This window comes from Pecten maximus, chromosome 11 (assembly GCF_902652985.1).
Source record: "Pecten maximus chromosome 11, xPecMax1.1, whole genome shotgun sequence".
Taxonomy (NCBI): domain Eukaryota; kingdom Metazoa; phylum Mollusca; class Bivalvia; order Pectinida; family Pectinidae; genus Pecten; species Pecten maximus.
This window is the reverse complement of record NC_047025.1, coordinates 438,983-583,161: the sequence shown is the minus strand read 5'-3', so window position 1 is coordinate 583,161 and position 144,179 is coordinate 438,983. Positions and strand designations below refer to the sequence as shown.

Sequence of the window (144,179 nt, the reverse complement as noted above, 5' to 3'; positions counted from 1 at the left end):
CACAAAAATCTTGACAGTGCTGTTGACATGGCTGATGGTGACAGATCTGTGAAGTCAGCTAAATATGAACTGCCTGTCTACAATTTGACAAATAAAACAAAATATGCCATTGGATCCATCCATTTGATTACACTACTGGAAAGTTCTATTTTGAATGAGGACCAAAAGCAAAGGCTTGTGGCCAACAGATTCATAAATCTTCAAGGAGGAAGAAACAACAACATGGCTTTGGATGAGTATGTCGAGTTGTTAAACAGAGAGAGCAAAGACATGTGTTCAGGATTCCAGACAAAAGAAAGCATTCTTGCACATTCTAAAGAATTTCCTCACATGATCAATTATGTGAATCACTATGATGATTTCTGCTGTGTATCAAAACGTAAAGGTTTTCACCACCTTCCTTCCTACAGTGAAGATGTCAAGAAAGTAGCTTTAGAACTTGCAGATATAAATGCATTTTCTTCTTTACCTGGAAGAAAACTACATTGTAAAACATTTTCAGCAGATGGGAAGTTTTATGATGACAGCTTTAGAGGTCTCGGGACACTCATCCATCGCCACAAGCCTGTGGTTGCCTTCCACAGACTGCGGAACAAAAGAATTTAATATCGGATATCAATGTGATGATTAAAGGCATCAGTATAATAATGTCTAGTAACAATATTTAGTATATATGAATTTCTTAGATTGGAAAAAGCATCCAGAAATCACATTGAATGGTACTAAAGTCACTAAATATTCCAATTAGAAATACATAGAGTGTTACATTGCAAATCATTATTGTACAATATTTATGGTAGCATATACACCTGTATGTTCAATGAATTCTCACTCTGCGTTTAAATCCCGATCATGAACTAATGATAGATCAAGATCATCTTCGTAATCCAAAAGATCATAAGACTCTGTATCTTCATCAGAAGACTGATACTCATCCGTATCCATGAAATACATTAGTTTTTCCATAGAAGAAAGTTTGCATGATCCACATGTGCAATGTACTGAGCACAAATCACAGCAAGTATGATCCTTCTTCAAATCTGTTAATTCAAAGTCTGATACAAATGGAGTCAGCATTGCATGTCTACGACAGTCTTCAGTTTTGAACATGTTTTTAACATCACTATCTACGTCACGCAAGTGATATGAGTTGAACAATAAAACTGCAATAGAAGCTTTACCATCACGCCCAACTCTGCCTATTTCTTGTACTAGATCTACCAAGCTCTTGGGTATTCCATACAAAATTACATTGTTAATATCTACAAAGTCAACACCCATTCCAAGAGCACTTGTTGCTACCACAACTTTTAAACGGCTGTCTTTGTTTTTCAATGACTCCAAAATATATTGCTTACTAGCTTCTGGTGATTCAGAATGATACATTTCCACTGAAGAGGAAGCTTCAGGTTTCTCTGTGGTGATGTACATGTACATATCAGAGGCAGCTTTAATAGTTGTACAATATATAATTGTTCTAGGGAAATCCTCATTACAAATAGCATCAACAAGCCAAACCATAGCCATATCTACTGAGTTTTGGATTTTGTGTACAACTAGTTTGATATTTGGCTTATTTGGGGAAAGCCGTATCTGAACCATGTCATCCTGCAGTTGCAGAACTTTTTTTACCCGTCTCGAAATTTTCTTTGTGCATGTAGCACTGAGGGCCAGCAGAGATGCGTGAGGAAATAAAGCTCTTATCTCGCCAATGTAGGAAAACCATTTGCGGAAGGCTTTCTTGTCTTCTTCCTTGTCTTCACCCCTGATAATAAATATAAAATTATATATTTTTATATTGCTATTGATTACAAACTCAATGAAGTCCTAGAACTAAACAAATGACATCAATGCTTAGAGTAATAATGGTTTATTTCGTTATATCAAACGGTTTTTGGGCTTCAAATCAAGTGTTGACATGTGTATGTAAATGTTATAGGCATTATCATCAGTTTTTGTTTTGTAACATTTCAATCAGATTAATTGAATGGAAAGCTTACAGATAAAAATCTTATAACCAAAAATATCTGACCAATTCATTTTTCTTACCATGTTGAAATTGTGTGAAATTCATCCACAACAATTGTTGACACAGAAAATTCCTTCAATTTACTTCTCCAATTCTTGTTTCCAACAATAGTCTCTGGTGAAGCAAACAAGTAATCAAAGAGACCGTTTTCAATATTCAGATCTCCTTCTTGGCTTTCTCCTGTGTGGGAAAAATATGCATGAGAATTCCTATGATTACTTAGGTTTTTATATCTCACATGCATGGCAATATTTATTTATGATCAACAAAAATATGCACTTCATACCAAATTGATTCACATAAACATAATGAGCATTTCCCCCATATTTATAGCAACAAAATTATTCATATTTAAACAAAAATGGTTCAGTTCCGACTTGTTTTCGTCATGTCATTCCGTAATTTTCCTGTCGTGGAAGTCCTGTTTTTAGTAGTAATCTATTTTCATAAACTACTCGAACCTAGCTGAGCACACCCCAGCTTCTGAGTTAGGCCAATTACCGAAAAATAATGCTAGGCCACAGGTCCTAGCCTCGTCTGTCAATACACCCAATATATAATCAAGGTCAATAACTCGATCGGCATAGATAACCCACCTAATTTCAGGAAAATTGTAATTGTAGACAAACCATCGAAGATGTGCCGCTGGTAATGGTCTCAATCGACAGACAAATGCCCCCCCCCCCTTTAATTTGGTATATAATTCACTATATATATAGTCATAGAACTATCACTAGACGTCACAAAACATCGAAATTAGTCAGATTTTATTTAGTCGGACACTCATCTGTCCAGCGAATAACACGAAATGTCTCTAGAGAGTAGCTTCAACAGTACCGCATGTCAGCACCCCAGTCTCTAAACGATGAAACTTAGGCAGGAAACAAACTTACTTGCACATGTGTTCCTATCTAAAAATTACCCTGTTGCTCGCCTCTGGCTTTTGTTGATAACGCATCGCTGATTTTATGCCTGAAGCCGCCATGTTTTCCGCTGTGTGAGAAGTTGTTATCTCAACGCTGATTGGTTCGTTATTTTCAGGTAATTCGACCTTCACATTCGCTAATTCTCTCGAAACTCTCGGGGTTTTTCATATCACAATCGCTAAACGGAAATCGTATCCGAATTATAACAACAAACAAGCAGAAGCAGAGCAGCATGTGCGATTTGTATTTCCCATCACTCTACAGGTTTATCAACTTCAGATACGAAATAATTTGTCATAAATCATGACTTTGTATATTTAAAGTACAAAATGTTAGCATCCTTACAGTGGAAAAGGTAAGATGCATCGTAAAAACACCTTTTAGTAGCACGGTGCATCTACTGTCCGTGATCTAAATACAATGTATATAAATTTGTACTGTGACATGCACACTGTTCTCAAAAATGAATTTAAAACAGAAGGAAGCCTATGATATTGCCATCGCAGTCCACAATTTATACATAGGTGGATCAGCGGGAACTGGCAAGTCCTTTCTGATTTCAGAAATAGAAAACGGACTCCGTAAAGCAGACAAAAGTGTTCATATCACGTGTACAACAGGGATAGCTTGTGCAAATTTTAGCAATGCGATGACAATTCACAGATGGGCTGGCATAGATGACGGTCGATATTCATCCAAAGAAATTGCTACATTGATCAAGGAAACCCCCAAACACAGAGACACTTTAGAACGATTGATGAAGGCTGACACACTAATAATAGATGAAATAAGCATGCTTTCAGATAAGCTTTTTCAGCAACTGGAGGAAGTATGCAGTCTGAAAAATCCAGATGTTATCTTTGGTGGTATACAACTTATACTCTGTGGCGATTTCAGACAACTCCCACCTGTTCCTAATGTACAATACAATGATGAAGGTAACTTCTGCTTTCAGTCAGAACTATTTCAAACTGCTGTTCCTCATCGTGTTATATTATGTGACATAATCAGGCAACAAGACCAGACCCTTATTAAAGCCATCCAAGAGGTCAGTGAAGGGGTTGAACTGACAGAAGAATCATTAACCCTTATTAACTCTATGGAGAGGCCATTACCAACAGGGCCTCCTTCTGTTAAGTTGTTTGCTACTAATAACCTTGTGGATGACTATAACAGAAGGCGTATTTTGAACTGGAGGGGAGAGTTGATTGAGTACTCTGCAGTTGATACTGGGGATAAAAAACATCTTTCAAAGATACTGGCTCCACAAAAACTTTGGTTGAAGGAAGGTTGTCCAGTTGTGCTCCTTCGCAATTTTTCCAAAGTTCTTTACAATGGATTGCAGGGATATATTGTTTCACTGGGGAAAGATGGACCTGTAGTGGACTTCGGATCATTAGGTGTACATAGGATAACAAAAATTAAGTTCACAGGTAAATATAAGATGCTTACAGTTGAGATGTCAAATGAAATTCATATGATCTTGATAACAGTTATTCATATGTACTAAAACACTTGTATACATGGGTTTTAATTTGATGATAGAATGAATGAATCTAGTTTGGGAAACAAATATTACTGAAAGCCCAAATGTATTGATGACACAGTTCACAGTACTTATAATGATTACAATGTACATACATTATAATGATATTGATTACACATACATTGCATGTATTTATGTTCATTTAGTATTTAGTCCTGTCATTGGAAAGAATGTGGCAGAAAGGATGCAGTACCCATTGAAGCTTGCCTTTGCCCTGAGTATCCACAAGGCCCAAGGAATGACTCTGGATAGGTATTATATGTTCTAAAGAAAAGGAAAAAAAAGTGATCTCATTTCATTTCAAAATATTTTATATCAAGTAATTAGTGTTTATACATTTAAATAAAGTTATATAAATAAATGGATTAGACAACAGGCTAAGCCTATAGTGGTCCTTTCCAAGAAATCTGGTTATCTGATTGTTGTAAAAGAGAAGAAACAATGAGAAATAGAAAGATATGTATTATATAGTATTGCAATACACAAGAAAGATTAAATGCAGAAGGATGTAATTGATCTATATTAGGAGAAGTTTTTTATTAGAATAAAACGTAGAAAGGATAAAGAAGAAGATAAAGAAAAGGATTTCGAAGTAATAATAAAGAGAGTTCAATCAGATATAAGGAGAAAATATTACATACATACAAACAAACATACATACATTCACAAAGGCTCATATTCATTCACAACATTTACAAAGGCTCATATTCATTCACACATGTATACTTATTGCTTACATATATATACATATAAATAAACATATGTAGGCATGTATTACATAACAATGCTAATCTTTTTTTTTCTGTAACTAATTTTTTTATTTTTACATCATAAATCTTGTAGTTTTCTTTAAGTACTCACTTGAATGAAATAGAATAATTTGATTAATTTCATTTGACTTGTCTCATGGTGTCATGCATATATATGTTAAGTAAATATATTTGTAACTATTAGTTGATTTATGTTGGATTAAATTGATATTTTTCCAAGATAATGTTGCTAAACATTGCGTAGAAAAATGTCTGTATTATAATGTTTTGGACTACATGCACCTGCTATAAAGTGCTTTTTATAAGTACAATGTAAACATCATTGAATATGATATAATAGTCAGTTAAACTTTACACACTTTATAAAAATTCTTATTTCAGAGTAGAAGTTGACTGTCGCAACATATTTAAAGCTGGTCAGCTAGGCGTTGCCATGGGAAGAGTTAGGAGTGCGGCTGGGCTTCGTATCCTGAATTTCAATCCGAGTGTTTGTATTCAGCAGCCAGATATCGTCCAGACCTTCATTGACACACCGTCTCGAGAACTTGATGACAGTCTACACTGCTGTAATGCTATCAGGTATTCAAATTGCCATAGATATTATATTTACATCCATTACACTGTCACTGATACACACTACCATATTAATTTCACATTATTTTTGGGCCTTTGTGGTCCATTGAAATATCCCGACACTTTATCACTAGCCATACATCTTTGGGTTGTGAGTTCAACACATACTTGGTTCAATGTTCAATGTTCAGTGGTTTTTCTCTGGGTACTCTGGCATTCCTGCATCTCCAAACCAGGCGAGTACTGAAATGACCATGGCTGTTAACAGGACTTCAGAAAAATTATTAAAAAAAATTATTTCACGTTAGTGTTGCACTGCACATCTGATGATACAAAATCGTCAAATATACACCATTCACACATCAATATAATTACATTCTGATGATTTTAATTTTCTGTGAATCAGCTGGCTTGTCCTGGATTTTCCTTTTTTGGGTCTTCAAGGGATTTGGATTTTGGAACGCGTATGATAAAGCAGCATTGTTTTTGCCAGCATTTGCTTTCGTAGATACAATATTTTGACCAAGTATGATATTATTCAGTGTTCTTCGGTATTGAAGGGCATTTGGGTTTGTGTTTGCACCATTGAATGTTGATCTCTGCTGATTAAACTCATTTTCTATAGCATCTGAATTGACTAAACATGGTGTTATAGATATTGAGTCACTGCCTGATGTAAGCTTAGAACAAAGTTCTACAAATCCAATTACACATGCCTGCAAATCTTCTATACATTGTGAAGACATTAGCATATGTGCCTTGACCTGTTTTGACAATGACGAATCTGATGTTATTGTAGATTTCCAGTCAATAAACCAGTTTAGAGCTTCTTGCAGTACTTTAAGTCTCTCATCATCGTTGGTTTGAATTGGTCTTCTATCCCGAAATATACTTATCAGCTTAGACGTTTGTCGAATAAGCTGAATAACCCCGTTCAACACTTCTCCTTTCTTGCCAAGAGATGCTTGGTACTGAAGAAAGAGATGAAGCATTTCATTGTTCAGCACTTCTTCAGCGAGGTGGTTTCTCATTTTCATTTGTGAACTTGGAAAGATGTGTTCATTTGTTAGACTTCTGTGGAGAGAGAGGCCATTTTGTTGGTCCCATCTGTAGCACTCTATCCACATCTGCCATTGAATTTGGGTACCATCTTGAAGTGTCAATAATCTTGTTGACTCCTTTGAAACTCCACTTTTCATGATATTATTTCTGATTTTCTTGATAGAATGAGAGAAATCCATCATAAAAATAACCGATGTATTGAATCTACATGGACTAGGAACACATACAGATTCCTCAACCAGGCGATGCTGCAAGTTTATATGCATGAAGGATCTGTTGCATGGTGCTCCATCCATGCAAGTATAGGCAACTTGGAACCCATACATTCCTAGCCAATCCACAGCATCCCAAAATAAAACATGAAGCTGTGCTGCTTGTACTGTCGTTGATAAAAAATGTGCAAAAGGGAAGCGAAATCCTGTTACACCCAGAAAAATCAGCTGAAGTACATGAGTTCCTAATGTCTTTTCTTTCTTGCCTGATTTGAGGACCTCACACATGTTTCCTTCTTGACCTAGGTCAGTAAATCCAAGGAGTTCCACGACGTCACCATTCTTGGTTATCTGAATGTCACTCTGTATAGCCATCTCGTCTAGTATAACACCACCAATCATACCAGCGGAAGAAATATTTAGCCGCTTTGCCTCACTATACATCCAATGAAATATCTCCTCTTTGAACCCTACTTCATGCTTCACATTGTTTTTATACAAAATCAGTAGGGAAGGTGATGGAAGCATTAATATGCCACTGTTTCTTAACATACAGTATCCACTTGGACTTCTTGTGAAGAGTTGAAGGCAAATTGAAATCAATACTTGACTCCATCTTCTACCACGGGCATCCTTTCCACAGTTATTGGCTTGACTTATTAAAAGTTCAAGCATGTTTTCTGGTGCATTTGGAATTAACTTTTGAAATTGCTCCCTAAGAGTAAGAGTAAGTTGAGGACTTGAATTTTCTTGTGTGGTATTCTCTGTTTGTGACCCAAATGTCATTTTTTGGCATACTCTACACACTTGAGATCTGTGAATGAATCCAATTACTTTGACACAGTTAATTGATCTTAAATGTTTCTCGCATTTGCCATCACTGTCTTGCCATGCATCAAGGATGTGGAAACGACTACATACTATATTTTTGTCAATAGCGATTCCTTCACACAGTCTAATTGAAGTCACCTGTTTACAGACCAAATCTAAATCACCAATGAAACTATTATCTATTCCAATGCTTTTCAAATCAATGTCTTTCGTCCCAATGACCATCTGCCAGCTTCCGTCTTTATTGAAAGTTATATCTTTATAGACAGTGTTTCCATTTGAAATGTGAGGTGTTGGATATGACCATTGAATTTTTTGTTCTGTTTTTTTAGTCAATATAAAACCAAGTGGTAGGTTAGTTACTAGTTCTTCTGGTGTTATTTTTCTATCCCTTTGGAAAGAGTTGGTAGATAATGATAGTCCAATATAAATAGTTTGTTTCAAAGATCCAATATGTTGTCTTGTTTTCTTAACATTGGGGTACAACTGTGTAACATATTGAGAAAACAGTTGTGGAGATGTAACATCAGTTTCTTTATAGCCAAGATCCGTTATTTCCAAGCAATATGTCTCAAACAAAACATTTGCCGATACAGTGCCTTCTTCTATCAATCTTGAAAACATCCTGAAAATAGAAAGATGAGCAATTTAGTTAATAAGCCTTTAATAATAACCTACAAACTGTAAACACATTTGTACTGTTGGTCTTTTTATGTTTACTTTATATTTATATCATACACACCTTAACTCCTTCACACAAATATATATACACACAAATAAACGTCATGACATATTCGAGACTGTATATAATGTGTTATCTATCCCCGATATATTTGATTTCAATTGTATATATATATATGTAAGTTAATTTGTCATATCAATGTGTACATATACATTATATTTGTCTGTATTTCTTACCACCTGTTGTTACTAAGGAGAAGACTTAGATAGGCTATCCTATTGACTTTCTTTCTGTGTTAATAAAGTTTGTTGATATTGAAGTTGAATAAAGAAATGATAAAAGTTTGTATGAACTTAAACATAACTTTTGGTTTATATATAGAAATGTTTTTTTTTTTAAACATATATACCCCTGTAACCTTCAAAATGGTGCAAGGTCATTTCTTTCATCATACATTATCCATAAACAAGGATTTAATGCATTTTTGTTAAGAGATTTTAATGGAAAATGTTCAGCTGGTAGACCTTGGGGAGTCAGACATTTACTGTAAAATTTATAATAATTATCACCAATTTTTATTCTTTTTAATTTTTCAGACAGGTGTCCATGGATTGGCAGACCATATTTGGGCCAGATGACGACGACGATTTCATTGTTGATGGGAATCTCGGATGTGAAGGTGAAGCAGAAACAGAAGAGGAAGATGAAGATACTTTTGATGATGACTTCAACAAAATCATTGTATCTGACAGTGTATTCTCAACTGATGAACTATCTGAGTATACTTTGCCGGCTTCATTTGACCCAGGGGCTCTCCTTCAAACAATGCGATCAAAGCATGAAGCCACAGCTATACAAACGGAATCAAATGAATTGATTGACCATTTGCTGAAGTTTCATGTTGAGAGGGTTGCAGACTTCTGCAAAAAACAATTCTTAGTTTTGTCTGCATTTATGGAAGACCTCAACGTCACTGCCTCTGGTCCAGTAAAGTCTGAGGCTCTTTGTCATTTTTATGAAAAATGCAATCGGCATCAAACAAGCCAGGAATACCTCTTGACTACCATGATACTGTTTCAAGACCTGCCCATACATTCTGATGCCCAAGCCCACATCTGCTACAAGTTGGCAGTGGAGGTAAGGAAGTTCTTGCTTCAGGAGAAGGTTGACCTCTTCCAGACAACCAAGAAATCCACTTACCAGAGGTTTGTGACCAGTGCATCAAAAGCGAGGATCCGTTATGTTGGTGGGTATTGTATCAGTAAGGTCAGATATCGCAATCTGCAGCTTCAGAAGACAAGAGCAACCAAAGTCAGCATTGAAGACCAGCAACAGTATGAGGAATCAACAATGGCAATCAACATACTGGATGCTTTAAGGGAGAATGAGGTTGTGTTGGAAAAACATTCTGCTCTTCCTGAAACATTGGTTGATGTCATCAGGAAACAAAATGTAAGCAGGGGGTTAACTCAGATCAGAGATGAACTATTCTTATTTTTCATGAAGCTGTGTGAACATTGTCTTACAAACCTGACTGATCAACATCTCCATCAACACGGTCAACATCTCCACAGTCAATGTTTTAATGTAATCATGGGGAATATTCAACTTTACGAACAGTTTCTGAAAGTTGTCAAGACAGTGCCTATGAAAAGTTTTTCTTTGTATGAAAATACATGTGATGTGGGTTCATCAGTCGTTGAAGACATTCTCAATAAACTCACATTGGAAGTCTCTGTGACCGAGTGTATTTACAAGGATATTGTTGAGAAGTTTGTCATGGTGATGCTTAATCAATTTAGGAAAGACCTGCTTCAAGCATTTTCAGTGGAGAAAACATTAGCTCACAAAAAGCAAATTTTGATCAAGAAATCAAAACAAAGTGATATTCAGGGAACAGTCAGCTTTGATAGTATCAGTAAAGATAACTCCATAGGTAAAGATATGTCACACAATTTACTGAAAGGTTTACTTCTCCAACAGAAAGATGTTTTGAAGTCATTTACCAAGACCAACCTCCAAACATTATGCAAGGCATACTCTCTGAAGGTATCAAGGGTTTATACAAAAGCAAAATTAATGCAGGACTTGAAAGCAAGGATACTCGCCAGTAATGCCATGCCAAATCCAAACGTCATTCACCATGACACAGAATCCAAGATGGCAGAGACAACTACTCTTTCAGAACCTCAACCAGGACCAAGTTCTGCAGCAGATTCTTTTGAGGACACTCAGAAAGAACCTAAAGGTACCTCGACTGAAGAGGATGAAGCAATGCTTCAAAAAGATCCTGAAGAAGAGGAAGTCTGCAAAGTTTGCAATAAAGTTGGTAGTGTATTGTATTGGATATACTGTGAAAGCTGCTCTAAATGGCTACACAGGAACTGTGCAGGGCTTTGTTCAAAAAAAAAGTGGGACAATGCAAGACAAGAAGGAGTAAGGTTTTTTTGTAATGACTGTCAATAAATTAGATTTAGAAATGTTAAAACTACCATTATTTCATAACAAATCAAACATATTTTTCTGGATTCCAAATTGTGTGTGATATATATATATATATATATATATAGTGTCACACTTTCTCAGTGTGTGTAATAAAGGAACAGTGTCATACTTCTAGTGTGTGTAATGGAGGAACAGTGCCACACTTCTAGTGTGTGTAATGGAGGAACAGTGCCACACTTCAGTGTGTGTAATGGAGGGACAGTGCCACACTTATAATGTGTGTAATGGAGGAACAGTGCCACACTTATAATGTGTGTAATGGAGGAACAGTGCCACACTTCTTCAGTGTGTGTAATGGAGGAACAGTGCCACACTTCTAGTGTGTGTAATGAAGGAACAGTGCCACGCTCCTTCAGTGTGTGTAATGGAGGAACAGTGCCACACTTCTTCAGTGTGTGTAATGGAGGGACAGTGCCACACTTATAATGTGTGTAATGGAGGAACAGTGCCACACTTATAATGTGTGTAATGGAGGAACAGTGCCACACTTCTTCAGTGTGTGTAATGGAGGGACAGTGCCACACTTATAATGTGTGTAATGGAGGAACAGTGCCACACTTATAATGTGTGTAATGGAGGAACAGTGCCACACTTCTTCAGTGTGTGTAATGGAGGGACAGTGCCACACTTATAATGTGTGTAATGGAGGAACAGTGCCACATTTCTTCAGTGTGTAATGAAAGAGCTGTGGTATACTTCCTCATTGTAAGTAGATAGTTTCACTTGCATGTACACTCACTTCTTGTGTTTAATAGATCTAGAGATGCAATATGGTGTAGCTAGTGTCATACTTCTTAAATGGTATGTAATATATCTGATTTACACTAACACTATGTATATTTTCATATTGAACATTCAATCAATCTTTTTTTTTTTTTCCATTTTATTATTTGTTCTGTATTGCTGCTGGTATTTACAGTTTCATAATGTACCTCCTGCTCTTGTTGAATTTTATCATTGGATGGGTTTTATTTCTCATTGCAATAATATTATATATATTGTTTCAAATGTTACAGTTTTGGTGTAAGCTGTTGATCAATGGATGTCTCATAACTAGTACTGTATATATGTTGATCAAGCTTATGGTGTGTCACATAAATCAGCTGGACAATCTTCATAAGTCACATGATCTGTACATGTTCAACAATGGTTGTCACATGACTTGTTTTCACATTGCGGCTTACATATCTTGCAGACTATTTTCTAGTTGTGTTTATATTTGGTATTATGGTCCCCATGAGGGAATAGACTATCTCCTCATGTTCATGAGTCTAACTAAAAGATGCGGTCCTCCGACAGATCTTGTTTTCAATTTTAAGTTCAGATAAAATTAAACTGCTGAACCATAAAACATGCTGTGCTATTATCAAATAAATAACACCAGTTAATTACTAAAAATTTAAAATATACATAAAAAATCACTATGATAGCTATGGCCTGTCATAGGTCTAAACAATTCCCATCGGCCCTTTAATTAAGTTTGCTATTAAGTAACATAGTAATGATGCATCTATATGTAATCAATCAAAGACATATAGTCATATATTTTTTGTCTGTAATATAATTTTTAACTCATGATTAATATCTGAAAATTCTTAACTGTCTCATGCCTATGATATAATGGTTTCCATAAATAATTAAGAATTACCAAGTGACAACTGCCATCCTTAAAGTTCGTCTGCTAAAAAAATTCCGCTAAATAACACCATTCGAAAAGTCCGCCAATTACATTGTTCGGATACGATTTCCGTTTAGCGATTGTGATATGAAAAACCCCGAGAGTTTCGAGAGAATTAGCGAATGTGAAGGTCGAATTACCTGAAAATAACGAACCAATCAGCGTTGAGATAACAACTTCTCACACAGCGGAAAACATGGCGGCTTCAGGCATAAAATCAGCGATGCGTTATCAACAAAAGCCAGAGGCGAGCAACAGGGTAATTTTTAGATAGGAACACATGTGCAAGTAAGTTTGTTTCCTGCCTAAGTTTCATCGTTTAGAGACTGGAGTGCTGACATGCGGTACTGTTGAAGCTACTCTCTAGAGACATTTCGTGTTATTCGCTGGACAGATGAGTGTCCGACTAAATAAAATCTGACTAATTTTCGATGTTTTGTGACGTCTAGTGATAGTTCTATGACTATATATATAGTGAATTATATACCAAATTAAAGGGGGGACATTTGTCTGTCGATTGAGACCATTACCAGCGGCACATCTTCGATGGTTTGTCTACAATTACAATTTTCCTGAAATTAGGTGGGTTATCTATGCCGATCGAGTTATTGACCTTGATTATATATTGGGTGTATTGACAGACGAGGCTAGGACCTGTGGCTAGGCTGATCAGTGATCGAAAATTTATATCCAAAATAAGAACATTGCTTTTCTAAGTCATTTGTCATCTGCTAACGGTATCTCACATGTAATATTTAACTTTTTTCTGTTCGTTGTTTTTGGGAAAACGTCGAAAATCTTATAATAATTGACGTAGAAATACCATTACGTGATTTGTGTAAGGGTTTATAATAGCCCGAGTTTTCTCTGGCCCTGTTACCATGTCTGGTGTAGGGCCAGAGCGCACTACTATATGAAAACGTGGAATTATCCGACACCGTTTGGTGTCGCTAAGAATTTGGTGAAATACAATAAAATCGGGTGTGACATAACACCTACCTTACATATATGGATAAATGAGATATCTATTTACCCCAAAACACCCCTTTAGTCCCACTTAGGTGTTTTATTTCGTCTGTATAGACCCTCGTTGTACACTAGCCAAAATTTCATACTTGACTCGGCGCCATATTGCTAACCATGTAGGTCGCGGTCGGCCTAATTACCCTAATCAGTGCGCGATGGAGCAAAAAGAAAAAAAATACAACATTTATTTTTATATATTTTACCGCTTATAATTCAAAAATAATGAATTTTTAAATTGGACATAACAGGTTTCGGGAAATAATAAGCTTAGTTTTCTTATTTTAAACAATGTAAGACGAAAAATACAATAAATGATACGTGGTGTTTTCGGTCCATTGCGTTCCGATTCGGGTGGTTAGTCGTACTATCACTTACAAAATGGCGGGTCAGCAGTACGAAATTTTGACTAGCGTAAAGCGAGGGTCTATACGGGCGGAATAAACCACCTAGATTGGACTAAATGGGTGTTCCAGGGTAAATAAATATTTCATTTATCCATATATGTAAGGTAGGTGTTATGTCACACCCGATTTTATTGTATATCCACCAAATTCTTAGCGACACCAAACGGTGTCGGATAATTCCACGTTTTCATATAGTAGTGCGCTCTGGCCCTACACCAGACATGGTAACAGGGCCAGAGAAAACTCGGGCTAGGTTTATAAATGACGGGGATCTAGTGGCTAACACGTTAAAAACGAATAATTGCATGTTGCAAACCTTTATATTCTGCACGAATTCCAGGAATTGTCTTCAGTCGCTTACACTGATCGCTCATTAGTGCTACAAGTGGTGAACACACGACGATCTTGCCGTTTTCCTCTAGGCCCAATTCCCGTTTCAGAGGAACCAACATCTGGAACGGTAACGACTTTCCAAATCCGGTTGGTAAGACCGCCATGCAATCTTTGTTCCCAAGCAGCGCATCAAGTATCTTCCTCTGTTCGATCTTTAACTTGTTTACTTGAAATAACTTCAGAACTCGTATTATCGCTTCGTTTAAATCTTCCATTTTTGTCGCATCTTTTGTTGCTAACCAAAATGCAACCGAAGTCTTTGAAAGCTCGTCTCTGATTGGCTAATATATAATGAGCATTCATTTTCGCGAAGGTCACCTGAACGTGACCCTGATCGGAGCACCTTCAGATGTTCAGGCGTAGTGCATAGTAAACGTAGCCATGTAACAGCTGATTTTAATCAGATTGAGAGTTTTTCGTCTTCCAGATGTCTGAAATATGTGATATTTTACAGGAAACAATTCAATATCTTCTGTATTTTCTTAGTGGGTATGACTGTATTAACTGCTCTTTTTTTTGTCATAAAATTTTATCAAAATTTGTATTTAAATAATAAAATACAGTTCAGAATTTAAAAAAATCTTACCGTGTCGATCTCTTTACACCTTGAACTTAAATTACTGGATATTATGATTAACAAGGCATCGTGAAAAAGAAAGGATAAGTTATCATAGTATAATGTACAGTGTGTATCAAAGCATTTATGTGAATGAGGAGATTCCATTCTGTTTGTATTAGTCTAACTTTCCAAAATCTATGTGATGTTCAATTACAAACTTCCACATTAGTTCTCCTTGTATAAGTATACAGTGAGGACGTTATAAGTATACCAAACATTCACAGGAGAAAACAGGCTTTGTAATTTGGTTCTTTATGTGGAAAATGAAGCCCTTTTTTCATAACTTATCCAATATGCACTCACCTTCAAATTTAAATAAAAACATACATGTTTATAATATATCTCAAATAATAGTCTAAGCGAGTGATTTTGCTTCTTGTTACTTCAACCATTGACTTTGATATACATACTAATATATGCCCGTGTTTCAATAAAAACAAAACCAATACCAAACCCCAACAAGTGCATAAAATGAAAGATATATAATTGTAAGTAGTTTATAGTGATACGATTGCCTTCTAGCATCGCGTTAGTTCCCTTTGGCTCAGTCGGTAAAGCAGCTGTGCAGTAAAACCGTGGGTCGCGGTTCGATGTCGGTGGAGACACATTACTTGCTTTTCTGTTACATCGGTTAACCACTCCAAATGCAAGCTATATGAAAATGAGAGGCTTCGTTGGGGATAAAACTTGGATTAATTTGTGTTCGGGATGAACACGTTTGAAAAGTGAGTAGTGAGGCAGGTTTTAATTGTAAATTGTGTACATAGCGATTTCTAGTGGGGGATTTCCCTTTAGCTCAGTCGGTAGAGCGTCGGACCAGTAGGCAGAGGGTCGCAGGTTCGATCCCCTGTGGCGACAATTATATTCGCATTCCCGTTATATATGAAAATCTTGTTGTATCATCTGCCCTTTTACGTTGTTAGTAGCATATGAAATGTGGCAGTAGAATAGTGATGCCAATATTCAGTGCACATGTCATCACGGACGGGATATGACATGTACGATCATTTGGAATCCAGCGAAGTAAGGACAATGAAAGTCACATCGGGACAAACAAAAAGAATTTCAACTGATATACATGTAGATGTAATACATTGTTAATTTTACAAGGTGTTTATATGTTGTTGGGTATTTTGTTTTTGTTTTTAAGGATGTATAATTTACAGTCTATATGACATTGTATTAGATTAGGACTTTATATTTGCCTAGTTTGTAGCATATTTTGCAGACGCGTTGTGTCATTTTTTTAAAATTAACATCATCTCCCTCCCCCCCCCCCCCCCCCCTCCCCCCTCAAAAAAAAAAAAAAAAAGAAAGAAAAGAAAATATGGTACATGTTCTTTGACTGTTATTCTCATGTCCCTGTGTTTCCTTCTTGATTAACGGTGAGTGAGTCAGGGGATTATAGCTGCGCTCTTCTAAGGCTTTGCCTTCATTCATATTAACATTTATGTTTTTGATTTTGAAAACGGTGACCGTTAGGTCGAAACATGCCAATATGCGCCATACCCCTTTAAACAACAACAAAATATAACTTTTCTTCAAAATAGTTATACAGTTAAGGAAACTAGTATTTCATGATTATATACCATAATTAATAATAAATTTGTTTGGAGTTTCTGGAGTCTGGGTTGCTTTGACGCTTCTTTGTACGGTGTCGTTGTAGGATTCATCCACTCAAAAAGTTCCGGGTTTGGTCATTATCATACATATATAGTATAAAGAAGTTTGCACAGCATATAAGGAAGTTTGCACAGCAAATAAGAAAAATTGCACCGAATATAAAGGGAAACGCACAGCATATATGGACATATCTACCGAATATAAGGACATAACTACCGAATATAAGGAAACGTCTACCGAATATAAAGACATATCTACCGAATATAAAGACATATCTACCGAATATAAGGTTATGTCTACCGAATATAAGGATGTGTCTACCGCATATAAAGACATAACCACCGAATATAAAGTAAAAAGCACCGCATATAATGGTATAACTACATCATATAAAGACATAACCACCGAATATAATCATATTTGGTCACCTAAGACAGCTATGGCGTTCTATATCACACAACGGCCTGGTTGCGTGTTGATCTGGGAGAGTTGGTGACCATCACTAGGATCAAAATATACTACAGAGGTGAGTGTAGTGTCTATACCAAACATGCTTTGAACTTCGAATTAAGTTACTTTGATTAGATAAGCATCATTATTAAACTTATTTAAACAAAACTGGATTCTATAATAGTAGCTTTAAAAAAAAAAAAAAAACTTAATTGGTATCATGAAGACATACCATAACGTTTGTACTGTCAAATACAGTTATTAATTCCTATAGATTGTTTGTTGTTCGAGAAATCTTCGTTCTCTGTATAATCATCTAAAACAGCAGAGGTTGTCGATATAATAGCGGAACCGTCATTGTAACTCATTTCGATAATACAAGGTGGAAATATGGACAAAACTTATAAATTCGAGACCCTTACAAATTACCAGTAGAATAGGACCAGGTGTTCCGGGACAGTAGGCGTCTTCTCCTTCATCGACGACACGATAAGAATATAGGTCCAATCTGAGTATCTAAAAATTTAATATGAGAACTTTGATGGTGAAAAACTGAACCACCAGGCATATCATATATACATATTGAATACGTGTGGCTTCATATAGCACAGAAAACAGAACATTTCCAAGTTAGATTATAATGTCGACGTCACTACATTCTAATTGTCACTATCAACCTGCACTTCTCGACATATTGTGTTTTTAATATCTCCATCAATAGTCGACATATGGCAGAAATGACGATAATGAAAACACGGATATTTAAACAAGTATGTGGTAGAAGCTCTCAAGAGGTAAACAATTAACGATTGAAGAATCGAAATCACCCCACAATGTCATACAGCGTAGTTGTTAGATGTCCTTGCTAACTAAGTTGTCACTTCATTCTTAAAAATATAGAAATGGGATGTGAAACATATTCCAATAATGGATAAATATATAACTGACTTGCTCAGTAACGTAACTTTTGAATCTTAAATAGTTTACGTTCCACATAACCACTGTCATACAACTTATAAGTTCTCTAAGTTTCCACGTAATATTCAAAATATGATTAATGGTAAGCTATATGAATAGGATATATAAATTGTACGTGCTAGACCGTGTCTTGATGTGTCGATGACTTTCCCTACATTACTTCGAATTCAGAAGTGTACATTTTGTATATTAGATTTCCTTCCCCTTGTTCTAACCTCTTGGTTATATGTTTTCTCACAATAACAATAACTCATCCATAACCTGTACGTTTTCCTGCAACACTCTTAAGTGTAAGTAGAGAAAACTGACTCTCACACGTTGAATACCGTTTTAGATTCCCATTTTCCAATTGATAGTCAGGACGTCAACCCACTTTACATTAGATTCTAACTCAAGGCGTCTGAAGTAAACGCAACAGACTTTTTATCATACCTACGTTTATAGTCAGCAAGTTTGATTCAATAAAATTGACAAACATTTCAAAGACATATTCTACGACAAATATTTTCACGAAACGTTTAAAAAGACAATTAGTAATTAAGAATATAGAATTTTAAGCAACAGTTTGTCAGAAGACAATCCGATTAGTCCATAATGCAGAACATGGAATTTCAACAAAATACAGATAATGATATGGAGTGAACGAATATGACTTAGATTTAAACGGTTTATTGTCATCTAAAAACCGTTTTCGCTATTTTAGCTAATATCCAAGCACTTTATTACTAGTTGACATTCTTTCGTGATAAATTCCTTTATAACTTAATTTCTATTTCTCATACCAAGTATCTCTGAATGACTTCGGCACTGTAAGAGAACCAGTAACAATTTCCTGTCATAACCGATAATCAACAGAGAATTGTCGATAGGAGCGTGATACGTCGATTATCGAATATTTTCAAATTTTCTTACAGAAGGCGATTTCTGTGAGGCTATTTTGATTTCTATTAGTAAACCCCAAAAAACTTTAATTAAATTTCAACCCGGTTAACTTGTAATATTGGGTTTGATAACATTCGACATTTTCATTGACATGTATCCTCATCCGTGCCTATTAAAGTGAATATCTACCTGCTGATTTTTTTTTCAAGATAATTTTCAGCACAGATTGGCAGGATATCAGCTTTATGTACCCAATACCACCAACACACCAACATACGGCGTCCCGTTTTCAGGACACTAGTAGTACTAAAAACGCTGTAAAGCTGGCGGTGACACACCAGTGCCCGTATGTATGTCGGTATGTAACCGTGTACAACTATAGAAACAACCCTAAAACGATACAACTGGTACAGTGATTAGGTAATATTGGAGCTTTGTGAGGTTCACGTATATGGTGAGTATGATTATGTCCGTTAATGGCTGACATAAATGATTTGGTGAAGTGATGCTATGTGACTGCTTTCCTTTCTCTTCATTTAAAACGTATATTTTCTAAAAAAAAAAAAGAGCAGTTTTTCCTAGTCCAAATCTGCTGTACATACACAGAAAGAAAATGCATAAAACTGTCAAAGGTTTTGGGGAAAATGTAATTGTTTCAGATAATATCAGATTGTACAGTTAGTAAAACATACCGAAATGTCATTTTGACTGATTCAGTAATGTTCTACATACCCGTGGAAGAGAAAATGGGTAAAACAGTAGTTGGTTCACCCGTTATAATACATTAAAGTTTTATTGAATAAACGTTAAATTGTGTTGGATTTTCACTTTATCCAATATTTAACAGTATCATAATATGACAATGCCTTTCTTCGCTGAAAAATTACAATTTTAACTTATCTATTCAAATAATCTAATCAATGATTCAAAAACATGGACACCTCGGCACTTACAAATTGGTAACTTCGGCACTTTTAGTCAGCTGGTAGCGCTAGACTAACTACTGAATCAGCTGGCAGCGTTAGACTAACTACTTAGTCAATTGGTAGCACTATACTTACTTTTAGTCAGCTGGTAGCGCTAGACTAACTACTTAATCAGTTAGTAGCGCTAGACTAACTATTTAGTCAGTTGGTAGCACTATACTTACTTTTAGTCAGCTGGTAGCGCTAGACTAACTACTTAGTCAGCTGGTAGCGCTAGACTAACTACTTAGTCAGTTGGTAGCACTATACTTACTTTTAGTCAGCTGGTAGCGCTAGACTAACTACTTAGTCAGCTGGTAGCGCTAGACTAACTACTTAGTCAGTTGGTAGCGCTAGACTAACTACTTAGTCAGTTGGTAGTGCTAGACTAACTATTTAGTCAGCTGGTAGCGCTAGACTAACTATTTAGTCAGTTGGTAGTGCTAGACTAACTACTTAGTCAGTTGGTAGTGCTAGACTAACTATTTAGTCAGTTGGTAGCGCTAGACTAACTATTTAGTCAGCTGGTAGCGCTAGACTAACTATTTAGTCAGTTGGTAGCGCTAGACAAACTACTTAGTCAGTTGGTAGTGCTAGACTAACTATTTAGTCAGCTGGTAGCACTAGACTAACTATTTAGTCAGTTGGTAGCGCTAGACTAACTACTTAGTCAGTTGGTAGCGCTAGACTAACTATTTAGTCAGCTGGTAGCGCTAGACTAACTACTTAGTCAGTTAGTAGCGCTAGACTAACTACTTAATCAGTTGGTAGTGCTAGACTAACTATTTAGTCAGTTGGTAGTGCTAGACTAACTACTTAGTCAGTTGGTAGCGCTAGACTAACTATTTAGTCAGTTGGTAGTGCTATACTAACAACTTAGTCAGTTGGTAGCGCTAGACTAACTACTTAGTCAGCTGGTAGCGCTAGACTAACTATTTAGTCAGCTGGTAGTGCTAGACTAACTATTTAGTCAGCTTGTAGCACTGAACTTACTTTTAGTCAGCTGGTAGCGCTAGACTAACTATTTAGTCAGCTGGTAGTGCTAGACTAACTATTTAGTCAGCTGGTAGTGCTAGACTAACTATTTAGTCAGTTGGTAACGCTAGACTAACTATTTAGTCATTTGGTAGCGCTAGACTAACTATTTAGTCAGCTGGTAGCGCTAGACTAACTACTTAGTCAGCTGGTAGCGCTAGACTAACTACTTAGTCAGCTGGTAGCGCTAGACTAACTATTTAGTCAGCTGGTAGTGCTAGACTAACTATTTAGTCAGCTGGTAGCACTATACTTACTTTTAGTCAGCTGGTAGCGCTAGACTAACTACTTAGTCAGTTGGTAGTGCTAGACTAACTATTTAGTCAGTTGGTAGCGCTATACTTACTACTTAATCAGTTGGTAGCGCTAGACTAACTACTTAGTCAGTTGGTAGCGCTAGACTAACTATTTAGTCATTTGGTAGCGCTAGACTAACTACTTAGTCAGTTGGTAGCGCTATACTTACTACTTAATCAGTTGGTAGTGCTAGACTAACTACTTAGTCAGTTGGTAGCGCTAGACTAACTACTTAGTCAGTTGGTAGCGCTAGAATAACTTAGTCAGGTGGTAGCGCTATATTATATCTAGGAGTTAGCACGTATCGCTCAAAAATTCCTCATGGATTTATTATCTCTCACTTACTGATATCCCTAAATTAATCATATCTCCCATCACATGTCATATCCCCCATCACATATCAAATCTCCGATCACATGTCATATCTCCCATCACACATCCTATCAACCTTCACATGACATTTCTCCTGTCACTAATTCTATCAACCATCACATGTCATATCTCCCATCACGTCATATCTCCCATCACACATCCTATCAACCATTATATGAAATATCTCCCATCACACAACTTATCAACTATCACATGTCATATCACCCATCACATGTCATATCTCCCATCACACATCGTATCTCCCATCACATATACTATCAACCATTACATGTCATATTTCCCATCACACATCATATCAATCTTCACTTGTCATATCTGCCATCATACATCCTATCAACCATTACACATCATATCTCCCATCACACATTCTATCAACCTTCACATGTCATATCTCCCATCACATGACATATCTCCCATCATACATTCTATCAACCTTCACATGTCGTATCTCCGATCACATGTCATATCTCCCATCACATATCATACTGTATCAACCTTCACATGTCATATCTCCCATCACACATCCTATCAACCATCACATGTCATATCTCCCATCACACATCCTATCAACCTTCACATGTCATATCTCCCATCACACATCCTATCAACCTTCACATGTCATATCTCCTATCACACATCCTATCAACCTTCACATGTCATATCTCCCACCACACATTCTATCAACCTTCATATGTCATATCTCCTATCACACATTCTATCAACCTTCACATGTCGTATCTCCCATCACACATCCTATCAACCATTACATGTCCTATCTCCCATCACACATCCTTTCTACCATCACATGTCATATCTCCCATCATACATTCTATCAACCTTCACATGTCGTATCTCCGATCACATGTCATATCTCCCATCACATATCATACTGTATCAACCTTCACATGTCATATCTCCTACGACACATTCTATCAACCTTCACATGTCGTATCTCCCATCACATGTCATATCTCCCATCACATGTCATATCTCCCACCACACATCCTATCAACCATCACACGTCCTATCTCCCATCACACATCCTATCAACCTTCATATGTCATATCTCCTATCACACATTCTATCAACCATTACATGTCGTATCTCCCATCACACAACTTATCAACTATCACATGTCATATCACCCATCACATGTCATATCTCCCATCACATGTCATATCTCCCATCACACATCTTATCAATCTTCACATGTCATATCTCCCATCACACATCCTATCAACCATCACATGTCATATCTCCCATCACACATCCTATCAACCATCACACGTCATATCTCCCATCACACATCCTATCAACCATCACATGTCATATCTCCCATCACACATCCTATCAACCATCACATGTCCTATCTCCCATCACACATCCTATCAACCATCACACGTCATATCTCCCATCACACATCCTATCAACCATTACATGTCGTATCTCCCATGTCAAATCCTATCTCCCATCACATATCATATCTCCCATCACACATCCTATCAACCATCACATATCATATCTCCGATCACATGTCATATCAACCATCACATGACATTTCTCCTGTCACTAATTCTATCAACCATGACATGTCATATCTCCCATCACATGTCATATCTCCCATCACACAACCTATCAACCATTACATGTCATATCTCCCATCACACATCCTATCAACCATCACATGTCATATCACCCATCACATGTCATATCTCCCATCACACATATATTATATTCTAGATTCATGAAATTTGTACAACATGATGGTGTTAATGTTGATTCACCAAGCAATGCTGACTCTCCAGCTGATACTAAACAGACTGAGGACATCCCCATCATAACCGCATAGGACACTCATAAGTTCATCAAGCATCTTTAAGGATTTTTAGCCAAGAAAAGTCTACACGACCATCTGAAGCTATTCTACACAACAGAGACTGCCATTGATGTTTCCTGTGCTGTATGATATTGGACTCTTTCTTAACTCAAATCATCAATGTTAACAAAATGATTTTATTTATATCTAACAAAATAAAACTCAATGGACTTACCAGTGGACATGGAATTTTTCAAATCTGCTCCAATGCTATGGACATATCAACTGTGAAATATTTTACTGGAATTATGAACATTTTAACCAGCTGTGAAAATTAACTGTTTTTATTCTTGAAAATTCATATGAACTTGTATCAAACAAACACACATCAAGATTTTAACTGTGATGCTTACAATTTGAGTGTACATGTACTTGCCAAAATGATCTACATGTATTATGAAAATGGTTTGAAATGAATATTTACTGACCATGTCATCAATGTAAGAAATAAGTATGTTTTGAGAGTAATTAAAGTATAACACAAAACATGCATTACATTTATGTATTTATCAAAATATTCATTTAACAAAACATATGCCTTTGTTGTTATTCATGCGAGTGGTAATAACATAATACCTAATAACACAAGAGTATCATACAGAGGTACCCTGGCTCTTGATGGTCGATCTGGTCAACCTTGGTACATGTAATCAAACCACCAAATGGTCTAAATAAAGAGGTTTTACTGAAAACGTTTCAATAAGATAGCAGTAAAAAACAATACACCAACTGTAGACATGAACAGTTCATTCTCAAGGCCAATATATCTAGTTATATGTACAAAAATGTCTCTCTTAGTACTGAATTCACAAAAAAACTTAATCACGTTGAAATCAGATGTCATCCGAAATTAGCATATTTGGTATATTATGATAGAATGACAACTATTTATGAAGGTAATGTTGTATAGTAATAATGTAGAGTATGATCTATATTCAATTGGTGACAATACTATAATCATGATATCTTTGAATGAATTTATCATTTTGGTTCCAAAAACATCTCAAAGCCAACTAGATTACTGACCTTCAAGCAAGGCCTTTAAGCTTGTTATTTAGCTATATATCCTACCCATTAATTAATAGGCATACAGAGTATTGTAAAAGGAAAATATGTCCCTGACTGGCCCTGCTGATTATTACACTGTAACGATTTTAAAAGAAACTAGCATTTTCTAAAAATATTAATGACTCCCTTGACCTTTACTGAACAATTGTGAAACTCGAGCTTATGTAAGACATAATGGTCCGTTATCAATGTGTGAAGTTTTATCACTAAAGGAATGAAGCTGCTAGAGTGCTGACCAAAAACATCCGTGTTACTGCTTATCAATGTATAGTCCCAGGCACGGGACTAATAAAGAAACTATTTGCTCATAACTCCGAGGTTCAGGTTTTATTTGATATTAGGAATTCAAAAGCAATTACAAGTAGGAAGAGAAAAATACATGCGTATCCTGCCATACTGTATCTCCATATATTAATATAGCTTATAAGATAAGTTGTATTAGTTTAATCATGTCAAGGGCCATTGCCAGAGATCAAATTTGTCATGGACCTTAGACTTAGGCTAAAAAGATCAAACTGTGGTTCTAAAGAAAGTGACCATTGGGAATCATTTCAAGAAAATTTGAATCCATCTGGTGGATCTTGAGAAGAATTCTAATTGTTTAGGAAAAAGATGATTGTGCAATCATGTTACATAACTTAACCATTTGAGCTTTTTTTTAACATTCTCATCAATTTTCAGCTCAATAGCACAAGTAAAACTGGAGAAGGGGTTTAAAATGTTTCTTTCAAGATGGCAGCCATCTTTGATTTCTGACTGACCAGAATTACAAATGGTCAGGACCATCTCGGGATAATTTTAAGTAAGCTGAATCCCACTAATAGAATTTGAGAAGTTTTAAATTCACTTGAGAATGCTTCAGACCAAAATGTCACTTCAGAGACTTCACTCCATTATACCAAAATCATTTATTTCTTGAATACTACATTTAAAATTCTAAGCCAGTCTTTCTTCAATACATCTCTTGATGGATCATCCACAAAATTGAATTGATGTTTTGGTTTGGGACAAGAAATCCCTACATCTCCAAACTGTAATTCATTCTTATAAATGGGAAGCACTTTCTCAGCTTGGTGAAAGAATCCAGATGTTTCTTTCTTCAGACCCTCTGTTAAGCCATCACAAAGATATTTGTGATTCACAACCAACCAAGACACAACGATTGCCAGTAAATTGACACCTCCTGATATTGTATACATTGAAATAGGTGAACTTTCAAGCAAAACATCATTCTTAGAATCATAAAAATACACCACCATATCTTTGCTATTGACCCCAATACAAGGAAACAGAAAATGGCTATATTCTGGGTGTCTTTTCTTTTGAAGAAAGGAAAAAACAATAGTTTCAGCTATGATCTGGGGATTTCTTGAAAGATAAGTTGATTTCACTTCCATTGGTGTCCTCCCAGGACTGTCAGAGTCGGGCTCGTCTTCCAAAGCTTCTACTACAACTTGATTGTTGACGATGACATCCAGGTTTCCATGCCAAACTGAAGGGTTTCCTATAAAGAAACAAAACTAAACTAAACGTGGACCAAATCCTGTCAATTTTTAACAAGTCAAAAGAGGTTACATTTCTTCTTTTTTTTTTCTACATTTCAACTATCACCCTCTTTTGTCTGCCCCAAGAGTGCCACATCCTTCTTTTATACAACATCAGATCTTCTTTGCCCAGTAACATCCCAGACCAAATTTCATCAAAATACATTCAGGCATTCAGGACTAGTAGCAATTTATAACCCAATTATCCCTATTGCCCAACCCTCCAGTGTAATGCTCTCCAGCCCCAGGGTAGCCACACACACCAATAATGTGTTACATCTCATTTGCCTAATAATGCTCCAGACCACAAATTTTATAAAAATCCATTCAGGCTTCAGGAAAAGTAGGGATTTAATGACAATGGGATGTTCCGGGGATGATGCGCCATAGCAGAAGTCCTTGGGCCAGATGAGCTAAACATGTGTCAGTTTTGTTTATCTTCAACTGAACAATTTAACCTATTCAATTCATTTTTCTCTCTCTTAAATGTAATGCTCACCTTGATAGATATTTCAGTAATCATCACAATTATCAGAATTATACGGCAAATGTTTTCTGAGTCATTTGATTACTATGACCTTGAACTTTGTTGGCCAGAGTGAACTTTTTACATAACCAGTAACTAATGCTGTAGATGTGCTAAATATCCAGTGCAAATATTACAGTAATGAAACAAAAACATTTGAATTGCAATTTATGGATAATTTTGAATTTAAGCAGGAAAACATTCTTTAAAGTGGCATATCTGCATCATTTTTGATGATTTGAACTTGCAACCTTGCACACACCTTCATAAGAGCAGGTTCTTTAAAAATGTGACCCAAATAAATGTTTTTGAAAGGATTTAGAAATTTTGTATTTTTTCATTATTTGACTAGTGACCTTGAATGGAGGTAAAGTTTAAAAGTAAGCATAACATTTAGAGCCACAAGCATACATGCTATCTACATTGTATGTGCTAAACACCCATCCCTTAAGTGTATAAAAAAAGGCGTAGAAAAAATAACGGACAATGGACAGCAGATGACGGAAAAGGTCATTGAGCTACGCTCAGGTGACCTAATAATATGGTATTTAGTTCATAGTCTTGCATGGTTGGAAATGTAATGAAATTTGAATGTAAATTTAATTACTATATTGTATAAAAAGTTGTAAATTATGTACTCAATATTTCCCAGCAAGATTCAAGCAAGGAAATTAGTTCACATGGTTGTTAGATCATTCAAGCAACACTCCAGCTTAGTTTGGTTGCTTTGGGTTTTTATTTCACATCTATTGTAGAATCATATATAGGTGGGTGTGATTATCATGTGATGTCTTGTATTTTCCGAAGGGATGCTAGAGGCTATTTACCAAAGCGGCTGTCTTGTCATTTATGTGTCCCTGTGTGTATTTATGTACTAAATAGGGGTATTGTAAGACTTTCAATTGGGGAAATTCTATGCAGGAAAGATTCAGATTTTCTTTTACCAGTTTTTAGGGAGATTACTAGACCCTTCTGGGACGGTCACGTCTTAACTGTCAAAGGGGTTAAAGGATATGTGCAGTCAAAGAATTTGTTTAAGTAAGTGTAGGCAATTGCTTTTGGTCACCATTAAAAAAACTCATTTTAGGGATCAGCTGGGTTCTGATTATATAGCTTTGTTGATACAGCGGTTTGTGAGTACTGCCTATCTATGATGAAAGATGATAAGCTAGGTGGTCATATGACCCAGTGACGTTATTATAGCCATTTGGATTTAGCCTACAGGACTGCCGTCATTGCTAGACGACCGCTTTCATTTCTGCAGCAAAACTATCATGTCCGACAGCGAGGGTAGTGATGTTCTGGGTGTTACTAATATCATGTCTGACAGCGAGGGTAGTGATGTTCTGGGTGTTACTAATATCATGTCCGACAGCGAGGGTAGTGATGTTCTGGGTGTTACTAATATCATGTCTGACAGCGAGGGTAGTGATGTTCTGGGTGTTACTAATATCATGTCTGACAGCGAGGGTAGTGATGTTCTGGGTGTTACTAATATCATGTCCGACAGCGAGGGTAGTGATGTTCTGGGTGTTACTATTATCATGTCTGACAGCGAGGGTAGTGATGTTCTGGGTGTTACTAATATCATGTCTGACAGCGAGGGTAGTGATGTTCTGGGTGTTACTAATATCATGTCCGACAGCGAGGGTAGTGATGTTCTGGGTGTTACTAATATCATGTCTGACAGCGAGGGTAGTGATGTTCTGGGTGTTACTATTATCATGTCTGACAGTGAGGGTAGTGATGTTCTGGGTGTTACTAATATCATGTCTGACAGCGAGGGTAGTGATGTTCTGGGTGTTACTAATATCATGTCTGACGGCGAGGGTAGTGATGTTCTGGGTGTTAATATTATCATGTCTGACAGCGAGGGTAGTGATGTTCTGGGTGTTACTAATATCATGTCCGACAGCGAGGGTAGTGATGTTCTGGGTGTTACTAATATCATGTCTGACAGCGAGGGTAGTGATGTTCTGGGTGTTACTATTATCATGTCTGACAGTGAGGGTAGTGATGTTCTGGGTGTTACTAATATCATGTCTGACAGTGAGGGTAGTGATGTTCTCAGTGTTACTAATATCATGTCTGACAGTGAGGGTAGTGATGTTCTCAGTGTTACTAATATCATGTCTGACAGCGAGGGTAGTGATGTTCTGGGTGTTACTAATATCATGTCTGACAGCGAGGGTAGTGATGTTCTGGGTGTTACTAATATCATGTCTGACAGTGAGGGTAGTGATGTTCTGGGTGTTACTATTATTATGTCTGACAGCGAGGGTAGTGATGTTCTGGGTGTTACTAATATCATGTCTGACAGCGAGGGTAGTGATGTTCTGGGTGTTACTAGTATCATGTCTGACAGCGAGGGTAGTGATGTTCTGGGTGTTACTAATATCATGTCCGACAGCGAGGGTAGTGATGTTCTGGGTGTTACTATTATCATGTCTGACAGCGAGGGTAGTGATGTTCTGGGTGTTACTACTATCATGTCTGACAGCGAGGGTAGTGATGTTCTGGGTGTTGCTATTATCATGTCTGACAGCGAGGGTAGTGATGTTCTGGGTGTTACTATTATTATGTCTGACAGCGAGGGTAGTGATGTTCTGGGTGTTACTACTATCATGTCTGACAGCGAGGGTAGTGATGTTCTGGGTGTTACTACTATCATGTCTGACAGTGAGGGTAGTGATGTTCTGGGTGTTACTAATATTATGTCTGACAGTGAGGGTAGTGATGTTCTAGGTGTTACTATTATCATGTCTGACAGTGAGGGTAGTGATGTTCTGGGTGTTACTAATATCATGTCTGACAGCGAGGGTAGTGATGTTCTGGGTGTTACTAATATCATGTCTGACAGCGAGGGTAGTGATGTTCTGGGTGTTACTAATATCATGTCCGACAGCGAGGGTAGTGATGTTCTGGGTGTTACTAATATTATGTCTGACATCGAGGGTAGTGATGTTCTGGGTGTTACTAATATTATGTCTGACATCGAGGGTAGTGATGTTCTGGGTGTTACTAATATCATGTCCGACAGCGAGGGTAGTGATGTTCTGGGTGTTACTATTATCATGTCTGACAGTGAGGGTAGTGATGTTCTGGGTGTTACTATTATCATGTCTGACAGTGAGGGTAGTGATGTTCTGGGTGTTACTATTATCATGTCTGACAGTGAGGGTAGTGATGTTCTGGGTGTTACTATTATCATGTCTGACAGCGAGGGTAGTGATGTTCTGGGTGTTACTAATATCATGTCTGACAGCGAGGGTAGTGATGTTCTGGGTGTTACTAATATCATGTCCGACAGCGAGGGTAGTGATGTTCTGGGTGTTACTATTATCATGTCTGACAGTGAGGGTAGTGATGTTCTCAGTGTTACTAATATCATGTCTGACAGCGAGGGTAGTGATGTTCTGGGTGTTACTATTATCATGTCTGACAGCGAGGGTAGTGATGTTCTGGGTGTTACTAGTATCATGTCTGACAGCGAGGGTAGTGATGTTCTCAGTGTTACTATTATCATGTCTGACAGTGAGGGTAGTGACGTTCTGGGTGTTACTAATATTATGTCTGACAGCGAGGGTAGTGATGTTCTGGGTGTTACTAATATCATGTCTGACAGCGAGGGTAGTGATGTTCTGGGTGTTACTAATATCATGTCTGACAGCGAGGGTAGTGATGTTCTGGGTGTTACTAATATCATGTCCGACAGCGAGGGTAGTGATGTTCTGGGTGTTACTAATATTATGTCTGACATCGAGGGTAGTGATGTTCTGGGTGTTACTAATATCATGTCCGACAGCGAGGGTAGTGATGTTCTGGGTGTTACTAATATCATGTCTGACATCGAGGGTAGTGATGTTCTGGGTGTTACTAATATCATGTCTGACAGCGAGGGTAGTGATGTTCTGGGTGTTACTATTATCATGTCCGACAGTGAGGGTAGTGATGTTCTCAGTGTTACTAATATCATGTCTGACAGCGAGGGTAGTGATGTTCTGGGTGTTACTAATATTATGTCTGACATCGAGGGTAGTGATGTTCTGGGTGTTACTAATATCATGTCCGACAGCGAGGGTAGTGATGTTCTGGGTGTTACTATTATCATGTCTGACATCGAGGGTAGTGATGTTCTGGGTGTTACCAATATCATGTCTGACAGCGAGGGTAGTGATGTTCTGGGTGTTACTATTATCATGTCCGACAGTGAGGGTAGTGATGTTCTCAGTGTTACTAATATCATGTCTGACAGCGAGGGTAGTGATGTTCTGGGTGTTACTAATATCATGTCCGACAGCGAGGGTAGTGATGTTCTGGGTGTTACTAATATCATGTCTGACAGCGAGGGTAGTGATGTTCTGGGTGTTACTATTATCATGTCCGACAGCGAGGGTAGTGATGTTCTGGGTGTTACTACTATCATGTCCGACAGCGAGGGTAGTGATGTTCTGGGTGTTACTAATATCATGTCCGACAGCGAGGGTAGTGATGTTCTGGGTGTTACTAATATTATGTCCGACAGCGAGGGTAGTGATGTTCTGGGTGTTACTATTATCATGTCCGACAGCGAGGGTAGTGATGTTCTGGGTGTTACTATTATCATGTCCGACAGCGAGGGTAGTGATGTTCTGGGTGTTACTAATATCATGTCTGACAGCGAGCGAGGGTAGTGATGTTCTGGGTGTTACTAATATCATGTCCGACAGAGAGGGTAGTGATGTTCTGGGTGTTACTAATATTATGTCTGACATCGAGGGTAGTGATGTTCTGGGTGTTACTAATATTATGTCTGACATCGAGGGTAGTGATGTTCTGGGTGTTACTAATATTATGTCTGACATCGAGGGTAGTGATGTTCTGGGTGTTACTAATATTATGTCTGACATCGAGGGTAGTGATGTTCTGGGTGTTACTAATATCATGTCCGACAGCGAGGGTAGTGATGTTCTGGGTGTTACTATTATCATGTCCGACAGCGAGGGTAGTGATGTTCTGGGTGTTACTATTATCATGTCCGACAGTGAGGGTAGTGATGTTCTGGGTGTTACTATTATTATGTCTGACAGCGAGGGTAGTGATGTTCTGGGTGTTACTATTATCATGTCCGACAGCGAGGGTAGATGTTCTGGGTGTTACTAATATCATGTCTGACAGCGAGGGTAGTGATGTTCTGGGTGTTACTAATATCATGTCCGACAGCGAGGGTAGTGATGTTCTGGGTGTTACTAATATTATGTCTGACATCGAGGGTAGTGATGTTCTGGGTGTTACTAATATTATGTCTGACATCGAGGGTAGTGATGTTCTGGGTGTTACTAATATCATGTCCGACAGCGAGGGTAGTGATGTTCTGGGTGTTACTAATATCATGTCTGACATCGAGGGTAGTGATGTTCTGGGTGTTACTAATATCATGTCTGACAGCGAGGGTAGTGATGTTCTGGGTGTTACTATTATCATGTCCGACAGTGAGGGTAGTGATGTTCTGGGTGTTACTAATATCATGTCTGACAGCGAGGGTAGTGATGTTCTGGGTGTTACTAATATCATGTCCGACAGCGAGGGTAGTGATGTTCTGGGTGTTACTATTATCATGTCTGACAGTGAGGGTAGTGATGTTCTCAGTGTTACTAATATCATGTCTGACAGCGAGGGTAGTGATGTTCTGGGTGTTACTAATATCATGTCTGACAGCGAGGGTAGTGATGTTCTGGGTGTTACTATTATTATGTCTGACAGCGAGGGTAGTGATGTTCTGGGTGTTACTATTATCATGTCTGACAGTGAGGGTAGTGATGTTCTGGGTGTTACTAATATTATGTCTGACAGCGAGGGTAGTGATGTTCTGGGTGTTACTAATATCATGTCTGACAGCGAGGGTAGTGATGTTCTGGGTGTTACTAATATCATGTCTGACAGCGAGGGTAGTGATGTTCTGGGTGTTACTAATATCATGTCCGACAGCGAGGGTAGTGATGTTCTGGGTGTTACTAATATTATGTCTGACATCGAGGGTAGTGATGTTCTGGGTGTTACTAATATCATGTCCGACAGCGAGGGTAGTGATGTTCTGGGTGTTACTAATATCATGTCTGACATCGAGGGTAGTGATGTTCTGGGTGTTACTAATATCATGTCTGACAGCGAGGGTAGTGATGTTCTGGGTGTTACTATTATCATGTCCGACAGTGAGGGTAGTGATGTTCTCAGTGTTACTAATATCATGTCTGACAGCGAGGGTAGTGATGTTCTGGGTGTTACTAATATTATGTCTGACATCGAGGGTAGTGATGTTCTGGGTGTTACTAATATCATGTCCGACAGCGAGGGTAGTGATGTTCTGGGTGTTACTATTATCATGTCTGACATCGAGGGTAGTGATGTTCTGGGTGTTACCAATATCATGTCTGACAGCGAGGGTAGTGATGTTCTGGGTGTTACTATTATCATGTCCGACAGTGAGGGTAGTGATGTTCTCAGTGTTACTAATATCATGTCTGACAGCGAGGGTAGTGATGTTCTGGGTGTTACTAATATCATGTCCGACAGCGAGGGTAGTGATGTTCTGGGTGTTACTAATATCATGTCTGACAGCGAGGGTAGTGATGTTCTGGGTGTTACTATTATCATGTCCGACAGCGAGGGTAGTGATGTTCTGGGTGTTACTACTATCATGTCCGACAGCGAGGGTAGTGATGTTCTGGGTGTTACTAATATCATGTCCGACAGCGAGGGTAGTGATGTTCTGGGTGTTACTAATATTATGTCCGACAGCGAGGGTAGTGATGTTCTGGGTGTTACTATTATCATGTCCGACAGCGAGGGTAGTGATGTTCTGGGTGTTACTATTATCATGTCCGACAGCGAGGGTAGTGATGTTCTGGGTGTTACTAATATCATGTCTGACAGCGAGGGTAGTGATGTTCTGGGTGTTACTAATATCATGTCCGACAGAGAGGGTAGTGATGTTCTGGGTGTTACTAATATTATGTCTGACATCGAGGGTAGTGATGTTCTGGGTGTTACTAATATTATGTCTGACATCGAGGGTAGTGATGTTCTGGGTGTTACTAATATTATGTCTGACATCGAGGGTAGTGATGTTCTGGGTGTTACTAATATTATGTCTGACATCGAGGGTAGTGATGTTCTGGGTGTTACTAATATCATGTCCGACAGCGAGGGTAGTGATGTTCTGGGTGTTACTATTATCATGTCCGACAGCGAGGGTAGTGATGTTCTGGGTGTTACTATTATCATGTCCGACAGTGAGGGTAGTGATGTTCTGGGTGTTACTATTATTATGTCTGACAGCGAGGGTAGTGATGTTCTGGGTGTTACTATTATCATGTCCGACAGCGAGGGTAGTGATGTTCTGGGTGTTACTAATATCATGTCTGACAGCGAGGGTAGTGATGTTCTGGGTGTTACTAATATCATGTCCGACAGCGAGGGTAGTGATGTTCTGGGTGTTACTAATATTATGTCTGACATCGAGGGTAGTGATGTTCTGGGTGTTACTAATATTATGTCTGACATCGAGGGTAGTGATGTTCTGGGTGTTACTAATATCATGTCCGACAGCGAGGGTAGTGATGTTCTGGGTGTTACTAATATCATGTCTGACATCGAGGGTAGTGATGTTCTGGGTGTTACTAATATCATGTCTGACAGCGAGGGTAGTGATGTTCTGGGTGTTACTATTATCATGTCCGACAGTGAGGGTAGTGATGTTCTCAGTGTTACTAATATCATGTCTGACAGCGAGGGTAGTGATGTTCTGGGTGTTACTAATATCATGTCCGACAGCGAGGGTAGTGATGTTCTGGGTGTTACTATTATCATGTCTGACAGTGAGGGTAGTGATGTTCTCAGTGTTACTAATATCATGTCTGACAGCGAGGGTAGTGATGTTCTGGGTGTTACTAATATCATGTCTGACAGCGAGGGTAGTGATGTTCTGGGTGTTACTATTATTATGTCTGACAGCGAGGGTAGTGATGTTCTGGGTGTTACTATTATCATGTCTGACAGTGAGGGTAGTGATGTTCTGGGTGTTACTATTATCATGTCCGACAGCGAGGGTAGTGATGTTCTGGGTGTTACTATTATCATGTCTGACAGTGAGGGTAGTGATGTTCTGGGTGTTACTATTATCATGTCCGACAGCGAGGGTAGTGATGTTCTGGGTGTTACTATTATCATGTCTGACAGTGAGGGTAGTGATGTTCTGGGTGTTACTATTATCATGTCCGACAGCGAGGGTAGTGATGTTCTGGGTGTTACTATTATCATGTCTGACAGTGAGGGTAGTGATGTTCTGGGTGTTACTATTATCATGTCCGACAGCGAGGGTAGTGATGTTCTGGGTGTTACTATTATCATGTCTGACAGTGAGGGTAGTGATGTTCTGGGTGTTACTATTATATCATGTCTGACAGTGAGGGTAGTGATGTTCTGGGTGTTACTATTATCATGTCTGACAGCGAGGGTAGTGATGTTCTGGGTGTTACTATTATATCATGTCTGACAGCGAGGGTAGTGATGTTCTGGGTGTTACTAATATCATGTCTGACAGCGAGGGTAGTGATGTTCTGGGTGTTACTAATATCATGTCCGACAGCGAGGGTAGTGATGTTCTGGGTGTTACTATTATCATGTCTGACAGTGAGGGTAGTGATGTTCTCAGTGTTACTAATATCATGTCTGACAGCGAGGGTAGTGATGTTCTGGGTGTTACTATTATCATGTCTGACAGCGAGGGTAGTGATGTTCTGGGTGTTACTAGTATCATGTCTGACAGCGAGGGTAGTGATGTTCTGGGTGTTACTATTATCATGTCTGACAGTGAGGGTAGTGATGTTCTGGGTGTTACTAATATTATGTCTGACAGCGAGGGTAGTGATGTTCTGGGTGTTACTAATATCATGTCTGACAGCGAGGGTAGTGATGTTCTGGGTGTTACTAATATCATGTCTGACAGTGAGGGTAGTGATGTTCTGGGTGTTACTATTATCATGTCCGACAGCGAGGGTAGTGATGTTCTGGGTGTTACTATTATCATGTCTGACAGTGAGGGTAGTGATGTTCTGGGTGTTACTATTATATCATGTCTGACAGTGAGGGTAGTGATGTTCTGGGTGTTACTATTATATCATGTCTGACAGCGAGGGTAGTGATGTTCTGGGTGTTACTAATATCATGTCTGACAGCGAGGGTAGTGATGTTCTGGGTGTTACTAATATCATGTCCGACAGCGAGGGTAGTGATGTTCTGGGTGTTACTATTATCATGTCTGACAGTGAGGGTAGTGATGTTCTCAGTGTTACTAATATCATGTCTGACAGCGAGGGTAGTGATGTTCTGGGTGTTACTATTATCATGTCTGACAGCGAGGGTAGTGATGTTCTGGGTGTTACTAGTATCATGTCTGACAGCGAGGGTAGTGATGTTCTGGGTGTTACTATTATCATGTCTGACAGTGAGGGTAGTGATGTTCTGGGTGTTACTAATATTATGTCTGACAGCGAGGGTAGTGATGTTCTGGGTGTTACTAATATCATGTCTGACAGCGAGGGTAGTGATGTTCTGGGTGTTACTAATATCATGTCTGACAGTGAGGGTAGTGATGTTCTGGGTGTTACTAATATCATGTCTGACAGCGAGGGTAGTGATGTTCTGGGTGTTACTAATATCATGTCTGACAGTGAGGGTAGTGATGTTCTGGGTGTTACTAATATCATGTCTGACAGCGAGGGTAGTGATGTTCTGGGTGTTACTAATATTAAGACATTGACATCATTCCATATCAGTTTAATGTTAGGACAGGGAGACATCAGAGACTAGACCTGACAGGGAGACATCAGAGACTAGACCTGACAGGGAGACATCAGAGACTAGACCTGACAGGGAGACATCAGAGAGTAGACCTGACAGGGAGACATCAGAGACTAGACCTGACAGAGAGACATCAGAGACTAGACCTGACAGGGAGACATCAGAGACTAGACCTGACAGGGAGACATCAGAGACTAGACCTGACAGGGAGACATCAGAGACTAGACCTGACAGGAAGACATCAGAGACTAGACCTGACAGGGAGACATCAGAGACTAGACCTGACAGGGAGACATCAGAGACTAGACCTGACAGGGAGACATCAGAGACTAGACCTGACAGGGAGACATCAGAGACTTGACCTGACAGGGAGACATCAGAGACTAGACCTGACAGGGAGACATCAGAGACTAGACCTGACAGGGAGACATCAGAGACTAGACCTGACAGGGAGACAGAGACTAGACCTGACAGGGAGACATCAGAGACTAGACCTGACAGGGAGACATCAAAGACTAGACCAGACAGGGAGACATCAGAGACTAGACCTGACAGGGAGACATCAGAGACTAGACCTGACAGGGAGACATCAGAGACTGACTCAAACTCAAGATAGACTAAGCATGAACTGGGGATTCCTGTACTGACAACCATGCATGATTTTATGCCCGTTATAAAAAATTGTGTGATTTCTGGTCAGTCTCTGTTTAACTTCTGTTGTTATTACTCCGAAGCCTATCAAGTACATTTACAATGTATTCAGACTCAGCACTCGCACACGTAAACTTGGTTTACACATGTAAATGCATTCATTTGCTATCGTGATCATTGCCCATGGCCCGTAGGCTCCATTCTTATTTACATTACGCCTAGTTCTATTCTTCTTCGTGGATCATTACACAGGCTATTTGAGCTAATAATCCACCATAAGGTTTCATATTGATAGGAAACACTTCATGTCAATATGATGATCATGAATTGTAAACGAATATCAATTGTTTTGAAAAATTGACTAGACTGTCATGTATATACAGTTTGACTAGACTGTCATGTATATACAGTTTGACTAGACTGTCATGTACAATGTATATACAGTTTGACTAGACTGTCATGTATATACAGTTTGACTAGACTGTCATGTATATATACAGTTTGACTAGACTGTCATGTATACAGTTTGACTAGACTGTCATGTATATACAGTTTGACTAGACTGTCATGTATATACAGTTTGACTAGACTGTCATGTATATACAGTTTGAATAGACTGTCATGTATATATACAGATTGACTAGACTGTCATGTATATACAGTTTGACTAGACTGTCATGTATATACAGTTTGAATAGACTGTCATGTATATATACAAATTGACTAGACTGTCATGTATATATACAGTTTGACTAGACTGTCATGTATATACAGTTTGACTAGACTGTCATGTATATAGTTTGACTAGACTGTCATGTATATAGTTTGACTAGACTGTCATACAGTTTGACTAGACTGTCATACAGTTTGACTAGATCTGTCATGTACAATGTATATACAGTTTGACTAGACTGTCATGTATATACAGTTTGACTAGACTGTCATGTATATATACAGTTTGACTAGACTGTCATGTATATACAGTTTGACTAGACAGTCATGTATATACAGTTTGACTAGACTGTCATGTATATATAGTTTGACTAGACTGTCATGTATATACAGTTTGACTAGACTGTCATGTATATACAGTTTGACTAGACTGTCGTGTATATACAGTTTGACTAGACTGTCATGTATATAAAGTTTGACTAGACTGTCATGTATATACAGTTTGACTAGACAGTCATGTATATACAGTTTGACTAGACTGTCATGTATATATACAGTTTGACTAGACTGTCGTGTATATACAGTTTGACTAGACTGTCATGTATATACAGTTTGACTAGACTGTCATGTATATACAGTTTGACTAGACTGTCATGTATATATATACAGATTGACTAGACTGTCATGTATATACAGTTTGACTAGACTGTCATGTATATATACAGATTGACTAGACTGTCATGTATATAAAGTTTGACTAGACTGTCATGTATATACAGTTTGACTAGACTGTCATGTACATGTATATACAGTTTGACTAGACTGTCGTGTATATACAGTTTGACTAGACTGTCATGTACAATGTATATACAGTTTGACTAGACTGTCATGTATATACAGTTTGACTAGACTGTCGTGTATATACAGTTTGACTAGACTGTCATGTACATGTATATACAGTTTGACTAGACTGTCGTGTAAATATAGTTTGACTAGACTGTCATGTATATACAGTTTGACTAGACTGTCATGTATATACAGTTTGACTAGACTGTCATGTATATATACAGTTTGACTAGACTGTCATGTATATACAGTTTGACTAGACTGTCATGTATATACAGTTTGACTAGACTGTCATGTATATACAGTTTGACTAGACTGTCATGTATATACTGTTTGACTAGACTGTCATGTATATACAGTTTGCATTGAACATTAAATATAAAAAAGACAAAAATATTTCAATTGAAATTTATTACAATCAAGATGAAAAAAAGATATGAAAACATAATGTTTTTATTGAATGGTTTGAGCTTACATCAATAAAACGGTTTATACATATCAATATATCACAATTATAAATAATGTTCATTTAATTAAAAAAAATTGAAGTACAACTGTACCTACATTCAAGCTGTGTCACAATAGCTTGAAAATAAATTGCAAATACATGCACACTTAATTTGTCAGTTGCATACATGTATAATTGAAAGAAAAACATACTAAAATAATATAGGAAATTAATAAGAAAAAAAAACTAAATTAAAATATTTATGATTTGTCCATTAATAAAAGATGCATGTCTATGCACATGGTCCCATAAAGCACAGAAAGCATTCTGTTTATTTATCTTAAAAACCTAAAGATTTGCAATGAATTAGAAAATGTCAAAAACTGAACTTATGTCATGACAGCAAATCTTATCGTTATTGTTTTCCTTTTAAGGTGTGACTGGAACACGTATGTTGTAATACCAACAGAGGTCTCCCTGATACAGACCAAAACAGTGAACAAGGCTATAGCCTGCATTTCTCAACATGATGGGTTCATAGCAAACTGAATCAACATTGATAGTCCAGGTGTCAGTGTTTGAGTTTGCAGAACATCATTTCATGAGTAAGTAGCATACAGTATTTTTTTCCTCCTCTATATTTCAATTCACAATTATTATTTCTCTAAAATTATCATGAGTAAGATGAAATCCCTCAAAATAACAATTTGATACAAATATAAAATAAAATCCCTCTTGCTACTTAGGTATGATTTCATAAATCAAAATTATGCTACAAATATGAATTTTGCAAAAGTTTTATGGTGATCTTTCCCTTTCAGGTTATGGAGACATGTGCTTATCGCAGACTCAGAAGAGTTCTGCAAGCTTGTATTGTGAACACTATTCGCAAAGCTTTTCCTTAAAAAGAAACATTGGCAATATTATTGAGAACAAGAGGCTCATGGGCCTTAATGGTCACCTGAGTTTTGATATATTTTAGCATATTTGCCCCCTGTGACCTTGTCAATTCATTCATTTTAAGTACAACATTTTAATGAGAAGTTTAAGCATGAAGCACGACGACGGACGAAGCATGGTGACTATCATGTAACCCTTCTCAATTCTTAGGGATGTGGACAGACCCGGGCCCATTTTTACATGAGGATTGTGACATGAGGATTGTGTTTATCTCTTGATGCCCAACAATGCTATATGACATGGATATGGGGTGGGGCTCTCAACAGTTTCAAAAATACAAGAAGCCCAATGGGCCTGTATCGCTCACCTGGCTTTACAGTAACTTTAAAGTTGATTAAGTTCATTTCTACAAATACTTTGCTGATTATCAATTTATTCAAATATCAGAGTAAGCTAGGTTTATTCAGGTCAATAAATTTTCTAGTCCATCATTCCAGCATACTCTTGGTCTAATATCAGGTCTGGGTGACTCTTGGCTATCGCAAAATCTTTGTTTAAAGACTCTATTTCACCCCTGTGACCTTCAATTAGGTCAAGGTAATTCATTTGAACAAAACTTGTTAACCCTTCACCCAAGCATGCTACAGGCCCAATGCCAAATCCCTTGGCCTCTTGGTTATTGAGAAGTTGACCTTTGTGACCATTGAATAAAGATCAAGGTCATTCATTTGAACAAACTTGGTAGCCATTCACCCAATTCAAGGATGCTACAGGCCTAATAACAAGTCCTCGGGCCTCTCGGTTATTGAGAAGAAGTCATTTGAAATTTCTAGCCTATTTGACCTATGTTCATTTGAACAAATAGGCAGCCCTTCACCCCAGGATGCTACAGGCCGTATATAAAGTCCCTGGGCCCCTTGGTTATTGAGAAGAAGCTATTTGAAGATTATAGCCTATTCGACCTTTGTGATCTTGAATGAAAGTCAAGGTCATTCATTTGAACAAACTTGGTAGCCCTTCACTCCATGATGCTACAGACGTAATATCAAGTCCCTGGGCCTTTTGTTTATGAAGAAGTTGTTTAAAATGGGGGGGGGGGGGGGGGGGGGGGGGGCAAATTGGGTTGAAATCCATTTGTAACTTTATGACAAGTAGCGATTTAAAGGCATTACCTCTATTTCCCGTACAGGGCCCTGCCCCTCTGGTCCCTGGGGAGTCAAGAGTTGTCATTTATGCAAAATCTGTTCCCCTTCCCCCAAGGATCTTTCTTACCTGGTTAAAATGCAGTCGATAAAAGGGGTGCTAAACTAGATGGAATTTAGGATCTTTTCGACAGATGACATTCTCAACCATTGGGATTTAAGCGAATCATTACTTACATGAATTTTGTTTTTCATTACTAAATCAGACGTATTAAACATTCAAAATGGATAATGTTGTGAAATTCAAGAACTTTTCAGGGCCTTTTAGCTGATTTCAAGGAGTTTCAAGGCCCAAAATCATTTTCAAGGGATTTTCAAGCACACCCTCTAAATTCAAGTACTTTTCAAGGCTGTGTGAACCATGAAGAAGTCGTTTGAAGATTTTAGCCTATTTGACCCATGTGAGCTTGAATGAAGGTCAAGGTCATTCATTTGAGCAAACTTGATAGCCCTTCACCCCAGCATGCTACAGGCCTAATATCAAGTCTCTGGACCTCTTGCAATTGGTTATTGAAGAGAAGTTGTTTGAAGATTTTAGCCTATTTGACCAGTGACCTTGAAAGTAGGTCAAGTTCATCCATTTCGACAAACTTGGTAGGGCTTTATTCAAGAATGCTACAGGCCCAATATCAATACCCTGGCACTTCTGGTTATTAAAAAGAAATCGTTTGAATAAAAAGTTTACGCACAGCAATGGACGAAGCAGCTCGATCATGGTTGATTAAACGCTTGCAATTGGCTTCATATACTGCCTTTGATATCAAGTGCATAAACGACCTCTATTTGATAGTAAAGATAGACAGTTAACAGACATGGCAATATCTCAGACAGAAAAAGTGAAAACAATTATACACTGGCAAAGTTATCAACTGAGTATCTGATGTGACAGATTACTTATTGAAATGTTAACTACATTTAAACTTGATCTCTAGTTAATTAGCACAAGGAAATGAATTTACAATAATGACCATATAGACCGAAGGCCTGGCTTCAATAATCACTGTATCAACACCCGCCATTGAATGATCTTTATAGGTTCCATGTCAGATTGATCTTCTCTCTGATTTTCCCTTCATCTTACTAATCTGTGTAAATTGAGAAAAATCCCTCCAGTACTTTTCAAACAAGGGGAACTTATATATGAAATTTGAGATTTAGTGATAATGGATGTCTGTCGACCATGTTGTTTTCAAATTCCCCGGGTCCCAAAATGCAATACAACAGACCAAGGGGAACCTACATATGAAATTTGAGAAAGTGTAAAAATCCAAGATAGCTGCCTGTTGGACATGTTGTTTTCTGAATGGTCTCAAAATGCAATATGCATAACTAGGCACCAAGAGGAGCATACCTGGTACATATGAAATTTGAGAAAGATCCATTCAGTACTTTCTGAGAAATAGTGATAACAAACTTCAATTGTCAAAATCCAAGATGTCTGCCTGTTGCATGGCCATGTTGTTTTCCAATTGGTTTCAAAATGCAATATGCATAACAGGGCACCAAGGGCAACCGACATATGAAATTTGAGAAAGATCCCTTTAGCACTTTCTGAGAAATAGCGATAACTGGTTGGGATACCAACAATTTCAAAAAGTATAATCACTAAACTAAATCCCTAGAGGTGAGGAAAGATACATCATAATTGTGTTTATCTCTTTATGCCCAACAATGCTATATATGGTTATGTGATGGGAATCTCAAGGGTTTCAACTAGAAGCAATCAAAAGGATTTAGCTTAATATCCACTATTGGGCCCTGCCCCTCCTGTCCCCAGGGAGCCACACCCTCCATTTGATCCCCTATGCCCAATAATGCTACAGACTAAATTTCATCAAAATCCATTCAAGTGTTCAGGACTAGTAGGGATTGAAAGGAAATGTTGACGGACACCGAACGCTGGACGACAGACGAACGTTCTAAAATCACCAGTCGTTAGTCACATTTGAGACAGCAGGTTGTCATTATATATTAGAATATTTGTCACGAGGAATCTTAAAATCATTATAGATAGGCGGTCGTTATATACAGGCGGTTGTTATAGCAGGTATAACTGTAATAATCTATTTGAAATATCAAAATGGGGTGTCACTTGTAATTGAGTGACTTTAATATTACACAATAAAGTCATCTTATATTGCTTACTTTTGCTTTCCATCATTTCACAAAAGCACCACAGACAGTATGGTTTCTTAGCATCGCACACAGGTAGGCCCATGTCTGGAACAGCACCGTCTTTTAGTATGGTTTCTTAGCATCGCACACAGGTAGGCCCATGTCTGGAACAGCACCGTCTTTTAGTATGGTTTCTTAGCATCGCACACAGGTAGGCCCATGTCTGGAACAGCACCGTGTTTTAGCTTGGTTTCTTAGCATCGCACACAGGTAGCTAGATATATAGGCCCATGTCTGGAACAGCACCATGTTTTAGTATGGTTTCTTAGCATCGCACACAGGTAGGCCCATGTCTGGAACAGCACCGTGTTTTAGTATGGTTTCTTAGCATCGCACACAGGTAGCTAGATATATAGGCCCATGTCTGGAACAGCACCGTGTTTTAGTATGGTTTCTTAGCATCGCACACAGGTAGCTAGATATATAGGCCCATGTCTGGAACAGCACCATGTTTTAGTATGGTTTCTTAGCATCGCACACAGGTTGGCCCATATCTGGAACAGCACCGTGTTTTAGTATGGTTTCTTAGCATCGCACACAGGTTGGCCCATGTCTGGAACAGCACCGTGTTTTAGCTTGGTTTTTCTGGAGAATTCCATTCCGAGGTTCATAAATGTTTCAGGGTGGTAATCAAACATGTCAATAGAAAAATGTTGACTATATAAAGTATGATGAACTGAAGCAGAAAAATCTGCTGGTCGACAAAAATGTTCCCCATCTTTTCCTCCGGGATGCATCCTTCAGGAATTTGAACAATTAAGAGCTGTTGGAGAACAGCATAGCTCGTCTCTCAAATGTTTGTCAATAAATAATTAAAATATATTAATTGGAATGGTTTCACAAATTGCATTAATAATATTTACATTGTTTACTTGATCAGATTATGTTTTGTGAATTCATGCAATTTTTAAAACCATACCAATTTATATATATATAAATTATTTATTGACAAACATTCGGGAGACAAGCTATGCTGTTGTAGATTAAATGAATATATTAAATACAAATGTAATTGCTTTTGGACGTTTTCTTCAATTTTTGACAAAATATTATCCTAATGAGAGTTGTCTCCCTTGAAAAATGTGGACCGGTATAAATTGTCTAATGTGAGCATTTTCACATTGTTTTATTTTCAGTTTCACCCCAAGATGGGATAGTGTAAGTCCATAGGGACTCTTTTACCAAATATCAGCACCCTAGTACAATAATAAAGTGATGTGTTAATAGCTTTCAACATTTGCACAAAAATTTAGAAAATGTGTTTTTTCCCCCAAAACATCTTTCAGTTTAACTCCGGCAAGGGATAGTTTAACCCCCACAGGGAACCTAATACCATGTATTGCTATGCTTTTCAACACTCACAACATCAACTTAACATAAAGTCCAAAGATTTAAAAACAAAAAAACAAAGATTTAAAAAGAAAAAATCCAATTTTTTAAAAGTTTTACTCCAGGAAGGGATTGTCTTCCTCCATAGGGACTCTATTGCCAAATATCAGCACCCTAGTACAATTATAAAGTGATGTATTAAAAACTCTTAACACTTGCACCAAAAACTTGAAGCAGAAATATTCTAAGTCCAAAAATTTGAAAATTCTGTTTTTTTTCCAAAAAAATCTTTTAATTTAACTCTAGCAGGGGATAGTTTAATCCCAGAGGGACTCTTTTGCCAATTATCAGCACCCTAGTACAATTATAATGTGATGTATTAATACGTTTCAACACTCGCACCAAAAACTTAACGCAGAAATATTTTAAGTCCAAAAATTTGAAAATTCTGGTTTTTCCCAAAAAAATCGTTTAGTTTAACTCTGGCAGGGGATAGTCTAACCCCAGAGGGACTCTATTGCCAGTTATCAGCACCCTAGTACAATTATAAAGTGATGTATTAATACCTTTCAACACTTGCACCAAAAACTTAACGCAGAAATATTTTAAGTCCAAAAATTTTCAAAAATCTTTTAGTTTAACTCCGGCAGGGGATAGTTTGACCCCCACAGGGACCATATTACCATAAATTACTATGCCTTTCAACAGGCCGGAGTGACGACATAAGCTCTCACTCTTCTTCGAAGAGACGAGCTAAAAATGAAATCCCACTGCCCTTCTTCAGACGATTAGAACAGCCAAAAGCAGCACAAAATAGCATATTCGATACATTTTAGTCCATTCATTTAAGAATATACCTGTACGTGTATCCAGTAAGTCAATCACGAAGTCTCATAAAAGTGTATCGGAACTTGTCCAGCGATCAGCTATGTAAACATGACATTTACTTGCAGACAATAATTGCATCACTTCCAGTTTATGGGTCAGAGAATATCGGAATAGGAAGGCCAGGAAATTTGACCTGGATATCAGTGGCACATTGACACATTTGTTACAACACGGAAGGTAATTTAATGTGCAAATAAAGCCAATCCCTGTCTATAATTGAATTAAAATTTTTGACTGCACAAATCCTTTAATAATGATACAACTATTTAAGGGAAAGGGGAACTTATCTTAAAGTGAGCCTTAACTCACTGTAATTTTTGAAATGGTGTAACATCATCTTGGGATTGTTTTATTCAAAAGGCTGATGCTTACAGGAATTAGGGTTTAGAAATTATGATTAACATTGTACATTTTCATTAAGTATTCATAGTTTAGTTGATTAGGGTAGTGACAGTTTTGAGAGAGTAGAATAGTTGGTACATGTAGGTAAATAAGTTAACGTAAGAGCTATATGACATTGCTATCAATTTGAAATACTCAAAGATTGAATTACTGAACTTAATAAAACTCTTAATTATGCATGAGTAGAGATCAAAGCCCTGAGGGAGGAAACAAGAGGCCCATGGGCCTTGACAGTCATCTGACTCTAAAGACCCTTCTACTATTGACTAGTATACATACTCAGTAGCAAGTATAGTAGTACTGTTGGCCACGATGGCCATCTTAAATTTTGGACCAACCAGAAAATAGCACTGCGTCAGGACCATCTCAAGATCATTGTAGCTAATTACATACAAGCAGACTGAGTTCAAAATAGGTCCTGTTGAGGAAAATCATGATTGTGCAATCATGTTACAAAACAGTTACCCTCACTGCCATGTCAAAGTTTTTTACCAGGCTGAACAATAATAACACTCTGCTGGCTTCCCTTCCTTAACACCCTCAATAATTCCAGCTCAATGGGACCAGTGGAAATGAAGAAGCTTAAATTTTTTTTTTTAAGATTGTGGCCATCTTTGATTTTGGACAGATCCAAAAAATAACAGCACTTGGTCAGGACCATCTCAAGATCATTTCTAATATGCTCGAGCTGTATCCCACTGATGGAACTTGAGAAGAAGTGTAAAATAGGGTATTGTTCAAGAAAACCGTGATTGCACAGTGCAATCATGTGAAGAAAAGGCCACCATGGCTGCCATGTTAAAAATTTTGCCAGGCTGAAAATAGCAACACCTGGAAATTGGTGAGGATGTTAAGGAAAGGGACCTCCTTAACATCCTCACCAATTCCCAGGTCAATGGCACCTGTGGAACAGGAGAAGAAGTTTAAACAATAATTTTACCTATTCCAGTGTCTCCGAAACTGCCTGTCATTTTGCATTCTGTATTAGAACATGGACAAGACTCCTTGGCTTTACTTTTCCCTTTAAACTGTTTATCAATGAGGAAGTGTGATGATGTACAGAGTTTCCCGAATAAGTGATTCGTCAGAATGATGGTGATGTCTGTTTCACCCAGGTTTCCTAAAACTCCAAAAGGAGCTTTTGTCTCTGCAATGAAACAAAATAATATTGTAATAATTAGACATTTTTATTGGTTTGTAAGTGCATTCCGGAATGTTGATGATAATTGATTATCCGATGTTATTTTAAGGAATTTGATTTACTTTAAACAGGCCGCGGTTGCATTATATTAAAGTTGTGATGAATAGTGAAGAATTATGATTTTAAACCTCATTTAAATTGACATACTATAGCTATGATCAAGTTTAATTTTCAGCTTGATTAATCCATGATGTCCGTCATGTTTCTTGATAAACCACATTGTGACTCCCTATATAACCGTATTTGACCTAATAAGGGCGTCTGCCCTAATAAGGGCGCCCCTACCTTTTTTCAAGGAACTAAATCTTTGACTGAGTGTCAAAATACACAAAATGGTGTCAAAATGGTGTTCAAAAGTAATAATTCATGTGAAATATTTTGCTACTTTATGTGTTCAATTTTCTTCAGCAAATTAAGTAGCTCCATGGAACACATGTTTTTGCCACATTTTGTGTATTCCTACAGGCTATAGATGACATGTCAGTGCAAAGAGTACCCAAAACTAAACACACATACAAATAATAACTTACCATCTTTATTTGAAGATAAAGTAAAGACTTCATTCTTGTTGATAAATAACTTTTGTTCAGAACAGAAAGCTAGTAAAAGACATTGTAAATCAATTATTAGGTCAAAGAAAACGATGTCTGATATGATCTGGGAAATCACCTGTTTCTATAAATAGAACACAAAAGAGTTCCATTTGAACATAAATGGTGGAACACACATTCTCTGGTCAAAAGATCAGCTGGCATGGTTTACAAGTTTACAGGAGTATTCAAGTGATGTTTAAGCTTAATATATATGATAATGAATATAGATATCTTCATCTGGAATATTTTTATGACTGAATATTTTACCGTTTCCACAACCTTGGGTATTCTGCTATAAGGTATAGTCTGTTTCATAAAACTTCAGAATAACTAATCTTAATAAGGGCGCCCCCACTGTCAATTACCCGCGCCCTTATTAGGTCAAATACGGTATAAATAATTATATAAGATTCCTGTTAATTACTATCCCAGTTTATTTTGGTTACTAATTTAAGTTTTTAAATTGTACTCAATTTACTGCTTTTTTCCTCTGCGTGTAATAGCTGATCTGTATCCTAATTAGAATTTTGTTAGAAGAAACTCGTCTTGGAAATTTAATTTGTTTCCGATGAATTGGCCCATGTACCTTATCTGTTCAAGTCACCAAATTCATTTCCCACGAATTTATTGGTAAATCTTAATTAACACTTAAAATGAACTGAAGTGAAAGAAATAAAAAATATCTAAATAAAAATATTGTGATCATTATTTAGTGGAACATTAAAGTTTCATCATAAATAATTCCTAAGATTCGCTAACCTAAAGCATAAGTAATTGAAATCAAATTATTTTAAAATTCACATTTCGTTTTTAGTATAAACTTAAAACTGATCACAAGATCGTTTGGAAGCTTTGCAGTACTGACTCTTTCAAATGCACATATGCTTTGATTTGAGCAAAGATGGCGACCTGAAGCTGTGTGGCAGTTTGGACTGGAATTAAATTGCGTATATTTCGACAAGTAAACATCGTACAATGTTCCTGTGTGGTCAGATCATCTAATTTTGTCATTATGTATTCAGAACAGTTGTTGTTTAATTGCTACAGTCATTAAAGCGACTATTCGGGGAAATAAACTTAGTCTAGATACATTATTTGGTCTTCCAAAAGTTCTATCACAGCAACGCGATGGTCAAGTTCTGCTTGCATTGTCCAGTTCTGACCAATTTAATTTGGGAAAAGCCCCGTCTTAATATAACATATACCTATTTTTATAAGTCACGTGGTATTTCGAAAACGAGGCAGTGAGAAAACATCAACAGAAACACGTGAATTTTTAGAGATGTCCGATTCATCAAGCAGTCAAAGCAGTAACACGGTACGTAAATACTTCATTAACATGTCAAATATGATGCATGTGTGGGATTTATACCTAAGGATTTTTTTCATATGACTTAATACATGCAATAACAACAATAAAAACTGAAATCGGTGTCAATCGGCGTCCGATGCCGAGATGGGGGCCAATGTGGGGTAATCTTTATGTCATCATCACCGGTGATATCGCGATCAATTCATTTAGGCTAGAATAATAGTTGTTTAGGCTTATATATATATATATTAGCGAAGCAATCATGACATAGTGTTATTGATTTAACAGGATATGAGTAGATGAGGTGAATGCTTACAGTAATGACTTGTTTCAACTACAAATATGTTATACATGTGTACATGCATATAACGTCAACTCAAATAGGCTATTGACAAAGCCTCTTAGCTCCACGATTCTTACTTCCATGATGTGTTATCCTCATCAGTTTGAACAACTTCATGTAATGAATTGCCAATTCAACCCTCGAGCTCCCTGTTTCGGACGGAGTTTCTGATTTTGGACCACTCAATTTACTATCATCAATAATAAAGCTAAACTATTTGTATAATTAAAGATATATTGATTCTTTATGAAAGGAAAAACTCAAAATATTCCATTTTATATGGTTATTTTATTTGTCTCTGTATGTTGAATACATTTCAATTATGTTTGATTTTGAATAATGAGTTCCCCCATGGAAAGTTGTAATAGTTTGCATGGTACTGCTGTAATTGTATGACATTATTTAAATTTTGCACTTGAAGAATTTTTTTGATACCAAAGTCTTACCCCTCATCATGACCATTTAAGGAATGCTGCTGTCAGTGATCACCAAACATAATCAATATACCAAATGGAGCATAGCTAAACTAATCATATTTTCATACCAGGCTTATGTGATCTTATAAACTAAAGTGTATGATCATGAGAATACCTATTTTTGTTTGCTGAACATGCAAGTTTCTTTAGTTTTCCACTGTTACACATATATACATGAATGAGTACGTATATATATATATATATATACAAATGTATTTATATTTTGTCTTCGATATTCATAGCAAGATACAATTCATCACCGTGAACTTTTCTGTTGCATTGCATTGTAAACTATTTCCTTCAGTTTTGCTCTTACAATAATTTCTTGCTTTTTCATCAGATAGATTATGAATATGCACAAGTCCATACATCCCCGAGGAGGAGGAGGGGAGGAACCCGTGGACGGCCAAGGGGTCGAGGAAGGGGTCTCGGGGCAGACAGCAGTCCAAGGATGGAGAGAGGGCGAGGGAGGGGAAGAGGTGGAGGAAGGGGGCGAAGGGGTGCACATGGTACAGTAGCTGTGCTGCAGCAGGAGGATCGGGCCAGGGTACTGACATTGCAACAGCAAAGGAGAAGGGAAACGGAGGTTTGTATTTTATACATATTATATATACAGTAGTTTTGTCCCGTATGATAAAAATCTACATGAACCTTGAGCTCCAATCATATGAAGTCAATAATCATAATTTTTAGTAATATTAGTGGTGTGACTTTTTGTATGTCACTTTACTGTTTTATGAATGTTATCCACAATTTACTTCATCATTCAAATTATTTGGACTGGTTGATAATCACTCCAAATTTCAGCTTGGATAAGGATATGCTTTGACCAATTAATGAATTAATTACAAAATACAGTATTATTTCTGTTCATATCTTTTTTATTTTGATATTACTTTGCTATGTACACAGACAAAAAGAACAGCAGACAATTTACCAAAGCATTAAGGAGACAATTTATACTATTACTCACTGAAAATGTTACATTTTTACCAAAAATGCACACACCCTCACACACACATCAGACATACTTCCCACTTGTGTATGAACACCTATTTTTTAACAGACCATGTGAATTGTATGGTTATAAGACCTCTTTCTCTAAGTAGGTATCATGCAGTTCACAGAATATTGAAAAAATATGCACTCCATTTTTTGTAATGCAACTAGACACTTGATTACACATTCATCCGAATGAACCATCCATGAACAGTGTTATTATAAGTAACAACTACACACACTGTTTGTATACACGTGCACCTCAAACACATTCTCACAAGTGAACACTTTGTATATACACTGATAATTGAACACTTCCTACACACAGTTATAATTGAACACTTCCTACACACACACTGTTGAAAGAACACCTGCACACACTGTCAAGTTAACACTCTCAAACACACACTAGTATTGAAATGTAAACACCTGCAATACACCATTAATTGAACACCTCCTACATGCTCTGAAATTTGACATTTACACCATACTTACTTCTACAAACAATTATCAAAAAACATACATCCCTTACATAAAACATTAGTAGAAAAAGTTGGGATGGAAAATGGATGATAAGTTATATCAGTGCATTATGATTTATCAACTCCAAAAATAAGGAAAACCAATTATTGTTTTATACATTAGAATACTACAGTACTCCCACCCACATGGATTTGTTCTATAATTATTGTTTTATGTATTAGGATTTAATCAGAAGGATGGACCCACAGCCACTGAGAAATTTAGTTCTTCAGCTAGTGGATCGTCAGCCAGGCCTAGTTTTTGACCTTTGTGAAAATGCAAGTGAACCAGAGGATCCACACGATCCAGGACTAGTACCAAATGATGCTCCTCCAAGTTGGTGTCGTTGTTTGAAATGCCAAGAAATGCCAAGAAATGCCAACAGACTTGGAGAGAAAATGTTGCGGCTGCTTGTCCAACAATTATGTATCTAGGAGACAAGTAAGTATCTTTATATCATGTATTATACATGTTATCCCTCTTATTGCTATATAACAGTTTAGTAATAATGTTTTATTACTGCTTCACATGCGTGACATACTGAAGTTTTTGATAAGACAGTTTTCCTCAAAATACAACTTGCAACTGCTAGTAATCACAATTTTATTGTCATTGAATGAATACATTCTGAGGTTTTGCATTCATTGTTGCATTTGTTTCTACAGCAAATGGAGACACTGGTCCTGGACCCACAGGTGTTAGCCCTTGGCAATGCCTACCACAGGGATATGCTAGGGCGAAGGGGCGTACAGGGTGAGGACAATAACAAGGCCATGAGGCACAGTGCCTACAGAAATTTCACCCTTTGGCGACATGGACGCTTGGGACAAGGTGTGAGGCGGGTTATACCAAGTTGTGTAATTTGGAAAATAAGGACAGTTTTCCCTTCAAGGACAGGGACCTACGTTGGATTCCTCCCACATCGACTGGCATAGACTGTAATAATCTAGAAACAGAGCTTGCTCTGGTTTATGGCATATGCTTTTGCATTTCGTCTGTCGTCTGGTATCGTTGATACGAAATAATTGATATCCTCCCAACAACCACGAGACCCAAGGTGATGTCACTTGACCAGTAACATACTTATATGAATAGGCATCAATCAAATTCGGGATTTAACATGTATTTCGTAAATCAGTGAACATGTAGTTTATTAATCATGACCTCTTGTACTAACATCTTTGTAACGGAAATTATTCTAGTGTTCATTTAGTTTCATAATTTTGTAATGTAAATGTTTGAAATTTCATTATTCACAATTCCAGGTATACAATGTATTCTGGTATGATGATAGAAGTTCAGTCATGGAACCTGGATTTCTTCTTAAGGACCAGTTCCTTTGTTGGAAGGGGGGATATCTCAGCCAAGGTCCTTTTTATAAGTCTTGGATCACCTTTCTCCAAGGGAAACCTTGATGGGATTGGTCCCACATGGTGTTCTAAGGCAAATAGTACCTTTCTCAGGAGGTCAGGAATGTGTTGGTATGTTTTCCGTTCTTTTACTGGAACAGCACTCCAATTTTTGTTTCTTTTGGAATACTTCCTTACATACCTGAGGAGAAAAAAATACATTATTGTGCCGTTTTTCTATCGTTTGTCTCGCATCAAAAATATGAATAATTTCCCACACAGCTCTAAGGTATATGGATAAGATCTAAGATAAGATTATTTGTGTTAGGTTGAACCAACTCAGCCTCTAGGAACTACTCCATATAAGAAAAAGGAAAAAAAAAAAGGGGGGGGGGGGATCTCATATCCGGCTTAGTAACATCTCTTATCAAATAGCGAAATTGCAAACAATTACTTACATAGGCTTTCCTGACTTGTCCTTGGCATGTTTACGGTCTTTGTGCATTTGGTAGTCAATGACTGCCAACTGGTTGCGCGCCTTATACATTGGATAGCTGTACAAGAAAAATAAATTGACAGTTAAAGTATATTTCCATTACATTTCTAATTCAGATGGCGTCATTTTTTACCTTAAATATGCTCTTTTCAATAACCAAGAGGCCCTTGGACTTGATAATAGGCCTGTAGCATGCTGGGGTGAAGTGCTTCCAAGTTTTTTTTTGTTTTTTTTTTATCTTCATTGGTATGACCTTGACCTTTAATAAAGGTCACATGGCCATGGATCTTACATGAATAAAGCTAACTAGCTTCCTCTGATAATAAGGAAGTGGTAATCAGCATTAATTAGAGGACTGTCTATAAATGACTTAGATTACCATGAAAGTTGTTTTAGGAGCAGATAAGTGATTCAGGCCCATTAGACCTATTATATAGGTTATATAAATTAAAATATGCATCTTGGAAAGAAATGAAAAAAATTCCACTGTTTTGACACTATTTCTTTTGATGTTATATAACCTAATGCATTATCAGAATATCAGTAATGAATAAAATGAATGTAAAGTATGATTGCTAAAAAGTACCTGTAAGCAAATCTCTTTGCAGCATACATCAAAATGTTTTCATGAAAATTTTCGAGCTCGCCAGTGTGCCTACAAGAAAAATCACATAGCTTATTGATCTATTTAGTCATTGAAACTGCGTCAAAACTAAGAAACACTAACGCTTTTGTACCTTTTTTTGTCAATATCAATTGCTTTGAAAAGATATGGGTACCGGTATATAATGATGAGTGAATCATTTCTTTGTGCTATTTAGAAATGGTCTTCCATCTGTGGTGATATCCTATAATGAATGGCATGGTATGCTGCATGTTGTATTATTATAAGTAACTGAAATTGTTATGACACAAATACCTATATAAAATATACATGCAACACTTGCTAAAAAGGACAATAAAGTTGATTCAGATTGTACTGGTAAACTGTGCATCAATAAATACAATGTAAATATGAATTATTGTGTTATTCCTTTCTATTTTCCTTTTATTATTTTTTTTTTTTCAAAGTTACATAAAGACGGTTGTGTCTAACCAGAAAATCCCAATTAGTATTCAACAAATTGCTTAGTACCTGAAGTTCACATAATACTTCAGTGTATGAAGAAAGCGTGTGTCATACACAAGTTTCTCCAATGCCTGGTGGGCATCACTTTCTGCATCAAGCCACTTTGTCTCCTCATCAGGTCCTGGTTCAGGCAAAGGGGCATGCTCGCATTCTGCTGGTCCAGCTCCATCTCCAACTAGCCACTCATGTCTGTTTGTTACATGGTGTAGAATTCCTCTCCATCTTGACTGAAAGTAGATTTTGTTTTATTATTATTCATATCAAGACAGATATCTTGCCTAGCAGTATACAATTATTTCATTATTCATACATGACCTTCTACTACATCATTTTGATGCAAGGGAAGAAGGCTAAAACACGTGACATGGTCCACAAAGCCCTATATGGAAATCTTGATGAAGTTTTATAAGAAGGAATTCTTCAAATTTCTTGCTTGCAAAACAGAATTTGTAGAAGAAATATTACATCATGAAATATACCTCTCTGATAAAGTGTCATCAATACACTATATATTATACAACTACGACTACTCTTACGGTACATCATTTTGTAAAATCACACTTACTAACAGTGCCGACTCGTCACCCTGAGCTTTTCTAGAACAGTACCAGAAATGATTGACTAGATCCTGGACCCACGGCCTCAGCTCCTTATTTCTGGCCTCTGATGCAATCTATCGAAATAAAAGACGAAGTAAGAGCAATGGACAAATTCATATACAATGCATCAAATATATCAGTAATTTTGTGGTGAAAAAAAAAGGCTAGAGTGCCTGTATCACTCATCTGTATATTTCACTAAATATGTCAATTTATTATACTGACTATTTATTTGAATTATATTACAGAGCCACTTCTCCAGAATGATAGAACATTGATTTGAATGGTAAAAATTCATAAAGTCTTGTATACCATATATAGTCAAATTGACATTATTCTACGCAGTCTGCCTCCGGGGGGTCTCAGGTGAGCTGACATTACTGTCACAAGAGACCCTGAGGAAAGGGTGAAAAACTGACAGCTGTCAGTTTCTTCCCAAGATTTTTAGCTCCATGCCATGTATCATAAGAGTGCTTCATATCTGGGTAAGTTTGCTCTGTAACATAAATGTTTGGAGTAAGGATTAGGTATGATGCAAAAACGAATCAAACCATTTCAAGACTAGTCATTCATCATTTGGAACCAAGAAATTTACTTTATTTTGTTATTTGTCTATTAAACTGCTTTCAAAAAAATTCCCGTTCATGGCAGTTTTTGTAAATATGCAATTGTTTATCTTATCTGGTAAAGATACAATACCAATGTAAACTTACTCAAAAAGTATGCTATTTGCACATGCGCATCTGTGCATACTTCTTTAATGTTGGCGCCGCCATTGATAATGAACTTCATTGCTCTTATGAGGCCTTCCTTTTCCATCAGAGTTGACTTCAGTTGGGTCATGCGCTTATCGATGATTTCACATGCAACAATATCCTTAGACTCATACTCCAGGAATGTGTATGTGCAGAACATTGCGGAATGTCCAGGACTATCATTTCTCCCATCACCTAACAATGTAATGATATCATACATGAAAGAGCTACACCTCAACCCAATTATCTTTCATGATCAAAATATGGGTAGAGCTTTGAACGCAACTTTGATCTGTTTTGTTTTTATGTTTAATGGACAAAAAAACTGTTAAAATAACTACAGTTTGGTGGCATGCATACTTTTATAATCCCTAAAAGCAACCATCAACTATAATTTTTTCCTTGAATAAATCATCAAATCAGCACCTACATTCTAGATAATGATAATAACATTTATGTATATTTACAATTGTAATGTGCCTCTCATCCCATAATGTTATTCATGTACCAATTACATTTCTAATAACCTAGAGCCTTAATACACCTACCGGCAATGACAATGTCTTTTCCTTGATATTTCGCCAAAGTTCTCTGCATCATCTCTTCATAGTATGAATTGATGACAGGGGCTGTGAATACTCGCTGTACTCTCTGATGAGATGTAAGGCCAATCATTGCTAAGTTCATGAACTTCGCTAGAAGGGCAACTTTAGCGTAATTGTTTCCACTCATCAAAATGGCTGCAGATACGAGGAAGTTGCCTACATACACCCTCTTAATTCTGGGTTGAGAGTCCCATGTATGGATCTGATGGCCATTGGAACATTTCTGAAATTATAAAAACAAGCAATAAAGCAAGTTATAATGTATATTTGCTAAGTTGAGCTTGCCCCTATCTATGAATATGGGATGAGAAATTTCAAAGTAGTAGCACAAAATTGTGCTGTAATCTTATCTCATTTTCCTAATAAAATATTTACCAAGGTACCCAGCAAAACTCAAAATCTGTTCCCCTTCCGCAAGGATCTTTCAGGCAAAATTGTATAATGTACTAGTTTGGGCTGTTAAATCCATAATATACTTGTGATGTGAAGGAGATGTGGGAGGTGTATTTCAGTAACTGACACAAATATCAACAAATTTGCTTAAAACTAAATGACGGGTCAAATACCTGAAGTGCTTATCTAAATTGATTGCCAGTTAGACATGTTCTGCAGAGTAATGCCACCGAAGTGGGGAATACACATTCCACAAATGAAGACTTCATTTATAAAATAAACCTACCCATTTCAATTGTACTGCACATCCAACATATCTGCACTGGACAGTGATATTTGCACCACATGCTTTTCTTTGACAAGTTGTGGGTATTCGAAGTGAGGCCAGTTCCACCAGGGCACTTTGGAAGCATATCGATTTCCTTTCTTCCACAGGATCATGTTGAGTGTCTGTTTCCACAGTGTCTCCTTCATCCTCTGTAAGCTCATCATCAACATCAACCTCTTCCATTTCAATGGGATCTTCAGCCATTGGCAAGTGTTCATGGTGATGTGTCTGAGGTATACTGGATAATAAAAGACAATGTAAATTCATTAAACAAGAGGCCCAAAGAGCCTGTATCGCTCACCTGGCTATACAGCAACTTTGAAGTTATCTCAGTTATTTCTGCAGATACTATGAAGATTACAACTTTATCAAAATATCAAAGTAGGCTAGGTTTATCAATGTCAATTAACTTTCTAGTCCTTCATTCCTGCATACTATAGCCTAATATTAGGTCTCAGAGCCTCTGTTATTGAGAAACCATTTCTTTTTTAAGATTAAGCCTATTTCACCCAAATTACATATAAATGAATGTCAAGGTCATTCATTTTGAACAAACTTGGTGGCCTTTTACACCAGCATGCTACAGGCCTGATATCAAGTCCCTGTGCCTCTTGGTTATTGAGAAGAAGTTGTTTCAAGTAAAAAGTTGACGTCGGACGGCCAGTCAGAAAGACAGACGTCGGACGCCGCACCAGTAGTCCTCCACAGCAGCATATTACAGACACAATATCAGATTTATAACAATATATTTCTTGGTTATTGACAAAAATGTCCTTTTAGTTTACAATTGAGGATGTTAGACCTGTGTGACCTTGAATGACATTGACAGCAAGGTCATCCGTTTACAATCTGTCTAGATTCCCACTGCCCTGTGGTACACACCCTATATCAGATATTTTGAGTTCAATAGTTATTATGAAGAAATCAAAATTGTAGCTTGTTTTAAATTGGAAAGTACACTCATGACAACAAATGATAAGAATAGGTCACTCGACTTCAAATTACAAGTAGAACTAGAAGTAAAGAGACCAGCTACTGAGTTGCTCATTCAGTAAATGAAATCAATATGACAGCAACATTTATCTAGAAAGCACTGTGAGGCAATGTGGATGACTGATAGTGGACTTGGTGAGATATGATTTTTCCAATGACAGAAAAGTTTTAGTTTTTAGTAAATTACCATAATGACATTTCCAAATCCATGTCAAGATCTAGGTTGTATTCCTCCTCTTCCTCAATCTCACTATAACTTGGATTCTATGTTGGGTCCTCTTTGTACAACTCTTCCTCATTTTCATCATCTTCACTTTCTCCAATTAAAGTAACTCTGCAATAAATCCAAAGTAAAAGTGAACAGAACCCATTGGCATCTAAACATAAGTCATAATACATAGTAAAATATAAACTATGAAAATAGTCTTTTTGGCAGGTGATTTCATTATTTTGAAAGTCAAATGGAAGCAAAGTGTCTTATAGCAAGAGGGCCATAGGACCTGTATTAACCACTTTTGGCCCTGTCCCCCAGCCCCCTGTTGGGTCACTCAGCCCTACCATTTGTACAATGGGTACCAGCGGTTATAAAGACAGACTCGACAGTATGACATGAGTTCACCTTGGTCCTTTTCACCAGGTGAGCTAATAACCACGAACACACCTGAACAATTTTTCTTGGAAATACAATAAATATTTCAAACTTTACCATAGCAGGAGGAGTTCAATCCCACAAAACTATGATTCTAACAGAGAAATCCTCATTTAATAATTTAACAAGTAAAAAACAACAGTGTGTATAATAACATATTCTGCTTTTGAAATTTTTTTTTTCTCTTAATGTTGGACTTTTTTAGTGAAGTTCCAATAAGACATACTCTCCTTGGTAGAGCTGAGACCAAATAAGTAAGTTAAATTCTTGAGACAATAAATGTAATAGTCAGAATAACCTAAATCCTTTATATATGTTTAATGTCAAAATAAAGGTCACAGTTAACTAGTTTTGGCATATACTTCTCATCTGGGTAAAAGTAACGTTACCCAAGTTTATAGTTCCAATGACAAGTAGTGCTGGAGACAGACCAAACCAGATTGTGTGCAGGATGACAGGTGACAGAACATAATGTCCTGCGGGGATATTGGGCGTACCAATACCTCTTTACTATATACAAGTAAATGTATTATTATAGCAACAAGAACACACCATAAAAATAACACAACATACTTACTCAATAAATGAGGTGTCAGCCTCTTTAGCCTTCTGTTGGTAACGGGAAAGCAAGCTGGCATTAACGTTACTTTCAGAGTCTGATTGCAATGCGTCCACACCAGATAAATCAGACGAGTGTGATGACTGAGCTCTGAAATATGAAAATTATGAAAAATTACACAATTCTTTTAAAAGCAAATATATATTCTCGAAATGATGTATAAATCATGACATGCAGCAGCGAAGCATGTTTATAATTACAGAATATAAATTGAATATGTTTGACTGCTCACCCTACCATACAATATTGTGCTGGGTCTAACAGTTAAAAAATGTTGTAAAAAACAAAATGGTAAACATTTATGGAATTAAAATGTCATTTATGTGTGACCTGCTACAGTTTACCTCAACACAGAATGATAAACACTGAATTAAAAAAAATTAAGATACATCAATGCATATTTTGAGGGGTTATAAATCCAACATAGTTAGATCCAAGAACTTACTCTATATCTGAGACATCGGACATTTGTACAGGTCTATCTATATGTTCTTTATGGGCATGTGCAGGCGTAGATGTTACTGGTGTAGGGGTGCACAGATTTGATGGCGGTCCCATAGAAGTTCCAACTGGTGTGGAGATGTCTTCACCTGCAAGTTCTTGCGTCACTGAAGTGTACCTGAAAAATGTAAAAATAATAATGTACTGCTAAAGAATTATACAGTTATAATGACAATCTTTTCCCCACAAATCGTAATTTTTACCACATTTCAAAGAATGGAACAAAACGTAACTTGTATTTGAAGCCATACACCAATAATATTTGCAAATTGTTTATGAGTCAACTGTGTATCTAAAACATATAGGCCTATGCCTACATGTAATATGATAGTTGTCAGGTAATAAGTCCTGCTGAACTTTACACATACACCATTTTGTATTTAATAAAGAAAACAGTAAGCTTGATAGGTCTGACATTAATCATCAGCCATAAATCCATTTATAATTTTTCATAATTAAAAAAAATAATTGCAGAAATATTGCCTATAACTGCGAACGATAAAGAACCCATATAAATTACCCCTTACGGGGCCCCATAAAACGAAGGTGCAAGAATGCGTGTATCTCTTCATTCTCCAGATCATTTATATTTATTTTGCTTGAAACTAATAACTATTACACTCAAGCAACATACTTTATGTATTGTTTGCCAACAAAATTATGGAATTTACGAGTTACATGCGGCAATAGAACTGATCCTACGCAGGCTACGGGCTTACCACTTATCCAGAAGAATCCGTGCTGCATTCTCGTTTGTAGAGCAACCATTTTCTTCTTTAAATGACTTCCACCTAGTGTGTTGCTTCCCAAGTCGTACGACCGGGTTGTCCTGTGACCATTTCTGTTTACGGCGCTTTGTTGCCGAAGTCGTAACAGTTTTAGGCCGATATCTCTTGGCTTCGGAAGCCATGTTTCCGTCGCTTCTGTTTACGTTCTACAAACCTAGATTCTTGCGCATGCGCCCAAAGCGGGAAATTTGCATTTTATCTCGTCATTCGACAGTGAGAGGATTCCCCTGAAAATTATTATTTTTTAATTCTAGGGGTTACATATCGCCAAAAATAAGTCAGAATTTTTCATAAGAGAGTATTTTCTTTATTAATTTGCTGTTTTTTCAACTTTGACCTATTTCTTCCCCGAATAGTCGCTTTAACATAAAAATTCAGATAATTATATAAATACTTATCTAATTATTCTTAACACTTTCACTCTCTCAAAAACTAAAACAGATAAAATGTTCATATCTTAGTACATGATAGAGAACATCAACCTGATGATCCTGGACTGGTGCAATTTTATGTTCATAAGTTCAATGGTCAAGGTCACAGATCTATAAAAAGAACTTTTTTGAACGTTTTTTGAACGTTTTTTGAACGATCATAACTCCATAAGGGATCATTCTATTTCGTTCATGTTACAGTGTGTCATGTAGATCAGGGACAGAGCTAGCTTTTCTCCATGCCATCTTATCAGAAAATATATCGAGGTCATGACCTCACCAAGGGGTAAAGAAAATGCTGAAAAAAAATCTCCATCTGAGAACCGTTTTCATCCCAAACAAAAGTGTCTGATGCACTGAGACGGAATGTGAAAATGTTTTGATCATCACATAAAAAATGACCGAGATATGGCACTTTTTTGAATTTTTTTCCCGCCAAAATTCAACAAGAGGCCCAATGGGCCTGTATCGCTCACCTGGCTCTACAGCAACTTTGAAGTTGATTGAGGTCATTTCTACAGATACTATGCTGATTACCTCTTTATTCAAATATCATAGTAAGCTAGGTTTATTCATATTAATAAATTTTCTAGTCCTTCATTCCAGCATTTTATTGGCCTAATATCAGGTCTATGAGGCTCTTGGCCATCACAAAATTATTGTTTACAGATTTTAGCCGATTTCACCCCTGTGACCTTGAATGTAGGTCAAGGTCATTTATTTGAACAAAATTGGTAGCCCTTTACCCCAGCATGCTAAAAGCCTAATATCAAGTCCCTGGGCCTCTTGGTTATAAAGGAGAAGTCTTTTGAATATTATAGCCTATTTGACCCATGTGACCTTTAGCGAAGGTCAAGGTCATTTATTTGAACAAACTTTGTAGCCCTTCACCCCAGCATGCTACAGGCCCAAAATCAAGTCATTGGGTCTCTTGGTTATTGAGAATAAGTCGTTTGAAGATTATAGCCTATTTGACCCATGCGACCTTGAATGAAGGTCAAGGTCATTTATTTGAACGAACTTTGTAGCCCTTCACCCAAGCATGCTACAGACCAAATATCAAGTTCCTGGGTCTCTTGGTTATTTAGAAGAAGTTGTTTAAATTATTTTTAGCATATTTGACCCCTGTGACCTTGAATGAAAGTTAAGGTCATTCATTTGAACAAACTTGGTAGCCCTTCACCCCAGCATGCTACAGACCCAATATCAACTCCCTGGGACTCTTGGTTATTGAGGAGAAGTCGTTTAAAAAATTTAGCCTTTTTGACCCCTGTGACCTTGAATGAATGTCAATTTCATTCATTTGAACAAACTTGGGAGCCCTTCACCCCAGCATGCCTTTTAGTTATTGAGAAGAAATTGCTTGAAAGGAAAAGTTGACGCCGAACGATGGACGGACGACGGATGCCGAGCACGGCATAAATTAAATGGAAGTAATACCTACAACTTTAGTAATCATCGATTTACATTTTTCAGAGTGTGATTTTATGCACGCCGCACTCAACCGTGAAAAATTATTGTTTTGGGATATTTATTCGGAAATAAAGGTTTACTTTTATGATATTTTCGATTCCACACATCAAGTAAACCTAGTTTGTTGATACAAATATAAGTTTTAATTACAACAAGAGGCCCATGGGGCCTGTATCGCTCACCTGGTTGGATTTGACCAAATGTCAAAATAGTGTTCATGATCATGTTCAATTCGTTTTATTTGTCAACCTCAAACTATGCTATATATGCTTAAAGTATGGGGATCCCAACTGCTTTAAAGAAATAACGAAGTCCAGGCTCTCTAAGTTTACAACATGCATTCATAACTCCATGACTAGTAGCGATTTAAAGGAATTACCTTTATTTCCCCTATGGGGCCCCGACAACTAGGGGTGGATACAGGGTTTTCAATTAGGGGGCGTGCAAAATTGAAAGGGGGGGGGGGGGGGGGGGGGGGGGGGGGGGGGGGGGGGGGGGGGCGGGGGGGGGGGGGGGGGGGGGGGGGGGGGGGGGGGGGGGGGGGGGGGGGTGGGGGGAGTGTCCGCCGAGTAACTTCCAAAAAAAAAAAAAAAAAACAATCAGGTAAATGAAAAATCGCATGACCTTTGAACCCCATATGTAAATGAAGAATCTGGACAGAAAAATGGAAACTAGAAGATCGTTCAAAAGAAGTATAAGTATGAGACAGTCGGTAGAAGATACCGCTGAGCCTGTATATATATAAGTGTAACTGAGTCTGTTGTGACCCCTGCGAGATGATATTCATGAGTTCATGTGAATTTTCATGAATCATTCATGAACTTTCAAGAATACTGTAAGTTTTTGATTCATGAAAAAATGTTCATGAATATTCATCAAATACCTCTCATGAACTCTTCATGAACTTTTATGAATAATTTTACAAATTCATTAAGATTCATGATCGTTCATCATAGGCCTATGTGATTATATTTACCATTGTATGGCACTGCCACTATATAACCCTACCAATTCAGTTGCGAGTTCATCAGCCTATGAACTGCCAACAGGAAGTGATATCTGCTACTGGTAAGTGCGGGAAATTTGAATTTGAAAATTTCAAAACAAAAATCGCATGACAAATAAAAAATCGCAGATGGTAAATATAAGAATTGAACGGCTTTCAGTTGGCATTCATAGTCAATATGAATTCCAACTGGACAGAGCGCGCTTCATGGAATTTGCCTCTGTCCAGTTGGCATTCATATTGACAATGAATGCCAACTGAAAGCCATTCAATGCTTAAATGAACTATTCATGAACTTTCATGCATAGATGATATTCATCAAATTTCATTAAAATGAATGAAATAGTAAGAACAGTTGATAATGAATTTTGAAGAACTTTAATGAATGAGAATTGTATAAATGAAGGCACCTGTATTCAAGCACCCGTGATCTTACCTGCATTTTTCATCTCGAAAAGGTAGTGTAGAAGGGTGTCCAAGACGAGGCTTTCTTGTTCATTTACAGGCATCTCTTTTCTTTCCATGTATGTCATTAAAATATGCAATCCTTTTTTGAACAGGCACGCGAAAGAATGCTCGTCATCGTTTTCTGATATTCTACAGAAAGCTTTTGAAAAGGAAGACCCATCTATCGCGTTCGAATTCAATAAGGTTAGACGGTTAATCTTGATGAATGTAGAACAGCCCTGGTCAACAAAACTGCGCATTTCCATTGCCACGTCTTGGAGCAAATTTCTTGTAACAACTTTATGAATATGGCCCATTTCTGCAAAACAATTATCGACTCGACATTTGTCCTTCTTTTTCTTGAAAACTACCTGTGTATCACCACTTCCTTCGAATTCACGTTTCGTACTTCCAGCTGCCATGTTGCCTTTGTATCGGTTAGACGATTTACAGGATCGGGCAGAAACGGGCAGGATCGGAGTGTAAGGAAAATTGGTTTTCTGTTGGAGTTACCTCCCTTTTACATACAATTGTTTAGCGCTATTTTATCTCATTGATTATCGGATGATTGTTAATTAATGGTTGGATTGTATAGATAAAAAAATGATTCCTAAATATACATTGATTGATAAGAAAGATAATATACCATGTAAATGTGTTTGTATATAAAGATGATACAAGGTTTTGAGCGAAATGTGCAATATGCAAATGAATGGTACCACTGGCTCGCCGAATAGCCTGGCACATAAATAACCAGCTACCAAATGTGGACGGGAGAGAATATGCCGCTGAAAAGTGGGCGTGATCGCAGGGTTGCTCCATCCAAGAGGGTAAACTGGTATCCGATCTGTTTCTTTTATAATTACGTCGATGGTTTTGTGCTTTTATTTGTTTATTTAAAATGGGTTTTTTTTAAAGGAGTTATGTATTGATAATAATTACAATGTTGATTCCATATTACTTTCCAATTATTGAATGACGTTTTTATCTGTAAATATTGAATAAAATTTTATGAAACTTAAAAAAAGAAACTGACAGGTTTCAAACCCCGGTAGCTACGAAGACTGAGTAAGTGTTTGTGGAGAGACTGAGAAGTATGAAAGGCCGTTCATGTCAAAAACGAGATACATTTAACGCGTAAAACACATTTAACGCGTTAAACATAACATTTAACGCGTTAAAACTAGTTTTAACGCGTTAAGTCTTAACGCGTTAAATGTTTTCATGGAATTTTAACGCGTTAAATTTGTTACTTAGCTAGCATTTAACGTGATAAACAGCTTCATTCGTTGAACGCGTTAAAAGTCGTAGCTTTTGTTTTAACGCGTTAAAATGACTAAAATAACAGACCAATCGAATTCCCTGTATCTACTATGTATTTAAAGGACTAACAGTATGGCTGCCAGAGCCAGTTTTCTGGAGAGAATTGACTCTACCGTCAGCTATTGCTATCGTAATTATTGTTGTTATCTTTTAAATAATTTACTACTGTTTACTTTTATATTTAAATTCTAATCGTGTGTTTATATTTGCCAGTTGTAGGAATATTTACTGTCATCAATGTTGCCATGGCAGCCGACCAGATAGACGAACTATCGACAAGTACTTGTAGATTCTAGTAGGCTGATGGATGTTGGAGTGATAAATACAGTCTCTACATCTCGTTTTCTGTAAACTGCATTTATAACATGGTATATTGTGAGATGTTCTGTATTATCTCATCAATGTTCAAAGATGACAAAACTACCATATCCCAGAACAAAATGCCACCTTCGTGTCGGTGAGTGCATACACAACTCGGAACGTCAGTAAACAATGTGACGTCATCAGAATGTACCAGTTACAGTAATGTACAACAATGTATCTTACAGACCTTCATGAATACACAAATGACCAAAAGAATGAAGCACAGTGAAAGAGGAAAAAGAAATTGTTGATTCATTGCACAAATTGATTATTTTGATACGGTCTCTGTTTAAATCGGTTTTCAGATATATCAACGTTCTTTTTGACGTGTTGATATTCTGTCAACGCGTACTGTAATAGTCTGTCATTAAACTGTTTCCCTGAAGAACTTTCATCCGAATGCTGATGCAAGGGTGCAACTGATTGGTTAATCTGATAAAGTTTAACGCGTTAAGATTGATATTACCCATATAATAATTTTACAATTTTATTCAGTACAGGTTGTCGCCCCTTAATCCGAATATATACAATTTTGTCTCCGTCATTGTTGTGTAGCGTAAGTAATCGAAGCTAACAATATATCGTGTTGTTTTCGCGGTGTTGTGATTGGATCCATGATATCATCTTTTGCCTCGTATTATGATTATAAAACGTCCCGGTGTATAACAAAGAAAACTACAGAAAAGAAAAGACAAGAAAATTCAGTAGATGGGATATATATTATTTATTTATGCCTCATTTAATTGTTAATACATTCTGTACATATAGTATGTAATCATATTTCCAACTTTCAACTTCTTTTCTCTTCACAAATTTACAATGTACAAAAGCATATAGATATATTTACAACAATGTACTAAAGCATATACAAATCTGACTTTATTTTGGTGAATATGATACATTTCTTAACTGTATTTATACTTTTATAGTTAGACTGATATTAATATAAAATACTTTAAACACTTATTTAACAATTATTTCACAGTTCTACCGGTATTTACACTTTTCACTCTGAAAATAATATTACAAATAAACGTAGATATTTACATACAATAAACAAAGAAGAGATAAAAGAAGGACATAAATCAGCACAAATATATAATTTCCTTAATATCATATAATACTTACTAGATGTTTATGCAAATGAATTTTATTTAATTAAGACACTAAAAAAACAAAACTGAAACAGATCTTTCTTCTTAGCAATGTCCACAACACTACAAAGTTCTATACACATTTACACTTCTACTCGGGAAATCCCGGAGCACAAAGCATCCCTGAGGGGTATCTCGTAGTCATTCCACAGCTGCTCCACCTTCGTCTCGCGGAGACGGTTCTGTGTCCGGCGGTAACTGGTAAGGGGCTGTTCCTCCACCAAACGCATGGTTACTTCGATGGAGTTAGCTTCCTTCCTCAAAAGTGGTACAAGGAGGTAAACACTTTATACAAATTAATTAAATATGTATAAAAGGTATAGCATACTTATGAAATATATCTCGCAATAGATATCGAACATAACACCGGAATTTTGTAATAACTCAGAAATATATACGTAATGATGAAATATACATGTAACTTTATACAAATATATCTCGCAATAGATATCGAATATATGTAACTTTACACAAATTACTATTGGTACACTGTATATGTAATTATGAGATATAAATCTAATTACTTTAATTAACTATATATATAAGGTATACGTAAAGTTATGAAATATATCTCGCAATAGATATCGTTGACAAATACAACATAGTTTAAACTAAAATATTTCTAACGTATGCATAACTACTATCATCAAATATATACGTATAATTATGACAAATAAATCTAACTACTTTACTTAACTATATATATATAAGGTATACGTAAACTTATGAAATATATCTCGCAATAGATATCTTATATAAACACCGGGATTTTGTAATAACTCAGAAACATATACGATATATAAGAAAAGTATGAAATATACGTGTTTTCTACGTGTACCTTAGAAAAAATATATCTAAATACTTTATGCAAATTAATTAACTATGAAATATATCTCGCAATAGATATCAAATATAACACCAGAATTTTGTAACAATTTTATAAACTAATAACTAATATATTCCTACTGATGAAATATTTATAGGTTTTTGATTACTTTTTGTATCATTGACAAATACAACATAGTTTAAACTAAAACATGTCTGAACTACTATTATCAAATATACGTATAATTATGAGAAATATAAATAAAATGCATATATAGACGTAATGACAAAATATATCTTATATATACATGTATGTAATTTAGAAAAAATAAATCTAAGTACTTTAAATAAATTAATTAACTATATATATATAAGGTATACGTATACTAATGACGAAATGACAAAATATATCTTATATTTATCACAGAATTAGATTTTATGTCGGTGCTAAATTGTTTAATGAATATTGCCTGCCTATACCACAAGTTCTGTGTGTCCATCTCTCACACGTGCTGCAGCAAATGGCTTCTTGACGAGGCCGCACAATCTTCTGACACTTTTAGTTTAAACATATTTTATTGACATATAATAATGACAAAGGGATTAGTCAGCAAGTTTTTCCAACTTATAGACGACTTCTCCCATAATAATAACAAAATAATTAACAATAACATAGTCACATGATGGCATATACAAATATTCAGAAATTCGATAAAGAAACGAAAATATATATATATATATATAGTAATAATAATAAAAAACACAAACCAGAAATTCACACTAGCGCTTTCAACATGCTTTGAGAGCAAGCTCTTCAGGTGTAATGAATGAAGAAATGACAAACTAATAAATAATATATAATGGAGCATTTTGGATTAAGTTTTTTTTATTATAGGAAAATAGTATGAAAAGAAGGGGAGAGGGGAGTGGGGGTGGGGGGTGGGGGTGGGGGGTTAGGAAGTGATGATTAGTCGAATCTTCCCGACCTTCTCAAGAAGTTTTGCACAACTTTGGCGATTTTTATATTGTCAGTTGAGGAGATATTCGTGTCACCATTGCAAAGTATATTTACATTAACAGGACCGTACCAGGTTAAATCAGCAATAAGAGTTCCTCTTAAGTTGTTGTATAGGGGACAGTGTGCTGGACCAGCAGTAGGAATTACCTCCCTTGGTATAGCCTACGTCAGTACGTGATATTTAGTAGTTGTTTGTCATGAGTTATCCCCCGTAGTGTCGCTCTTCGTATTGCAGAAGAACGCCAGAAATTATAAACACGTTTTACAGCGTTACAAGACCGCAGTGCATTTGTAAGTTTTTTGGTATATTTTGCAATGTCAATATGGTATATATTGTTTGACAAATATCACATAAGTAATGTGGATCGACGTTCGATTGTCAAATTTAGACATTAATTCAGTATTGTTCGGTTAAGCGATATGTTAGTATTTTTCGAAACAGTGCAAGTCATTTCGTCCCATTTTATATGTATGGCAAAACAGTGCCTCGCTGATTACATGGAGCCTTTTACTTGTGTAACTAAAATGTAAAATTAATGTGTAGCATTACCTCCCATTGTTTGATTTACCATTAATTGTCATTTTATCGATAAATGCGTATTTTAAGTCTGTTAAGGAAAGTTACAGTCTCCTAGTCATATGATTACAGATGTCAGTATTTAGTGCTGCTGTGATTTATTTGTATACACTGTGTAGTTGTAGTTATATAATAATATAGTATGCCAGTTTGAGTTTATTACAATCTCCACATACATATATCTTCATATATATCCAAGGGTAATAAGTACTTCCCTATGTTTGTAGATTACTATTGATATTAGTGTTGTAACTGCTCACAATGTATTTTACTTAATTGTAGAGCACATGTGCAAGCCTATTTTTTGAAATGCCTTAAATCAGAAGTCAGGCTAGGTGTCACCACAGCGTAAGTTTATATATGCATGTACAAGTATAGATCTATTATAGTGTGCAGTACAGTACCTATATATTGTAATGATTCAATCTATAATTGTTAATCACATGTGTGAATAGTTAAATACTAAATTGTTATAGTGTTTATAATACTATCTATTAGAATGTTGTCTATGAGTTCAGTTCTCAGACATGATAATATGACCATTAACGATGAGGCTAATTGATATCAGAGTTAATATGTCAATAGTTATAGTAACAACAAAGTCTTTGATTGTACAATGTACCTTTAATTTTCAAGTAATTATATTGTTGATTTGTCAATATTATGATACTAGTATTCAGTATTCTAGTCAACAATGTTAGCTATATAGGAAAAACAGTATGTTTAGTATGAAATAGAATATTTGTCACTATGTTAGGACTCATAAGAGTATTTTGTTTCACATTTCAGTTCTTACGGTGTTAACTATGGTTTTAACTATAGTGTTATGTTGAATAAACAAGTTTGACGTCCGTTATCTGTCTGTCATCATTCAGCAAGAGTGAGTGGCGGATCAGTAAGAAGCTGTGACACTGACTATCCTGAAGCCAGTTGAATTAAGGTAAGAGTTTCAGCATGTCTACCGCTGAGAAAACATTAGATGAGCAGCTTACCACAGCTGATAAAAACCTGGACGAGGTTCCTACCCCAGAGAGAAAGCAGAGAGTTAGGACCCTGACACCTAAAGCTGCAGAAAACTATGGTAAACAGGTAGAGAAGTATCAGATGCTTATCAGATCAACCTGGCAAGATGTATATGAGTACATAAACAAAAGAACTGGTTCTTTTGAGGAAACCTTAGAAGTTCTCAATGAGACTAAGAGGAATTTATGCCTGATATATGGGAAATATAGATTGGCATGTAGAGATTTCACCAGTTACCTTCATGCAAATTACACAGATGAAAGTATTCGTCTCGTTTCGATCCACACTCACGAAGATGGCAAGTGTGATGAATTGGTTCAGAGCATCCTAAAGCAGTTGGACTCTAAACAAGAATTACTTGCAGAGAGGGCATCACAGCATTCAAGCAGTCACAGGTCTCACAGGTCTAAATCTAGTCGTACATCTAGTTCTAACTCCGAAGCATTGCGAGTTAGAGCTAAAGCTGAGAAGGCCAAGGCGGCTAAAGAGTTCATGAAGAAAGAAGCCATGCTGCTTAAACAACAAGCTGTGTTGGCCGAACAGGAGGCAGTTTCCAAAGCTAAGTCACAACGTCATCGACAGGAATTGGAAATAGACTTGAATATTGTGAAGGAGGAGAGAGAATGTGCAGAGGCTGAAGCCGAAGCAGTTGTGTATGAAGAGTTAAGCTCCCAGGGAGATAGAAGTGAGTCTGAGAATTTTACCTTACCTAAACGAGTTGAAAGTGCTTATGAGCGTACTAGGAGTTATGTCAACACACATCAAAGTGCTGAAAGCACTGAAGGCACTGAGAGCACTGAGTTGATAGTGGAACCAACCAACAACCCAGTTACAGTCTCACTGCCTGTACCGGTAACTACGACCAAGGATGAAGTTGTACCTTCATTAGTAAACTTCCTCATGCGCAAGGAACTCGCATCCTCAAGACTTATGAATTTCAACGACAAATCCAATTCATACCTTAGCTGGAAAACTACATTTCAGTCAGTCATGAAAGAAGCCTCCATTACACCAGGTGAAGAACTTGATCTTCTTGTGAAATGGCTGGGTCCTGTGTCATCGACATATGCTTCAAGTATAAGGAGTAGTAATGGCAGCAATCCAGCTCTCGGCAAGAAACTTTTATGGGAACGCCTTGACGAAAGGTATGGCAGTGCTGAAGCAGTAGAGGCAGCTTTACAAACAAAATTAGATAGTTTTCCTAAACTTATTGACAAGACCAAGATGTATGAACTTGCAGATGTTCTCACAGAAATCGAAGTATTGAAGGATGATCCTAAATATCACCAGATCTTGTCGCATTATGACTCTCCATTAGGTGTGAGGCCGGTATTGACAAAACTGCCGACACGTGTACAATCTAAGTGGACCGATCGAGCCTTTTCATACAAAAACACGAGACATGTTGCCTTCCCTCCTTTCGTATTTTTTGTAACCTTTATAAAGGAAATGGCCCGACTGATGAATGATCCAAGTTTCGTGTTACAAAACGAAAAGTCGACCAGAGAAGATTCCAGGAATCCTGCGAGAACCAACGTCTACAGACCAATCACAGTGAAGAAAACGGAAGTTAATTCGGGAGAAAAGGAAGTTAATGTCAAATTCTGTGCAGTTCATAACTCCACGACTCATTCCCTCAATGAGTGCAGAGAATTCAGAAGGAAACCTTTGGCGGAGAGGAAACTTTTGTTGAAAGAACATAAGATCTGTTTCAAATGTGGTGAGACTAACTCACACATGGCTAAAGAATGCAAGGCCATCATTAAATGTAAGCAATGTGGAAGCAAACAACACCCTACTGGTTTACATCAAACTAATGAGAGTGAGCGTAAGGATTTTAGCCATTCAGAAATGATTCCTCATGGCGGGGAGCAAGTTCAAAGTGTAACAACGAAGTGTACTGCAGTATGTGGACAAGGAATCGGTGGCAGATCCTGTGCTAAAACTTTACTGGTAAATGTGTTTCCGGCTGAGCAACCAGAAAAGGCCATTACAGTTTACGCAGTGATAGACGACCAAAGTAATAGGACACTGATTAGTCCAGAGCTTCTTGACCAACTAGGAGTGCAGGGCGAGGATTACTGCTACACTATTTCTTCATGTACCGGAACTGCTCAAGCTTCTGGACGCAAGGCTGACGGATTAGTCGTTAGTTCGATTGATGGATTTTCGAGTCACTTACTACCGAGTACTATAGAATGTGATGATATACCACAAGACAGATCTGAGGCAGCTACTCCAGAGGTTGTTCTACATCATAGCCACTTAAAGGAACTGAAAGACCATATTCCTAAGTTCCAATCGGATTGTCACATAGGGCTTCTGATTGGAAGAGATTTACCCGAGGCACATCAAGTTCAAAGGCAGATAGTAGGACCTAGACGAGCGCCATTTGCACAGAAGTTGAGCTTAGGATGGGTAGTTATAGGGGAAGTTTGCTTAGGCAAAGTGCACCCTCCTAGTACTGTCAAGGTAATGAAAACTGCTATAATCAACAGTAGGGGTTCTATATTCCAACCGTGTGACTTCAACCTGTATACTAAAGAGAGTTCGGAGAACGACCACATCTTTGTTAAAACGAAGGATGATGAGAAGGTCAGTCTGTCTGTTGAAGATCGTCAGTTCCTTGATGTAATGAATGAAGAGTGCCATAAAGATACAGAAGGATTTTGGACAGCACCTTTACCTTTTCGATACCCAAAGTCTAGAATGCCCAACAACAGACCTGTTGCATGGAAGAGAGCTATGATCCTGGATGCGTCTCTCAAGAAGAACCCTACAAAGCGAGAGCATTTTGTATCCTTCATGCAAAAGGTCCTTGACTCTAAAGCAGCAGAGGTAGCCCCACCTACAACTGACGAGGTATGGTACTTGCCCATATTCGGGGTGTATCATCCGAAGAAGCCCGATAAGATCAGGGGAGTATTCGATTCGTCTGCGGCTTACGAAGGCATTTCTCTTAATGGAACTCTCCTGTCTGGACCTAACCTTACCAATAGTTTACTGTCAATTCTCCTTCGCTTTAGAAACGATTTGTATGCAGTGACTGCCGATGTGGAACAAATGTTTTACAGGTTTCTCGTGAAGAAAGAACACAGAGATTTCCTGCGTTTCCTATGGTACAGGAACAATGATCCTACTGAGGAACTAATAGAATATCGAATGCGAGCGCATGTATTCGGTAATAGCCCGTCACCAGCTGTTGCCACCTACGCCCTACGTAAAGCGGTTGAGGATGCCGAGAAAGATGTCAAGGATCTAGTTAACCAGGATTTTTATGTCGACGACTGTCTGCTATCTCGTCCTACCGCACAACTAGCAGCTGATGTCGTGAAACGTACCCAGTTGGTGTTGAAGACTAACGGAAACATTCGTTTGCATAAAATAACCTCAAACAACCCTGAGGTGATGAACGCCTTTCATGAAGAAGATCAGTGTCAAACATTGAAATCTTTGAACTTTGACAAGGATGCACTGCCGGTACAGCACAGTTTGGGCATGTCCTGGGACCTAAACACAGACTCTTTCAAGTTCGATATCCAGGTCAATACTAAACCGGAAACCCGTCGGGGCATGCTCTCCACTTTAAACAGCATATTTGACCCGATCGGTTTCCTATCACCAATCACAATCCATGGTCGTATTCTCTTCAGGGAGATTGCTACTGGTACCGGATGGGATGAACCTATACCTACAGAGCAACTGGAAAAGTGGAATGTTTGGACAAGGTCTCTGGAACAACTGAAGGACATCTCCATTCAACGAATGTTCGTTCCTCTTTCCCTCAGCACATCGGACGGGGTAGAACTACATATCTACTCCGACGCCTCGGAGAAGGCGATTGCGACGGTGGCATATGTGGTTACTTTACACGATGGAATATACCATACTGGTTTTGCGGCAGGAAAGTCAAAGATAGCCCCAGTTAGAGGACACACTATACCTAGACTTGAGCTGTGCGCAGCCGTCATGGCAGTTGAACTTGCTGAATTTCTTTGCGAATCTCTCCATATATCTCTACAATCCGTGAGGTACTACAGTGACAGTAAGGTCGTTTTAGGGTATGTTAATAACAAGACACGCAGGTTCTACACATATGTTGCTAATCGCGTGGAAAGGATTTTGCGCAGCTGTCGAGCAGATCAGTGGTCATACGTCAATACTAGAGAAAATCCAGCTGATCTTGCTACTCGTTCTTCCACCAAGCCAGAGGATTTTGCAAACAGCAACTGGCTGCGAGGTCCTGAACAACTCTATAAAAACTTTGCTATAACACCAAGGGAGTTTCCATTAGTAGAGCCAGATGATGACAAGGAGCTGCGACCGGAAGTCACAGTAGCTTCCCGTAAAACTGTTTTAGAAGAAAGCTTCATTGACCGCTTACAAGATTTGTCTAACTGGCGCAAACTAGTGAATGTCATAGTCCTGATTAAGAGAGCTGCTCGTCGCTTCAAGGGAAAACTTACCCCGGACTCTCCGACTGAGAGCACAACACATCTAATCAAGGAATCTACTGCTGTTATCATTAGACTTATTCAAGAGCATGCTTACCATGAAGAAGTTTTGTGTCTAAGGGAAGGAAAACATGTGCCCATGTCAAGTCACATCAGGAATTTGGACCCTTATCTGGATGGTTCTGGTGTCTTGCGTGTAGGGGGACGTCTAGGAAAGAGCGATCTTCCTATCGAGGAAACTAATCCCATAGTTTTACCTAGTAAACATTGTCTGACAAAGCTTTTAGTCCAGCATCATCATAAAGCAGTATATCATCAAGGACGGCTTATCACGGAAGGTTCATTAAGAAACAATGGTTACTGGATAGTAGGTGCTAAAAGGTTGATCACCAGTATCATTAGTAGCTGTGTTACGTGCCGGAAACTTCGAAGGCCCCTGGAACATCAAAAGATGTCTGATCTCCCTAAGGATCGACTTGTTCCAGGGCCTCCGTTCACCTCCGTAGGTGTTGATGCCTTCGGACCTTGGTCCGTAGTCACTAGGAAGACGCGAGGTGGATCAGCAAACTCGAAGCGGTGGGGAATGCTGTTCACGTGTCTGACGACACGTGCCATACACGTGGAGGTAACAGAAGAAATGTCTAGCTCATCATTCATCAACGCTCTGCGACGGTTTGTTGCTATCAGAGGCAACGTGAAAGAAATACGTTCAGACTGTGGGACAAACTTTGTTGGAGCTGTGAACGAGTTACACATTGACAGCGTTAATGTTGGAGATGGACCTACTGCCTCTTATCTCAATGATTCTGGCATCGTGTGGAAATTCAACGCTCCACATTCCTCCCACATGGGTGGAGTGTGGGAGCGAATGATTGGGGTAGTTAGGAGAATACTTGATTCTATGTTAATGGGTGCTGCAGGCAAAAGTCTAACGCATGAGATTTTGGTGACATTCATGGCTGAGGTGTGCGCCATTGTCAACTCTCGACCAGTTGCCTCCATTTCGCATGATCCAAAATCCCCGGAAATCTTAAGCCCAGCTGTTCTTCTGAATCAGAAAGTGAATTACTATGACCCAGTTACAGCATTGAACTTCTCCGAAAGAGACATCTATAAGGGTCATTGGCGCAGAGTCCAGGCCCTCTCTGAAATGTTCTGGAAGAAATGGCGCGAAGGTTACCTTCAAACCCTACAGCCACGTAGGAAGTGGCAGGATGATCAACGAGACCTCAAGGAAGGAGATATTGTGCTTCTCAGAGATAAATCACTACCGCGCAACGATTGGGCGTTAGGAATCATTCAAACTGTGTTTAAAAGTGAATGTGACAATAGGGTTCGCAAAGCTGAAGTTCGCGTCGCAAAGGACAACAGAGTGACTGTGTTAACGCGTCCGATAACAGAAATGGTTCTTCTTCTTGAAAAGTAGACTATGGACTCTGTAAATGAAGAACTGTGTATTCTGGTTGTTTAACATTTATAATTTGTAGTAGAAAATAGTGATATTACTAATATCAGACGGGGAGTGTGCTGGACCAGCAGTAGGAATTACCTCCCTTGGTATAGCCTACGTCAGTACGTGATATTTAGTAGTTGTTTGTCATGAGTTATCCCCCGTAGTGTCGCTCTTCGTATTGCAGAAGAACGCCAGAAATTATAAACACGTTTTACAGCGTTACAAGACCGCAGTGCATTTGTAAGTTTTTTGGTATATTTTGCAATGTCAATATGGTATATATTGTTTGACAAATATCACATAAGTAATGTGGATCGACGTTCGATTGTCAAATTTAGACATTAATTCAGTATTGTTCGGTTAAGCGATATGTTAGTATTTTTCGAAACAGTGCAAGTCATTTCGTCCCATTTTATATGTATGGCAAAACAGTGCCTCGCTGATTACATGGAGCCTTTTACTTGTGTAACTAAAATGTAAAATTAATGTGTAGCATTACCTCCCATTGTTTGATTTACCATTAATTGTCATTTTATCGATAAATGCGTATTTTAAGTCTGTTAAGGAAAGTTACAGTCTCCTAGTCATATGATTACAGATGTCAGTATTTAGTGCTGCTGTGATTTATTTGTATACACTGTGTAGTTGTAGTTATATAATAATATAGTATGCCAGTTTGAGTTTATTACAATCTCCACATACATATATCTTCATATATATCCAAGGGTAATAAGTACTTCCCTATGTTTGTAGATTACTATTGATATTAGTGTTGTAACTGCTCACAATGTATTTTACTTAATTGTAGAGCACATGTGCAAGCCTATTTTTTGAAATGCCTTAAATCAGAAGTCAGGCTAGGTGTCACCACAGCGTAAGTTTATATATGCATGTACAAGTATAGATCTATTATAGTGTGCAGTACAGTACCTATATATTGTAATGATTCAATCTATAATTGTTAATCACATGTGTGAATAGTTAAATACTAAATTGTTATAGTGTTTATAATACTATCTATTAGAATGTTGTCTATGAGTTCAGTTCTCAGACATGATAATATGACCATTAACGATGAGGCTAATTGATATCAGAGTTAATATGTCAATAGTTATAGTAACAACAAAGTCTTTGATTGTACAATGTACCTTTAATTTTCAAGTAATTATATTGTTGATTTGTCAATATTATGATACTAGTATTCAGTATTCTAGTCAACAATGTTAGCTATATAGGAAAAACAGTATGTTTAGTATGAAATAGAATATTTGTCACTATGTTAGGACTCATAAGAGTATTTTGTTTCACATTTCAGTTCTTACGGTGTTAACTATGGTTTTAACTATAGTGTTATGTTGAATAAACAAGTTTGACGTCCGTTATCTGTCTGTCATCATTCAGCAAGAGTGAGTGGCGGATCAGACAGTTAAGGAAAAAATGATGGGAATCTTCACAGGGATGTCCACATTGACAAGCAGGTGAATCAACGAGATTGGCTCTAAAAAGATCATAGCTTAGTGCACTTGCTCGATTTCTTATTCTGTTGTGTAGAATATTTTGTTTTCGAGGACCATAACTGATAAAATGCTTGTCATATATATTGCTTACTGTCATAGGTTTTTTTAGATTAGATTTGAAGGAACTTAAAGTAGGCGAGTTTCTGATAGTGTTATGTAAGTCATTCCAAAGTTTTGAAGTAGAAGGAAAGAAGGAGTTTTTTGATAGTTGTAGACGAAAGTGTTGTTCCCTAAATAAATCTGCATTTCGTAAATTATAAGGAGCTATGTTGCCAATATACATTGGTAGTAGGTCGATAAGAAAAGTAGGTGCCAGATTATTTACTATAGAATAGAATAAGGAAAGTTTCCGAGCATCTCTTCTCTTCGAAAGGGGTAACCAACCGGTTTCCAGATATAAGAACTCTTTTTTTGTGAATATGGGCAGCCCTGTGACTATTCTTCTGACACTTGCGACAGTCGTCAGACATGGTGACCGTAATGAACTTTCTATCGAAATATGCTCCTTATATGACAAGTTCAAGTTCAAGTTCAAGTTCAAATATTTTATTAAAGTGTCACACATCAGATTCACAATATAAATACAGAGTATAAAAAGAGTTAGTGTAAAAACCACTCATAAAACTTAAAGATTCATATCTACACAACATTTAAATCTGACGCCAATTCCACATTGGAATTATGAGACACTATGAGTATTAATAATATTTTTTTTTTAAACAAAAAGATACATGTATATCACAATCAATTACTACTTATATAGGATTTGTCTACGTCGACATAACATATTATAGCAGGTCTTGGCAGTAAAACGTAATAAACTAGAATCACTGAGAAGCGCTGACATTTTATCCGTATTATTCATAGAGTTAAAATTGTCAATAAAATGACAAAACTAATCTTTTTAAGCTGCCGACTGTCATTTCAGTTAAAAATTAAAACTTTTGGAAGTCTTTTCCTAAACCCGTTTTTTTTAGTTCTCTGGGGCTAAATTTCCTGCTTTTCACCTTGTAAACAGATTAAGCCTAACTGTGAATTCACGACTGTATGTTGTGATGCAAGATTATAGGTGTTGTGTAGTTGCTGTGTTGATAACAATCACAATATTAGATGTCAACTGGATTTTTTTTAATTTAACAAAAATTAAGGTTTAATGTCTATTTTTAGTAACAACGGTGAAACACAAGGTATACCTCTCACTAGGTGACATCGTCGGGCCGAGATTCAGTGCAATTTTTGTATGTTGGTGTTATATGGACTATTGACAGTATCAATTAATTTTGTCGAGGGGGCTTCAACCACTACTCCCTAAGGTATAGTTTACAGTGAGGAGGAAACACACTCGTGTGTCTGTGGTCTACAGTGTAGTGAAGGGACAAGTTGATCCTGAATGTATGGCAAGCCAACTTAACATTTATTCAAGGAGCAATGTCGATCTTGTATTTCAGAAAAAATATATCAGATATCTTATATAGCATATACTTATGAGATATCTTATATACTATATAAGATATCTCATATGCTATATCAGATATCTTATATATTACTAGTGTGGTGACACCTGAAGGATGTCACAGAAAGAATGAAGTGTAGTGAGGGGCGATAACTCTGTTTCAGCAGTTTTCATGAAAACCGCTCAAAATCTAAGTTTCGACCAATAAAATGTCTCAGCGTGGTTCCTAAGACAAAAATAATGCCCATGAAGTTGAACTTGCAGTCCCCTAATCCCTCCTTTTACCAAATTTAATGGAAATATAACTATATATATCTAAATTTTGACCAATCAGAAAGCAAGAAATTGGCTGCCATTTTGTTTAAAGCATGAAAGTGAGGCTACGACAGGAACCGTTGTCCCTTGATGTACTTGCATATCAAATTTGGACGATATCTAAATCCAGACCAATCAGAGGTCAGGAAATGGCACTAATTTTGTTTACATGTGAAAGTAACAGTAACAACATCTATCATACATCATCCTTCTATACAGTAACAACCTCTATCATACATCCTCCTACAGTAACAACATCTATCATACAGGCTCCTACTATACAGTAACAACCTCTATCATACATCCTCCCACAGTAACAACCTCTATCATACATCCTCCTACAGTAACAACCTCTATCATACATCCTCCTACAGTAACAACCTCTATCATACATCCTCTCACAGTAACAACCTCTATCATACATCCTCCTACTATACAGTAACAACCTCTATCATACATCCTCTCACAGTAACAACCTCTATCATACATCCTCCTACTAAACAGTAACAACCTCTATCATACATCCTCCTACAGTAACAACCTCTATCATACATCCTCCTACAGTTACAACCTCTATCATACATCCTCCTACAGTAACAACCTCTATCATACATCCTACTAAACAGTAACAACCTCTATCATACATCCTCCTACAGTAACAACCTCTATCATACATCCTCCTACAATAACAGCCTCTATCATACTTCCTCCTACAGTAACAACCTCTATCATACATCCTCCTACTATACAGTAACAACCTCTATCATACATCCTCCTACAATAACAACCTCTATCATACAGGCTCCTCCTCTACACTAACAACCTCTATCATAATCCTCCTACTATACAGTAACAACTTCTATCATACATCCTCCTATTATACTTTCAAAGAACTAGAAAACTCTTTTATTGCTCTCCTATCTATTTCTTTATTTTAGACCAATCACAAGTGAACTATGTCTCTACTCCTTTACCACTTCCTTGGCAACTTATTGATGACGTCATAATGTCTTGTTATTATCACATGACCTCTATTGTCTCCACTTACCACTACCTGTACATCATGTAACACTGTACTATGTAAGCTGTGCCCTGAGGACGGCCTACCTAGTAGGCCGAAACATGTCGGCAACCAGCATTCCTTTTCAATAAACGTTTAGATACCTGGATTCAAGAGTTGGCACTCTTCTTTTTATTTTGTTAGTATATAGATTTGTACACGCTATGAAATAATTACACATACAGTTTACATGTATCTTAAGTTCATTATACACTTATAAAACATAACAAGTTCATAATACACCACCTTACACGTATTATGACATTCTCATGGTAAGCAAATTAGAGTGGGCCTAATTAAGTTGGTGTGTATGTTGATGCATCTATGAGACAACTCTCCTTCCATCTCCTTCCATCTTTAGATGTAATCACAATCAAGAAGAAGACTGAAGTTGAAAAATAAAACTCATTGTAATGATTTGTGTTTTACAGACTCCTGTAATGATTTGTGTTTTACAGACTCCTGTAATGATTTGTGTTTTACAGACTCCTGTAATGATTTGTGTTTTACAGACTCCTGTAATGATTTGTGTTTTACAGACTCCTGTAATGATTTTGTTTTACAGACTCGACCTTTCCATGACGGCAGCTAGCATTTTGAAATGGTGGATAAATAATATGTATGTACCAGGTGACCATGATGTACAACATCTTCTTGTGAATAGAGCTTGCGTCCTTAAATCTACTTTGCGTACTGTGAACAGGGAGACATTCAACTTTGTGAAGGACTTTAATGTGAGTTTCAGTGGAGAAGACGGTGATGACCTGGGAGGTCCAAAAAGGGAGTTTTTTTGGTAAGTTTTTAGAATTGTTAATATTTCAGCAAACAAACTTGCCACATAACCTATATGTATTTGTTCTTTATTTTCCTATCTTATCTTTTCCTGGGAAAATCTCCTTTATATTGGTTGAAATTGTCTGAACTGAAACTTATCATTAACTCTCAATATTGTCAGTAGATGTCCATTGTTGTTCTTTAATTAGCTGCAAAAAGCTAACATGGCCAAAAACTGGTTTCTGAAAGATCAGTTGACATTTAACCCTAGAGCTGCTATCCCCGTAAAATTACGTTTTGCTGGTCGCGTGCTATTCCCGTAAAATTACGTTTTAGTCCCTCCATAGTGGAATTCCCGCCTGAAGTAATCAATTTTGTAAAAAATGATTAAAAATTACATAAAAAACTTACATTTGAAGTAAGGTTAGATTCCTATCTAAGTACGAACCATACAAGAAAACCTAACTCGTAATCACAAGTGAGAAATACGGTCGTTTGTTTGAGAAACATGGTATTTCCCCAAAACGGCGGTATTTTTAGCCCACAAAACGTCACCAAAAGCAGGGATGTGTATTCTAATTAATTACGTAATATCTCCGGGATTTCCGCTCTGAAAATGGCCGACACAGATGTGCAGATTTCCACACGTTTACACAGTATGTTACTCGTTCAGATGTGATTTTCATGCATCGTAAACAATTATCAATGTTCATTTGTTTCAAAATAATATATATATATATTCGTATTATGCTTAAAGCTGCGGAATCCCGCAGAATAACGATTTCTATGATAACTAATTGGATAAGCACGCAGTGATAATGACGTCACTGAAACTGCGGTGTCGACCCGAGGTCTGCACAGTTAGCTTGCATTTTGCGTTGTTCCATAATATCTATCGCGTTTTGAGACTATTAAATGTCTGAAACTCGAACACTAAAGCCTTATGTTGTATTTTATCATGAAAGAGCACGTAAATATGTCAAAGTGAATGTGTTTACTGCATTTATTTATGATCACTCTGTATATTCCTTTGTCGTTTCGAACGTAAACAAACATGGCGGACAGCATTTTATCGGACGACTTGATCAATGTTTTACCGGAATTTCGAGATTTATTTCAGGAAATTTTTAACGACAACGATAGTGATGAGTTTGAGGGATATGAGATGGATGATGTTGAGGAGATTGACCATCCTTTTGACGCCTTCGCAGAAGAAAATTGGAGACGTGGTAGACTAGCAGAGACGTCTACTTTCACTTTCACCGCAGACCCGGGAGTGACCCTGGAACAAAACCAAAGGACTCACCTGGACTACTTCAAAGAGTTTGTTTCGGAAGACATTATTTCAACTATTGTTCAAGAAACCATCAGATATGCAGCTGATTTCCTAGCCAGTCATGGAACGCTTCCAGTCCATTCACGCCTTAGGAAATGGAGTCCAGTTAGCAACAACGAGATGAAGGCATTTCTTTGGATGATCATTGCTATGGGGCTAGTGACGCAGGCGAACATCCAAGATTACTGGTCTTCTGATCCTGTTGTGAGTACTCTATTTTTTGGGACTGTGATGTCTAGGGATCGATTTTTAAGCATCATGAGCTTCCTGCATCACTCGGACAACAACATGGCTCTTCAGAGGGGGCAGGAGAACTATTCTCCACTTCAAAAGCTTGGAAGTCCATATCAGAAGATTCTGGAGAACTTTGAGAGGGTGTATACACCACACCAGGAGTTGGCCATAGATAAGGGCATGATACCTTGGCGAGGGAATTTGCATTTCAGAGTTTATAGTCCAGACAAACCAACAAAATATGGCATAAAGGTGTACATGTTGTGTGACTCGGCAAATGGATATTGCTCAAGGCTAGAGCTGTTTACTGGGAGGGAGTGTCGACCTGTGCCCTCAGAATATGGAGTGACCTATGATTTGCTGATGCGTCTCATTCAACCCAACTTGAACAAAGGATATACACTGTTCACTGACAATTATTTCACCAGTCCTCATTTGTACTATAACTTATACTTGAATGCTACATTAGCATGTGGAACTCTACGCAGTAACAGAAAAGGTGTTCCCAGGATGTTGAGGGAGACTCGTCCAGTTGAAGGGAATACAGTCACGTTCAACAATGGAGTTTTGACCGCTGTTAAGTTTGCTGACAAGAAGGATGTGTACCTTCTTACAACTATTCATGAAGGTATGTTGATTGACACTTGTCAGATGAAATAAAACCTTTTTTTAAGTTATCAGGAAAGTGCTTAAAACAGAAAAAGCAGCATTTTCTTCCAGTTCAAAGAATATATTTATATGAAATTTTTCCCTTAAAGTTTTTTTTTATATGTAGGGTAAAGGATATTTTTTATTGCCTTTTAAATGTATTACCAAATGTATACACATGTACGGATTGACAAAACAAACGTATATATTATTGATGAATATTTGGGTAGGCTTAGCACAGGTTATATTATCTTGAATATATTCATATTTTGAACTTGTTATACATTTATCAATATTACCTGATGCTTATTAACCATTTAATTTTTTTTTACTTTATCAGGTAAAATGGTTCCAACAGGGAAGAGAGACTATTAGGGAAATGTTGTCTGGAAGCCGGATTGCGTGCTGGACTACAATAAATACATGGGGGCCGTCGACAGATGTGACCAAATGGTGACTTATGGATCCTTTCAACGGAAAACTCTGAAGTGGTGGAAGAAGGTAAATTGAAGCAGATTAGAAATTTAACACTTATTTGTAAACTTTTTTTAGATTAATGTATTGATTTCGAGTTCTAGCTTTTATACCTTATATTTTCAAAGTAGAGAACTGGCTATTCTGAAATTCTAGTGTGATCAGTGTTGGAAATTGCTGTACATTAGACACCTTTACAAATGTACATGTATATATATATGCAGTAAATTTATTCTGGTATAATTTGTTCCTAATTTCTTTTCTTTTTTTCGAAGGTGTTCTTCCATACTCTTGGCCTGGCTGTTCTCAATGCCTACCACATCTACAAGCACAGAGAGGATCATCCTGTTCCTCATCGTGTATTTAGGAGGCAGCTTGTAGCTCAGCTTGTTGAAGACTCCGGAGTGACTGGTCCAGAAGCCTCAGGACGATGAAGAGCAGCCCCTGAAGTTCTGCAGCGTCTCAGTGCCAGACATTTCCCTTGCCACCTACCACCAACAGGGAAAAAGGTCCATGCCCAACGTCGGTGTATCGTTTGTGGTCCTGCTGAGGCAGATATCTTCAGGACACAGAACCCTGGTGTGAAGGTGCCAAACAGGACTGGACATGACGCCAATTTTCAATGTAGGCAATGCAAAGTTGCACTGTGTATCACACCATGTTTCGAGCTGTATCATACTGTGTCGGACTATACTTTGGCCTACAGAAGACACCATCATACTGCAGTCAGGAACCTTGGACAGGAGGAGTGATATACATGTATACACTAAACACCCAAACAACAGTGTCAGATATCGATGACATTTGGCCTTGAAAGTAATCCTTTTCATCAGTGCTGCTATTATATATTACATAATGTAGTTATTTAAGAGGCGTAAAGATCTAGTGTTATTCATTTATAGCTATAATGTAAGTGTGAGATTTAACAATTCGCAAGTATGAGAGTGTATCTTTGTACCACAGCATCCTACATCTTGTTACAGAAACAACTTTTTAACATAGATGTATATTTAGAAATAATTATGTTAATTTATGAAGTTATTTAAGAGGTTATATACTGCATGGGGAAATGTCAAGGAATATGACCTAATGTTAAAGGGGCCTTAAGGCCTACTATTAATGTTAAGGTTTCATTTATGGAGGGCCATGTACTTCAGGTTTGTAATCAATTAGCTCCCTTGAATTTGCCATAGATTATCTCCCTTGAATATTTCCAATATTACTTTTAGTGTTTTCAACAACGAAAGAAGTGGCAAATTAAAGTTGTTTGTTGTTTTAATTTCATTCTATATTTGATTTGTTAAATTTTTGTCACTAAACTAAATCCTCAAAGGATGGCAGAATTTCATGAATTTGTCTTTATTTTTTGTTTACATGATTACATTTTGATCAAGTGCTTATTTAAATGGTCAAATCCATTAAAAACATGTTAAAAATCTTAACTGTCACACACTCAGTGTGTTACAGGGATGCATCTGAATAATTTAAAACAATAAAAAAATTGGAGTATAAAAATAAGTTAAATCTCAAACAATTCAGCACTGGCAGGTACCAAGGATGAAACAATGCAGCAGTTCTAGGGTTAAGTGTTGATTACTTTGGAAGGAAACAAACTACAGACTTCAAATTTCGCTAACAAGCTAAGAATAGGATGGACACGAACAATTTCACCTATTAACTTGCATTTTTTGCAGTTCATTGTCAAAGTGAGATCCCCCCAGTGTGTTCCTTTTGAAAATATCCTAAAACGGAGCCCTCGTTGCAAAAAATAAGGCTTTGTTTGTTTTACTGTTATAACATAAAGGTTGATGAACATGTTTTCAAGAGTTCATGAATGGAAAAATGTATATTTGTTGAGGTCGTATCCAACATCTTTCAAGGAGAGGAAGGGAACAAGTTCTTCATACATGACATAGAAAAAATTTCTAAAGGAGAGTTTGAAACAGCCGGAAAATTAATTGGATTTTCATTGCTGCATGGTGGTCCCGGTGTTCCGGTCCTTAATCAGGTAGTATGTGAATATATGACAGACAGAGACATTACAAAATGTCCAGGGATTGACGAGTGTTTCTTTGAGGAGGACGCTCGTCAACATATGAAAAGGTTACTTGTACAATTACTTTTCTTTAAATGACTGAGCACACCTGCTGGGGAGCCGTGGTCAGAGGTTAAGGCTTGGGATTCGTAGTAGTTTGGTGGTGGTGCTATCTTTTGTCGTGGTTCTTGAGCAAGACATATCATTCCCATGCACGCTCATACATTGCACAGTCAATGACTTATATGGGTTGAATACAATGATATATTTTCAAAAGAAGGTAACGAAAATCGAGTTGTGCAAGTCGGTATGAAAAATCATTTAACAAAATCACTCTATTCTTTCAGATAGAAGAGGCAGAAACACAAGAAAAATATGATGTGGCAATAACAGGAAGTATCGAATGGTGTGAGGAGAGGAGGTTATCCGTATACAACTACAAAACCATTGAACAAAAGGACAAGTTGCTCCAACATTTGATAAAGAATGAAATTATTTACAGGTAAAGTTCATCCCTCATAGATCAACATAACATATTAGTCGTGCAGGCTTAAATCATATCAAATCAATATCCAAGTTTAATCAGGGATGTTATTGTCGTCTTCCTCGTAACCGTCAGGAGGGCCTTCCTAAACCATAGTTCGCACTGCCTTGAAAAGTACTTGAATATAGAGTGTGCTTCAAAAGTCCTTAAAATCGATTTTGGGCCTTGAAACTACTTGAATTAAGCAAAAGAGCTTTGAAAAGTACTTTAATTTCACAACATTTACTATTTTGAATGTTTAATGGGTCTGATTTAATGATAAAAAATTTATTTTCCCAAACGTAATGATTCGCTTCGATCCCGATGGTTGAGAATGTCATCCCTCGAAAAGATCCTAAATACCATCTAGTTTAGCACCCCATTTATCGACTGCATTATCCTGATTTCATGAAAAGGACTGAGACCAAAATTAAGTACTTCTGGGTTCAGGCGCCACGAATGAAGTCCCCTAAAAAATGTATGTATTTCAGAAAAAAAATCAAATGCCTCTTTGAGCTTGATTTTTCTTGATGAATTTAATGTGGATTTATAGTATAGATGTCAATTTAGGTTTTGTGATGTAAAATAATAATATTGATCATGCATTTTGTGCTTCAGGATCTTGTGTGAAGAGTCCTGATTTGACCTCGACCCTTGACCCAGATGTATATAACCCACGTTGGTGACACATTTTGACAGCTATCTCCAGAAAATGCCCAACATGCTGTGTTGAAACTTTTATATTTTGCTTCTGAGATGTCGGTCTTGGCCAGGTGAGATGGAAAGTTGCTTATGAGATTTTGGGAATTTATTATGAATTCTAATGTTACAATGAAACATATAGCGAAGCTAATCGTGGTCTTTAAGTCCTAATATGATAGCTATAGGCTCTGAAATCCATGTTTTATTTGACAATTCACATTTTTAGACCGATTCTCTTAAAATTTGACACAATTATTGACAGTTGTATAAGTTATTAGTTAGTAAAGCTATTTTTCAAAATTAGCATGAATTTAACATCAAATTAAATTTCAACATGAAATTTTTATTTTTTTTTTTTTTCAATTTAAATATTTGACATCATCATGTAGGTTTCAGGGACTGTTTGTTAGATTTGAAAATTTAAAATATATTTATTCTCAACATAGATGATCCTGAAGCTGATTGTCTCCCCTGCATTTGCTGGATATACATGTAGCTGACCTCTTCTGTAGTCGGACTTCTGAGCGGACTTGGATGCCTCGCATGATCTTTGAGCTGTACTTCCAGTGGTGATAGGGTTCTCTTCTTCATTTCAGGTTTATACTGTGCTGTATAGTCCTTCTGAGCTCAGTTGATCCAGCTTATGTTTCACTTTCCTCCATCCACACTTCCTCTGCCTATGGCTGGACAGCCTAACAGTACATGTAAAAGTGCTTTGAAGCGGCGGTTATGATATCAATCTGATAACAAAATTAAGAGCATTTTAAAAGAAAATTTTAAATTCTTTAAAAAATAAAGTTAAAATTAAGAATTCGAAGCAAACTATATATAGGTGTATGCGGGAATATCAAAGTTTACAAACCAGTTTAATGAATTGAAAATTAATGTTGGAAAATTGCTCGTTACTCTGGGGCGGACATTTTACAGGCAGTTAGACAATCAGTAAAAGGTACAGCTAGAGAGGTGCTCCTCCCTCTGGGTGAAAGAGCTACAGGTGAGCACATTTTACAGAAGTTAGACGGTTTGTTTGGGAATGTGGTGTCAGATGATCATGAGGTGAGCTGCAGAAGTATTACACAGAAACAACATGAAGATGAGTTTGTGACTGCATATGCATGCAGATTGGAAACACAACTTCAGACAGAAATTGAAAGTGGTTATGTAGACCCAGGGTCTAAAGACACCATGCTTAGGTCTAAAATTTGGACATTGTTGTCTTAGCGGTGGAAAACCTAGACTCGTCATAAATATGAGGCCATTAAATCATTTGATTGGAAAGGTAAAAAGGTGGCTCAACACCATTCTCTACAAATGGACGCTAACGACCAGAAAATAAATCTGCTGGTGTCACAATTAGAAAAAATGAGTGAGCAAATGAAATCCATGGAGGAAAAATGGAGAAGATGAATTCTTACTAGAAAAATAATAACAATCTTTCCAACAATTCACAGGGCAGCTCCAGACCAGTTGGACGGGGACATAGAAACTCAACAGGGGGTCAAGGTCACCACCAATGTCAAGAGAAGGCTAGTAACGAGAAGAATCATGGTAAGAAGACTCAGCCAAAAGAGTAACTCCTACTGTTATAGGACAGACAGGGGGAGTGAACAACATAAGGCCCCACAAAAAGGTTCAGGGAAAATCTTGTAGGTAACGCTAGCCAGGAAAAATCTTGTAGGTAACGCTAGCCAGGAAAAATCGTGTAGGTAACGCTAGCCAGGAAAACTCTTGTAGGTAACACAAGCGAGGCAACCATAGAGATATGTAGTGTGGAAACGAAATGTTTGATTGATACTGGATCTATGGTTATGACCTGTGCGAAACATTTGTTTGATTCTTTGCCTGGTTGTGAATTTCAACTTAGATTTATTACGTGCGAATGGAAGTTCATTACCTTAATTAGGTTATTGTGAACGCTGACATTTTTAGGTCACCTGAGACGAAGTTGCCATGCTGGGATGAAGGACTACCAAGTTTGTTCCAATGGATGACCTTGACCCTCATTCAAGGTCACAGTTTGTTTGTTTGTTTTTCGTCCTATTAACAGCCAGGGTCATTTAAGGGCGTGCCAGGTTTTGGTGGTGGAGGAAAACCGGAGTACTCGGAGAAAAACCACCGGCCAACGGTCAGTACCTGGCATAGACTGCCCCACGTAGGTTTCAAACTCGCAGCCCAGTGGTGGAGGGCTAGTGTTAAAGTGTCGGTACACCTTAACCACTCGGCCACCGCGGCCCCCAAGGTCACAGGGGTCAAATATGCTAAAATATATAAATGACTTCCTTTTAATAACCAAAAGGCCCATAGACCCAATATTAGGTTTGTAGCATGCTAGGATGCAGGGCTTTAAAGTTTGTTGAAATGGATGACCTTGACCTTCATTCAAGGTCACAGGGGTCAAATATGCTAAAATCTTTAAATGATTTCTCTTTGATGATAAAAAAGCCCAGAGACCCAATATTAGGTCTGTAGCATGCTAGGATGAAGGGCTACCAAGTTGTTCAAATAGATGACTTTGACCTTCATTCAAGATCACAGGGGTCACGTATGCTAACATATATCTCAGGTGACCACTTGTTTGTCAAGTGCTTAAGAAATCTATGCATGTTCCTATTATGGTAGTTCCAGATACCGCATACAATAGGCAGGTGCCCATTATCATAGATACAAATGTACTAAATCGTTGGGACCAGGAGGAATTAGGATGCTCAGATGAGGCTCGTGTATGGAGGAAAGCTTTTGCGGGATTAAATCAGTTAGCTAGTATAACAACAACCAACAGGAGTCTCTTTAGTATTGGTCCTGGAGAAAGTATAACAACAGGAGTCCCTTTAGTATTGGTCCTGGAGAAAGTATAAAAACGACCAACAGGAGTCTCTTTAGTATTGGTCCTGGAGAAAGTATAACAACAACCAACAGGAGTCCCTTTAGTGTTGGTCCTGGAGGAAGTCTAACAACGACCAACAGGAGTCCCTTTAGTATTGGTCCTGGAGAAAGTATAACAACGACCAACAGGAGTCCCTTTAGTATTGGTCCTGGAGGAAGTCTAACAACAACCAACAGGAGTCCCTTTAGTATTGGTCCTGGAGAAAGTCTAACAACGACCAACAGGAGTCTCTTTAGTATTGGTCCTGGAGAAAGTATAACAACAACCAACAGGAGTCCCTTTAGTGTTGGTCCTGGAGGAAGTCTAACAACGACCAACAGGAGTCCCTTTAGTGTTGGTCCTGGAGAAAGTCTAACAACGACCAACATGAGTCCCTTTAGTATTGGTCCTGGAGAAAGTCTAACAACGACCAACAGGAGTCCCTTTAGTATTGGTCCTGGAGGAAGTCTAACAACAACCAACAGGAGTCCCTTTAGTGTTGGTCCTGGAGAAAGTATAACAACGACCAACAGGAGTCCCTTTAGTGTTGGTCCTGGAGAAAGTATAACAACAACCAACAGGAGTCCCTTTAGTATTGGTCATGGAGAAAGTATAACAACGACCAACAGGAGTCCCTTTAGTGTTGGTCCAGGAGAAAGTATAACAACGACCAACAGGAGTCCCTTTGGTGTTGGTCCTGGAGAAAGTATAACAACGACCAACAGGAGTCCCTTTAGTGTTGGTCCTGGAGAAAGTATAACAACAACCAACAGGAGTCCCTTTAGTATTGGTCCAGGAGAAAGTATAACAACGACCAACAGGAGTCCCTTTAGTGTTGGTCCTGGAGGAAGTCTAACAACAACCAACAGGAGTCTCTTTAGTGTTGGTCCTGGAGAAAGTATAACAACGACCAACAGGAGTCCCTTTAGTAACAACAACCAACAGGAGTCCCTTTAGTGTTGGTCCTGGAGAAAGTATAACAACAACCAACAGGAGTCCCTTTAGTATTGGTCCTGGAGGAAGTCTAACAACAACCAACAGGAGTCTCTTTAGTGTTGGTCCTGGAGAAAGTATAACAACGACCAACAGGAGTCCCTTTAGTGTTGGTCCTGGAGAAAGTATTACAATGACCAACAGGAGTCCCTTTAGTGTTGGTCCTGGAGAAAGCAGAGTTATTAATTAAGGCCTAGAACGGAAGAAGGGCGAGGTTGATTCTGTTATTGTTGAGGATTGTGGGAGTACGCCTGAGGGATTAGTTGTATGTCCTAGGCTGGTTCAGGTGGCAGGGGGAAATAATTCTAGAATTCCGGTAAGAGTTTGCAATATCACATGTCGCTCAGTCAAAATTAATGCAACATCTGTGCTATGTTCTATTAATGAGGCCAAGGTTATTTCTCACTGGAGTCAACTAAAGGTGAAAGTTCATCTGGGCAGAGCTGTTCAAAACGTGATTATAAAGCTTAATCACTTGATTAGTGAAAATCTCATTTCTCCGTTACGTCAAAACCTGAGTGAATGTATTCCTTAAAATTGTCAGGTAGGAGGAGACCGCCAAGTGTTATAGTTTCATGAAATTTTGTCAAGTTAGTTTTACCAGGAATGATTTTATCAGGATTATAATAGCGTAGTCACCACAACGGGGCCCTGGTGGAAGAGAGATTGAGGAAGATTTCGATGGTGAGACCCTAGGAGTTAATTCAATTTGGAGTCATAAGAGGCTGACCAGTAAGTTCGGGCTAGGACAATGTTTAGGCGAGTGGAAGTCAATATTTTCTATATTTTTGAGGTCAGGGTATTATCAAATTGAAGTTGAGGAAAATGACGAAGAGAAAACTGCAGTTCCATCCATTACCATTTGGACTTTGTAATGCACCCTCAACATTTCAGAGAATCATGGAGATGTGAATGGGTGACACAAATCTAATTGAGAGTTTGATTTTCTTGGATGACATCTTGATATTTTCAAGTATATTTGATGACCATTTGGAGAGGTTAGGTGGTGTATTAAAAAATGAGAGATTGGAGAAACATGGATTTAACTAAATCCTAGCAAGTGTGAATTTTTCAAAACCATGAACTCAATATTTGGGACGTGTCAGGTAGCACTCGAGACTCTAATTTCTAGGAATGGTAGGAATAACAATAATTGATATAATTATACCCCCCACAACGAAGTTAGGGGGTATACTGGAATCAGATTGTCCGTCTGTCTGTAGATACAACAATGTACTGGCTACTCCTCCTAAACTACTGAGGGAATTCCAAAGAAACTTTATGGCAATAACCCTTATATATTGTAGATGTGCGTAATTTATATCATGTTGTAATTTTGTGGTTACCTTGGTAACCAGGTGACTATACTTTATTTTTTGGGTGAGGGGGGATCAAAGTTTGTTCAGTGATCAACTCCTCACATACCTGTGAACTGCTTCAGGAGTGATAGGAACCATGTGTAAATGTGCATGCATGATATTTCTCTACAGAATTTATGGTTTCCATGGTTACCAGGTTTCAATACCCATATTCTTGTGGAAAACTTTGTCAAGACAGTTCGGACAACTTCAATATAGCTATCAACCGATTTTGTTTGAAATACACAGGAATGTTACGGACTCATAATGTGTACATATGCATGCAGGTTTTCCCCCCACAAATTCAGGTTGGCCCTCTGGACGTCTGTTCAAGTTGTCAATGTATACTTAGGCCAGCTAGTTTCTGTATATTTCAGGTTGTTTTATTCTTGTATGTTTGCCCGTGTCGAGGTTGGAATAAAAGCAGAAGTAGATGTCTCCATTATTATTTCACATCTTTGAAGTAGATTGAGAGCTAATGTTGTCACCCCAGACTTGGCTTTCCAACTTTAAAGTTTTGGTACAAGTGTTGAAAGGCATTAACATATCACCTAATTGTTGCACTGATATTTCACTTTAGGTTCCCTGTGGAGTTTTACTATCCTTTCCTGGAGTCGAATTAAAAGAATTTTGGTGAAAAAAAGCTTTTTGACATGTTTTGGAAGTTTTTCTTGCAAGTGATGAAAAGCATTAACACATCACTTGGTATATTATGATATGTTTTGTTAATGTTTGATGTACATTTTTAGATTCCAGGTGTGGGGTATATGTGTGTGTAGAGCGAGGGCCCTCCTGTGTGGGGACATGGATTATATCCTTGACAGCCTTTCAAAGTATACATATTGTCTGGGCAATAAAAATGTTATTTTTTTTTGTTAAAGATATACCACACCCTATGTCAAAGGATAACTGTATTTAAATTCTGGTGAAGGTAAGCTTAAGTACCAATCGTAATAATGTCGCCATTGCCAATGGCATGTGACTGTACATGGCGCCCCTTATGTTTATGTCAACTTTTTATGATATTCCATGGTGTGAGTACCATGAGTGTCGTGTGTTTTCTTTTGTTTTTCTGGATTACACAAAATAATCTCATTGTCATTCAAATTGATGATAGTGATTGTGTTTAAATCTGTTTCTTCGCCATCCAGTTAATCATGATAAAATTGATGTTTGAATAACATATATCACATTTAATTCAAAATAGAGACATAAAAGAAATTATCAATCGTGCATACATTTGAACTTGATACACAGGTAGCTCAATGCAGAGTTCTCAGACTGCAGGTCAGAGGGATCCAGGTTCGATTCCTGGTCTGTGTAGTCAACATGTACAATTGAAATTTCTTTGAAATGGAATTAAGTATATAATATGGTTTTAACTTGGTATTTATCTTGAAACACTTTTAGTCCCCATTTAGTGGCCAGGGCAATAATATATATTGCACATGTTTTTTATGTGTTGTCACGTTTCAACAATTGTTGTCGCGTTGTAATAAGTCCAAATCCAATTTCAGGTTTTTCTTCTTTATTTTCTAATTCATCCAAACATATATATCCAATTTACACAATGTTCTCTTTTTTAGTCTCCTCTCTATTTCTGTATCTCTTATAGTTCTGTTCTCCCTGACTCTCCAATATTCTGCCACTTGTTCTCTATCATTCTCTGTTGTTCTCTCCGTTCTCACTGTTCTTCTGATTCTCTCTATTCTCCTCTCTTCTCTTCCTTCATTCCTTCTCTTCTCTCTCCTTATTTCTCTTCTCTCTTTTTCGCACATACATCTCACATACATATAATGATTCTCTGACCCTCAGAGAAGTCACCCCCTAAGGCCACCTACCAATCCACAGGTTGACCTCTGAATCCCCGGTACTGTTTCTCTATCATCTTTAAACTTCATTATTTACCAAACCAATACTGATATCCAAAATCTATAATCTAGCATCTCTAGATGACACACTCTAGTTTATAACCATATTAATTACATTTTACTTGAAACATGTTATATTCATTTAATTTAGACTTTAAGTGTTTATTAGATACCTCAATGACATATAGATCAATGCAGTGCCCAAACTAATGTATTGTTTAAAATAATAAAAACACTTCCATAAACTGCATAACTTACACTATCAAATGATACCAACAGTAATGTCTAATTGATTATTATCAATTAGAAATAATAACTTTAAATTCAAAAAGCAAAAACAACTTTTTATACAGGTAAAGTGTCAAGTCTGTCCCTGTGGGGTATCACCCATCTGACCATCTTGATGCTGGGCCAGTATGACACTTACCTACCCAACCCAAAGCACAATTAAGAGCACTTACATAATCTACCTGGCTAACAGGATTTAAACTACTATATATGTAATAGGAGAGGAAAAATAGCCAGTTTGAACCCATGACATCCGAACACTAACTGAATGCTCTATCGATTAGCTGTGACCTGGGCGCCGGTGATCCACCCAGTTCCGCTACATTCCTCCCTCCTTCATCAAGGTCTTTGACCCTGAAAACACACACAGGACCCCATCTCTGTGGGTATTAAGTCGGGCGCCATATGTAATCGCTGATCAGAATTTAACTGAGGGGCAGGGCCAGGCGGGGTCCATTTGGCAATATTGATATTAGCGACTTCTTCTCTGAAACTTAGCAATGTATGACATTGATATATTCTAGTGGTATCATCCCTAGGTGACTGGGATTCAGATTTATACAGATGATGGGACTGATCCCCCAGGGACCTGAGGGTTGGGGCTAAAAGGGCCATATAGCAATATTGCTATTAATGACTTCTTCTCTGGGCCTTCCGTGCATATGAAATACATGCATATGGTGAGAGCGTATTCATGTTGTGAGGCTGCGGTATGTTCATGTTAAGTCCCCTTGTGATAGTCCTGAACTTTTGCCGATTTATAGTGCTACCTCACTGAAGCATACTGCCTAAGATACCCAGAAGGGCACCCCATCCGGTCACATTATACTGACAACGGGCTAACCAGTCATCCCACTCCAAAATGCTGAGCGCCAAGCATGAGTATAAGCAACTACCTTTTTAAAGACCCTAGTATGTCTCGGCTAGGGGATAGAACCCAAAGCCTTCCTCACAGGGGCGAACGCTCAACTAAAGGCCAAAAGTGAGAAACTGTCAACAAGGCATTAGGAAGAAAAAATATTTTCACAAAGAAGACAAAAGATAAGATCCCAAATTTAGTCATCTCTTACGTGATTTGGGCAGCAGGTACAATGCTTACGCCCTACCTGCAGGGCAGCCTAGGCTATGCATTTCAGTGGTAACATCCCTAAGTGGCTGGGATTCAATCTTATACAAATGATTGGGCTGACCCCCCTGGGGCCTGAGGTGCGGGGCAAAAGGGATCATCCTATGGTAGAACACTAAAGGGGATCCACCTGGTGGCATGTGTACACCACACAACAATATGTTTGGGCTACTTTTCTATTTGTTCACTGTTCCTTGTTATCTTGAATTTATGATCTTGAACTTGTGTCCTTGAACTTGATCAGTCTGATGTGAGGGTTGGCCAAATATTTGTGAACTTGAACTTAAATTTGAACAGGTGACCTTGAACCTGTGTTGTGTAACTGTCCCTGCAAGGGCTTTCCCGACGTTATCGAAATTAACGTGGACATTTCAGACCATGATGATATACTCTTGTTGAAATTAAATCTAACAATTTCCTTACCCTAAATTTAAATGAATGGTTTCGTTATAATCAGACTGAACATCCTAAACTTATAATAATCTATATACTGTATTTGTCCTAATATGTAAAACACAAACAAATTTGATGCCTATATAATCTTCAGTCATTTAACCAAAGAGGTACTGCATGGGTATGTAAATGTAAATGCAAAATCCAAAGTTTTACTTCCATCCAATTTTCACAAGGAATTTTTCTCTTGTGTATTTTGTAAGCAAACAGGGCACTTATTAGGTCAAATACAGTATTACAAATCACAGATCGGTAACATGTATGCGTTCAACTTTTACTGAAAATATTTGGAATACGCCTATAATTGTAATCTAACCCAGTATAGAACAGTTAGACCTAATAATATACAGTGGTTTACTACAGAATTGCCGTGTGAAACTAGAATTAGAAATTGATTTGTTGCATAAAAAATAAATTGTTTTTCGCAAAAGATTAAGCTTAATTTGAAAAAAAGAAAAAAGAAAATCAGGTGTAGGACATGAAACATTTTTATGCTGATATTAAAAGACTTTTTAGATCATTATATGTAAATAGAAATGAAAAGTATTTCTGAAAGCTTTTCGTGAATACCGTATTTGACCTAATAAGGGCGCCTGCCCTAATAAGGGCGCCCCTACCTTTTTTCAAGGAAATAAATCTTTGACTGAGTGTCAAAATGGTGTTCAAAAGTAATAATTCATGTAAAATATTTTGCTACTTGATGTGTTCAATTTTCTTCAGCAAATTAAGTAACTGGAGCACATGTTTTCGCCACATTTTGTGTATTCCTACAGGCTACAGATGACATGTCAGTGCAAAGAGCACCCAAAACTAAACACACATACAAATAATAACTTACCATCTTTATTTGAAGGTAAAGTAAAGACTTCATTCTTGTTGATAAATAACTTTTGTTCAGAACAGAAAGCTAGTAAAAGACATTGTAAATCAATTATTAGGTCAAAGAAAATGATGTCCGATATGATCTGGGAAATCACCTGTTTCTATAAATAGAACACAAAAGAGTTCCATTTGAACATAAATGGTGGAACACACGTTCTCTGGTCTAAAGATCAGCTGGCATGGTTTACAGGAGTATTCAAGTGGTGTTTAAGCTTAATATATGATAATGATTAGATATATTCATCTGGAATATTTTTATGACTGAATATTTTACCGTTTCCACAACCTTGGGTATTCTGCTCTAAAGTATAGTCTGTTTCATAAAACTTCAGAATAACTAATCTTAATAAGGGCGCCCCCACTGTCAATTACCCGCGCCCTGCGCCCTTATTAGGTCAAATACAGTATGTAGATGTACCTTCTCCAATACAGAAGAATTACGAAGACGTTTTTATTTTGTATCTTCCAGAAGAGTTTCTCTGACACTGACCATGAGGTGTCTTTCAAATGTTTTAAAACATTTTACTGTTACTGTCAATATAAGATTTGAGGAAACTTTCTCATTTTTTTTTTTTTTTAAGAAATGATAAAGTGTTTCTCATATATCAATGAATTGTTATTATACATATGTTTTTATGGTACAGCTTTCACATTCGCTCTGATTGCACAAATCATAGGTATATTGTATAAGGTAGCATATACCCTTAAGGGAAATGATTTTAGTATTAATCACTTGTACATTACCACAAGGCTTAACAAAAAACTTAAACACATCACTGAATTAGTCCATGGCTGTGGGGTTATCGGCTTAATAATAATACGTATGGGACGATCATTGTGGGGTTGTGTGTCCATGGCTGTGGGGTTACCAGCTTGATAGTACTACGTATGGGACGATCATTGTGGGGTGGTTTGTCCTTTGCATTTGTGGGGTGGTTTGTCCTTGGCACTTGTGGCGTTATTTGTCCTTGGCACTTGTGGGGTTGTTTATCCTTGGCATTTGTGGGGTTGTTTATGCTTGGCACTTGTGGGGTTGTTTCTCCTTGGCACTTGTGGGGTTGTTTGTCCTTTGCACTTGTGGGGTGGTTTGTCCTTGGCACTTGTGGGTGGTTTGTCCTCGGCACTTGTGGGGTTGTTTATCCTTGGCACTTGTGGGGTGGTTTGTCCTTGACACTTGTGGGGTTATTTATCCTTGACACTTGTGGGGTGGTTTATCATTGACACTTGTGGGGTGGAATGTCCGTGGCACTTATGAGATTAAACCCCACAAGGCCATTGGACATTTCATCCCCACAATGTACTTCTCGTAAGAATATTTTTGATGCAACCCCACTAGTGCCTGATGGACAATGAAAAAAAACCCATAATGAAGTTGGACATTTGATCCCCATAATGTCACCGTCGTCTGTACGTCCGTCTGTCTGTCTGTAGACGCATTTTTTCCGGACAACTCCTCCTAAACCGATGGGCCAATTCCGATGAAACTTCACACAAATATTAATGATCGTGTTTAGATGGGCATGTCACTTTATTTTTTTTTTTTCAAAATTATGGTTGCTATGGCAACTGGTCACTATAAACAGGTTTTCTGATAAGAACCATAACATTTAGTTTGTCCTGACAATTCCTCCTAAACTAAATGGCCAATTTCAATGAAACTTCACACAAATATAGAGGACCATGTGTAGATGTGCATGCCACTTTCTTTTCTTTCAAAATTATGGTTGCTATGGCAACTGGTCACTATAAACAGGTTTTCTGATAAGAACCATAACTTTAAGTTTGTCCTGACAACTCCTCCTAAACTAAATGGCCAATTTTAATGAAACTTCACACAAATATAGAGGACCATGTGTAGATATGCATGTCACTTTCTGTTCTTTCAAAATTATGGTTGCTATGGCAACTGGTCACTATAAGCAGGTTTTCTGATAAGAACCATAACTTTAAGTTTGTCCTGACAACTCCTCCTAAACTAAATGGCCAATTTCAATGAAACTTCACACAAATATAGAGGACCATGTGTAGATATGCATGTCACTTTCTTTTCTTTCAAAGTTATGGTTGCTATGGCAACTGGTCACTATAAACAGGTTTTCTGATAAGAACCATAACTTTAAGTTTGTCCGGACAACTCCACCTAAACCGAAGGGCCGATTTCAATGAAACTTCACACAAATATAGAGGACCATGTGTAGATATGCATGCCACTTTCTTTTTTTTCAAAATTATGGTTGCTATTGCAACTGGTCACTATATTACTGGGTTATCTTAGTTAGCCTCTAATTAACAGTTCCAATTCACCATTGACTCGTGCAGATTGCGGGGGTATTAGTCAGCCATCCTGGCGACAGTTCTAGTTAATTCCCGGTACGCTGAAACTTGCTGCAGCATTGCCGACAATGGCTACATTTTTTTATGGACGCAATTCAAAACGAAAGCATCTCTTACACACATGTGACAAAATGTACTTTCTTCGACTTGGCCTGTTTGAAGCAACTAGACTTTATTAATAAATGAGGCATTTGATGCAAACTTACATATTGGTGGCTATCAACATGATGCATTTACTGGTAGGAACATATTACAAATTGGCGAACACAACGGGAAAACAACTTTCATAAAGGAACAACTATGTATCAATTTCATTTCAATTCGGTAAAAAAGTGTGTATCAAAACGTTGGCATTCAATCCACAATCAATGATATCATCTGCAGTGAAGCAGGTGTTTCATTTCGTTCTAAAGAGACTACATAAGATAGTGAAACAAACGAAAAGGATTTATGCAGGTTTGACTGTATATTGTCTCGGTGACTTAATGACATGTCAGTACTTAATTAATTGATTGCTTTTAAAAATTCACTTGATAATTCCAGAACTTTGTCAGAATCTGTTGTATAAGTTTTCAACTCGTGTTACATTTGAAGCTACCAGCATTCGTGTGCAGAAGCAGGGTTAGCACGGGCCTTGAGAAAGCCTTGAATTTCACTTTGGGCCTTGAAAAGCCTTGAATTTCATTCTGGCCCTTGAAAATCCTTGAATATTAAGGTTTCATTAGTATAAGTGAAACCCTGGCCACTGATCATTTGGATTCAACTTTGTCTATGACACCTTCCCTATAAACCTTACTGTTTTAATAAATGTTTATAAGAATAATCACCATATCAAGTTGTATTTTGATCAAGTGGATAGTTATAAGATGCTTTTTTGTTCTCTTGTTCCCTCTCATGATGACATAGATGACAGGTAAAATGGGCCTTGGATATTTAATTAAGACATTGAAAAAGCCTTGAAAAGGCCTTGAATTTGGTTTGTTATAATCCGTATGAACCCTGAGAAGGTAACACTGGTACTAATGCCCTGATATCCTGCGACAATGAAAAATGTGTTGAATCTGATTTGATTTATCATATGCACTTAAATATTTATCCTTTCAGTTCAACAGACATGATATTTGCTTTATTTAATTTAGGATCCCAATTTGCAAGTTGTCCAGGATTATATCACTATTTTATTATGTAAACAACATGTCAAAGATTACCTTTGGATGTCAATTACAGTTTGTAATTATCTTTGCTAAATTATTGCTGTTATGGATAGATAGTAGCATTGTTTATGAACAGAATGTTTATATTAAGATTGAATTTTCTATGACCACAGAATATATGGCAGTCGGTTGTCACTTAATATATGCAGGGATTTTTCTGGAGGCTTTTTGTGGCCGTTAATGGCCCCATTCGCATTAGAAATTATTTCAGATTGAAGCCAAATTCTCAAAATTTGCCCTTTACTCCGGATCCTGAAAAAGTCTTTCCCAATTCATCAATTTTCTTCCAAAAATGTGACAGAATATGTAATTGAAGATATAATTTTCTAAGTCCACATAATATTTGGCAGTCATGCAGTTGTCACTCAATATATGGATGCTGGTCACTTGATGCATGGACATTTAATCACATTGAATTGGGACAGGAAGTGAACAAATCACATGATGGGAATTGGCTAATCACAAGTGAAAAGACAGACAAGATGGATGAAAGTACAACATGTTCACACTTCTGCTAGACTTGATTATGCTATTTGTGATATATTTGGTGACTCTGGTTTTGACTTCTTAGTGACAAACAGACATGTCAACCTCTGAAACCTCCAATGAGGGAGATCTCCCTCATTTCACATCCAAAATGAGGAAGAAAGTGTGTGAACAATTTTCGCAGCATTTTTGTTCATGTAGGGGATGTTTTTTGATGATTTTTTTTTTCAAATTTCATAAAGATATGCTTACCACAATTTTCATTCAGATCACATCTGATATCTGGATTCAGAAAAGCCAAGTCCTCAAGGATAGTGCTGTTGAATGAGAATTTGTCAACCATCTTCTTGGCCACTGCCACATAGAATTTCTTTACAGCACTAAAATTAACATAAGAAAAAATTGAATTATTGAATATATGTAAGTACGTAATTATAATAATTATATTTGCAATGTATGTATGCTTCAGTCTCCAATACCACGATAATTACCTGAAGAATTTTGTCAGTTCTGCTGGACTGAACTGTCAGCTTCCAGATCGAGGAATGCCCTAGCTAGCTTGCATACCTTTGGCCAAGTGCCCATCATCAAGTTGGTTGCTACGTTCCCAAAACTTCACATGAGTTAAGTCACGCCCAGCTGCCACCCCCTTTGACTGAACAAACTTTCCAATGAATTTCCGAAGTAGTCGGGTCATTTCCTGATGCAGTAGACCAACTTTGGAGGCATCTGCCTGGAAAGAAAAAAGTAAATGGAATTCAAACACAGGTGATATGTGTGCATTTGTGTGCATTTTGATGTTTTATGCTATTTATTTCACTTTAAAAAAAATATTTGGATAATCATCATGATGTACACTGCCTGTTCTGCCCAAATCTTTATCTCGTTTATAACTGTGGCAAATTATGACTTGTTGTTTTCATAATTATACCCCCGCAACGAAGTTAGGGGGGTATACTGGATCAGGTTGTCTGTTCGTCCGTCTGTCTGTAGACACATTTTGCTATGGCAACTGGTCACTATAAACAGGTTTTCTGATAAGAACCATAACTTTAAGTTTGTCCTGACAACTCCTCCTAAACTAAATGGCCAATTTCAATGAAACTTCACACAAATATAGAGGACCATGTGTAGATATGCATGTCACTTTCTTTTCTTTCAAAATTATGGTTGCTATGGCAACTGGTCACTATAAACAGGTTTTCAGATAAGAACCATAACATTAAGTTTGTCTGGACAACTCCTAAACCGAAGGGCCGATTTCAATGAAACTTCACACAAATATAGAGGACTATGTGAAGATGTGCATGCCACTTTCTTTTTCTCAAAATTATTGTTACTATGGCAACTGGTCACTATAAACAGGTTTTCTGATAAGAACCATATCTTTTACGTTTGTCAGGTCCACAGCTTTAAACAGAAGGGCCAATTTCAATGAAACTTCACACAAATATAGAGGACCATGTGTAGATGTGCATGCCACTTTCTTTTTCTCAAAATTATGGCCGCAACGGGTCACTGAATTCTCTTTATTGTGAACAACACATATTTCAAACATTCTGAATTTCAGAAATATCAGCATGTACATTAGTTAGCCCCTAATTAACAGTTCCAATTCACCATTGATTCGTGCAGATTGCGGGGGTATTAGCCATCCTGGCGACAGTTCTAGTTTGTTGGTTTTTTTGTTTTTTTTGTTTTTTTAGAAAAGCTTTTGAAAATAAATGCTATATAGGAATCATTTCGTTGATGTCATAATTCAAAAGTTATAGGAATGTTGGTAGCTCATATCAATACAGTGTCAATTATTTTGTCATTGGCATTTTTTGTATAATGACATTATGTTCCTAAAAGTAAAAATACCATGCAATAAATTGCAAAGTTTATTGTAGAATGGTTACCTATTTCAAAGTAAACCTGTCTATATAGCACATTTTCCCTGCAAGATATGAGAAACTATAGACTAAGGATGTTGTTTGTAATAACTAATTTTGAAATGCTTTGAAACTGGCAAGTATATTGTACATGTCCACATGTCGTTTACTTGGTAAAGGTATATACTTATTAGACTTCTAGACATTAACAAGAACTTAATTGTTCTTGTGGCAAAAGATAGTGTCTGGAAGACTTTATACTCCATATGTATCATCACATGCCCTATCATTTCATCTTTCATGTACAATGATCAGAGGTTCACGTCTGATTTCATTAAATGGAAGTGCAGTGTATGAAATCACACTTTTTTATGTGGTAATAAATTGGATTTGATGTGGTAATAAATTGGTTTTGATGTGGTAATACATTGGATTTTTTTTTTCACAATTTATTATCTTGTATTGTATTTGTTATCCCCTCGTGACGAAGTCAGGAAGGGGTTGTAGTGTTTCATTTGTAGTGCATCAGTACATACATATTGTCACACCGTGGTGACTTTAATGGATTGTGATCAAGCTTCATATAATGGTCAAGTATGGGAATAACAGGCCCAACTTTATTTCAGGTTGCCAAGGTCAAGTACAAGGTTACTTGCTATTTATAGAAAGATTTTGTAAGTCATCTTGTGACCTCATTATTGAATATAGTTAATCAAACTTCATATATTTGTAAAGTGTGAGAATACCTCAAAACAAATTGATGTTTCATGTTGCCATGGTCAAGGACAAGATCATTGTTACTATTTATAGAAAATTATTGTCACCACTCCCAACAACTTCAAAAACCGATTTTTATTGCACTTCATATAATGGTAAAGTATGGGAATACCTTAGCAAGTTTATTTGCAAAGATCAAGCACAAGCTTAAGGTAACTTACTATTTCAAAATGATAGTTTTTCATTTCTTGAGGTACTTTATTTCTGAACATATTTAGGTAAGATACATCAAACAAGTTGGCCTCTAAGGCTCATTGCAGGTTATTTTAGATTCTTTGTATGTGTAAGTTTTAAAAAAAAGTCATTATTACAATGGATCCTGCTGAGTGATATATTCTACTTACAAGAGAAAAATATAATAACAAGGATAACATAATAATTGGGTAAGTAATTATAGACCCTGGAACTGGCAGTTAGACCTGTTCATGATATCACTTAGTCTTTTTGGAAGGAATCACCTATAGAATTAGGTTAATAATTTACATAGAAATAATGGAAGGAAACATACAAGAAGAAGCTGTTCATTATTAGCATTAAAGAATCTTGTCCATCATTACTTTTATGCAAATTATTACATGTACCTTCATTATGGTACTGCTCAACACATTCAGGAACCCTGGGTGTAGATGTTATAACATGATTCAGGAATCCTGGGTGTAGATGTTATAACATGATTATGTGAATTTAGTTGTTCATGCAAGGTTGCTGTCCCATAAATACCATTTTACAGAACACTTTTAGTCACATAAAAAAAGTCACATCAAACATTTGGTCACATAACTTTAGGGAACTGTCCCGTAAATACCATTTTGTAAGAATACTTTTTTTGATCACATGATTAATGAAGTCACATAATAGAACATTAGGTCACATAAATAAAAAGTCAAGTTAAACTCATTTCGTGGGTCCATCCCTCTTTCCGTAAAAAAATTCTTGCTAACGCTATTTCCCAGAAAGTACTGAAGGTATCTTTCTCAAATTTCATATGTAGGTTTCCCTTGGTCTGTAGTTATGCATATTGCTTTTTAGGACAGATCGAAAAACAAGGGTGATTACCCCACTCACTTCACTGATGGAGGATCAGGTCATATGTGGGAGAAAGGTGTCTCTGTATACTTCTTAAACATCCATGGCAGTGGTGGTATATACACTCAGATGACTGACTCTGTAGACGACGACAGTGACCTACTCGAGGACAGTGGTGGTATATACACTCAGATGACTGACTCTGTAGACGATGACAGCGACCTACTCGAGGACAGTGGTGGTAGATACACTCAGATGACTGCCTCTGTAGACGACGACAGCGACCTACTCGAGGACAGTGGTGGTAGATACACTCAGATGACCGCCTCTGTAGACGACGACAGCGACCTACTCGAGGACAGTGGTGGTAGATACACTCAGATGACTGCCTCTGTAGACGACGACAGCGACCTACTCGAGGACAGTGGTGACAGATACACTCAGATGACTGCCTCTGTAGACGACGACAGCGACCTACTCGAGGACAGTGGTGGTAGATACACTCAGATGACTGCCTCTGTAGACGACGACAGCGACCTACTCGAGGACAGTGGTGGCAGATACACTCAGATGACTGCCTCTGTAGACGACGACAGCGACCTACTCGAGGACAGTGGTGGTAGATACACTCAGATGACTGCCTCTGTAGACGACGACAGCGACCTACTCGAGGACAGTGGTGGTAGATACACTCAGATGACTGCCTCTGTAGACGATGACAGCGACCTACTCGAGGAAGATGTGTATCTTTTGAAGGGTGTTAGTCTAAACGAGGTACCGAAGGGAGATTTCACAATTTTATATAGGCATCCGGGGGCTTTGGAAAACAAGAAATTACAGGGAATTATGCGTTCACATAGTGGTACATATTCCAACCGTGTGTGTGCCATTATTGTAGTAGACGAAGCTCATATGGTATCAGAGTGGTAAGTTGACTCTGTTTGCACTGGACATTTCATAAATGGGGTTCTTTTTAGATAAAAGTTTTAAGAGGCTAGGGGAATAAACCTGTTTGTATGATGACATCCCTCACCTTGCAGTAACAGTTACACTTACTCCAGCTTCCATGAAGGAACTTGAAAAGGTTTTGCAATTCGAAGACCCAGTTATTGTTAAACTTAACCCTGATCGTCCAAACATATCTATAAATGTGAAAACTAGATTAACAAATATCAACAAATGTGACAAGTATGATCAACTCATAATGCTTATTGCTGAGGAATTGAAAATGAGCTTGAGTCGGTTTCCTTTGACAACTGTGACGTATGTAGAAAGTTTGGATGTTCTGGGATACTACTATCAGGTCATCATCATCACCATCATCAACATCATCATCAACAACATATATCATCATCATCATCATCATCAACAACATGCATCATCATCATCATCATCATCATCATCATCATCATCATCATCATCATTATAGTCATCATGCATCAACATATATCATCATCATCAACAACATGTATCATCATCATCATCATCATCATCATCATCATCATCATCAACAACATGTATCATCATCATCATCATCATCATCATCATCATCATCATCAACAACATGTATCATCATCATCATTATAGTCATCATGCATCAACATATATCATCATCATCATCATCATCATGCACCATCAACATGCATCATCATTATCATCCTCAACATCATAATCATCCTCCTTCTCATGTACATGCTTCTTTAACTTTCACACAGCTCACTCATGTACATTCACACCCATTCTCACACACATACAGCAGACTGACTTCACAACAAACTATGGTGTTCCGTTAGTATGGTGTTCCGTTAGTATGGTGTTCCGTTAGTATGGTGTTCCGTTAGTATGGTGTTCCTTAGTATGGTGTTCCGTTAGTATGGTGTTCCGTTAGTATGGTGTTCCGTTAGTATGGTGTTCCTTAGGGCCAAATTTTCGATATCGCTCCTTCGACTTAAACGCGAATGAGCGAAAACACGATGGCGAAGGAGCGATGGAACTTCCTTCTTTGCCATCGTGTTTTCGCTCCTTCGCTCCTTCGCGTTCGGAAGTTCGATGAAGTTATACGTAGTTTCCATTCCCTGATTTATGTTTAGTGGTTTCAGAAATTTTATATTTACACTATATATATTGATATACGACATTATTTTAATCAATTAAGTTGCACAAAATTGACCTACACGGACTACCAGTTCATGTGCATACATGTATATTTGAATGTACACAACTTTAAAGTTCAATTTTGTGCTCGACTCTTTGACTCTGAAATATTACTTTTCTATCTATGATTTGATCCTTAATTAAAGATATTAATCTATTTGCATGTATAGTAATAACGACCATATATTATATTTAGAAACACGTGACACCACCAAAAAGTTGGAAAACAATAATTTCAGAATAACACCACCTATATGAGTATATATATCCCCTGCAACTATAACGAAAAATTGATTATGTAGTGTAAGGTACCTTCCAGCAGCTATGCCATGTTCCGGCATCCCAAACCCTGTCCACTCCCTTCGATTTTTTGGTTTGTTTTTGTTTAACGTCCTATTAACAGCCAGGGTCATTTAAGGACGTGCCAGGTTTTGTAGGTGGAGGAAAGCCGGAGTACCCGGAGAAAAAACCACCGGCCTACGGTCGGTACCTTACAACTGCCCAACGTAGGGTTTCCATCTCGCAATCCAGAGGTGGAGGGATAGTGATAAAGTGTCGGTACACCTTAACCACTCGGCCACCGCGGTCCCGATTTCCTCCTTTTGATATGAAGATTTAATAGTGTTTATAAATGAAGCCTTAAATATCTTACCAGGCAACCAAATTGTTAGAGTTTTACATAAAAATAATAACGCAACACTTAATTTGAGTTAAATATTGTTGTTTTATCATATAGATTCTATAATTTTCAAAAATGGTTAATCAACACTTTCAATTCAGTATTTTCCCGTCGACTTTCAGTACAATTTCCCCTAGACAAAAAAAGTGTGTTCCAAAAATTTCAGTGCTACATGTATTTTCCCAAATGGAAAACAGTAATAAGATAACTACTAAGTATACTATACGGAACGTTAAATGAAGTGTGGGCGGAGAGAAGTTTTCATAAATAGTTCGGTTCACTGAGCGACTTTTTCAACTTTAAGATGGAAAAGATACATATATACATACAGTAGGATCAGTCGAAATACTATAAGACGTGGAACATACTATTGGAGAGATTGTATATTAACCTTAATAGCGGTGACAATTTCAATTAATCTCCAATTTCCCCGTTTCTTGAGACCAAGATTCTTTAAACGTCTCTTCAAGGTACGATAGCTGCAAAATCATTTGGAATACTTATGCATACATCACATCAAATGAAATAAATAAATAAATAACTCTACATCGAAATTCGAACGCGAAGGAGCGAAAACACGATGGCGAAGGAGCGAAGTTCCATCGCTCCTTCGCCATCGTATTTTCGCTCCTTCGCTCCTTCGCTCCTTCGCAATCGTGTTTTCGCTCCTTCACTCCTTCGCGTTTAGGAGCGAAGGAGCGATATTAGAAATTTGGCCCCAACGGAACACCATATATACGCCTAAAATATAGGTTAATCTGTATATCATCCGTTTGATAGATAACTAGTCGATCGATCGATCGATCGATCGAGAGAGAGAGACATGACAGAACACATACAATACAGAACACATACATTACGGAACACATACATGACAGAACACATATATTACAGATCAGATACATGATAGAACACATACATGATAGAACACATACATTACAGAACACATACATTACACAACACATACTTAACAGATCACATACATTACAGATCAGATACATTACAAAACACATACATGACAGAACACATATATTACAGAACTCATACATGACAGAACACATACATTACAGAACTCATACATGACAGAACACATGCATGACAGAACACATACATGACAGAACACATACATGATAAAACACATACATTACAGAACTCATACATTACAGAACACATACATTACAGAACAGATATAGGACAGAACACATACATTACAAAACACATTCATGACAGAACACATACATGACAGAACACATCCATGACAGAACACATCCATGACAGAACACATACATTACAAAACAAATACATGACAGAACACATACATGACAGAACACATACATTACAAAACAAATACATGACAGAACACATACATGATAGAACACATACATTACAAAACAAATGCATGACAGAACACATACATTACAAATAACATACATGACAGAACACATACCTTACAGAACGGATACATTACAAAACACATACATGATAGAACACATACATGATATAACACATACATTATAAAAAAACATACATGACAGAACACATACATGACAGAACACATACATTACAGATCAGATACATTACAAAACACATACATGACAGAACACATACATGACAGAACACATACATTATAAAACACATACATGACAGAACACATGCATTACACATGCAACACATACATGACAGATCACATACATTACATGTACAAATCACATACATGACAAAACACATACATGACAGAACACATACATGACAGAACACATAGATGACAGAACACATACATGACAGAACACATACATTACAGAACACATACATGACAGAACACATACATGATACAACACATACATGATACAACACATACATTACAGATCAGATACATTACAAAACAAATACATGATAGAACACATACATTACAAATCACATACATGACAGAACACATCCATTACAGAACACATACATGACAGAACACATACATTACAGAACACATACATGACAGAACACATACATGGCAGATCATATACATTACAGAACGCATACATTATAAAACAAATACATAACAGATCACATACATTACAGATCAGATACATTACAAAACACATACATGACAGAACACTTACATTACAAAACACATACATGACAGAACACATACATGCCAGAACACATACATTATAAAACAAATGCATGACAGAACACATGCATGACAGAACACATACATGACAGATCACATACATTACAAAACAAATACATGATAGAACACATACATTACAAATCACATACATGACAGAACACATACATTACAGAACACATACATTACAAAACACATACATTACAAATCACATACATGACAGAACGCATACATTACAAAACACATACATGACAGAACACATGCATGACAGAACACATACATGACAGAAAACATACATGATAAAACACATACATTACAGAACTCATACATGACAGAACACATACAAAACAGAACACATACATGACAGAACACATACATGACAAAACACATACATGATAGAACACATACATTACAGAACACATACATGACAGAACACATACATTACAAATCACATACATGACAGAACACATACATGACATAACACATACATCACAGAACACATACATGACAGAACACATGAACGACAGAACACATACATGACAGAACACATACATTATAAAACACATACATGACAGAACACATGCATGACAGAACACATGCATGACAGAACACATACATGACAGAACACATACATTATAAAACACATACATGACAGAACACATACATGACAGAACACATACATGACAGAACACATACATGATAGAACAAATACATGACAGATCACATACATGACAGAACACATACATTACAGAACACATACATGTGGAACACATACATGACATAACACATACATCACAGAACACATACATGACAGAACACATGCACGACAGAACACATGCATGACATAACACATACATGAAACAACACATACATGATAAAATGCATACATTACAGAACACATACATGACAGAACACATACAAAACAGAACACATACATGATAGAACACATACATTACAAAACACATACATGACAGAGCACATACATTACAAATCACATACATGACAGAACACATACATGACATAACACATACATCACAGAACACATACATGACAGAACACATGCACGACAGAACACATACATGACAGAACACATACATGACAGAACACATACATGATAGAACAAATACATGACAGATCACATACATGACAGAACACATGCATGACAGAACGCATGCATGACAGAACACATACATGACAGAACACATCCATGTAAGGAACACATACATTACAGACCAGCTACAGGACAGAACACATACATGACAGAACACATACATTACAGATCAGATACATTACAAAACACATACATGACAGAACACATAGATGACAGAACACATACATTATAAAACACATACATGACAGAACACATACATTACACATGCAACACATACATGACAGAACACATACATTACAGATCAGATACATTACAAAACACATACATGACAGAACACATACATGACAAATCACATACATGACAAAACACATACATGACAGAACACATACATTACAGAACACATACATTATAAAACAAATACATGACAGTACACATACATTACAGAACACATACATTACAAAACAAATACATGATAGAACACATACATTACAAATCACATACATGACAGAACACATACATGACAGAACACATACATTACAAAACAAATACATGATAGAACACATACATTACAAATCACATACATGACAGAACACATACATGACAGAACACATACATTACAGAACACATACATTACAAAACACATACATGACAGAACGCATACATTACAAAACACATACATGACAGAACACATGCATGACAGAACACATACATGACAGAACACATACATGATAGAACACATACATTACAGAACTCATACATGACAGAACACATACAAAACAGAACACATACATGACAGAACATATACATGACAAAACACATACATTACAAATCACATACATGACAGAACACATACATGACATAACACATACATCACAGAACACATACATGACAGAACACATGCACGACAGAACACATACATGACAGAACACATACATTATAAAACACATACATCACAGAACACATACATGACAGAACACATGCATGACAGAACACATACATGACAGAACACATACATGATAGAACAAATACATGACAGATCACATACATGACAGAACACATACATGACAGAACACATACATGATAGAACACATACATGACATAACACATACATCACAGAACACATACATGACAGAACACATGCATGACAGAACACATGCATGACAGAACACATACATGACAGAACACATACATGATAAAACACATACATTACAGAACTCATACATGACAGAACACATACAAAACAGAACACATACATGACAGAACACATACATGACAGAACACATACATGACAAAACACATACATGATAGAACACATACATTACAAAACACATACATGACAGAACACATACATTACAAATCACATACATGACAGAACACATACATGACATAACACATACATCACAGAAATCATACATGACAGAACACATGCACGACAGAACACATACATGACAGAACACATACATTATAAAACAAATACATGACAGTACACATACATTACAGAACACATACATTACAAAACAAATACATGATAGAACACATACATTACAAATCACATACATGACAGAACACATACATGACAGAACACATACATGACAGAACACATACATTACAAAACAAATACATGATAGAACACATACATTACAAATCACATACATGACAGAACACATACATGACAGAACACATACATTACAGAACACATACATTACAAAACACATACATGACAGAACGCATACATTACAAAACACATACATGACAGAACACATGCATGACAGAACACATACATGACAGAACACATACATGATAGAACACATACATTACAGAACTCATACATGACAGAACACATACAAAACAGAACACATACATGACAGAACATATACATGACAAAACACATACATGATATAACACATACATTACAGAACACATACATGACAGAACACATACATTACAAATCACATACATGACAGAACACATACATGACATAACACATACATCACAGAACACATACATGACAGAACACATGCACGACAGAACACATACATGACAGAACACATACATTATAAAACACATACATCACAGAACACATACATGACAGAACACATGCATGACAGAACACATACATGACAGAACACATACATGATAGAACAAATACATGACAGATCATATACATGACAGAACACATACATGACAGAACACATACATGATAGAACACATACATGACATAACACATACATCACAGAACACATACATGACAGAACACATGCATGACAGAACACATGCATGACAGAACACATACATGACAGAACACATACATGATAAAACACATACATTACAGAACTCATACATGACAGAACACATACAAAACAGAACACATACATGACAGAACACATACATGACAGAACACATACATGACAAAACACATACATGATAGAACACATACATTACAAAACACATACATGACAGAACACATACATGACAGAACACATACATGACAGAGCACATACATTACAAATCACATACATGACAGAACACATACATGACATAACACATACATCACAGAAATCATACATGACAGAACACATGCACGACAGAACACATACATGACAGAACACATACATTATAAAACACATACATGACAGAACACATGCATGACAGAACACATGCATGACAGAACACATACATGACAGAACACATACATTATAAAACACATACATGACAGAACACATACATCACAGAACACATACATGACAGAACACATGCATGACAGAACACATGCATGACAGAACACATACATGACAGAACACATACATGATAGAACATATACATGACAGAACACATACATGACAAAACACATACAATACAGAAAACATACATTACAGAACACATACATTCCAAAACACATACATGACAGAACACATACATGACAGAACACATACATGACAGAACAAATACATGATAGAACAAATACATGACAGATCACATACATGACAGAACACATACATGATACAACACATACATTACAAAACACATACATCACAGAACACATGCATGACAGAACACATACATGACAAAACACATGCATGACAGAACACATACATGACAGAACACATACATTATAAAACACATACATGACAGAACACATGCATGACAGAACACATGCATGACAGAACACATACATGACAGAACACATACATGATAGAACACATACATGACAGAACACATACATGACAGAACACATACAATACAGAACACATACATGACAGAACACATACATGACAGAACACATACATTACAAAACAAATACATGATAGAACACATACATTACAAATCACATACATGACAGAACACATACATTACAGAACACATACATTACAAAACACATACATGACAGAACGCATACATTACAAAACACATACATGACAGAACACATGCATGACAGAAACATACATGACAGAAAACATACATGATAAAACACATACATTACAGAACTCATACATGACAGAACACATACAAAACAGAACACATACATGACAGAACACATACATGACAAAACACATACATGATAGAACACATACATTACAGAACACATACATGACAGAACACATACATTACAAATCACATACATGACAGAACACATACATGACATAACACATACATCACAGAACACATACATGACAGAACACATGAACGACAGAACACATAGATGACAGAACACATACATGACAGAACACATGCATGACAGAACACATACATGACAGAACACATACATTATAAAACACATACATGACAGAACACATGCATGACAGAACACATGCATGACAGAACACATACATGACAGAACACATACATTATAAAACACATACATGACAGAACACATACATGACAGAACACATACATGATAGAACAAATACATGACAGATCACATACATGACATAACACATACATCACAGAACACATACATGACAGAACACATGCACGACAGAACACATGCATGACATAACACATACATGAAACAACACATACATGATAAAATACATACATTACAGAACACATACATGACAGAACACATACAAAACAGAACACATACATGATAGAACACATACATTACAAAACACATACATGACAGAACACATACATTACAAATCACATACATGACAGAACACATATATGACATAACACATACATCACAGAAATCATACATGACAGAACACATGCACGACAGAACACATACATGACAGAACACATACATGACAGAACACATGAATGACAGAACGCATGCATGACAGAACACATACATGACAGAACACATCCATGACAGAACACATACATTACAGAACAGATACAGGACAGAACACATACATTACAGAACACATACATTACAGATCAGATACATTACAAAACACATACATGACAGAACACATAGATGACAGAACACATACATTATAAAACACATACATGACAGAACACATACATTACACATGCAACACATACATGACAGAACACATACATTACAGATCAGATACATTACAAAACACATACATGATAGAACACATACATGACAAATCACATACATGACAAAACACATACATGACAGAACACATACATTACAGAACACATACATTATAAAACAAATACATGACAGTACACATACATTACAGAACACATACATTACAAAACAAATACATGATAGAACACATACATTACAAATCACATACATGACAGAACACATACATGACAGAACACATACATGACAGAACACATACATTACAAAACAAATACATGATAGAACACATACATTACAAATCACATACATGACAGAACACATACATGACAGAACACATACATTACAGAACACATACATTACAAAACACATACATGACAGAACGCATACATTACAAAACACATACATGACAGAACACATGCATGACAGAACACATACATGATAAAACACATACATTACAGAACTCATACATGACAGAACACATACAAAACAGAACACATACATGACAGAACATATACATGACAAAACACATACATGATATAACACATACATTACAGAACACATACATGACAGAACACATACATTACAAATCACATACATGACAGAACACATACATGACATAACACATACATCACAGAACACATACATGACAGAACACATGCACGACAGAACACATACATGACAGAACACATACATTATAAAACACATACATGACAGAACACATACATGACAGAACACATGCATGACAGAACACATACATGACAGAACACATACATTACAAATCACATACATGACAGAACACATACATGACAGAACACATACATGACAGAACACATACATGATAGAACAAATACATGACAGAACACATACATGACAGAACACATACATGACAGAACACATACATTACAAAACAAATACATGATAGAACACATACATTACAAATCACATACATGACAGAACGCATACATTACAAAACACATACATGACAGAACACATGCATGACAGAACACATACATGACAGAACACATACATGATAAAACACATACATTACAGAACTCATACATGACAGAACACATACATTATAAAACACATACATGACAGAACACATACATGACAGAACACATACATGACAGAACACATACATGATAGAACAAATACATGACAGATCACATACATGACAGAACACATACATTACAGAACACATACATGATAGAACACATACATGACATAACACATACATCACAGAACACATACATGACAGAACACATGCATGACAGAACACATGCATGACAGAACACATACATGACAGAACACATACATGATAAAACACATACATTACAGAACTCATACATGACAGAACTCATACAAAACAGAACACATACATGACAGAACACATACATGACAAAACACATACATGATAGAACACATACATTACAAAACACATACATGACAGAACACATACATTACAAATCACATACATAACAGAACACATACATGACATAACACATACATCACAGAAATCATACATGACAGAACACATGCACGACAGAACACATACATGACAGAACACATACATTATAAAACACATACATGACAGAACACATGCATGACAGAACACATGCATGACAGAACACATACATGACAGAACACATACATTATAAAACACATACATGACAGAACACATACATCACAGAACACATACATGACAGAACACATGCATGACAGAACACATGCATGACAGAACACATACATGACAGAACACATACATGATAGAACACATACATGACAGAACACATACATGACAAAACACATACAATACAGAACACATACATTACAGAACACATACATTACAAAACACATACATGACAGAACACATACATGACAGAACACATACATGACAGAACACATACATGATAGAACACATACATGACAGAACACATACATGACAGAACACATACATGACAGAACACATACATGACAGAACACAAACATGACAGAACACATACATGATAGAACAAATACATGACAGATCACATACATGACAGAACACATACATGATACAACACATACATTACAAAACACATACATTACAGAACACATACATGACATAACACATACATGACAGAACACATACATGATAGAACACATACATTATAAAACACATACATTACAAAACACATACATGACAGAACGCATACATTACAGAACACATACATTACAAATCACATACATGACAGAACACATACATTACAGAACACATACATGACAGAACACATACATTACAGAACACATACAGCACAGAACACATACATTACAGAACACATACATGATACAACACATACATTACAAAACACATACATTACAGAACACATACATGATAGAACATATACATGACAGAACACATACATGACAGAACAGATACATGACAGAACACATACATGGGAGAACACATATATGATAGAACACATACATGACATAACACATACATTACAGAACACATACATGATAGAACACATACATGAGAGAACACATACATGACAGAACACATACATTACAGAACACATACATGATACAACACATACATTACAAATCACATACATGACAGAACACATACATTACAGAACACATACATGATAGAACACATACATGACATAACACATACATTACAGAACACATACATGATAGAACACATACATGATAGAACACATACATTACAAAACACATACATTACAAAACACATACATGATAGAACACATACATTACAGAACACATACATGATTGAACACATACATGACAGAACACATATATGACAGTACACATACATGATTGAACACATACATGATTGAACACATACATGATAGAACACATACATGATTGAACACATTCATGATTGAACACATACATGATAGAACACATACATGATAGAACACATACATTACAGAACACATACATGATAGAACACATACATTACAGAACACATACATGACAGAACACATACATTACAAAACACATACATGATAGAACACATACATTACAGAACACATACATGACAGAACACATACCTTGCAGAACACATACATAAGAGAGTATATTCACGGCAAAACACATGCATGACATAACACATACATGACAGAACACATTTAATGACAGAACACATACATGACAGAACACATAGATGACAGAACACATACCTGACGGACCACATTCAAAACAGAAACTATACATGACATTAGAATGCGAGATTTGATACTTGGCCCTAACGAGCCACCATAGACATATGTTCCGTGTGTAAAGTTAGATCAGCAGTTGGTAGAAGCGACCACCACTCCCCTACAAGGTGTAAACTAGTCCAGGTCGCTGTAGGCGCCAGGCCTATTTCGTGTAGAGTGTCATCGCGTGGTTGGGAGGATGGCGCAGTGGTACGCGCATCCAACTCTCTCTTAAGCGAAGGTATGGGGTTACTTGCCAGCTCACGTGGGACTTTTATGCATTTACATAATATGTTGTGTATTGCATACATGGAAATAGTCACGTAAGCGTTTTTCTGTCACCTATATTGGTTGACCATTTTCATGGAATATACAATGTAGGTAATCTTGTAGTCCAATCGTATGCCATCGAAGTCATAAGGTTAACTAACGACAGACAGTGATTTACATGTAAATATATAATTGTTAACTTTACCAGAGTATATTTCATATTACTAACATACTTATTGTGACAAAATCACCAAATTGACAGCTTCCGAAGAGAGTATTTCATAGATCGAACCATACTATGTTTGTGTATATGTAAATGTTACTGACACCATGAGATATTTTTAAGGTCACGCCATGAAATGGGTTGTGGATGGGGTTGGGGCATACAGTGTTACCTATATCCGTCCCGCTTTAAAGATTAACTTTTGTTCTGTGTTATTAATGCTGATGAATCTTAGTGGGTGGCATGATAATGTGACATCACATTTTATAAAAAAAATTACGGAATTACATCCAAGATGACGACTAAATAGACTACTTTCATATGGAGGCAGGGACATTTTTGTCTTACAGACATCTCTAGTTTTCGATAGAATTGAGTTGTAAGTATAAGGATCTGTAATACTAATGTCCCCTAGCTTCAGTCTGCGAATTCATTCGCAATAGTGGTTGACCGACATTCCTGGCCATATGAGAAAAATAAAGTTTGCAAACACAGTCTTAAAGGCACGTCATACATCTTGAACAATCAAAAGTACAGGCTTGAATTGGCCAACGTATCGGACGGGTATTTTCTACTCTAAGGGTTGGCATGTTTAAAGGTTACTGCTACTGCGTGTGTATGGTAATTGGTTACGGAACGAACTACAATTACAGTATTAAAACTTGTGTTCTTGATACATTTTGTAATGAAATAGTTTCACATTAAAGTAACTAAATTGAGGTTGTTTATTTTGTCATTTGTTAACTGAAATAGCCGACCTGTTTCACACCGCATAACTGATGTTAGTTACACACCTCTGACGTGATTACGCGCGCGATTATTGGCAAATCGTACGTCAATATCTTTGACGTGACGAGAGCCAGCGGGCTATTTGCTACATGTTGCGTCATGGAATATTGACGTCATCAATATTGTAACGTCATATATTTGGCAAATTCAAAAATCCGGCAGTGAAAGGGTTAAACGAGCTATATTTACCATTGTATGGCACTGCCACTATATAACCCTACCAATTCAGTTGCCAGTTCACCAGCTTATGAACTGCCAACTGAAATTTGAATTTGAAAATTTCAAAAAAAAATCGCACGACAAATAAAAAATCGCAGATGGTAAATATAAGCATTGAACGGCTTTCAGTTGGCATTCATAGTCAAAATGAATGCCAACTGAAAGCCGTTCAATGCTTAAATGTACCGCGGGGCCGATTTTTGGCCGATAAATGTATTAGGGCAAAGCCGTGAACAAGGTCACGACGTTGTGCCATTGAACCCCATTTTTCCAACACGGGAGACCAGCGGTTTCGGGTTTTGCAATCTGGGCCACACAATTATTTGTATTCTACATAGGCAGCCTATTAGCATTCCATGTGGCTTTTTAGAATTATATTTATACAGGTTACACAACGAGTGATTGTTGGATATGGAATTTATTTCACACAAGTATTTTTTTTTAAGTTACAAAAGACACGAGCTTTAGCGAGTGTCTTTTGCAACTTTAAAAAAATAACTTACGAGTGTGAAATAAATTCCATATCCAACAATCATGAGTCGTGTGACCTGTTTCTACCACAATAATATCGGCTTGAATCAAAGGGAAACGTGGCCAAGTAGAATTTCGCGTATGCAAATAAAGTTTACCGGTGACGTCCGAAACCCGTTGATGTGACGTCATTTGATTATTGATGACGTCAATAACAATTGCAGCTTGGGTCAAAGTTCGAATTCTTGACCAATCAAAAGACCGGACGGTCATATACCACAAGTGGTATATAACATATATTTATCCAAGGAACACGTTTATTTAATTTTACCATGAGTTTTATTCGGTAATCAGATCTAGTTCAACGGACGACGATTAATTCTGTCTCAAAACATGGTATTCATCATTGTATAATTCACGTTATCATATGCCGGTATGTTAATCAATGATTTCGTTGATATCAGTTTATTGTAAACTAAACCAATTTAAATGATATATGCATTTTGCCTTCTCCATATTTATATTTAGGAAAGTCTCATTTACAAAGTAGAGACGAAAGCTTTGAAAAAAAATAAAGTGTTTCTGATAACCAATAAAAAAAATCATTATTATGGTATATGTCCCCATTTTCCGGAGCGGGCACCATACAGATAAATTAGCTAGTTATATGAAAATGGTTAGCGGAAACTATTCCACACATTGTCTCATAGCTGATGTAAAAATATTGTGTGAGATATTGTCTAATATGTTACGATATCGAGATTCGATACACATACTTCTGTACTAATAGACTGAGTAAGAACTAGGTCGTTTTTGTTTTTTAATTGTTTAGTTTTGTATGCCAAAAATGAATGAATAAATAGTATATAAGTGACAATGAAGTCGTTACTATTACAGTAATACTGACCGGGAAAAGAGAAACCATAGTTTTATACATGACTTTATGTAACCTAAATGCATGTTTCATTTCTTTAGCACGTTTTAGTTAAAAGTGTTATGTCAAATTTTACGTCGGAAAGTTATTTCATTTTTAAATAGAGCAACAAGACACTTAACATTACCATGATCATGGTAATGTACATGGTGGTGACCATTGACCTTGTCTTATCATAGTAATGTACATGGTGGTAACCTTGTCTTATCATGGTAATGTACATGGTGGTGACCTTGTCTTATCATGGTACATGTACATAGTGATGACCTTGTCTTATCGTGGTACGTGTACATAGTGATGACCTTGTCTTATCGTGGTACATGTACACGGTGGTGACCTTGTCTTATCATGGTACATGTACACGGTGGTGACCTTGTCCTATCACGGTACATGTACACGGTGGTGACCTTGTCTTATCACGGTACATGTACATGGTGGTGACCTTGTCTTATCACTGTACATGTACACGGTGGTGACCTTGTCTTATCATGGTACATGTACATAGTGATGACCTTGTCTTATCGTGGTACATGTACACGGTGGTGACCTTGTCTTATCATGGTACATGTACATAGTGATGACCTTGTCTTATCGTGGTACATGTACACGGTGGTGACCTTGTCTTATCACGGTACATGTACACGGTGGTGACCTTGTCTTATCACGGTACATGTACACGGTGGTCACCTTTGACCTTGTCTTATCACTGTACATGTACACGGTGGTAACCTTGTCTTATCATGGTAATGTACATGGTGGTGACCTTGTCTTATCATGGTACATGTACACGGTGGTGACCTTGTCTTATCGTGGTACGTGTACACGGTGGTGACCTTGTCTTATCACGGTACATGTACACGGTGGTGACCTTGTCTTATCGTGGTACATGTACACGGTGGTGACCTTGTCTTATCACGGTACATGTACACGGTGGTGACCTTTGACCTAGTCTTATCACGGTACATGTACACGGTGGTGACCTTGTCTTATCGTGGTACATGTACATGGTGGTGACCTTGTATTATCGTGGTACATGTACACGGTGGTGACCTTGTCTTATCACGGTACATGTACACGGTGGTGACCTTGTCTTATCATGGTACATGTACATAGTGATGACCTTGTCTTATCGTGGTACATGTACACGGTGGTGACCTTGTCTTATCACGGTACATGTACACGGTGGTGACCTTGTCTTATCACGGTACATGTACACGGTGGTCACCTTTGACCTTGTCTTATCACTGTACATGTACACGGTGGTGACCTTGTCTTATCATGGTACATGTACATAGTGATGACCTTGTCTTATCACGGTACATGTACACGGTGGTGACCTTGTCTTATCACGGTACATGTACACGGTGGTGACCTTGTCTTATCATGGTACATGTACATAGTGATGACCTTGTCTTATCGTGGTACATGTACACGGTGGTGACCTTGTCTTATCACGGTACATGTACACGGTGGTGACCTTGTCTTATCACGGTACATGTACACGGTGGTCACCTTTGACCTTGTCTTATCACTGTACATGTACACGGTGGTGACCTTGTCTTATCATGGTACATGTACATAGTGATGACCTTGTCTTATCACGGTACATGTACACGGTGGTGACCTTGTCTTATCACGGTACATGTACACGGTGGTGACCTTGTCTTATCATGGTACATGTACATAGTGATGACCTTGTCTTATCACGGTACATGTACACGGTGGTGACCTTGTCTTATCATGGTACATGTACATAGTGATGACCTTGTCTTATCGTGGTACATGTACACGGTGGTGACCTTGTCTTATCACAGTACATGTACACGGTGGTGACCTTGTCTTATCACGGTACATGTACGCGGTGGTGACCTTTGACCTTGTCTTATCACGGTACATACGTACGAGTGTTAGCCTGTGGTTCCAATACCATCATTCTTTAACACACTCCCTTTCCGGATGTGACAATAAATCAGGGTCACTGTTGATTATCACGCCGGGGAACGTCAAAGTTCGAACCTTTTCATGATTTCGTCTTTTTTTATATTGGAGAATGTCAAACGGTAAGAAAGAACTATGAAGTTCAGGTAAGCGTCTACTGTCACGTGTTATACTTATAGGTTCCGAAACCTGAAGTCGGAGAAAAAGTACATGGCAGACCCCCTTCTCCTTTTGATGGCCGCCATGACCAATGATACAATTTATAGAGGTCGCAGTGACTTCGTTGATATTTAGAAATGCCTCCTTTTTAGGGATTTCCATTTCGGATGGAAATCACTATTGTTATTGTTATGTTTTTTCTTATTATTATTCTTATTACAAGCCAACCAGTTATAAGTATTTATATATTAAAGTATTTAAAATGCTGAAGTATCCATCCACGTAAATATGGTATATCATATACACGTCTCTTCCAGAAGGTAGAAAGTTGTAGTTATCCAAAGGAATCAGTCGTGGATACATTTATTATGAAGTGTTTACAAAGGGATACGATAGTAACGTGACCCTGGGGTCAGGGTCTGTTGAGAGTAGCCAGATCACCCCTGCAGACCAGTCAATTTTAAACAAAGATGCACCCTGTACATGAGAAGTACAAATATACTTGATAGAACTATCCCGTGAAGTAATTCGACTATGGTTGAGAAGATGAATTATTTATATGACCATATCCGTAAACTGTAAAACGAAAGTAGATCTTGCCCAACTACATATAGATTACGATACGATAGAGCTATGAATTAAATCAGTGTTACTTTCCATTGTAATTTAGCACAATGGTGTCTCAATAATTGCGAAAATAATCCGGTAATATTCAATGGTCTTCTGTTTTTATTATCGTCGTGTTTTCTGGGTCACGTTCTAATAACCGACGCCACGAAATGTCATACAGCTAATGGACCGAAGTGTTATCCACTCAAAACCTCCACTTACCGACTATAGATGCCTGATTCTATACCATGTGGCCTTCCTACGTCATCAAGTTCATTTCCCGCGAAATTACTGGGAAATCTAAAACAATTCTTTAAATGAAATGAAGCGAAAGAAATAGAAAACGTCTAAATAAAAGCATCGTGATCAGTATTGAGTACAGCGTTAAAGTTCATTGTAAATAATTGCTACTATTTGCTAACCTAAAGCATAAGTAATTTAAATCAAATTATTTTAAAATCCATCTTTCGTTTTTATTATAATCTTAAAATTTATATCACAAGATCACTTAGAAGCTTTGCAGTACTTACTCTTCCAAACGCACAGATGCATTGATTTTAACAAAGATGGCGACCTGAAGCTGCGAGGCGGTTTGGATTGGAATTAAATTGCGTATATTTCGGCAAGTAAACATCGTACAATGTTCCCGTATGGTCAGATCATCTAATTTTGTCATTATGTATTCAGAACAGTTGTTGTTTAGTCGCTACGGTCATTAACATAAAAATTCGGATTATTATATAAATACTTATTTAATTATTCTTACAAGTTTACCGGTTATAAGTATTTATATATTAAAGTATTTAAAATGCTGAAGTATCCATCCACGTAAATATGGTATATCATATACACGTCTCTTTCAGAAGGTAGAAAGTTGTAGTAACATTTATTATGAAGTGTTTACAAAGGGATACGATATTAACGTGGCCCTGTGGTCAGGGTCAGCTGAGGGAGTCAGATCAGACCTGCAGACCAGTCAATTTTAAACAAAGATGCACCCTGTACATGAGAAGTACAAATATACTTGATAGAACTATCCCGTGAAGTAATTCGGCTATGGTTGAGAAGATGAATTATTTATATGACCATATCCGTAAACTGTAAAACGAAAGTAGGTCTTGCCCAACTACATATAGATTACGATACGATAGCTATAAATTAAATCAGTGTTACTTTCCATTGTAATTTAGCACAATGGTGTCTCAAAAATTGCGAAAATAATCCGGTAATGTTCAATGGTCTTCTGTTTTATTACCGTCGTGTTTTCTGGGTCACGTTCTACAGCTAATGGACCGAAGTGTTATCCACTCCAAACCTCCACTTATCGACTATAGATGCCTGAGTCTATAGCATGTGGACTTCCGGTTACGTCATCAAATTCATTTCCCGCGAAATTACTGGGAAATCTAAAACAATTATTTAAATGAAATGAATCGAAAGAAATAGAAAACGTCTAAATAAAAGTATCGTGATCAGTATTGAGTACAACGTTAAAGTTCATTGTAAATAATTGCTACGATTCGCTAACCTAAAGCATAAGTAATTGAAATCAAATTATTTAAAATACATATTTCGTTTCTATTATAATCTTAAAATTTGTATCACAAGATCGTTTAGAAGCTTTGCAGTACTGACTCTTTCAAACGCACAGATGCTTTGATTTGAGCAAAGATGGCGACCTGAAGCTGTGTGGCGGTTTGGATTGGAATTAAATTGCGTATATTTCGGCAAGTAAACACCGTACAAGGTTCCCGTGTGGTCAGATCATCTAATTTTGTCCTCATGTATTCAGAACAGTTGTTGCTTAGTCGCTACCGTCATTAACATAAAAATTCGGATTATTATATAAATACTTATTTAATTATTCTTAACACTTGCTTTGAACAACTTCGCTCGATAACAAACGCAGATAAAACATTCGTATTATAGTATCTGTTAATGAACAACTGAACTGGTGATTTGTCTGACATTTCGGTGATCGTAAGTTCAAAGGTCAAGGTCACAGGTTTAAACACAGATTTTTGTTTGAACGACCATTCCTTCATACACGATCGTTCTATTTCATGCACGCTCAGTGTGTCATGTAGATCGTTGTCGGGGCTAACTTTTTTCCATGCCATGTTATCAGAAAAAGTGTCAAGGTCATGACCTCACTATGAGTTGAAGGTAAGGTCAAAAATAAAATTTTCTAATCGAGTTAAGTCGACCATGTCATACGGAAGAGCATGGACCACTGAGTTGGAAGGTGAAAACATTTTAGTGATCGGATGAAAAATGACGGTGATATGGCACTTTGAAAAATTCAAAGTTTTTCCCGTCAAAATTCAAAAATCGGGCAAAAAGGCACTAAAAATGCTTATTCTCCGTCATCAATACACCTACAGACTTGATTTTTGGCACAACAATAGCATATAAGAATGGCTTCAAAACTTTTTACTTTTCATTGACCTTGACCTTCATTCAAGGTCAAATTATCAAAAAAAATAAAATCAAAAAAATTCTTTTGAGTCAGGCTCTTTTTCTGTTTTTTTTTTCCTTGAACAATCAGTGCATCTTGTAGTTCATGGTCGGCACTAACTTTTTTCTAATACATGTTATCAAAAAATATCTCAAGGTCAAGGTCTAAGCATGAAGTCAAATCAAGGTCAAAAATTTAAAATTCAAAATTACTAATTTTTTTTATATGAATTGGAAAGTGCATGATTAATCAAGACAAACGGTGCAAGTTTTATTGTCGTGCGATAAAAAATGACGTAGAAATGACACTTTGAAAAATGTTGGTTTTCCCGCCAAAATTCAAATTTGTCCCAAAAATGCACCTAATTTCCTTTTACTCCTATATATTTACACACACAGATTTGATTTTTGGTACAGTGATAGCTTGGACAAAGGGCTACAAACTTAATTGCTTTTCATTGATGTTGACATTCGCTCAAGGTCACAAAGGTCAAATCTTCAAAAATCGAAAATTTCAAATTCTTTTAAGAAAATGTTTATTTTGATCCTCTATAGAAGCAAATGCTCTTTTGAAGATATATGCAATGTTTCAAGGACAACTCATAAAAAAACCCCGAAGATAACGGTATGGTATACACGATACACAGTAAGGTATACATGATAAACAGTTCAGGATGCACGATATTTTTACGGGATACACAATATACGATACAGTTAACACGGAAACACGGAACGGTATACACAATACTTGGTACGAGATACAAGGTACTTGGTACGAGATACACGGTACGGTATGCATGATACATGGTACTAGATACATGATACACTGTACGTTATACACGATACTTGATACGAGATACACGGTACTTGGTACGAGATACATGGTACAGTATACCCAATACATGTTACGGGATTCACGATACGTTGTACGGGTACACGATATACGGTTCAGTAAACACGATACACGGTATAATAAACATGATCACGATACAAGGCAAGAGATACACGATTCACGGTTCATTAAACACGATACAAGGTACGAGATACGGTATACACGCTATGGAATACACGATACGGGAAAGACGATAAATTTTACTGGATACATTATACAATACGGGATACACGATACATGGAACAGGATTCACAATACAGTAGACACGGTACGAGATACACAATTCACAGTACAGTAAACACGATACAAGGTACGAGATACACGATTCACAGTACAGTAAACACGACACAAGGTACGAGATACACGATTCACTGTTCAGTAAACACGACACAAGGTACGAGATACACAATTCACAGTACAGTAAACACGATACAAGGTACGAGATACACGATTAACAGTACAGTAAACACGACACAAGATACGAGATACACGATTCACAGTACAGTAAACACGATACAAGGTACGAGATACACGATTAACAGTACAGTGAACACGACACAAGGTACGAGATACACAATTCACAGTACAGTAAACACGATACAAGGTACGGGATACACGATTAACAGTACAGTAAACACGACACAAGATACGAGATACACAATTCACAGTACAGTAAACACGATACCAGGTACGAGATACACGATTTACTGTTCAGTAAACACGATACAAGGTACGAGATACACAATTCACAGTACAGTAAACACGACACAAGGTACGAGATACACGATTAACAGTACAGTAAACACGATACAAGGTACGAGATACACAATTCACAGTACAGTAAACACGATACCAGGTACGAGATACACGATTTACTGTTCAGTAAACACGATACAAGGTACGAGATACACAATTCACAGTACAGTAAACACGACACAAGGTACGTGATACACGATTAACAGTACAGTAAACACGATACAAGGTACGGGATACACGATTCACAGTACAGTAAACACGATACAAGGTACGAGATACACAATTCACAGTACAGTAAACACGACACAAGGTACGAGATACACGATTAACAGTACAGTAAACACGATACAAGGTACGGGATACACGATTAACAGTACAGTAAACACGACACAAGATACGAGATACACGATTCACTGTTCAGTAAACACGATACAAGGTACGAGATACACAATTCACAGTACAGTTAACACGATACAAGGTACGGGATACACGATTCACAGAACAGTTAACACGATACAAGGTACGAGATACACAATTCACTGTTCAGTAAACACGATACAAAGTACGAGATACACAATTCGCTGTTCAGTAAACACGATATAAGGTACAATGTACGGTATACACACTACAGGATACACGGTACGGGATAGACGATACATGTTACTGGATACATGTTAATGGATACATGTTACTGGATACATAATACAATACGGGATACATGATACATGGAACGGGATTCACAATACAGTAAACACGATACAAGGTACGGGATACACGATTCACCGTACAGTAAACACGATACAAGGTACGGGATACACGATTAACAGTACAGTAAACACGATACAAGGTACGAGATACAGGTACAGTTTACACGAAACAAGGTACGGGATACACGATTAACAGTACAGTAAATACGATACAAGGTACGGGATACACGATTAACAGTACAGTAAACACGATACAGGTACGAGATACAGGTACAGTTTACACGATACAAGGTACGAGATACACGATTCACGGAGGTCAAATGATACAAAATAGAAAAATTCAAATTCTTTTAAAACGGTTTATTTTCATCGTATGTGAAAGAAAACGTTATTTTAAAGATTGGTTAAAGAAGGGAAGCGAAGAGAAAACGAAGAGAAATCGTAGGTAAAACGTACAAAAGCGTTCGTCAGAACGAGAACATGTTTGCGATCATTTTCTTGTTGGAAATCCCGTGTTTTGATCTTGATCAAATCTAGTTATTATTTTGTGCTCGTCACTCAAGTTTTATATCTGTATATAAACTATTAACATATATTTTCTCCAGACGAATACCTTGTCACCTGGGACAAATGAATGAAATCGATTTGTTGGGAGAGAGATGTAGGATGTTATATATAGTTTTTACTGAAGGTTATGTTGGAGATACTATAGTGGCGGTTATTAACGTGAAAATCCCCGTCAATATGAAATAAAATGTCAAAAAAAAAAAAAATAGGAATAATCAAGATACATTGGGTGCCGACGGTAGTTCGTCACCGATTACCTAGACGGTAGGAGTGGCCGGCGGAGATAATTATGGGGATTAGTGTATAGAGGTACCGACTTGGACAGGGATTAGTACTGTATTGGGTAGGGGTGAACTGTACTTAGTCTACATTAGGAGACAAATCAAGAGTTACCTCCTTTATACTTACCTTGGAATGAATTAAAATTTAATACTCACCAGTTCTTTCCTTCAATTTTTTTTCACAAAATAGATATGTAAATGTTGAGAATAATCTGAAACGCTTTTAGATAAAAACTGTTGGACATGAAACGTTTGCAGTGATAAATAACACGTGTAGAAAATATGTACGCCTTGGAAAATAGATTTTCTTTGGTATAAAGTGGTATGAATTTTGCAAGAAGGATGCGTTTTCTTTTCAAACACAGGTGCGAGTATGTACCATGCATCGTGTAACAAAGTTCCCCTAAGCCCCAATTGGCCTTCCCGTATGCTTGTGCCAATGTAGGTTGATACAGTGTACTAATACTACACTTTCATCTACATTTGCAATGCTCCTTTGATTGAGCTCTACTGCTGTAGCAATTGTATTGCATCCTAGGGTGTCTTAGTTTGTCAGGATTGCACCCTCTGGTCCGAGTTCCTACTTTAGTAGGATTGCACTCTCTGATCGGAGGCCCCTGCTGTGGTAGGATCGACACTCTGTTTGGATACACTTTGTTGATAGCAGGCGTGCTTTTATCTCATTGGAGATGTCCTAAGAGAGAGAGGGAGGATAGAGAGGGAGTGTAAGGGAAGGGGTGAGAGAGGATAAAGAGGGAGTGAGAGTGAGTGAGACAGGGTGGACAGGAAGAGGTATTGCCAGGTATCTTGTATGTACAACTTACTATTTATAGAGGAGTGTTAGATCATAGTAAGCAGACAACTTCGGGTAATTACTAAAATACGAAACGGTGAAACGACGAAACATATTAAAAAACGGAACGACGGAGCATACTTTTAAATACGTAATATTAAATATAAATATAAAAGGTCAGAATCCAAACCGAGACACACGAAATAAAGTTAATTGATAATTTTATAAAGTTAATTGGTAATTTCGCTCTGTATATTTTTCTGAAGATTGGCTTGCATTAGTTATAGTTCAAGTTGATAAAAAAGTTTCCGCCATGTTACATGTATGTCTGTCCTGCTACATATATGTCCATTGTGTACCAAATATGTCTGTCCTGTTACATGTATGCATGTCCTGTTTCATGTATGTCTTTCCTGTTACATTGGTGTGAATCCTGTTAGGTAAATGTCTGTCCTGTGACACGCATGTCTGTCCTGTGACACGCATGTCTATACTGTTTTACGTATGTGTGTCCTGTTACATATATGTCTGTCCTGTAACATGTGTGTGTGTCTTGTTACTTATATGTCTGTCCTGTTACATGTATGTCTGTCCTGTTACATGTATGTCTGTCATGTTACATATATGTCTGTCCTTTTACATCGGTTTCCATCCTGTTACATATATATCTGTCCTATTACACGCAGGTCTGTCCTGCTACATGTATGTCCGTCCTGTTACATATATGTCTGTCCTTTACATGTATGTATGTCCTGTTTCATGTATGTCTGTCCTGTTACATATATGTCTGTCCTTTACATGTATGTATGTCCTGTTTCATGTATGTCTGTCCTGTTACATATATGTCTTTCCTGTTACATTGGTGTCCATCCTGTTAGGTAAATGACTGTCCTGTCACAAGCAAGTCTATACTGTTTCACGTATGTATGTCCTGTTACTTATATGTCTGTCCTGTTACATGTTTGTCTGTCCTTCTACTCAGGTCTCTATCCTATTAAATTTATGTTTGTCCAGTTACACGCATGTCTGTCCTGTTACATATATGTCTGTCCTGTTACATATACATGTATGTCTGTCCTGTTACATATATGTCTGTCCTGTTGCATGTATTTCCGCCATGTTACATATATGTCTGCCTTGTTACATATATGTCTGTCCTGTTACATGTATGTCTGTCATTTTACATGTATGTCTGTACTATTACATGTATGTCTGTCCTGTTACATGTATGTCTGTCCTGTTACTTGTATGTATGTCCTGTTACATATATGTCAGTCCTGTTACATGTATGTCTGTCCTGTTACACTCTTGTCTGTCCAGTTACATATATGTCTGTCCTGTTACATGTATGTCTGTCATTTTACATGTATGTCTGTCCTGTTACTTGTATGTCTGTCCTGTTACACTCATGTCTGTCCTGTTACACTCTTGTCTGTCCAGTTACATATATGTCTGTCCTGTTACATGCATGTCTGTCATTTTACATGTATGTCTGTCCTGTTACACTCTTGTCTGTCCAGTTACATATATGTCTGCCTTGTTACATATATGTCTGTACTGTTACATGTATGTCTGTCCTGTTACTTGTATGTCTGTCCTGTTACTTGTATGTCTGTCCTGTTACACTCATGTCTGTCCTGTTACTTGTATGTATGTCCAGTTACATATATATCTGTCATGCTACATGTATGTCTGTCATGTTACATGTATGTCTGTCATGTTACATGTATGTCTGTACTGTTACATATATGTCGGTCCTGTTACATGTATATCTGTCCTGTTACACTCATGTCTGTCCAGTTTTATATATGTCTGTCCTGTTACATGTATGTCCGTAATGTTACATAATGTCTGTCCTGTTACATGTATGTCTTTTCTGTTACATATATGTCTGTCCTGTTGCATGTATTTCCGCCATGTTACATATATGTCTGTCATGTTACATGTTTGTCTGTCATGTTACATGTATGTCTGTACTGTTACATGTATGTCCGTCATGTTACATATACATAATGTATGTCCATTGTGTGACATAATTGTTTGTCCTGTTACATGTACTTCTGTCCTGTTACATGTATTTCCGCCATGTTACATATTCTAACATATACATAGTCTACATATACCTAGTCAGTCTAACATATACATAGTCTACATATACATAGTCTACATATACATAGTATAACATATACATAGTCTACATATATATAGTCTAACATATACATAGTCTACATATACATAGTCTAACATATACATAGTCTACATATACATAGTCTAATATATACATAGTCTACATTTACATAGTCTACATATACATAGTCTACATATACATAGTCTACATATACATAGTCTACATATACATAGTCTAACATATACATAGTCTAACATATACATAGTCTACATATACATAGTCTACATATACATAGTCTACATATACATAGTCAGTCTAACATATACATAGTCTAACATATACATAGTCTACATATACATAGTCTACATATACATAGTCTACATATACATAGTCTAATATATACATAGTCTACATATACATAGTCTACATATACATAGTCTACATATACATAGTCTAACATATACATAGTCTAACATATACATAGTCTAACATATACATAGTCTACATATACATAGTCTACATATACATAGTCAGTCTAACATATACATAGTCTAACATATACATAGTCTACATATACATAGTCTAACATATACATAGTCTACATATACATAGTCTACATATACATAGTCTAACATATACATAGTCTAACATATACATGGTCTACATATACATAGTCTACATATACATAGTCTAACATATACATAGTCTACATATACATAGTCTAACATATACATAGTCTACATATACATAGTCTAACATATACATAGTCTACATATACATAGTCTGACATATACATAGTCTAACATATACATAGTCTACATATACATAGTCTACATATACATAGTCTACATATACATAGTCTACATATACATAGTCTACATATACATAGTCTGACATATACATAGTCTACATATACATAGTCTAACATATACATAGTCTACATATACATAGTCTACATATACATAGTCTACATATACATAGTCTACATATACATAGTCTAACATATACATAGTCTAACATATACATAGTCTACATATACATAGTATAACATATACATAGTCAGTCTAACATATACATAGTCTACATATACATAGTCTAACATATACATAGTCTACATATACATAGTCTAACATATACATAGTCTACATATACATAGTCTAACATATACATAGTCTACATATACATAGTCTGACATATACATAGTCTAACATATACATAGTCTACATATACATAGTCTAACATATACATAGTCTACATATACATAGTCTGACATATACATAGTCTAACATATACATAGTCTAACATATACAAAGTCTAACATATACATAGTCTAATATATACATAGTCTACATATACATAGTCTAACATATACAAAGTCTAACATATACATAGTCTAACATATACATAGTCTAACATATACATAGTCTGACATATACATAGTCAGTCTAACATATACATTGTCTACATATACATAGTCTACATATACATTGTCTACATATACATAGCCTAACATATACATAGTCTAACATATACATAGTCTAACATATACATAGTCTGACATATACATAGTCTACATATACATAGTCTACATATACATAGTCTACATATACATAGTCTGACATATACATAGTCTAACATATACATAGTCTGACATATACATAGTCTACATATACATAGCCTAACATATACATTGTCTACATATACATAATCTGACATATACATAGTCTAACATATACATTGTCTACATATACAAAGTCTGACATATACATAGTCTAACATATACATTGTCTACATATACATAGTCTAACATATACATAGTCTAACATATACATAGTCTAATATATACATAGTCTAACATATGCATAGTCTACATATACATTGTCTACATATACATAGTCAACATATACATTGTCTACATATACATAGTCTACATATACATAGTCTAACATATACATAGTCTGACATATACATAGTCTAACATATACATAGTCTAACATATACATAGTCTGACATATACATAGTCTAACATATATATAGTCTAATATATACATAGTCTAACATATACATTGTCTACATATACATTGTCTACATATACATAGTCTACATATACATAGTCTGACATATACATAGTCTAACATATACATAGTCTAACATATACATAGTCTAACATATACATAGTCTACATATACATAGTCTAACATATACATAGTCTAACATATACATAGTCTGACATATACATAGTCTGACATATACATAGTCTAACATATACATAGTCTAACATATACATAGTCTACATATACATAGTCTACATATATATATAGTCTAACATATACATAGTCTAACATATACATAGTCTACATATACATAGTCTACATATATATATATAGTCTAACATATACATTGTCTACATATACATTGTCTACATATACATAGTCTATATATACATAGTCTAATATATACATAGTCTAACATATACATAGTCTAACATATACATAGTCTACATATACATAGTCTACATATACATAGTCTAACATATACATTGTCTACATATACATAGTCTAACATATACATAGTCTACATATACATAGTCTAACATATACATTGTCTACATATACATAGTCTAACATATACATAGTCTACATATACATAGTCTACATATACATAGTCTACATATACATAGTCTAACATATACATAGTCTAACATATACATAGTCTAATATATACATAGTCTACATACACATTGTCTACATATACATAGTCTACATATACATAGTCTACATATACATAGTCTACATATATACATAGTCTAACATATACATAGTCTACATATACATAGTCTAACATATACATAGTCTACATATACATAGTCTAACATATACATTGTCTACATATACATAGTCTAACATATACATTGTCTACATATACATAGTCTAACCTATACATTGTCTACATATACATAGTCTACATATACATAGTCTACATATACATAGTCTACATATACATAGTCTACATATACATAGTCTACATATACATAGTCTACATATACATAGTCTACATATACATAGTCTACATATACATAGTCTACATATACATTAGTCTACATATACATAGTCTACATATACATAGTCTAACATATACATAGTCTAACATATACATAGTCTAACATATACATAGTCTAACATATACATAGTCTACATATACATAGTCTACATATACATAGTCTAACATATACATAGTCTACATATACATAGTCTACATATACATAGTCTACATATACATAGTCTAACATATACATAGTCTACATATACATAGTCTACATATACATAGTCTAACATATACATAGTCTAACATATACATAGTCTAACATATACATAGTCTAACATATACATAGTCTACATATACATAGTCTAACATATACATAGTCTACATATACATAGTCTACATATACATAGTCTAACATATACATAGTCTACATATACATAGTCTAACATATACATAGTCTAACATATACATAGTCTACATATACATAGTCTAACATATACATAGTCTACATATACATAGTCTAACATATACATAGTCTACATATACATAGTCTACATATACATAGTCTACATATACATAGTCTACATATACATAGTCTAACATATACATAGTCTACATATACATAGTCTACATATACATTGTCTACATATACATAGTCTACATATACATAGTCTAACATATACATAGTCTACATATACATTGTCTACATATACATTGTCTACATATACATAGTCAACATATACATAGTCTACATATACATAGTCTAATATATACATAGTCTAACATATACATAGTCTACATATACATTGTCTACATATACATAGTCTAACATATACATAGTCTAACATATACATAGTCTAACATATACATAGTCTGACATATACATAGTCTAACATATACATAGTCTAACATATACATAGTCTGACATATACATAGTCTAACATATACATAGTCTAACATATACATAGTCTAACATATACATAGTCTAACATATACATAGTCTAATATATACATAGTCTACATATACATAGTCTGACATATACATAGTCTAACATATACATAGTCTAATATATACATAGTCAGTCTAACATATACATAGTCTAACATATACATAGTCTAACATATACATAGTCTAACATATACATAGTCAGTCTAACATATACATAGTCTAACATATACATAGTCTAACATATACATAGTCTAACATATACATAGTCTACATATACATAGTATAACATATACATAGTCTAATATATACATAGTCTGACATATACATAGTCTACATATACATAGTCTGACATATACATAGTCTAACATATACATAGTCTGACATATACATAGTCTACATATATATATAGTCTAACATATACATAGTCTAACATATACATAGTCTAACATATACATAGTCTAACATATACATAGTCTACATATACATAGTCTAACATATACATAGTCTAACATATACATAGTCTAACATATACATAGTCTACATATACATAGTCTAACATATACATAGTCTAACATATACATAGTCTGACATATACATAGTCTACATATACATAGTCAGTCTAACATATACATAGTCTAACATATACATAGTCTACATATACATAGTCTAACATATACATAGTCTACATATACATAGTCTAATATATACATAGTCTAACATATACATAGTCTACATATACATGGTCTATATATACATAGTCTACATATACATTGTCTACATATACATAGTCTACATATACATAGTCTGACATATACATAGTCTAATATATACATAGTCTACATATACATTGTCTACATATACATAGTCTACATATACATAGTCTAACATATACATAGTCTAACATATACATAGTCTACATATACATAGTCTAATATATACATAGTCTAACATATACATAGTCTAACATATACATAGTCTACATATACATAGTCAGTCTAACATATACATAGTCTAACATATACATAGTCTACATATACATAGTCTAACATATACATAGTCTGACATGTACATAGTCTAACATATACATAGTCCAATATATACATAGTCTAATATATACATAGTCTAACATATACATAGTCTAACATATACATAGTCTAATATATACATAGTCTAATATATACATAGTCTAACATATACATAGTCTAACATATACATAGTCAGTCTAACATATACATAGTCTACATATACATAGTCTAACATATACATAGTCTAACATATACATAGTCTAACATATACATAGTCTACATATACATAGTCTACATATACATAGTCTACATATACATAGTCTAACATATACATTGTCTACATATACATAGTCTAACATATACATAGTCTAAATAAACTATCATACTATATATTTCTAACATATACTAGTCTACATATACATAGTCTACATCATCTAACTACACTATCTGACATATACATAGTCTATATACATAGTCTAACATATACATAGTCTACATATACATGTCTACATATACATAGTCTACATATACATTACTGACATATACTAGCTCCTATACATAGTCTACATAACATTCTACATATACATAGTCTAATATATATTACATACTAGTCTAACATATACATAGTTACATATACATGTCTACACATATCCATAGTCTAACAACATATCTACAATATTCTGACATATACATAGTCTAATATATACATAGTCTAACATATACATAGTCTGACATATACATTGTCTACATATACATAGTCTACATATACATAGTCTACATATACATAGTCTGACATATACATAGTCTGACATATACATAGTCTACATATATATAGTCTAACATATACATAGTCAGTCTAACATATACATAGTCTAACATATACATAGTCTAACATATACATAGTCTACATATACATAGTCTGACATATCTATAGTCTACATATACATTGTCTACATATACATAGTCTGACATATACATAGTCTAACATATACATAGTCTACATATACATAGTCTAACATATACATAGTCTAACATATACATAGTCTGACATATACATAGTCTACATATACATAGTCTAACATATACATAGTCTACATATACATAGTCTACATATACATAGTCTACATATACATAGTCTACATATACATAGTCAGTCTGACATATACATCGTCTAACATATACATAGTCTACATATACAAAGTCAGTCTAACATATACATAGTCTACATATACATAGTCTAACATATACATAGTCTAACATATACATAGTCTAACATATACATAGTCTACATATACATAGTCTAACATATACATAGTCTAACATATACATAGTCTACATATACATAGTCTACATATACATAGTCTAACATATACATAGTCAGTCTAACATATACATAGTCTAACATATACATAGTCTACATATACATAGTCAGTCTAACATATACATAGTCTAACATATACATAGTCTACATATACATAGTCTACATATACATAGTCAGTCTAACATATACATAGTCTAACATATACATAGTCTAACATATACATAGTCTGACATATACATAGTCTACATATACATAGTCTAACATATACATAGTCTAACATATACATAGTCTACATATACATAGTCTAACATATACATAGTCTACATATACATAGTCTGACATATACATAGTCTAACATATACATAGTCTACATATACATAGTCTAACATATACATAGTCTACATATACATAGTCTACATATACATAGTCTGACATATACATAGTCTAACATATACATAGTCTAACATATACATAGTCTAACATATACATAGTCTAACATATACATAGTCTACATATACATAGTCTGACATATACATAGTCTAACATATACATAGTCTAACATATACATAGTCTAACATATACATAGTCTAACATATACATAGTCTACATATACATAGTCTACATATACATAGTCTACATATACATAGTCTACATATACATAGTCTAATATATACATAGTCTAATATATACATAGTCTAACATCTACATAGTCTAACATATATATAGTCTACATATACATAGTCTACATATACATAGTCTACATATACATAATCTAACATATACATAGTCTACATATACATAGTCTACATATACATAGTCTACATATACATAGTCTAACATATACATAGTCTACATATACATAGTCTACATATACATAGTCTACATATACATAATCTAACATATACATAGTCTACATATACATAGTCTACATATACATAGTCTACATATACATAATCTAACATATACATAGTCTACATATACATAGTCTACATATACATAGTCTAACATATACATAGTCTACATATACATAGTCTGACATATCTATAGTCTACATATACATTGTCTACATATACATAGTCTGACATATACATAGTCTAACATATACATAGTCTACATATACATAGTCTAACATATACATAGTCTAACATATACATAGTCTGACATATACATAGTCTACATATACATAGTCTAACATATACATAGTCTACATATACATAGTCTACATATACATAGTCTACATATACATAGTCTACATATACATAGTCAGTCTGACATATACATCGTCTAACATATACATAGTCTACATATACAAAGTCAGTCTAACATATACATAGTCTACATATACATAGTCTAACATATACATAGTCTAACATATACATAGTCTAACATATACATAGTCTAACATATACATAGTCTAACATATACATAGTCTACATATACATAGTCTAACATATACATAGTCTAACATATACATAGTCTACATATACATAGTCTACATATACATAGTCTAACATATACATAGTCAGTCTAACATATACATAGTCTAACATATACATAGTCTACATATACATAGTCAGTCTAACATATACATAGTCTAACATATACATAGTCTACATATACATAGTCTACATATACATAGTCAGTCTAACATATACATAGTCTAACATATACATAGTCTAACATATACATAGTCTGACATATACATAGTCTACATATACATAGTCTAACATATACATAGTCTAACATATACATAGTCTACATATACATAGTCTAACATATACATAGTCTACATATACATAGTCTGACATATACATAGTCTAACATATACATAGTCTACATATACATAGTCTAACATATACATAGTCTACATATACATAGTCTACATATACATAGTCTGACATATACATAGTCTAACATATACATAGTCTAACATATACATAGTCTAACATATACATAGTCTACATATACATAGTCTGACATATACATAGTCTAACATATACATAGTCTAACATATACATAGTCTAACATATACATAGTCTAACATATACATAGTCTACATATACATAGTCTACATATACATAGTCTACATATACATAGTCTACATATACATAGTCTAATATATACATAGTCTAATATATACATAGTCTAACATCTACATAGTCTAACATATATATAGTCTACATATACATAATCTAACATATACATAGTCTACATATACATAGTCTACATATACATAGTCTACATATACATAGTCTAACATATACATAGTCTACATATACATAGTCTACATATACATAGTCTACATATACATAGTCTAACATATACATAGTCTACATATACATAGTCTACATATACATAGTCTACATATACATAGTCTACATATACATAATCTAACATATACATAGTCTACATATACATAGTCTACATATACATAGTCTACATATACATAGTCTACATATACATAGTCTACATATACATAGTCTAACATATACATAGTCTACATATACATAGTCTAACATATACATAGTCTACATATACATAGTCTACATATACATAGTCTACATATACATAGTCTAACATATACATAGTCTACATATACATAGTCTACATATACATAGTCTACATATACATAGTCTACATATACATAGTCTAACATATACATAGTCTACATATACATAGTCTAACATATACATAGTCTAACATATACATAGTCTAACATATACATAGTCTAACATATACATAGTCTACATATATATAGTCTAACATATACATAGTCTACATATACATAGTCTAACATATACATAGTCTACATATACATAGTCTACATATACATAGTCTAACATATACATAGTCTAACATATACATAGTCTACATATACATAGTCTACATATACATAGTCTAACATATACATAGTCTAACCTATAGTCAGTCTAAGAGATACATAGTCTACATATACATAGTCTAACATATACATAGTCTAACATATACATAGTCTACATATACATAGTCTACATATACATAGTCTACATATACATAGTCAGTCTAACATATACATAGTCTAACATATACATAGTCTGACATATACATAGTCTGACATATACATAGTCTACATATAGATAGTCTAACATATACATAGTCTAACATATACATAGTCTACATATACATAGTCTAACATATACATAGTCTACATATACATAGTCTGACATATACATAGTCTAACATATACATAGTCTACATATACATAGTCTAACATATACATAGTCTACATATACATAGTCTACATATACATAGTCTGACATATACATAGTCTAACATATACATAGTCTAACATATACATAGTCTAACATATACATAGTCTAACATATACATAGTCTACATATACATAGTCTGACATATACATAGTCTAACATATACATAGTCTAACATATACATAGTCTAACATATACATAGTCTACATATACATAGTCTACATATACATAGTCTACATATACATAGTCTACATATACATAGTCTAATATATACATAGTCTAATATATACATAGTCTAACATCTACATAGTCTAACATATATATAGTCTACATATACATAGTCTACATATACATAGTCTACATATACATAATCTAACATATACATAGTCTACATATACATAGTCTACATATACATAGTCTACATATACATAGTCTAACATATACATAGTCTACATATACATAGTCTACATATACATAGTCTACATATACATAATCTAACATATACATAGTCTACATATACATAGTCTACATATACATAGTCTACATATACATAGTCTACATATACATAATCTAACATATACATAGTCTACATATACATAGTCTACATATACATAGTCTACATATACATAGTCTACATATACATAGTCTACATATACATAGTCTAACATATACATAGTCTACATATACATAGTCTAACATATACATAGTCTACATATACATAGTCTACATATACATAGTCTACATATACATAGTCTACATATACATAGTCTAACATATACATAGTCTACATATACATAGTCTAACATATACATAGTCTAACATATACATAGTCTAACATATACATAGTCTAACATATACATAGTCTACATATATATAGTCTAACATATACATAGTCTACATATACATAGTCTAACATATACATAGTCTACATATACATAGTCTACATATACATAGTCTAACATATACATAGTCTAACATATACATAGTCTACATATACATAGTCTACATATACATAGTCTACATATACATAGTCTAACCTATAGTCAGTCTAAGAGATACATAGTCTACATATACATAGTCTAACATATACATAGTCTAACATATACATAGTCTACATATACATAGTCTACATATACATAGTCTACATATACATAGTCTACATATACATAGTCTAATATATACATAGTCTACATATACATAGTCTAACATATACATAGTCTAACATATACATAGTCTACATATACATAGTCTACATATACATTGTCTACATATACATAGTCTAACATATACATAGTCTACATATACATAGTCTACATATACATTGTCTACATATACATAGTCTAACATATACATAGTCTACATATACATAGTCTACATATACATAGTCTACATATACATAGTCTACATATACATAGTCTACATATATATAGTCAACATATACATAATCTACATATACATAGTCTACATATACATAGTCTGACATATATATAGTCTAACATTAACATTGTCTAGAGCTTCAGGTAAGTGTGGTTTTAGTAATATGAGTCGCATCGTCCCTAATGATACAGG

General features: G+C 36.3%; 7 protein-coding genes and 3 long non-coding RNA genes across 13 annotated transcripts; 6 read left to right on the top strand and 4 right to left on the bottom strand.

Annotated features, from left to right (window-relative positions):
* Window positions 1–803: 803 nt before the first annotated feature.
* On the bottom strand, window positions 804–3,014 carry LOC117337702 (probable ATP-dependent DNA helicase RecS). Its single transcript, XM_033898800.1, has 3 exons — window positions 3,002–3,014; window positions 2,050–2,209; window positions 804–1,765 (listed from the first exon to the last, which is right to left on the bottom strand). Exons 1-3 carry the CDS (start codon window positions 3,012–3,014, stop codon window positions 829–831), a joined length of 1,110 nt encoding a protein of 369 aa, XP_033754691.1. The 3' UTR covers window positions 804–828.
* Window positions 3,015–24,023: 21,009 nt separating this feature from the next.
* Window positions 24,024–64,699, bottom strand: LOC117337465. 4 transcript variants are annotated; one of them, XR_004534841.1, is made up of 4 exons: window positions 64,243–64,699; window positions 47,187–47,393; window positions 43,598–44,180; window positions 24,024–26,327 (listed from the first exon to the last, which is right to left on the bottom strand). XR_004534841.1 is itself a non-coding variant. In XM_033898454.1 (3 exons), exons 1-3 carry the CDS (start codon window positions 64,673–64,675, stop codon window positions 25,732–25,734), a joined length of 1,236 nt encoding a protein of 411 aa, XP_033754345.1. In that variant the 5' UTR covers window positions 64,676–64,699; the 3' UTR covers window positions 24,024–25,731. The 4 variants fall into 4 exon arrangements, 2 of the variants coding, with proteins under 2 accessions (XP_033754345.1, XP_033754347.1); XR_004534842.1 differs by having other exon boundaries at window positions 43,598–44,121; XM_033898454.1 differs by lacking the exon at window positions 43,598–44,180.
* LOC117337464 lies at window positions 52,800–58,636 on the bottom strand. Its single transcript, XM_033898453.1, has 10 exons — window positions 58,527–58,636; window positions 57,305–57,584; window positions 56,569–56,848; window positions 55,979–56,215; window positions 55,685–55,761; window positions 55,232–55,339; window positions 54,673–54,893; window positions 54,124–54,192; window positions 53,500–53,595; window positions 52,800–53,243 (listed from the first exon to the last, which is right to left on the bottom strand). The coding sequence occupies exons 1-10, from the start codon at window positions 58,547–58,549 to the stop codon at window positions 52,991–52,993; spliced, it is 1,644 nt and encodes a 547-aa protein (XP_033754344.1). The 5' UTR covers window positions 58,550–58,636; the 3' UTR covers window positions 52,800–52,990.
* Window positions 60,020–61,210, bottom strand: LOC117337466. The gene is made up of 2 exons (XM_033898457.1): window positions 60,828–61,210; window positions 60,020–60,226 (listed from the first exon to the last, which is right to left on the bottom strand). The coding sequence occupies exons 1-2, from the start codon at window positions 61,016–61,018 to the stop codon at window positions 60,049–60,051; spliced, it is 369 nt and encodes a 122-aa protein (XP_033754348.1). The 5' UTR covers window positions 61,019–61,210; the 3' UTR covers window positions 60,020–60,048.
* A 4,364-nt stretch (window positions 64,700–69,063) lies between the features above and the next one.
* On the top strand, window positions 69,064–70,364 carry LOC117338012. The gene is made up of 2 exons (XR_004534948.1): window positions 69,064–69,227; window positions 69,796–70,364. It is a non-coding gene; the product is annotated as an uncharacterized LOC117338012 (long non-coding RNA).
* A 103-nt stretch (window positions 70,365–70,467) lies between these two features.
* Window positions 70,468–76,081, top strand: LOC117337701. Its single transcript, XM_033898798.1, has 2 exons — window positions 70,468–75,954; window positions 76,076–76,081. The coding sequence occupies exons 1-2, from the start codon at window positions 70,468–70,470 to the stop codon at window positions 76,079–76,081; spliced, it is 5,493 nt and encodes a 1,830-aa protein (XP_033754689.1).
* A 9-nt stretch (window positions 76,082–76,090) lies between these two features.
* On the top strand, window positions 76,091–77,820 carry LOC117338011. Its single transcript, XR_004534947.1, has 2 exons — window positions 76,091–76,683; window positions 77,252–77,820. It is a non-coding gene; the product is annotated as an uncharacterized LOC117338011 (long non-coding RNA).
* Window positions 77,821–82,616: 4,796 nt separating this feature from the next.
* LOC117337700 (piggyBac transposable element-derived protein 4-like) lies at window positions 82,617–84,155 on the top strand. The gene is made up of 2 exons (XM_033898797.1): window positions 82,617–83,760; window positions 84,121–84,155. The coding sequence occupies exons 1-2, from the start codon at window positions 82,617–82,619 to the stop codon at window positions 84,153–84,155; spliced, it is 1,179 nt and encodes a 392-aa protein (XP_033754688.1).
* Window positions 84,156–84,213: 58 nt separating this feature from the next.
* LOC117338056 lies at window positions 84,214–85,602 on the top strand. The gene is made up of 2 exons (XR_004534955.1): window positions 84,214–84,281; window positions 84,530–85,602. It is a non-coding gene; the product is annotated as an uncharacterized LOC117338056 (long non-coding RNA).
* Window positions 85,603–105,188: 19,586 nt separating this feature from the next.
* LOC117337698 (acidic repeat-containing protein-like) lies at window positions 105,189–105,989 on the top strand. The gene has a single exon (XM_033898796.1). The coding sequence runs from the start codon at window positions 105,189–105,191 to the stop codon at window positions 105,987–105,989; it is 801 nt and encodes a 266-aa protein (XP_033754687.1).
* Window positions 105,990–144,179: the final 38,190 nt, after the last annotated feature.

What these genes read in the sequence shown, in the direction of transcription:
- LOC117337702 (XM_033898800.1), bottom strand. An exon ending in TTTCACACAATTTCAACATG is followed by an intron (nt 1,766 to 2,049) that starts GTAAGAAAAATG and finishes ATTTATTATCAG; the next exon opens with GGGTGAAGACAAGGAAGAAG.
- LOC117337464 (XM_033898453.1), bottom strand. Translation starts at nt 58,549, where the DNA reads ATGGATTTGGAAATGTCATTATG. An exon ending in GATTTGGAAATGTCATTATG is followed by an intron (nt 57,585 to 58,526) that starts GTAATTTACTAA and finishes TTTATTATCCAG; the next exon opens with TATACCTCAGACACATCACC. An exon ending in AAAAGACATTGTCATTGCCG is followed by an intron (nt 56,216 to 56,568) that starts GTAGGTGTATTA and finishes TTACATTGTTAG; the next exon opens with GTGATGGGAGAAATGATAGT.
- LOC117337466 (XM_033898457.1), bottom strand. Translation starts at nt 61,018, where the DNA reads ATGGCTTCCGAAGCCAAGAGATATCGGCCTAAAACTGTTACGACTTCG. An exon ending in CGGATTCTTCTGGATAAGTG is followed by an intron (nt 60,227 to 60,827) that starts GTAAGCCCGTAG and finishes TACATTTTTCAG; the next exon opens with GTACACTTCAGTGACGCAAG.
- LOC117337465 (XM_033898454.1), bottom strand. Translation starts at nt 64,675, where the DNA reads ATGGCAGCTGGAAGTACGAAACGTGAATTCGAAGGAAGTGGTGATACA. An exon ending in TTTCGAGATGAAAAATGCAG is followed by an intron (nt 47,394 to 64,242) that starts GTAAGATCACGG and finishes GTTTCATTGCAG; the next exon opens with AGACAAAAGCTCCTTTTGGA. An exon ending in TTTCGGAGACACTGGAATAG is followed by an intron (nt 26,328 to 47,186) that starts GTAAAATTATTG and finishes GTTTCTTTATAG; the next exon opens with GAAACCCTTCAGTTTGGCAT.
- LOC117337701 (XM_033898798.1), top strand. Translation starts at nt 70,468, where the DNA reads ATGTCTACCGCTGAGAAAACATTAGATGAGCAGCTTACCACAGCTGAT.
- LOC117337700 (XM_033898797.1), top strand. Translation starts at nt 82,617, where the DNA reads ATGGCGGACAGCATTTTATCGGACGACTTGATCAATGTTTTACCGGAA. An exon ending in TCTTACAACTATTCATGAAG is followed by an intron (nt 83,761 to 84,120) that starts GTATGTTGATTG and finishes TTACTTTATCAG; the next exon opens with GTAAAATGGTTCCAACAGGG.
- LOC117337698 (XM_033898796.1), top strand. Translation starts at nt 105,189, where the DNA reads ATGACTGACTCTGTAGACGACGACAGTGACCTACTCGAGGACAGTGGT.